General features: G+C 40.3%; 2 pseudogenes; both read left to right on the top strand.

Moving 5' to 3' along the window:
- The first annotated feature begins 45403 nt into the window (after positions 1–45403).
- On the top strand, positions 45404–45521 carry LOC148532124 (5S ribosomal RNA; annotated as a pseudogene).
- Positions 45522–70185: 24664 nt separating this feature from the next.
- On the top strand, positions 70186–135500 carry LOC148532123 (uncharacterized; annotated as a pseudogene).
- The last annotated feature ends 8679 nt before the right edge of the window (positions 135501–144179 follow it).

The raw sequence follows: 144179 nt of genomic DNA, 5'->3' as shown, positions 1-144179 counted from the left end.
CAATAACACCCCCTGCTGGTCTGGAGGATAATAAACCTACACACCACAGGGAATAAATGTTCAAAAGTGGGTTCTCATTTAAAAAAATATTATTAGCAATGCGTTGGTGTAGGTATATATGTCAGCATAAAACCAAACATTGAAAAAAATATATATTACAAAAATAATAATCAACAATAAAAAGTCATATATAAAGAAATAACCCTAAACAACATTAAATAAGGAAAAGGAAAAATGGGGACTCCCATAAATATATAGAAGCCCTCATTTCAAAATACCATCATTACAAAAAACAACATCATTTCAAAAAAACATTAAGTGGATTGGATTCATTAAGTCCCTTTGGAACTAGAGTGTCTAACTCAAAAATCCATCTTGCTTCACGTTTACGTAAGGCAACATCCCGGTCACCACCTCTTCTCAAAGCAGGGATATGATCTATCATCATGCATTTCATACTAGACACTGAGTGCCCAAGTTGTAGAAAATGTAGTGCCACAGGTTTATCTGTTCTCTGTGTCTCTATCGCCATTCTGATGGATGAGCGATGATTCGCCATCCGTTCTCTGAAGGGTCTCTTCGTCATCCCGACATAATACAACCCACATGGGCAAACTAGGATGAAAATAATAAAGTCCATAAGACAATGTAATTTGTGTTTTATTTTTATCCTTCTGCCATTGTGCGGATGAGCGAAAGTAGCTCCAGTCAATAAAGACCGACAAGTTGTACAGTCTGGACATCTGAAACATCCCATCTTCCGATTGTGCAGCCAAGTGTTCGTTTTTACTTCTGGTGTCATAGTTGGTCGCATTAAAAGATTACGAAGATTGGGACCACGTCGATAGGCACAAACCGGCGGCTTCTTGCCCAATGCTCCTAATTCACGATCTGACGTGATTATGGGCCAATGTTTACAAATAACTTTATTGGCATGATTAGAAGTTGCATCAAAGGTGCTTGTAAATAGCATCCTTGTCGGGTCCAATCTGGAATTTTCTGTCAGACCTGTCTGTGAGTGCCGTGTTCTTGCCTTAAATAAACATCTATGTAAAGTCATGTCTGAATAACCTCGTTCCAAAAATCGCTGGGTCATCCCCGCAATTTGTGTTTCTGCTTGGGAAACTGAGGAATTGTTCCTAAAGATACGTAAGTATTGAGAAATTGGTAGACTTTCTTTTAATTGACTTGGATGTTGACTCGTAGAGTAAAGTAAGGTATTGCGATCAGTGTCCTTCCTATAAAGGGTGGTACCGAGAGTGTTGCCATCACGATATATCGTGACATCCAGAAAATTGATCTCACAATGATGTACTTGACTAGTAAATTTTATAGGGGAATCCAATTCATTCAACAAATTGACCATGTCCATAAATTGAGCCTCAGAGTCCAACCAAATCAAAAACAAATCATCAATGTAACGCTTGTAAAATAAATTTTTTGACCCAAATACAGGTAGGATATGCATCTGTTCAAATTGTGCCATATATAGGTTGGCATACGCCGGCGCCAAATTTGACCCCATGGCGGTGCCTTTACGTTGTATAAAATAACTATTACCATATTGAAAATAATTATTAGTCAGAACTAATTCAATAAGTTCCAGCATAAATTCAACTGGAGGACCATGATAATCATTGTTTGTGAGAGCTTGTTTAACAGCCTGTAGGCCGCCATCATGAGGGATCACAGTGTATAGCGAGGATACATCTAACGTAGCCAACAGTATATTGTCAGGAAGATATGTCAATGATTTAAGGCTAGTGAGAAAATCATTAGTATCCTTCACATAACTAGGCATCTTAACAACAATAGATTGCAAAAAAGAATCGACAAATTGAGCTAATGGTTGTAGAGTAGAATTGCGTGCCGATATTATCGGTCTCCCTGGAGGATCAACCAATTGTTTGTGTATTTTAGGTAACGTGTACAATATCGGACACACTGGATATTCCACTCTTAACCACCCAGCAACCTTTTCATCAATCCAACCATGCTGGCATTCCAACTCAATGGCAGAGTCGACTTTACGTTTCACTTTAATCATAGGACTATATATATATATATTGTATTGTGAGTAAAAATAACATCCATTGTAGTGTTAAATTATTATTATAATTCTACAAGAAAGATTTTTTCGCACATGCATTTATGTATATCAACACACATACATGTGCACTATTAGATACTAATCCATACATCCACATAGACATATACCTATGTAGATATGTGTGTTTCTGCTGTTCAAAATTGTTCCTCTAACAACTCTTTCTAATTAGCTATGACTGTCTACTAATCATTCATATTAATCCCATTTTATATTGAATAATAATAATAATGGTTGGACTAGTGTGATTTTATCAAAAAACCTAGAAAATTTGTCGCATTACAACTCATATCAAGAATTGATAGAGACAATGTTAGGATTATATGTATTATAGTTCTTTTCCCAATATATATAAATCTAATTGGGAAAGTATCTTATAAACTAATGAGTATATTTCCTCTTATACTGTAGTTATATTTAGATTAGATATCAGAAAAAATCACTATCCAAAATCATCATCAATATATGTTTGTGTATAATTTGATGTTATGACATATTCATCATATCATTAGGGTCTCCAAAGGAATGTCACAGTAATATATTGTAGTAGTGATCTTTTAAAGAAATGAGGCTGATTAAAAAAACCATCAGAGATATTGAAAAGAGTCCAAGAGAAACATTGTTAAAACCTAAGGAAAAAATGCAGGAAGAGGTTAAAATCAGATTTATTGGAACCTTCAATGCACACTGGAGAGAAATCAACAGTATTCTCCAGAAGCATTGGTCAGTCTTGCAAACAGATAATGATCTAGCTTCAATCCTACCCCAAAGAATACAAACTAGCTGGAGAAGATCCCGCAATCTGAAAGACAGACTAGTCCATAGTCATCTGAATACACAGACAAAATTAGTATACAATAAAATGGGATCCTTTTGGATGTGGACACTGTAAGGCCTGCAAATATATGACCCCCACCAAATGGTTTTATGACACATAAAGAAAAAATGGACATTTCAAAACTATATTACCTGTAACACAGTATGGACAGTATATCATCTGGAGTGTCCCTGTGGAAAGCGATATGTGGGCAAAACATCAAGGCCACTCAAGACATATTATCAGACATATATTAGAACATATTGGCTCAATCCAAAATGCCAGCCAAGACGTGGCAAATTTTAAATCACTTACAACAGTTGCTAGACATTTTCTGAATCATCATCAGAGCAACTATCATACATTGAAGGCTTTTGGAATGATACCTATTCAGATGGGGATTAGGGGGGGGCAATTTGGATGAAGAACTCCTGAAGGAGGAAACTAAAATGATCTTCCTAATGGTTAGTTTATACCCTAAAGGTATGAATGAAAATAATAGCTATACCCCATTTCTTTAAAAGATCACTACTACAATATATTACTGTGATATTCCTTTGGAGATCCTAATGATATGATGAATATGTCATAACATCAAATTATACACAAACATATTTTGATAATGATTTTGAATAGTGATTTTTTCTGATATCTAATCTAAATATAACTACAGTATAAGAGGAAATATACTCATTAGTTTATAAGATATTTTCCCAATTAGATTTATATATATATTGGGAAAAGAACTATAATACATATAATCCTAACATTGTCTCTATCAATTCTTGATATGAGTTGTGATGCACCGAAAAATGCCTAGCGCTAAATATAGACAGGGAAATCAGAAGAAAATGCAGCAGAAAAAAAAAAAAAAAAAAGGTGATTGCCGAACCTTACATATTGGATACAAGAAAGAAAAGTCTGCGCTTTTTAATCTGTGCTGGGACACCAGAAATATCAAACATGAGAAATAAATGATATAAATTTAATAGGCTGAATATCAGCACAAATTATCACATAAATACATAAAGAGTTGATCAGACTATTCAAAACAAATATACATAAACACAGTTTGTACAAACAATTAGTAACAATAGGTAGCAATATACAGTGTTCTATAGACACTAATAGAAATTATTTGTATCCGTGTATGAAGAGATACAAATAGATATATACACAAGATAAATTAAAAACTATATTCACAAATGACCAGACAATCAAATCAATGTGGATAATGAACCGGCAGGAAAGAATCACCTGTGTGGCAAATTAACCCTTAAATTAAATGGAAACAGTCTCGTAAATGGCACCAGTCATAAGGAATATTAAATGAGCAAAAGGATATAGTAATAATAATATCCCAAATGCTGGTAACCCATCAAATGTCAATTGGCATGGAGATTCCTTGTATTATTCAATAAACTATTAATATAAAGGTTACCTTGTACAGGGCAGGATTCTGTAAGTGAGAGGAGAGCAACTTTGTGGTAATAAACCCGCTAGATGCCTGCTGGGTACCGTGTCTAGACAGCAGCGGCTGGATGATAGCGAGGTGGTAAATGGCTCAGGTAAGGTAACTCACGGGGGAAAAAAAGGGGTCCTCTCAAGATTTCCTCAATCACCGGAGCACTGTAGAAAGGAACGGTGGGCGGTGTGAATGAACCGCAATAGAGCACCGGGAGATGATAGCGACGTGTTAAATGGCTCTGGTAAGGTAACTCACAGGGGTATAGTCCTCTCCAGATATCCCCAATCACCGGAGCACTGTAGAAAGGAACGGTGGGCGGTGTGAATGAACCACAATAGAACACCTGCTGGGCGCTTCAGGATGGTAGCGGCGTTCAGGATGGCGGCAGCAGCCGGCTGCTATCCGTCCCAAGGAAATGGTGTGCAGATAATTAGCAGTCAAAAACTGGGACCAGAGCAGCAATTGGTCAGGCAGGGTCAGCCTTTCAAGACCTGGAGACCGGCATACAGGTAGTCGGGTAAGGACAGCTTCCATCTCCAAATAATAGAAAATTGGCAGCAATGTAGCCAGTATATTTGTCAGCCTTCTAATGAATAGACCAATGGGACAGGTACTGACTCCAAAACCAGTTCAGTTGTACAGAGGGAAACAGCAACAAGTTTCGGCTACAGCTGTAGCCTTTTTCAAGCCAGGATGTTTCCCTATATCCAATATAGGGTTTAAATAATGCTAGAACAGAGTTGATTGGTCAATCAATTAATCTAGTTTTAATTTAACCCCCGATGGTATGTTTAGAAACAATATAAGAAACTCACAGTAATTTAAATTCAATACAAAAATATATTAAATGTACAATGTACAGAATTTGTTTGACACAGGTTAAATAATTTTAATAGAAATATATATAAAATAAAAATATGTAATATAATAAAATAAAATTAAGACTAAAATTAGTCATAATAAATTAAACAACAATCATTACCAACAAAAGGCTAATATTAAAATCTGATGTCCCAGCACAAATATGACCTATTTTGTCATGGTATAGCAATAATAGTTACACATCAAATATTCATCGTCATCAATCAACAATAATGGCAGCAATATTATTAATCTCATTACCGTTAGAGACAATCCTATAGAATATCATTACATTTACCATGAGGAACAGTGATGAAGAAAGAAGATGTATATATGAGAGAAACATCCTTATTGGATCTAATTGAGCCAATTTAGACCTATATACCAGTGATACATAAAAAACCTAAATCACCTAAAAAGAATGGGGAGCTCAACTAAACGAGAGGAAAAGGGGCAGACTGAGACCGATCAACTGACCAGACAGTACATGTCGAGCGGCGATGGTCCACCCCTTGTCCCAAATAATAAACCCAATTAAACCTAAACACGTGGGTTCAGTGGAAAAATTCTATAGATTATCATTACATTTACATAGGGAAGAGTGATGAAGAAAGAGGATATATATGTAAGAAACATACTTATTTGATCTAATTGAAACAATTTAGATCTATATACCAGTGAAACATAAAAACCTAGAGAGAATGGGGACAGGAGCTCAACTAAATAAGAGGAAAAGGGGCGGACCGAGACCGATCAACCGACCACACAGTACATGTCGAGCGGCGAAGGTCCACCCCTTGTCCCCAATACTTCAAAATTAAACCCAAATACATGGGTTCAATTGCAAAATTAAAGTGCTTCATTCAAGCCGTCTGGAGAGAGGGTCCAATATAGACCTATATACCAGTGATACATAAAAAAACATTATTTTTAAGTTTTTTTTGTATCACTGGTATATAGGTCTAAATTGGCTCAATTAGATCCAATAAGGATGTTTCTCTCATATATACATCCTCTTTCTTCATCACTGTTCCTCATGGTAAATGTAATGATATTCTATAGGATTGTCTCTAACGATAATGAGATTAATAATATTGCTGCCATTATTGTTGACTGATGATGATGAATATTTGATGTGTAAATATTATTGCTATACCATAACTAAATAGGTCATATTTGTGCTGGGACATCAGATTTTAAAATTAGCCTTTTGTTGGTAATGATTGTTGTTTCATTTATTATGACTAATTTTAGTCTTAATCTTATTTTATTATATTACATATTTTTATTTTATATATATTTCTATTAAAATTATTTAACCTGTGTCAAAACATATTCTGTACATTGTACATTTAATATATTTTTGTATTGAATTTAAATTACTGTGAGTTTCTTATATTGTTTCTAAACATACCATCGGGGTTAAATTAAAACTAGATTAATTGATTGACCAATCAACTCTGTTCTAGTATTATTTAAACCCTATAATGAATATAGGGAAACATCCTGGCTTGAAAAAGGCTACAGCTGTAGCCGAAACGCGTTGCTGTTTCCCTCTGTACAACTGAACTGGTTTTGGAGTCAGTACCTGTCCCATTGGTCTATTCATTAGAAGGCTGACAAATATACTGGCTACATTGCTGCCAATTTTCTATTATTTGGAGACAGGAGCTGTCCTTACCCGACTACCTGTGTGCCGGTCTCCTGGTCTTGAACGGCTGACTCTGCCTGACCAATTGCTGCTCTGGTCCCAGTAATTGACCGCTAATTATCTTCACGCCGTTTCCTTGGGATGGATAGCAGCTGGCTGCTGCGGCCATCCTGAACGCCGCTACCATCCTGAAGCGCCCAGCAGGTGTTCTATTCCGGTTCATTCACACCGCCCACCATTCCTTTCTACAGTGCTCCAGTGATTGAGGATATCTGGAGAGGACTATACCCCCATGAGTTACCTTACCAGAGCCATATACCACCTCGCTACCATCTCCCGGTGTTCTATTGCGGTTCATTCACACCGCCCACCGTTCCTTTCTACAGTGCTCCGGTGATTGAGGATATCTGGAGAGGACCCCTTTTTTTCCCCCATGAGTTACCTTACCTGAGCCATTTACCACCTCGCTATCATCCAGCCGCTGCGGTCTAGACACGGTACCCAGCAGGCATCTAGCGGGTTTATTACCACAAAGTTGCTCTCCTCTCACTTACAGAATCCTGACCTGTACAAGGTAACTTTTATATTAATATTGTATTGAATAATACAAGGAATCTCCATGCCAATTGACATTTGATGGGTTACCAGCATTTGGGATATTATTATTACTATATCCTTTTGCTCATTTAATATTCATTATGACTGGTGCCATTTACGAGACTGTTTCCCTTTAATTTAAGGGTTAATTTGCCACACAGGTGATTCTTACCTGCCGGTTCATTATCCACATTGATGTGACTGTCTGGTCATTTGTGAATATAGTTTATAATTTACCTTGTGTATATATCTATTTATATCTCTTCATACACGGACACAAATAATTTCTATTAGTGTCTGTAGAACACTGTATATTGCTACCTATTGTTACTAATTGTTTGTACAAACTGTGTTTATGTATATAAGTTTTTCAGTAAAATCACACTAGTCCAACCATTATTATTATTATTCAAAATAAAATGGGATTAATATGAATGATTAGTAAACAGTCATAGCTAATTAGGAAGAGTTGTGAGAGGAACAATTTTGGACAGTAGAAACAGACATATCTGCATAGGTATATGTCTATGTGGATGTATGGATTAGTATATATTTGTGCACATGTATGTGTATTGATATACCCTTCTGCTCCACGGGAGGTTTCTGTCCTCCCTGATCTCGCCTTAAATGCATGTGCGACATAAATTCATGTGCGACACAATCTTTCTCATAGAATTATAATAATTTAACACTACAATGGATGTTATTTTTTACAGTACAATATATATATATATATATATATATATAATAAAAAAGTTTTTTCTATATTCTCTTATACTTTTGAATCTTTTTTCCTCATTAGTTATTTTTTTATGTTGTATATATTTTTCTCACACCATTTTATTAGCTTTTGTTTTTTCATTTTTTGGAACATTTACACATGAATAAGATATTGAATATACACTACATTCTCTTATTTAACACATTCACGTTACCACTCTCAATTTATATCCACATGGTACGATATTGATTAAATAAAAAATAATTTTCAATCTATTTAGGGATAATTTAGGTTTATCACAAGATACCTCACCAAACACTATATTTTTCACATTAACTTCTCTATGAAACAATTAACTGTTATGTATGAAGTCACCCCTTTTTTAATTAATTTTATATAAAGGATAATGATTAATTTAAATATAAAATATATAATAACTTACTATTTTTAATAATGTTAAGGATTTTATAATATAATTTTTTTAGCAATATTATAATTACTGTTCATAATTGCAATCTCACAAATAACATCCTAATGAAACAACAGGTGAATTGATCCTCAATGCCTTTTCATACTGATATTTTATTTCTTTATTTATTTTGAGAATCTTGTTTGTATATATGTGTTTATATTTTTTTTCAACACTATAATCAATTTAGTTCATTTAGTTAATGAGTATTACTTTATTTGAGAAGATATTCCAGATTAATATCTAAATTATGATAAATGAATAATATGATTAATGGATTCTTTAGGTGCTTATATACATATAGGAATGATGTAAAAGATATGGAATCCCTGTCTAAACATTGGTGAAATATATTCACCATCTCCCCTTAAGGTATTGTACCATACACCAGGATCGTATCTATGCGGAGACATAGATTTGCATAGATGCAATCCGATTGGTCAGGAACAACACACCCTCTGTTCATCATAAGTGTGTCATAATACCAGGTATTCCATTGGAGGATACACAGAGCTTGAGGTATGAACATAAGCCAGCACATGATTGGCTCTAACCACCATGTGATCAGAGAATGGGATTTGATTGGTCCACTAATATGAATAAAGCCTGGGGCTGTGTATACAATCAGGTTTGACTTGAAAAAGCACACATCGAAACACGCATCGGCACACCCGCAGTGTTTCTTATATATCTGGAATGTTTGATATGTTGTGATATGAATTTGTATGCAAGCAATTTAATAATGTGAATAAACCTGTTATGAGACAGGATGCTGCAGCATGAGATAGCTCATTCATTGAGCAAATAGTTATGACTAGCAAAATTGTTGCATAGTGTGTATGTGTTACACTAATAATACATAGGAAAGAGTAGTGGTGTCCAAGTGGGCACAATAACTAAACAATATTTAATACTGTCTTCTCAAATAAGCCTTTTACTCTAGCAGTGGCTGGCAACATAGTTGTTAAATATATATGTATAACACTATCATTTTAGGCTAGCAACACTGTTGCTTAATATGTGTTACACTAACACTACCAGGAAGGAACAGTAATGTCCAAGTGGGCACATTAACTAAATCATATTATTTAAACACTGCCTTCTCCAGAGAGCCTTTCACTCTGGCAGTGGTTGGCAACATTGATGCCAAATATGTATGTATAATACTATCATTGTAGCTAATGTGAGACTGGCTACAGAAGGAAAAAAATACATATGATTAATTAAAACAACCTAGTAATAATTACTCCAACAATCTAAGTTTAGGGGATATTATCAATAACAGATTCAATCATATGGATATACTGATGTGTATAGGAGTGAAAAGTAGCAGCAATGCCCAATAGGGCACATTAACTAAATAATGCTTAAATATTGCCATCTCAATTAGTTTCTTAATGAAATATACTGGCAACCCTTCTTTAACATATGCTAGCTGAATACCTTTGGGGATTGCCAGTACAAAGTGACAATACCATTATGGATTAATATCCCCTACCGTTTTTTTACTGATATAGGGAGTCAGTATATTACAGAGTGGTAGCACTCCTTACACACTTTGTTGATATTCAAGAAAGGATTGAATTAAGGATATATTGCAGTGAATCACAACTTGAATAATAAGCATATGTGTGACATTGTAGGGTAGGAGGGTGCCCCCTTCATCCAATATACTGTTGCATTAAAAAGTTTATATGCATTTTCACTGTATATAAATGAGAAGTTTATTACCACCTCTTTAACTTTCCTATTTCTTCACTTGAATTCTGCCTAAGAACATACTATTCATATTATTGCTTGATTCTAATACATTTACAAGAACAATTAAGACAAATTAATAATGAAGACACACGACAAGTTTTTAATCAGAATTTATTAGTATTTTTTTATTACTTCATCATTTATTCACATGTTAATTTTCACTTAGTCACTTCCTTAACCCTTATTTTCTCTGAATTATTATATAGCTCATTTCTTTTAATGTATAACCAATATAAATGTATTATTTTATAATAATTAAACAATGTGTGCCACCCAATAGGATGAGCTCTTTCTTCTTTTTCTTCTCTTAGAAATCCCATAATTGTAAATATCTGTCAAATGGCAGCACCCCCAGTCTGAATGTGACTCACAATATTGAATATGGGGTTTCCTTCAAAACTATATGTGATGTGTGCATATGTACTTGATCCTTTGTTTTCTTGCCCTACTAGTATCCGAAACCCCCCAGTTTCCAACCTCATCAGAGGTAGCCTCAGTGCCCGGTCATGACAGTATGTTTTTGTAAAATGTCACATCATATCCTTGGTCAATTTTTAGACCATATAAATTGGGAAATGATATGATGTCGATATTTGTAAAGATATGAAGGGACCCGTACTGGCAAGGTTTGAAATAAATAAATACATCAAACATGGCATTAGGTTCATCTTGATGGCATTGATCCGACCAATCCACTAAATATAGTAGCCACTGCAGTTATCAATATCCATCTTAATTTGTGCTAAATGTTTTGTATAGTTAGCTGGGATAAATTATAAGTTTTAGTGAGATTAACTCCTAAATATTTATTTTGTCGTCGGTGCCATTGAAAGTGATAACTACTCTCCAATGTATTTTTGAAGTCTCCTGAAATATTAAAGTCCAAAACTTCTGTTTTTTATTATTTTGACCTTATAACTCGAGTGGCTGCCATATTCTTCAATATCTCTAAATACTGTATGTGGGGGAGTGAAGAAATCAGATCAGATATAGTCAAGAGAACATTGTCTGGTTGTAACACAATTTTATGTTTTACATCATTCACCTTAACAACTTTAATACTGGGATTGGTCCGAATTCTATCTGCTAGAGGCTTGATAACCAGTGCAAAAATCAAAGAGGACAAGGGGCATCCTTGTCTTCTGCCATTGAAGATGTTAAAGGTAGGCAAAGCAACCCTTTTGGACAACATAGAAGCTTTAGGAGCAGCATAAAGTATGGCAACACCCTTATAGAATCTCCCTCCAAAGATCTAAGGACTCCAAACATAAATAGGAAATTCGGTCAAACGCTTTTAAAGCATCAATTTCTAAAACAATAGCTGGGAGCTTTTGACCAGATCAATGGATTGTCGGGTGTTGTCAGATGCCAGGCAGCCAGATATAAAATCCACCAGGTGAACCAAATGGGGCAAAAGAGGGCTCAGTCTATTTACCAAACATTTTTTATATATTTTAATGTCAACATAATAAAGAAATTGGTCTATAGTTGGTACAAAACTCTGGATCTTGCCCTGGTTTTGGAATAACCATGATGTTAGCCAAAGGAGGCACCATGAAGACGTTAACATTTACAAAAACTTTTAAGGAAGGGAGTTAAAGAAATAGCAAACTTTTTATAATATTGTGGTGTAAGACTGTCAGTGTGCTCTGCCTTTCTCAGTGTGAATATGCCAGAGATGTGGGAGCATTTAGGGCCTGATTTAGACCCACTCGCGAGCGGATGTCAGCTCGCAAGTGGGTCGATGGTCTGCACTGCGCATGCGCACTACGGAGGGAGCTCCGTCGTGCGCATGCGCGAGACGCGATGAGCGAAGGACTTTCCTTCGCTCGTAGTGTCTGATCAAAGGGGGCGTGCTGTTGATGTTGATTGACAGCACGCCCCCTTTGGTGGGCGTGCCGGAGGCGTGCCTGCCAGACGGAGGCATTCCCAAGGGAATGCCTACCGTCAGAAGCCGGCCCCACTAGTGATGACAGTGGGAGTGATTTTGGCTCTGATAGAGCCAAAATCACTCCTGGCCCTGCGGTTGAAAAACTCAACCGCAGGCTTCTGCTCGCAGTGGCGATGGTCAAGACCATCGCGACCATCATACTGCATGCTGGTATATGCTGTGGGTGGTGACCCACAGCTATACGAGCATCCAGGAGGACGCTCCATATTTATGGAGGTGGGCCCTGATTCAGAGCGAGCAGTCTAGTCAGAGCGTCCGGCTGTGAATCAATCAGGGCCTTAGTTTATTAAAAAAAATGAATATTATTTAAAGAGCTTGTGACCTGTGATTAGTGTAATTTTGCTTATCACAAAAAGGAAAACAGGGTCATAGAAATCCCAGCATATACTGTAGTCTATTCAATTCATTATTTGAAGCTTCTGTACATACAGTAGATTGACCACAATAAACTAGGGTGAAAAAGACTGCAGCCATGGGGGAGAGCAGGAGCTCCGAAAATAACTCCTGAGAGTATATACAAATAACAAATTATCCCAAACACTGGCTAAACACTTATAAATGGCAAATCATTTTACTCTTGCAATATCATGAGCTATAGCAAAAATAAATTTTTTCTTGACAAAGTCAATGGGCAAAATGCACTTTAGTTTAGCCGCTGTGTATGTGTCTATGGATAACCATGAAACTCGTTAAATGTGATCATATATTATGCATGAGTCTGTAACTGAGCTACAATGTTAAGCGGAGAGATGCGGTGAATACCGAAAGCATCATTAGGGTCACACGCACTGTATGAACCCGGCAGGCAGTCAGATTGAGATGGAGTCTGCAGCAGTTCCTATTTCTAGCCACAATATATGATCTCTACCTAATGTATGAAGATGTTTATTACAAACAAGCACATTTGTTAATATAATGGCAGTGAATATATGAGCTCCTAATCAAGCTGTACAGCTGAACTAGAAGGTGTGGGAAATTTTGGAACTAACAACTCATGAGTGGATAAAGACTAGGGCTGAATGCTCTTTGTAGCCTTAATACCCATATAGATTGGATGAACTCAGCTGAAACCACATATACCTGGTGAAGAGCTGAACACTCAGTACAATCTATGTGCCTATACATACTATATAAACTCAGCATGTAAAATACACAATGACCAAAACAAGAGCAGAACATGCACTGCAGCTTTGATGTGAAAAACAGTGTGGATACCACATGGGGAGGCATCCTAAGGGTGATATACACCAGTTAACTATTGGTAGTTAAGTATATGGATACATATTCATTTTAATAATAAGATACAATTGCAAGCTGTAATTTTCAACTGGCTTACAAAGTACCTTGTCGATATTTAGCCCAAAATTGGGGACTATAGGATGCTACTGTATCTTACACAGGGTATAAATTCTATGTCACAATTATTATCAGCTATTTGTTACTGTGAACCATTGATTTTCCAAATAGAATATCTTGTATATGACCCCAATTTAGGACACACTGGGAATCATTGGCAACTCAAGAAAATATATCTAGATATGTATGAGAGACAGATCTAGAGCCATATATATGGCACAGCAGGCAGCTATAAAACTGTAAATAAATATGCTAGTGCAGACAATGGTCTTGTAAAATAACAATGTGTGGTCTATAATAAATTGAACTGTGTAACATTACAGATATATATATCATATTTAGCTAGAAGATGTATATTAAACATCAACCTACTACAGCAAGCTTGTTAAGCTCAAAGCAAAAATATATTGTATGGGGAATGGTTAAGACAAAGTATCCCGTCCTGAGATCAGTAACTTTTTCACAATGAATGCAACAAATGTATCCAGACATATAAACCTACAATACAGCTCACTGCCTGAGAATATAAAATATACACACTACTTCAGCGGAATCACTATGTAATATTGGCGGCTGTTTAGCTTCTGGATCAAATACTGAGAGCGCCATCCTGGTGGGTTGAAATCCCGACAGCTAAAGATAAACCCTAACCCTCCCCTCTCCCCCCTAATCCTCCCTTAGTGGTACCTAACCCTAACCTCCACCTAGTGCTTAACCCTAGCCTCCCGCCATTAGTGCCTAAACCTAACCCCCCCTTCCTGCACCATAAACATAACCCACTCGGAGGGGTGCTTAACCCTAACCCCCTAGTGGTACCTAACTCTAACCCCCCATAGCCCTACCCTAACCCCCCCAAGGGGTTTCTAACCCTAAATTTCCCCAGGGGATCCTAAAGCTAACCCTCCTCCCCTGCAGCTACATGCTTAGACACCTGGCTTATCTTCATTTGGTAAGCTGGGTGTTGGGATTTAGTAGTGGGCTAATGACAGGCAGCAGGATTTTGACGCCTCTCTTTAGTCCCATGTCTGGATGTGGGTGTCTGGATATCGGCAGGCAGAATAGCACCTGCTAGTATCCTGACCGCATCCAAATTCAACTATTAGTACACTGTGAATTAGTACATTTAACAGGTTTATTAACAAATTTTCAATACAAGAATTTCTTTAGTTACTGACACAGACACAGCAGACAATAAGTTATTGATTCAATAAGTTTTTAAATTTACCATTTTCCTACTTTTTTCCTTTTTTTCCTTTATTTCATTATATTTTCACAATTAACTAATACATTTGGATACACTGTTCATGTATTTTAATAAGTAATATTAAAGTTTATGTTTTAAGATGGATAAAATAAATCACAAACTACAATTAAGAATTTATGTACTACTCCTAGAGTGCATATTTCTTCTTTTTTACATGGAATATACAAATAACAAATGACCTAAGCACTGGATACACCCTAATAAATGGAAAATGTTGAACTAACTCTTATCAAACATTATCAAAAATAAATGTTTACTATTGCATGAAAGGGCTGAAATGTACTTTATTGAATAGTTATTATTATAATATCCTTCCTAGAGTGTTATACTACATTACATGGGAAAGACAGTATCAGTAACAACTACTGTGTTTAAAATATATCTATATATATAAAAACAAATTTCTTGACTGACTGGCTCATCAATGCCCAGCTCAAATCCCTGCAATATGGGGAGTATATGCTTTCCATGTCGTAGGCACTCACTAAGCAGAGATTTTTCTAAATACAACTCCTAAAGGGGTGAAAAGGACAAAAATGTTTCCTCTCCCTGTGCAATGACCTGACTAACTGACTTATTAATTTCCTGTCCAAACTCCTTGACCTAGAAACATTAAATTTGAGGAGTATATTCCTTCCATGATGTAAGCACCCACTAAGCAGGGAGAGTTGAAAAGTGGTAAAATGTTTCCTCTCAACCGAGGTATTTGGGTGACAAAGCAACATGTCCCAAGTGCTGAGGGACTGTTAGCTCATTGTCTGTTATGCAAAATTTATTGAAAAAATTGGCGCTGCTAGTTATAGTGTGTTTAGAACAAATAGAAAAAATACTTATCCGTGTAGATGCTGTAATAAACGTCAGTTCTAATATTCTTTCTTTGTCTTTACCCAAAGTTCCGAGATCTTTAAAATTTCCAATGAACAACCCAGGGAGAATCATTACACAGCAAGAGTTACGTCTGAGTTCGTGGTATTGAGTAAAAAATAAAAGCATGCAGACACCGCCTCTGCTGAGGAAACCAGCCAGCACAGTGCACACAGCATGGGTCTTCCCTCTCCTGTAGTGAGTCCTGGAATTTACAGAATGCTTTATAAGAAAGCATTAAAATTACATAAATAAAAAACAAACAAATGGAAAGGTGATGAAAAAATACCTATGTGAATTAAGTGGTGATGCCCTGAAAAAGGCCCAGCCATAGCCACTCCGGGAGCCCCACGCCCAAACGCTCACCCCAAAATAATTATTGCTACAAAATAGTAGCACTTAATTCACATAGATATTTTTTCATCCCCTTTCCATTTGTTTGTTTATTATTTATGTAATTTTAATTCTTTCTTATTATATTAACACTTATTGATTATCTTGACACATCTATACTTTACACTTTACTATCACCTTTCTTCCATTTTTCGTATGATGCCCTGGGAGTGATCCTTGGCTGGATTCTTTTGGGCGGCTCTGTACCTTGGAAGTGAACCCCTTAATGTTATTGATGCCGGTATAGAGGAGCCTTGACGTTGGCCCGGCGCTTAATCATATATTTGCAAATGTATGCAACCAAAACCTCTGAATTTCTATTATCATGTAGGATTCCAGTATTTTGGCTAATATTGCTGCATTGTGCTGGAGGGAATCTTTTATTTTTCTGTGGTTCAGTGTAAACCCCGTCCTTTACAAGCACCTGAGCAATATCATTAAACTGATGTGAGCGACCACCATACTTTCTATTTGCAGTTCTGAGAGTCATGAAGGAAGCCAGCATTGGGAGGATGTGCTGGTTTGTATAGTGGTCCTTGGCTGGATTCTTTTGGGCTGCTCTGTGCCTCGGACGTGAACCCCTTAATGTTAGGGATGCTGGTATAGAGGAGCCTTGAACATGGCCCGGCGCTTAATCATATATTTGCAATGTATGCAACCAATACCTCTGAATTTCTATTATCATGTAGGATTCAATTATTTTTGCTAATATTGCAGTAGTGTGCTGGAGGGAATCTTTTTTTTCTGTGATGCCTGCAATATGCAAGCTAATACATTTACCCCATAAACTTAAAATAATAAGAAATTAAAACAAAAATAAGAATTTAAAATCATTAATACTCTCACTGTGTGGTATCTAAAGTGACTTGTTTCGAGGAAGTGGAATGAGAGCATAAAAAAAGAAGAGTAATGGAGTGCGCCAAGAGGTGTGGGTATAAATTGTTTAATAGCTAAGTAGTGTATTAAATTGTTAAAATAATCCCACAGGACTGCTGCTTCTGAAGAGGTGCTGGGCCTCACAATGATTCTAATAGAAAAAGGAAAAAAGAAAGAAGCACAGTGCAACTGACAAGATATAGATTATATGGAAAGATATTTCCATGTGTCAACCATCCAGCTTGCTGTCCAGGAGCATGCTCCTGGTCAGCAAGCTGGATGATTGACACATGGTGACCTGTCTTGACAAAGACCCTTAAGGGGTCGAAACATTCATTACTTGGATTTGGTGATGTAAACATTTTTTTCTATTAAAACATCTTGTTTGCATACATTGTGGTGAGTGCCCTCTATGGTTGTATTAAGCCTAACCATGGACATATATATATATATATATATATATATATATATATATATATTGGTAATAAAACACACACACACATATATATATATATATATATATATATATATACACAGCTCTAGTTACCAAAGATCAGGACCCTAGACAAAAAATGCATGGGAAATAACAATAGCACTGTAGGGGCTGTTGAAATGCAGTATGAGCAATTGTTGAAATTATGTATCTTGCAGTCTCACAAATGAAACTAGAGGGATGTAACCACTGATAGCTACAATAAACCAAAGTGTAGTCCAGGACACTGAATTGTGGCAATAGGGTACTGTGTAGCAATTGGCACTGACACACCAACAGTATTACAGCTCCCAGATCCTTTACTGAGCAGACCGGGTTCTTCTCAATATGATAGTTTTAGTAAGGAAATTAGAGATACATATGGTCTATTCGTCATGAAGTTTTATAAGTAAGGTACTTTACAATTGGGGGGTTTCCCAGACCTGGTCACAGGGGGGGGATATTCCAGCTAGCTATCCCCTCCTCACCTTCCCCGTCTGAATGAATGCAACCACCGCAAGTGGAACCGAGAGGATGGAGATGGTCGGATCTGTGCTTGGCACCGGAGCCGGGAATTGACTCTATTTCCAGGTGGATCACGGAAGCGGATATGTGGATGAAATTCCAATGTGCTGACTGTTGAGCCGCGTCCTGAGGCCGGCAGCTGGAGGCTCCACACAGCAAATGTAGCAAAGAGGCAGAGTGTCCACCGGAGCTGGTGTATTGCCAGTCGGTGTATCTCTATCCCGGCAGTGTGGTATAAGCCAGGGTGAATCAGTGCTGCTACACATGGTATGCGCTGTGCTGAGGCCTCAGTGGAACAGTATGCCACTTGTAGTGTTTCTCAGCAAAGAAGCTGTTTCCGCAAAAGGAATGAGAACCTAATCTGATTAATTTATGCAGGCAAATAAATCAATACAATCATTCATGGTTGATTTCTTTACCCATTGCCAAAGTCCCCCAAGATTTGAATTTGAACAGATTTCTAAATTTCTAAGATCCCCATACTTTTGGAAAAGAAATTATTTTAATTATGTAAAAGCTATGTGAGGCATAAGCTAGTTCAATATGGATTGGTTTGGTAAAAAGTGCCAAACAGGTAACCAGAGATCAAAATGATACAGCATATATACAGGTAAATACATATCTCAAAATAATTGCTTATCAAAATATTCAGGTATTTAAATGTGGATGCCCAGACCAGCCAAAACTGAGATGGAGGGCAAAATTTACTAAGCGGTGGGTTCTAAACTCCATCGGTTCAGTGGCGGTTTGGCAGCGGTTTTGCTATGCACAAATTTACTAAGGCCAAAACTGCTTCAAAACTGCTTCAAAACTGCTGCAAAACCCCAGAAAAACTGTCAAAATACATTTTAGAATAGAATAGAACAGGACTTGGGCTAGAATTACTAGTCAGCGGTTTTGGTGTAATTTAGAAACCGCCGTCAAACCACCACCAAACCGCCAGGGTTTAGAACCCGCTGGCAAACCACCAGGGTTTAGAACCCGCCGGCAAACCGCCAGGGTTTAGAACCCGCCATCAAACTGCCAGGGTTTAGAACCTGCTGCTTACTAAATTTTGCCCAAAGAGTATTTAGGTGAATAGGTATGGAAAGGATATGGTGTCTTCACTAGTTCATTTTTAAAATTCAATAAAATATATATACTGTATATCAAATTGATTTATATGTAACAGATCTGATCAAATATAGATTTGAGGATTATTCAGGAACAATAATGTATCAAAATAGCAGATGTGGATAATTGCATGTGCAGAGTGCTAATACATTTTTGAGTTTCAAATGTCAGAGCCAAATGTCAGAGCCTTTAAAGTATTGTCAAACAAAATTGGTGAAAGAGAAAGCACTGTTGGGTTTGTCACATTAGAGAGGTTTGACATCACTCCTCCCATCTATATCCTAGCTATCAGGTTTTGGTAAAGCATTTTTACCCACTTAATAAAATTAGGTGCCAATCCAACTTGACCATAACCTGTCAGAGGAAATCCCACTTTACATAGACAAAAGAGGCATTTACAGAATCTATTCATATTTGCCCAAAGGAAGAAAAAAAAATCAGATGTAAAAATATCATAGGTATCAAATACAAATGGAGGTGGATTTATCTTACATATAGTCTATCTGATAAGTTTGGACAACTATATGAAGTCACATGGACATTTTAGCATGATCTTTTAAATAATCACTTTTACATTTTGTTTTTTTCTTATCCCTTATTGTGTATAAGTACACATACATATATTCAATCGCAGTGTATGAAAGTGTATGACAGAACCAGGTACAATGAATATTTGGTTATTACACAATGCGGGAGATGCATCAACTAGTGGAAGAGGAGCACCAGATGCAGAATGAACAGGTTCCCTGCCGGTATGCAGTCAGGAAGCCGGCGGACTTAATCCCCACAGCCGGCTTCCCGATTGCTTTATCCCAGCGAGGGTTAAATGACAGGCATCTAAATCTAGATGCCTGTCATTTTACCAACGCCGGGAGATGGCTGTCTGCGCTCGGCACCTGGCATCACTTTGATCGGGATGCCGGGCGCCGAGCGCAGACAGCCGCGGGGGAGGGTTAGGTTTAGGGCTCCCGGGGGGGGGACTTAGGGTTAGGCACCCCCTGGGAGGTTAGGGTTAGGCTAGGGGGAGGGAGGTTTAGGGTTAGGCACCCCCAAGGGGGTATTAGGGTTAGGCACTGGGGAAGGTTAGGTTACCCCTAAGGAGGGATAGGGTTAGGGGGGGAGGTTAAGTTAGTGAGTACTTACCTGGGGACGATCGGGATTTTCACCCATGTCAGGCAGCTACTATAGGGATTCCATCCGCCGGACAAGCATCCGGTGGTAAATCATACAGATTCCTCTGTGCCAGCTACTGTACACATGCCTAGATATTTTAAATGCAGAATCAGACTGATTGTTCTGTCAAATAGTCAGATCATACAGTATTCTGTCTCAATAACAGCAATTTGATGCATCTGTATGACCTCATCAAACAACTTACAGAGCCAGTCACATCATGCTCTGATGCAGTATTAGGCCTGCACAAGCTGCTCACAGGAATGGAACATCCTTGAAACTATAGCATGCACATATATTTTGCCTTAGACCACTTAGGCAAAGGGTGATATTATTTATTAACATACATAATGCCAAATTTATCAATAAGTATTGCAGCTGGCTATTCTTGCACATGTAATGATCCTTACATACTCAGTAAGTCATCCATATATCAGAAAATTGAGTCAAGTTTAATTAGGGAAGGCTGATTTGCATATCTTCCATCAAGTTATTGCTCACATGTATTTGTGTTACTTGAATTAACTTAATTATTCTACTAAGATTATTTTCTCCATCAGGTGACTCAGGGTATGGCTATTACTTCTGTTAACTGACACAGACTCCTGCTAGCCACAAAAATAATGTTGTTACAAATCTAGTATATGTGTGCTATAATGAGCATTAACATTATTCAAAAGCAGGTTCAGGTATATTGGTCTGTCAGTGTGCTATGATACAGACTGGCAAAGAATTCAGATATTGTTTTCAGCTCCTGTCTACTCCAAAATCTGGCATTACAACAACCTTTCACCTTAGATTTTGAAGTAAACAGTGAAACAGTAAACAGTTGGTCCGTGCAGAGGAAGGAGGCATACACTCATTAACAACTACTTTACATGTATGTAGCTTATGTTATGGCTCACTGTTTATTGCTATTTAGGTATGATGATCAGGGTCAGGTAATATCACTACATGTGTAGCCTGTTCGTGTTTACTGAGCCCAACATAATTAAGACACATGCTGAAATATTGTTCAAACAAGCAAAAATAATTATTGATGCCAAATATGGCCACAACTCAGGTAAAAAATACAAACAAACATAAAGCTTGTATCAAGCAAAAGAGAAAATATCTTCGTACCTGTCACAATTACATGATTATACTCTTGGCTATCAATAATGTATCCATATACTGTATCATTTGAAAATCTTACTGTGAATAAAAGTGGTATTTATACATTACAACCAATTATTTGTTAGACATTGGACACATCATTTGGATATCCTCTAGGCCAGCAACCTGTAGTTTGTGCATCATACTGAAGGGAGTAGGAAGGAGTCAGTTGGCAGGAGTTAAACTGCTTTATGATTGGGATGGTGTAATTAATGTAAAGTATACAGCAATTTATGCCAATAACGACACTATATTATTTTTCAACTCCCTCCCAGTTGTTGACTGATTCAAGGGCATAACATATTCGTAACAGAATTTAGGATTATGCATCAATAGTTGTGGATAATTTTTTGCTTAGTAGCATTAACGGAACAATGAAGGTGTTGGATGTGTTGCATTTGCTGGATAATATTATTGTTTTGACATATTTGGTTATCAATAAATTGTATTTGTGTAGGTGGATGCCACCACCTCCAGTGCAGTTATCTCTTGAGGGGTAGGCTGTGAAGCAGAATTAACCAGAGGAATAGGAACAGTATCTTGTGCTTGAGCTAGTGACCTTATCATATGCAATAGAAAAGAAAACACAATTTCGGGCCCTCCAAGGAGAACTGAGAGATGCAAACCTAAATGCAGCTCACCACTTAGGGGATAGGCAAGTCCCAGAAAAACTTTCTAAAGAATGGGAGAACACAGATGTGGGAGCGCTAATGATTTGTAAATGGAACAATCATACAGATAATATAATTAACTCACATTAATTATCAAAAATTACATGAGATAAATAAAATAATTAGAAAAGAAGGATTGTCTGTTAAAAATCAGCAAGTGAAATGTATAGCATTAAAAGACAAAAAGTGCAAAAAGTAACAATGATGGATTATAGTTGCGGATATAGATTAGATTTATTCTGATAATAATAGGATTGTAATGTCTCAGTCAGAGTAGCCCCTCGTGAAGTCTGAGGTATGATACAGAAAGGACAGTTCCTTCGTCTCAAAAGAAACTGTTCAACAGAGTTATCTTTTGAGACTCAGAGCCAAGATCTCTATCAGACGTTTGTCCTAAAGGGATATCCTACATCTATTTTAGATCAAGCTCCCAATGAAGTTCATAAGACAGACAGACTTTCTATTCTTTCCAAAATAGACAAAAAAGCCACCAAAAATAGATAATTTGCTTTTATTACCCAATTCAGCACAGTGTCGCATGATATTAAGAAAATCATTAAAAACAACATGACTAATTTACATCATGATAGATATCTCAGTTCTCTACTTCCATCAAATAGTATTGTCATATTTAGAAAAGCTCAGCCTTTGAAACACAAACTAGCTCCAAGTACTTTCCCGATTTATATACCAACAGCACCTATATCTTCTGTTGGCAACTGGCTACCATCTAAACCCAAAGGTTTTACAAATGTGGATGAGAAATGTATAACCTGTAAACACACATTAACAGCACCACTACTATTATCTCACACAGTACCAAAGCTGAATATGATATCAAGAGTTTTTTGAACTGTACATCATCATTTGTCATCTACGTTATTCAATGCAAATGTGGCATCAAATACGTTGGAAGGACCACACATAGCCTACACCTGAGATTTTTAGAACATACAAGAAACATCATTAAAAGTTTCAAACAACATACCCTTTCACGACACATAAACAACTGCCAAGCAAGAGAAATGAAAGAGTCACCATCACAGCTTTAGAAAAAATTCACCTTACCAACAGAGGTTGAGATAGGTTCAATCTTCTATGTAAACATTTAGCCTTTTGGATTTTTAATTTAGATGCTCTTTCACCAAAAGGTCTCAACGACACTATTGAACTCAACAACTGTTGACATCCATGTGAGTATGGAACTCTAGATCCTAAGTCCCTAGGGGTGGCATTTACAACCAGTAATTGATCTTGACATCAATTATAAGTTGTAATTGATGTCCAGATCATCAGTTACAACCAGTTGTCAACTCTTCCTTCTCACGCCTTGAGATACATGCGTGGTGCACCACTGGTCAATCCCTAGACTTTGAGTCTAAATACATCTCACTGTTGGGGCTGACCACTGTTGCAACACACATGTTTCTACACGATCCTTTTATCTAGCCCTTTATCCCTTTTTCTATCCTTTTTCTATTCATTTTTTTTAAAAAGTCATTGGGTCTCCCTATGTCAGATCAATATATTTTCATTACAGTAAATAATTACTATTATAAATATAAAGATGATCTATTCATATTATATATAATATTATAATCCATTATATTAAAATTCATAATTGTCCAGACTTTCACATCAAGTAATCATCTTTTCATAAATTTTCTGTGATTCATGCGTTGTGCTCCACTGGTCAGCCCCTATACTATGAGTTTAAACACATCTCACTTTTGGGGCTGTCCACTGTAGCAACACGCATGAGAGTTTATGGCTTTGTAACTTATCTACGTTATTTTGGTTTTTTATTTAAGCTAATTCCACTTCCAGTACAATTTTAAGGTTTTTTAAAGATAAATTTCCATATAACATACTATCCATATATTCCTCAGTTGAGTTAGAATAAGATTTATTGATCATGGTAGACACCCATATGTCTCAGAAATTTTTATATGGTTATATCTGTTTATTTTGTGGGCTACATATAATCTATAGCTTTTGAACATCTAATAATAATAATAATAATAATAATAATTTTGGTGATCCAAAGATTTTAATTTATTTTCTGTCTGGAACTAGATTTATAATTAGAATTACTGTATGGTACTTTATAATTTTATTTTTATAAAACAATTTCCTTTGAAAAGCAACTATTTGAATATTACACATATTATTAAGTTATGTATATACAGGTAATAGAGATATACAACTCCTTTTTACACACATATATACATGTATTGTTTATTTTTATTCTCCTACTTTTTAAGCTTTCATTTTTGCATCTCCACCTTTATTTGTATTTCATTTATTTTCTATATTTATATTTATTTTTATTTGTATTTTCATCTATTCATTCATTTCTATTTTGATTATGTGTGTAAATATATATATATATATATATATATATGCATTTATATATGTATCTTCTGAGTGCATCAATTTTAGTAATGTCAATATAAGTTAAGTTTAATAAACTGACCTCCAAGAGTCTGCTGGATGTGGATACTTCACACAAATTGGCTGCTACACTGTGTCACTCTTAATTAAATCTGTAACCTATGAGGTTTTCACCTGCAACAGATTACTATCATCACCCTGAGATATAAAACTAACCTATTGGAATGGGCCAGTTTACCAAGGCCAAGAAATGCATTAGGTTCTCCCAATCGCATTTTTATCAACAGGACTCGCTGACTACAGCCACCCAGCCGCATCCAGCCCATCGAGAGGCTATCTCTGGCAGGTGCTTCCATAAGCATTGTCCAGCTACAGGACTCGCTCACTTCAGCCACCAAGCTACATCCAGCCCATTGAGAGGCTATCTCCAGCGGTCAGCAAGACCAAGCAAGATGTCGCTTGTTTAGGAGCAGCTCACACACATCCCAGCCACTCCACACTCAGAGCCTTGCCATTACCACTGCCATGAGTTGCTCTGCTCCTTCACCTCTTTCCTGGCTGGGACCCACGAGTGGATACACAGCTTACGGCCCTTCTGCTACTGAGCACCCGAACTACACCTCTCATCTAGCGGGTAAGCCATTGACGTTTTCCACATATAGTTTTGGCATAATCCATCTTTAAACAACAGCCATTGGAACCTTTTGAGAACACTCTCATTTCACGCAGCAATCAGTTCCCCTTTTTTTTTGATGATCCAATGATTCATTAAGTGCAAGACTGTATGTTCTGTATCATACTTCAGACTTTACCAGGGGCTAATCTGACTGAAACATTACAATCCTATTATTATCAGAGTAAATCTAATCTATATCTGCAACTATACTCCATCATTGTTACTTATTGCACTCTTTTTATGTCTTTTAATGTTATACATTTCACTTGCTGATTTTTAACAGACAATCCTTCTTTTCTAATTATTTTATTTATCTCATGTCATTTGTTATAATAAATGTGAGTTAATTATATTATATGTACGATTGTTCCATTAACAAATCATTAGCATCACATCTGTGTTCTCCCATTATCATATGCAAGACTGGGTTCACCAATTGTTCCTCTTCTCACTGCACAGAAGATGCCTGAAGATATTCTAGATCAACAAGCTCAACATATGAACATTCTGTTGGATAAATAAAGACATAAGTGTTGTCTATAATCAGTTTCCATAACAATTTAAGCAGACAGCATGCAGTGATATGAGATAAAATTACCACATATTATAAGACTACAAAAATGCAATACCGTTTGTAAGTGTATGCAACTTTTTTTCTCATTTTCTTTCTCATACAAAGATGATATTTGTAACAGACCATAATGAAAATTGTGGCCAGATAATTGAACTTGACAACATGCCCCCATATTTCACTTATATGTTACTAATTTAAAGAAATAAAGCCAATTAAATTTGACATTTCTAACTAAATACAGTTGCACAGTGGTAAAATGCATTGACATTGCTCTATTGGCTTGTTATAACCATCACTATTGTTTGTGAACCACACACATTATTTAGACATCATAAAAAGAATATTAAATGTTATGACACTCACAAAAAATGTTTCTACATTTGTTATCAAAACATGTTAGTAGTGTTTAAACATATGAAAAAAAAAGTACAGTATGTTCTCTAAACATACTGTAACAAAGATGTATATATTACATCATATTAAGGGAGGATGACCCCTCTGAGGAAATAAGGATGGCTATTAAAATGCTACAGTATGCATTTGAATACTTGCACAATTGTAGTGATGTTTATTCCCCACCTTTCTAAAACAAGGATGCACTAATTGGCTACAGCTTCCTGGGTTGCATTGTTTTAAGATGGTGGAGTACTGCTTTTTGATGACTCAGCAACTTCATCCAGGGTAGCACAACTTGTGTAAAGATGTTATTGGGATCCAAGGTGATGACACCAAAATGCTAGCTCCTCCTCAGTGACAGGGAGCTGGGTGCTGTACTGTGATATTATTGTGCAGCACCCAGCTCCAAGGCACTGAGGAGGAGCTAGCAGTGTTAGGAGAGTCTCTGGGGGCAATTCAGCATCTCCAGGAGTGCAGGGCATGTCCACAGAGTGATTAAACTGGGGGGGAGGGGGGTTCAAGAGGCCACACCACTTACACACAAAGCCATGCTCCCTTTTGGTCATGCCCTGCTTGTCACCAACCCCAGTGATGCCAGTAAATAAATGGTGTTGTTATATAATTTGTCTGGGTCCCAGATGCTTGGCAATAAAGGAACATTCTAAGGCATTTCTTTACACTGCTGTTAACTTCATCAGATGACCCATCTGGGACCCAGACAAATTATATACCATTGCCCTTTATTTCGATTCAAGGCAATCATCAGTGTGTACTACTGTACATTGTTCTAGTGGTCTGTCAGGATGACCAGTCTGTGGTACTCAAATCTAAAACACACTGGTTCTCAACTGCAATCATGTAAGACAGCTATCGGACACACAGGGAGACTTTCTATTCAAATAGCAGCTTATTCATATGTTTGCAGCACATGTCGGGACAATATGAGAATCTGCTACCACTCCCACTGCTTCATACTGTTGGCTGCCAGACAGATTTTTGTGAACCACGGAAGAGTTCAAACCCGGTAAGGCTAAATAACCGGAGCAGATTACTCTGTCAGGTGGGACTGATGTATATAACCTCCAGACATTTATGATTGTGCTGAGAGTGATATATTGCACACTGCACTTTATTCTATACATTTACATTGTAGCAACATTTAATTGTTGGGAATTGTGACTTTGTAAGAAAGCCTATTTTATTTTCACCCCAAACAAGAACTATGGAATATATATACTGAGAGCTGGTGTCCCTAGCTGGGGTTAATTGTAAATTGTACCTTCCTTCTGGTATACAGATTCTGTTTATAGCTTGCTATGTCTAAATGTTATGATATTGGTGGGACCCAGTCTTGACCAATTTTTAGATATCCATACAAATTGTTTGTTTTTAATGTACTATATTAATAAACATGTTATTTTACTTGCTCACTTGTTATATAAGTTACTAACTAGGGTTCAGTGGAGTGCAATCCCATACACTATTTTCTACTTTCAAACATCGTCAGATCTGTGGCAGATTTAAACCTTATAAAATGTGTTTACTGTACTTGATCCCAATAAAATTTAAACTCATTATTTCTGTCAGATTGGCATTTGCAGGGTACCAAGACTGCCTCCAGTTATTTCACCCAGAATAACCAGAGTCATTTGCCAAGTGTTTACCAGTGACTACTCTGGTACCTGATTGTCCATGCCATCAGGCATAACCTCTAGGAACAAGCACATTACTGAGATTGTATCATTTTAGGAATAGCTGCTCTATGCATTACAAGTTCAGGAGCATACAATACAAAAGCATAGTAGTGACATAACATACAAGGGGAAACAAGGCATGGTCATATCAGTCTGGTGGTTAGACAAACCTTTGATGTACAGTATGTTGCAGGCTACTTCCCTGATTTCCAATGTTTCTTTATCCCATTTTGCTGTTTTTGCACTTTTGGTGGACATACAGATCCACACAACCAAAAATGTTGAAGGGTACCAATTTTTGCTCACAGCTTGGAAATCCTGGGACCAGCGCTAAATATATTCGGCACCCTTCTGTTACTCCTGGCTGGTGGGTACCAAGGTCAAAAATGTATGTGACCCGTTTAGTTTATTAAAACTAATGTATGTGCCTTAATATATTAATACATATAATATGTGCCCCTATATTACATTCCCCTGGTGTTCCTTTCATAACCCGGCCCTCCACATTATACCTGTCATTAATATTATATTATAAGTCATTTAAAGCAAGTGTAGCCAGCTATAACAAATAAATCTAACAATAAAACAGAAAGGCACTTAGTGCCACAGGTGGAAACTCAAAGGGATGCCTATTGTCCATCACAGATACAGACAGATGTTCATCCTCTGTTTATGTCCTGTTTATCTGTACTATAAAATCATACAAAACATAACTTGCAACTAACTCACATTTAGATGAAAACCCACTTTGAACTTTAGATCTGCACCCTATATATGTATCAGGTAATTTACAATGCAGTTGCTAATTGTTATTCCTAAAACAATGTTTCCCAAGCATATATTCTATATCTACATCCTGCTGAAAACAGTTCTGTTTGGTCTTATGATAAAAATAATATTTCTTGTTGCTGCATTGCCTGCCTGTGCCACCAGTGATAATAACAATGATGAATCAGCTAGCCTTAAAATTGGTCATTGTATTTCTGGTGTTGATGATAAGGTAGACTCACTCAGTATAAATGATACAGTGATGATTGATGACATCTTATTAATAGGGATAGAGAGAATGGGATGAAATCAATAGAGAAAAAGTTATGTTGTAGCTGGAAGGAATATTCTTGAAACAACCTGCAATGTAACCTTTTAGAAAAGAAACCAAAAACAAGAATGTATTTCACAAAGTAAAGCAAGTACTTCTAAATCAATAGCATAGACATCTGTTTAATAGCATATGCAAAGAATTGAGGAACCTTATATACAGCAGATTCCCTGGACAATTTAGATTCAGATGTGTCAATGAAATGTATACAGTTTTCTTACAGTATTGCACACTGCATTTGGTACCAATTTACAATATACAGTACAGTATATGCTTTATTACTTTAACAATAGTGCTAAAGTATTACACCCCCTGCTGCATTTGTGATCCCAGCACTGTGACCAAGGTCGCAGGCTGGGATCACCATTGTGACCATTATTGGTCGATGGTCATGATGGTGGACATCGCTGGGCCACCAGTCAGCTGAGTAAGCCTGAGCTTACTCAGGCTGGCCCGGCTTGTGAGCCCAGGACACTGCGTCGGTTGATGCAGTCCCTGGGCTTGCCACTCCCGAAACCAGGGCTGAGTCGAACCAGGGCTTTATTTTTGGACAACATAGCATGGCCCAGACATCTTACAGACAATTACACAGTGTTTTTATCTATGGAAACATTTGGCGGTATTCAGATAAAGGTGTTGGTAATCACTTAAATTTATAAGTTGATACAAGATTTATAGTAGCTTCCATACTCTTCAGAAATAAGCATTCATTTCTGAAATTATTTCCGGGATCCTTTAGTTAAAATAATTAAAAGTTAGACATACAAACTTGCCGATGCTGCATACCGCAAAGTGCCACAATAAAAAAGCAATAGATGGAATAGCACATTCAGGGACTGATTCACAGTCACATGCTGCTTCCACTGATGTAATGTCTTTTTCTGTAGTCACTTTTGTGACTTTATGCTATTGCTTGTATGATCCTTTCCCTAGTGTACAAAAATGTGTCTGTTCAAGGACTGAGGTGTCCACTTAGTGAATTTTTAAAAGCACAAATCCTGCTTGGTGCATCTGTAGATGCAACCATCAGTCACATCCTCAAAAATTGCACCAGCCCCATGTTAGGTGCAGATTCTCTGTCAGAATATGGCTTCCAATAATATCTGTAATGCTGGAGGATCACAGCTCTGACCTAACAGTAACAATCACATGACCGCCAGGCCCCCAAAGCTGCACTGGTTTTGCTGCAGCCATCAAGAGCCAGGTAAGTCACCTCTGGGCCAGCAGGGACAATATGTTGACATTAGAACATGTTGACATTTCATAACTGTCTACATGATGAATGTTGACATGGTTAAGACCGACATTTGACCATACGACATTCTTATGTCGAAGTTATGAATGTCAACATTTTGACTGTTGAGATATCTTACCACACCCTTGTGTGACTATTTAGTGATAGATGCACAGATAAAAATGTAGATCATTTGTGTGCTACTCAGAATTAGCCCCTCAATATGATTAGTTGTTCTTCTGCAACTTCAGTCTCAACAAATATCCATTCATTCCTATGTCATTTTATGTTGGTGGATCAACCCTAACATCCTAGACATCATTAAATCAATGGGGGACAAATATGAGAGTGGTTTGTGCCTTTGGAGGAGATGCTGATATTTTTATATCTATAGAAGTTAATTTTCCTATTGGATCAGTGGCGGCTCCTGAGGTGGGGCTCAGCACAGTCCAAAATTCAAATAGGGGAACCACACCAACTGCCATTTCAAATGCTGCCAAACATAGATGGCTGGGACTCACTGGCAGTTGGTGTGGCTCCTCTATTTGAATTTTGGACTACGCTGCAGCCCCACCCCTGGAGTAGCCACTATATTGGATTTATTTTTTTCAAGTAGCACAATTCCCTAACCTTATACTTGTGTTGATCTCAGTTATGTGATAATCAATTAATGAAGAATATGCTGTAGGTAGTAACATCAAGGTTTCCATAACCAAATGAACTGGGACCTGCACCGACATATGTTCATTTTGGTTTCAATTCTCACAAATGTAGCCTTAGGTGAAATGTCATTACTTTATCACATGTTGCTCACAAGTAAGAGTAAATACTAGTATATTTTAAATATATTTATGCCAGTTAACTGCAATTTTTTTAAATCACTTAAGTTTTCTTGTCATATATACTGTAAAATGTTTTTTAATTTTACATTATTTTCCACAACCTTATAGGTGTCCAATTTATTTCTGAAATGCAAATTCTCTTCTCACTATAATGTTTTCTACACAACCTCAAAAAGGTTACATACTTGTATATGCTACAAATTAGGTAAAATAAAGGTCTAAAACAGATGGAATAGTGCTTTAATTGTGGTTGTCCAATTTCATGAGAAAAAAACTATCAATAACTACAAATGTTCATGGAGCTTTGGAAATGATTATCATAAAACTGGCCTTTACAAACACCTAATTACTTTTTCAGTTGTTGTTTTCTAGTAAAACAAATACTGGTAGACTATATATATTTTTTTCTAATTAACAAGCTAGTATGGGCATTTTTAATAAGAATGACATTTGAATTTACACAAAATGTTGAAACAAAATAGAAAATAACTAATGTGTAGGTGCAGGATGATAAAACTAGTTAAAATAAAATGTTATGGTGAAGTACTGTAGTAATGCAGACATTTAAAAAAAGTTATGGATTGAGAAACATCCAAAACAACAATATATTGCAATAACGTTCATCGCATCACTAACTCCTATCAGTAAAATCAGTGACAACAGGATCAGAATTGAGCAGAAATGCATATAATAAAGTAGACTATGTCTTATTGGACAACACTTTGACACAGACCATATAACCCGTGAATGTCATTGCATAAACACATCACATGTTGGTCTATACAGGGCCAACCAAATTGACTTTATCTGACTACTTACTATGCATAACACAGCCAAATGCAGAAAAGATAAGTAGGCCAAACCCTCTGTCTCAACTCTGTAACACATATGGGTACATTCTCTGTAAATGTGCCAGGGGGCCAAGTGATTTCTTGAGCTGCCCGAATGCACTGAAGTGCATTTAGGGCAAATGTGTGTTTGATTAGCATTTCACATGCACAAGAACTTATCTGCACTCTCCAGCAATTTACTGCACTGTGTATGAATTGTGTACTGTGACTTTACCATCTATTGTACACCTGTTACTTGCATGCATTTGCTATTTACAGATGGGTCCTCGCTCAACTTTGCAACTGCTGCGACTTGACACAGCATGCATGTTGCTAGTCGCACGCCCATGAATGGACATTTACAGCTTTTTTGCTTCTGCGATCCATAGGCTTGAATGATGCAAATGCTGCTATGACCTGGCATATTGTAGCATACACGTGCGCGGTAAATCGCATGCTGAGATGCATGCGCACATTTGCCACATCGGTGGCAAAGATGAGCGAGGACACATCTGAATGCAGAATGTTTGTGTTTGCTGATAACTAAGTGGTAGCAAAATACTACTTTTATCTCTAGGCGCATCTTATGTTTGTTTCCAACTCAGAAGTGGTTAAGATCACATTGAGTGACTAGACCATTTTTTTTAATTTGTCCAAATATAAACAGGTGTATAATTTACAGTAAATACATTGGACCAAATTGTCAGTGTTTTTAAAACGTTTAATTATCAAGCCAAAAAATGTGGCCAGTCCTCCCAAAATGGTTGTTTTCTGATTTACAAAGTCCTGAAAATCTTAGAGCTTGACCCTGTTTGCTAAAGCCAATGGGCAGCATCTTTTGCATTCTTTTAAAGAGGAATCCTTTAAATGTGCAGTAGCTCACCTGCTTCTAATCATGGAAGTGATCACATGAGTCTGTGTGTGTTCCTCCATTTAAGGCCACCATACATCATAGATAGATTGCAGAAATCTTGCAATTTGCAATCAATTGTGTGTAAAAATCTTTCCCTTTTTCAATAGATTGCAGAACTGCCACAATCGATTGAAAAAGGGAAATATTTTTATACACATTCAATTGCAAATTGCATGATTGCTACAATCAATCTCTGATGTATGGGGGCCCTTACTTGCATTTGCAGTGCTGGTTGTCTTTTTGGACACATGATCCATTTCAATGTGTTCAGAGTATGTTGCCACACTAAAAAGACCATTAAAATTCTATGTATTGTATTGTGTTCATTATCACTAGAGGTTAACTTGAATTGTTTAACCAGCATTGTGCTATATTTTTCAATTGATTTCTGTGACCCATTAAGTCCCATGGTCCATTAATTTCAACGGAATTGTACTATACATGTAGAGTCTGCACTAAAATGTATGGCTTATATACATGAATGGAGATGGTCAATCTAGAACTTGGTTTGTTCTCACATGAATATAAATCTCTGTTGATGTTTGAACAAAGCAGGGATTCCCCAGATAATCCATCACCATCAACTAATTATATTGTGGATGTGAGAATGAACTGCTTGGGGCTGGCTAGACTGTTATGTGCAGTCCTGGTTAATTGATAATTTTACTATTATGCAGCCAGTCTATGAATCGTCTGCACCTTTTTAATTGTTTGTTGTTATAATGAATTAAACAAAAATAACTTATTGCTTGGATAACTTGTTAAATTAACAGTACAAAGGTATGTTAAATATTTAATTTCATTAATCTTTAATTGCATAATGTGTGTTTGTATATGAATTCCTATTTCATAATATAAGGGTTATGGGTCTTAGAGATCTCTTACCATTATTCTAAGACTACTGAGGTGGTGAAGTTGCAAAGAGTAGCAATATTTCTCTCTACCTTGAACCTGCAATCAGGGAGAGCCTAGAAGAGTCTCTGCACATTAAATGATTTATGTTGCACCATCTCCCCCACAAAAAAATGTAGTCTTTATTCCCATGCTAAACTGTCTGGGATTGGTTCTCCAATGACCGGAGAATCCAGGCTTCAGGTTTTTACTTTACTAGTCTTTGCTTTCCAAATAATAAGTGAAATAACATGTTTACATTAGGGGTGTAAATCAGCCACTTGATCTTTCTTCGTATTTTGGATCTGGATTGGTTTTTCCAAAACCACCCCTCCGTGTTTTGAGTTCTGGATTTTGTGTTTTGGATCTGTATTTTTTTGGAAAAAAAGCATAAAAACAGGTAAAAAGTAACCGAATTTTTTTTGTTCCTACGCTATTATTAACCTCAATAACATTAATTTCCGCTCAATTCCAGTGTATTTTAAACACCTCACAATATTGTTTTTAGGAAAAAAGGTTGCACTGAGGTAGCTGGATGACTATGCTAAGCGACACAAGTGGGCGGCACAAACACGTGGCCCATTTAGGAGTGGCACTGCAGTGGCAGACAGGATAGCAGTTTGAAAAACTTGGCCCATAAGAGTATATACTGCAAAGAAAAAAAAGAGAAGCAAGATGGAATTGTCCTTAGGCGCTCCCACCCACCCTTATGTTGAATAAACAGGACATGCACACTTTAACAAACCAATCATTTCAGCACCAGGGTCTGCCACATGACTGTGGCTGAAATGATTGGTTTGTTTGGGCCTCCACAAAACAAGCTGGCAATTAATCTGTCCCTGCACAAACTGGCTCTACAGTGGCAAGATGTCAACCTCGTCCTCCCCATCCACTGTTTCCTCACCCTCTTCAGTGTTGTCCTCATCCTCACAAAGTATTAATTAGTTCCCACTGAAATCAACCACCACAGGTCCCTCTGTACTTTCTGGAGGCTGGTCTTCCTGGAAGAATTGAAAATTTATTTTTATGAACATCATCTTATCCACATTTTGTGGAAGCAACCTCTTAAGCCTTTTGCTGACAAAGTTCCCGGCTGCACTAAAAACTCTTTCAGAGTACACACTGGAAGGGGGGCAACTTAGGTAAAATAGAGCCAGTTTGTACAGGGGCCTCCAAATTGCCTCTTCTTCCTGCCAGTACAGGTACAGACTGTCTGACATGCCTACTTGGATGCTGTCACCGATGTAATCCTCCATCATTCTGTCAATGGTGACAGTATCATATGCAGTGACAGTAGACATGTCAGAAATTGTTGGCAGGTCCTTCAGTTTGGACCAGATGTCCAAACTTCTTCCTGTCTGCCCTGCATCACCACCAGTGGATTGCTTGGGATACCTAAGATGTTTCCTGCCAGCCCCAGTTGCAGGAGAAACTGAAAAAGGAGCTGTTGACATGTCGCATTCCGCTTCAGCTGACAGTGTTTTCACCAGCAGGTCTTTGCACCTATGCAGGCTTGTGTCTGCCGGAAAGAGAGACACCACCTAGGCTTTAAACCTAGGTTCAAGCAGAGTGGCCAACATGTAGTGGCCTGATTTCAACAGATTGACCACCCTTGAATCCTGGCAAAGTGAATGAAAGGCTTCATCCACAAGTTCCACAATAAAAAAATGGGAGCGCTAAACATTCTGCTGCCGGTTTGAAAAATATTCAACATTACCATAAAAAAAATAATCACATATGTTACAAACATTGAGCATTTCCATGGTAAGCAGATGGAATCATTGACCAAGATATATATTGTATTAAAAAGCAACCAAACATACATGTGTATATCAATAAAATTGATGAAGCCAATTGGAGGAAGTAATGGTAGTAAACAGCAGAGGCACAGTATAAGCTCCAAGCATATGTCTCAGTCAGTGTTAGTGTAAATATTGCAAAAGCAAATGGATTAATATGCCAAAGCAAAGAAAGGTTAGTTTGGAGAGTTGATGGTTTAAGCAATAACAGCAGCTTCCAACAATATATATGTATAATGTGCCCTTTGATATATGGCAGTCCTTACCTCTACCCAATCCTGGGGAGGATAATCTAAGTGCTTGATCCGTGTGTGCCGTGCACTATGAGTATGTCTGTTGGCATACTTGGTATCAACAGTCCACTGTAAATACCTTGCAGTAGGGAAATGTCCTCTGGTTCTGCGGCTGAGAGCCCTCCGCTCCTGTGTACTTGCATTCCCAGCTGCTTCTTGTGTGGTAATGGTATGCGGGACGCTGTCCACACGTGGTTTGCTGTTTGCGGTTTCTGTGGCTTCCGGTTGTGAGTTCCACCGATGTATCACGGGTCACCTGATGCATTTATCCACCCAATGACGTGGCAGTTTCTTAAGAGGATGACTCACAGTTCACTGGAGCCTCATTATATCCCTCAGAGTGAATGCTGATTGGCTAATAGGCCTACAGACCTTTAACTCCTTCAATTTATCTGATAATACTCAATCAAAAAAGAAACTTCAGTTTTAACCTATATAAATAGATCTTTTCAATCAAACCATTTTGAAATGAGTTATAATTCATCAATTATTTTTTTCATTACAATTAAACTACTAAAATAATAAAATATTGATATACCTTGAGGTGTCTTGTCAGAGCCAAAAATATATTGTATACATATTATAAATAAAATATATAAACCAAAAAAATATATAATACAAAAAATAGGGATATGGATTATTACCATGTTGCTTTTCCTATTTTATAATTAAAAATAAAATAAAACATGTAAATATATCATAGCATACTAATCTATATATAGGTACCATTATCTAGCACTATAATTAAAAAGGATAATCAATTGATCTTCCTACCATTATATCTTGCTACATCTGTAATCAGGTTTATATATATATTCCACATGTCTATAGACTATCAATCAAATTATTACCAAAGTACTCTATGTATGTATATGAGCCTGTTAACTTAGCATGCTATATATATATATATATATATATATATATATATATATTATCACCTAACTATATATTTATTATCATAATGAAGAGGGAGAGGAGGGGGGTCATCAATAGGAGAATGAGATCTAAGAGGGGGGAGAGAGAAAAGTGTATGGAGAGTGAACATGAGAGTCACAACTACAGAGATGGCTCTATATTTAGGTCTATACCAAACCTGCTATGATCTTTATAATGCTTTAGATATGATTAATTTCTAAGGTCTCATTCAGACCATATGGTTCTAAAGTATTCAACCTAAATATCCAATAGGAGTCTCTTTTACACAATAATTGAATCTATCTCCCCCTCTATCTTAATTTGTTCAATTGCCTTCACCTTTATCTTACTAATATCACCATGTAAACATGTTGAAGTGTGTCTGGAGACACTATGTACCAAACTCTTTTTCAAAATATTTCTTCGGTGTTCAAGAAATCTCATATTGAGTGTGCATATGGTATGCTCTACATATTGGTGTCCACACCCACACTCAATGACATAGACACATAATGAGAATTGCAATTCAAAAAATCTTCTATAAGAAATGATTATTGTGAAACCTTGGATTGAAAATCTGCATTTTTATATGACACATTCTTGCACGTCATATATTTTTCTCTTCCGCATCTGAAGAAGCCCTTCGGCTTCGCGGGTAAACAGTTAAGGTGTTTTCCCTCAACACCCATTGGGACCTTCTCTGTATTTCTATCTTGATCCATATTTCCAATCTTTTTATTTTTATACATACTAGGTGATAATCTTTGCTTTAAGTTTTCTGATTTTCTGTTAATAATGTTGAATTTATCACCTAGTAATGGACCTAATACCAGATCAACCTTAAGAACAGATTCATTTTTTTTAGATTATCTTTTTGATGGGGTAGGCATGGGTATTAAACTGTGTGATGAACGAACAGTCTCCCTCTGGTCCATCCCCATAAATATATGAAGTTCTCTTGGGTCTGTCACTTCCCAATAACTCACTTCTTGATTTTTTGTTGCTATCCTTTAATGCTTGTTCTAGGATATGGGTGGGATATCCCTGTTCAACAAAGGCTTCATATATTTTTTGTGTCAGTCTTTGATAACTTTTCTCGCTTGAACAATTTATTTTCATGCAATAGAATCGACTCTTGGGGATGTTATTACATCAAGCTTTTAAATGGCTGCTACTAAAATTTAAAAAAACATTTGAATCTACCTTTTTAAAGAAGGTTTCAGTACATATTTTTTCATCCCTGGCCAGTAGCGCAATGTCTAAAAATACAATATGTGTCAGACTAATAGTGCTTTTAAACTTAAGACTATAAGTGTTAGTGGTTCACAAAAGCATTAATAGAAGTGATGTCCCACACATTAAGCGGTTGAGTTCCATCGCATAACAATCTCTTGCTTCAGGTGATGGCAGGGCAGGTTTAAGAGTGTTTGCTGGTGCTCCAGTCTTCGGCATGCAGTCACTGAATGGTGAAAGTGGCCAGAAATTTTTCAGGCCACCCAAAGAGTCTCCTGTATGCCCTTGTTGTTTTTCAGAAAATTCTGCACCACCAAATTTATTGTGTGAGCAAAACATGGGATATGCTGGAATTTGCCCAGATGTAATGCCTGCACAATATTGGTGGCATTGTCAGATATCACAAATCCCCAGGAGAGTCTAAGTGGGGTAAGCCACTGGGCGATGATTTCCCTCAGTTTCTCTACGAGGTTGTTGGCGGTGTGCCTCTTACTGAAACTGGTGATATACAGCGTAGCCTGCCTTGGAATGAGCTGGCGTTTCTGAGATGCTGCTAATGGTGATGCTGCTGTTGTTGCTGCGTAAGACGATACATCTACCCAGTGGAATGTCAGTCATCTAGTCCTTAGTCTGCCCTGTTTCACTTGTCCACATGTCTGTGGTTAAGTGGACATTGGGTACTACCGCATTTTTTAGGATACTGAGGACACTTTTTCTGACGTCTCTGTACATTCTCGGTATCGCCTGCCTAGTGAAGTGGAATCCAGACAGGATTTGGTACCAGGGACACAATAACTCCATATATTGTCTAAATCCCACTGCATTAATGGCAGATACCGGATGCACATTTAACACCAACATAGCTGTCAAGGCCTCAGTTATCCGCTTTGCTTCAGGATGACTGCTGTCATAATTCATCCTCCTTGCTAAGGACTGTTGGAGGGTCAATTGCTTAGTAAAATAAGTAGTGTTGTTCCTTCTTCCTCTCTTGGATGATGAACGACTCCCAGCAGCAACAGCAGCAGTGGCAGCAGTAGGCGCAGCAATGCAGGATTCCAAGATAGGAGAGTCAGTCATGCCAGTGACATGGCCTGCAGGATTACTTCCGATCCTGACTGAGGAGGAAATTGATGAGGAGGGAGTTGATGTGTGGTTTGCAGGTGCTTGGATACAACAGGACAAAGGGATTTAGGTGTCTTTGGACTGCTTATGGTCTTAGCCACAGTTTCTGAACTTGACAGTAACTTTATATGACTGCTCTGCAGAATATGTATAAGGGAGGATGTTCCTAGGTGGTTAACGTCCCTACCCCTACTTATTCCACCTTTACATATGGTACATATGGCAAGACAATTGTCAGAATTTGGATAGAAATATTTCCAGACCACAGGCATGACCGTGATGGGATTTTTCATCCCACGTACAACTGCTGTCTCCCCGTTGCCTGATTTAAACAAACCACCTCACCATCAGAATCCTTCTCGTCAACTTCCTCCTCAGCGCAAGTTACACCAATATCCTCATCCTGTTATACTTCAACAGTGACATCTTCAATTTGAATATCAGCAAGTGGACTGTGGGTGCTCCTTCCAGCACTTGCAGAGGGCGTGCAAATGGTGGAAGGAGCCACCAGTGTTGGGAAGGTCAGGCATCGCAATCGTCGCCACACTTGGACTCTCCATGGGGATTTGTGATATCTTCTTAGAATTAGAACGCACAGTTCTTGCTGTGCTTTTGCCAGCTTAACTCCTTTCATTTTACTAGCGGGAGGAGGGCTTCCATTGTCATGGCGCTACTTTGTTGATGCATGTGCGGTTACAGCACACACAAGTCACAAACACAGATTTTTTTCTGGCACTTTGGGGGCTACACCACCCTTCAACAGATGAGCCAGCCAGCCCTTGACTTATGACACAGGTGGATGCTTGCTACTTTGTTGATACATGTATGGCTACAACACACACAAACAGAAAAAAAGAGATTTTTTTTGCACTTGGGGGGAGCACCCCTGTTGGACAGAGCACCCCCTGGACAACTCTACAGCACCCCTTTAGGACTACATAATTTATGGGACACTGCACAACACAGCCCAGCCAGCCCCTATAGACTTTGGAGTGGACACAGCCCCTATGGACAACAGCAGCACCAGCAGAGCAAACTCCCACCCTCCCTCTTCAATGTCCACAGCCAGAGTGAAAGTTGGCGCCGACGCGGGGACCTTTTATAGAATCCAATACCTGCGAGAATCCGACAGTGGGATTATTATGTTTTGCTTTAATTTCAGATCTGAGCCAGGTGGGAAAACTCAAACCTGACTCGCATCCGGCTCAGATCGGGGGGGTTCAGGGGGGTTCAGATTTCAGAAATACGAACCCGCTCATCCCTAGTTTACATGGATTCTTGTCAAACACTAAAAGCAATCATAGAGCAGATATATATCTCAGGTACACCAGGTGTTATAGAATTGTAGATGATAATTCACATGGGCATGTTGTGGTAACTGTAATGTTTTTTTTCAAAACTGAAAGAATTGCTATCAGTGCTATCAATTGCTATACTTTGAATCTGCATGCATCTAGCAAATAAAAGCATGGGGCTTTTGTTCATAGTTTAATCAAAACATTTAAGCTTGCAGCCTGCCATTAATGGATCCTAATTTTCTGCAAGACCCTATACTAGCATATATGCCCAACATGCTATTGAATTGCAGCAAAATTTTATTTTTTTGCAGCAAACTTTTCTGGATTTATTAGACCTCTGTGATGTCTGTGCAGACCTTGTAATTGAGAGGACACATCATCTAGGCACACTGAAGGAGGGAGATAATAATAGACCTCGTGTGGTTATTTTCAAATGCCTGAATTTCACACATAAATAAGCAATCTGGGCAGCATCGCAAAGGAAACCTAACCTAACATGGGAGAAAGCACATATTTTTCTTTTTCAGGATTATTCTGTAGAAGTGATCAGGGCACGGAAATAATTTACTCCTGTTTGCTCCAGGCTTATTAAGGAGGGTCGCAAATTTGAGCTATGGTACCCCGCCATATTGAGACTATTTAATTGGTCTTCATGTAAAGTTTTCTCTACTACGGCAGATGCCTCAGCTTTCCTGTCAGGAGACTCCACTACTTTTATTTCTCCTGTTTGGGATAATGTACCTGTGGGCTGACTACATGTACAGTAAGATGTTAGTTGAGCCCTGATTTTGAACTACTTGCATTTAATATCAATCGCATTTTATATGACTCTGTCTTTAGGAAAACATATGATATTTTTTTATGGTTCATTCCTTCTACAAGTGGACAAATTTCCTATTACAATCACCTACAGAGTTTTCAGATTTAAAGATTTTAGTTTTATTTTGCCGCATACATATTGTATTCATATATTGTTGCTTGTGACAGGTTAGGTGCCAAACCTAATCCTTTATCTAATGTTTCGGTTTGGATTATTTCTATTAGCGGAAGTACTTCTATGCTTTTTGTGTACATTTGGAGAAATATTTATCCTTCAGATGTTTATATTTTTTTCCCCTTTTGCACTTTTGCCCTCTTTTTATTTTTTTTTATTGTGTTTATTCAGTTTATTCCACAAATTTGAATCCTATGTTACCCTCTATATTCCCTTTCCCACCTCTTTCCCATACCTTCTATCCCTGATTGTTTAGCTTACCAGTCTCTGGAGATATGCAATAGAGAATTTAATGTGATGTACATTAAGTATGAGTATATAAACGTAGTTGTTGGTAAATAATTATACTTCGATTGTTTGGTGACATTGATTAAAGTTCATGGAATATTGGAGGCTTTCATTGTCTAATTAAACGTAAGAGGGTAGTTACTTACTGTATCTCCATAAACAATGGGTAGATCTAGCCTTGTTGCAAGAAACCCACTTATCGGCTCCAGAAATACTCAAGCTTAATATGTTGCAATATAGGGTAGTTGCCTTGGCACAATTTTCAACTAAAGCTAGAGGTGTTATAATATACTATTGCATAAATGTTTATCCTATATACTGGACTCTTCCATTACTGACCCAGCTGGCATATTCTTAATTGGCGATATTGAAATTAAAAATACTAGATATAAAGTTCATTATGCAACATATATGCACCTAAAGTGTATAGGAGGACGTTATTTCAGCAAGTGAGTAGAAGGTTACAATCTTTTCCTGATGCTGTGCTCATTGTAGGAGGCGATTTTAACATTATTTCTTCTGCAATTTTAGATAGACAAACTTTAGCTAAATGAAATAGCGGACCCCCTAAGTTTGGTGTCCCCTTTCTTATGCAACAATTAGATCTCATAGATATATGGAGATCTCTCCATCCAAATTAAAAAGAGTACACTTGCTTGTCTGCAGCACATGGTTCTCTTTTTAGGATCGACTCCATACTCCTCTCTAGAACCTTATTTCCAAGGGTGATACATGCCAGAATAGAAACAATATGGGGCATATCCAGTTAGCCGCGGGATTTCACCCGCGGCTAATTGTAATGAAAAAGTCCCGCAAAGCAGGGATTAGCTATTCAATGAAATAGCTATTTCCCTGCGTCATTAGAACAGGACTCCTGCGCAAGAACACACTGATTCTGTGAGAAATGCAGAATCAGTGTGGTTTACCCGCTTGCGCGAGGCCGAATAGGGTGGTCTCACGCAGATTTTATCTCACACCTAAATTAGGTGCGAGGTAAGGTGCGACAGCAGGGACTCGCGCACGGGGTCTCGGGGACACCTGCACTTGGAATCCCCGCTAATTGAATCCCACCTGCACAACAATTAGCCACGGGGTAAATCCCGTGGCTAATTGGATATGCCCCTATGTATTTCAGATCATGCGTTACCTTTGGTAACATTGACAGCTACAATTGATAGAGGACCCTATTACCAGTGGAAGTTCCCCAATTATTTGGCTTCTTCCATAAATTTTGCTCTATGTTGGAATCATCTTGGCAATCCTATTTATTTAATAACATGGAATATGCCCAATCTAAACCTTTGATCTTCTGGCAAGCATCTAAAACAGTTCTAAGGGGATGCAATCGGGAAACCGGCTGACGTAATCCCAACAGCCGGCTTCCCAACTGCTTTATCCTGGCATGGGTTAAATGACAGGCATCTATATCTAGACGCCTGTCATTTTCCCGATGCCAGGAGACAGGCGCCCGGCATCCCATTTGAAGGGATGCCTGGCACTGCAAATGGACAGCTGCAGGGGGGAGGGTTAGGTTTAGCGCACCCGGGGGGGACAGGGTTAGGCACCCCCCTGGGAGGATTAGGGTTAGGCTAGGGGAGGGAGGGTTAGGGTTAGGCACCCCCAGGGGGGACCTAGGGTTAGGCACCCCCCAGGGGACCTAGGTTTAGGCAGCGGGGAAGGGGGGTTAGGGTTAGGCACTTACAGGGGGGATTAGGGTTATGCACTTGAGGGGGAGGTTATGGTTAGGCACCCTTAAGGAGGGTTAGGGTTAGGGTGGTTAGGTTATTTATTACTTACCTGAGGACGTTCAGGATTTCCAGCACTGTCGGGCTGCAGCTAACGGGATCTGTTCATCTGTTGGTCTGCCGCTGCCGGCAATCGAACCACTGGCCATGCGGCCGCCGGTATTTCATACCGATTCCATTCTAAGGGGGTAGATAATTTTTTTATCAAACAACACAAAAAAGATTATAATAAAAATTATTAGATTAGCAAAAAGGAACTCACTGAAGCAGGCCTGATTTACCATAAGGCAACCTAGGCTCCACCTAGGACCCTTCGGGTCCTAAGGGGCCCATGGCAGCCCCTCCTAAATCTCACCCTGAAGATAACCTGCTGCTGCTGGCACCAGCTGGGGAGAGGTCACACACACAGTCTATCAGCATCAACATGGTAAGGGCTCTGCCTCTACCATGCGGGGCGAGGAATCAGAGGTGGAGTTTCAGTCCTTCAGCTGACAGCCCAGGAACAAAGTGAGTTCAGCCTGTCTCCTATGCTGACCCCCACCACTCTGTAGTCATTGCCCTCTCTGCAGCATGCTCTGATCTTGTCTGCTGACTCCAAGCCCTCTTCCCCCCACAGCCTGCAGTACTGTAGCCATCCCCTTGCAGTCACAGTATGTGCTGCCTGCCTCCTCCATTATAGCTGCTCCCACATTGTTGACAACCTTCCCCTGCAGCATGCGCTGAACTAGTCAGTGGCAGCCTACTCCAACCAACTACCCCCCTACAGCTTGCTGTAGCCAGCCCCTGATCTGCAGTCATTGTGAGTGCTGCCATCCCCTCTTCCCCCCAAAGTTTAGCCAGCCTCCCCTCCACCTCTGCAGTGTGGCCAGCCTCCTTTGCCCCGCCCTTCCTTGGGACAACTCTACCTCCCCTGTGCTGTTAGAACCTCGGGAGATTTCCACTTCCCAGTCTGATTAAGTTTAACTTAATTAATGTTCTTATACTGCTAAATAACACTGCTTTCTCTACCTGTATAGATATATTTGCTGAGTCATTACCTATTGTGCAAGTGTTTCTTTTCTGTACTGTGCCCCCACCATCTCCCATCTCCCTCTGTTGTTCCTCTTTTCCTTCCATCTCCCACTGTTTATCCCACTCTCCTCTAATCTACCTCTGTTCATCCTCCTTTCCTTCCATTTCTCCCTATTTTTCCCCCCTCTCCTACTGTCCACCTGTGTTCACTCGCCCCCCTTTCCTTTCATCTCACCTATCACCCTATATTATATATATATATATATATATAATATCACCATAAGTCTGGCTCTCCCTGGTGTTAGATGGCTTGGCCCGGTGCCCGCGAGAAATGGATAAGTACTGGGCATGAAGTTGCAGCACTCAGGGTACTTGAAAAAATTTTAATATGACATCTCAATAGTGCAACATTTCTGTGCCAACAACTGGCCTGAGGACAGTGCCAGTGGTTGGCACAGAAATGTTGCACTATTGAGATGACATATTAAACTTTTTTCAAGTACCCTGAGTGCTGCGACTTCATGCCCAGTATATATATATATATATATATATATATATAAATAAAGAAAAATAGGTGGGTACAGCGCCATAGATAAACACAATAAGTTATAGGTGGTGTATCATGTGATAATTCTGTGTGAAATTGTATCAACGCAGCCCAGTATTAATGGGCGTCAGCTCAATGTCAAATAAACAATACTGGTAACAGTATTAGAAAACCTATAAGAAAATAAATTGACTGTAGAGCGACTGGTTTTCCCATCTACCAATATACCTCACAGTCAATCCAGTATGGGCAATGGTGAATTGACTAGGAGGGCCTGAATAGTACCCTGGAGGGTAACCTCCTTGAGAAGATCAGGTATGGTAGATCGATGAGATATTGTCACCTTTCTCAATTGCAGCCATACCACTGGGTGTATGCCCAATACCGTCTGATCTTGGAAGCAAAGCATCCGCGGGCCTGGTTAGTACTAGGATGGGTGACCCCTTGGGAATACAGGTGCTGCAAAATATCTATCGATGACAATTTTCTGATGAGAATATGAGCAATGAAGTTTGAAGACCTGGGAATACACGAAACTGAAAGGATTCTTGAATGCTGAGGAGTATTGGACACAGAGCCAGCAAACAATATGTGACTTGTACAAGTGTACCTGGAAAATCATAATGAGGATTATAAACATGTAGAAAGCGGATGAAGACTGGAAAAACTGTAGGAGTTTTATACATGGAGAAAATGGAACTTCGCATTTTATGTCTAACTAAAACAATGAATACTTGAAAAATTCCAAAAAACCTTCTTTTTATATTTTTTTACCTATACCACATATCCAGGGGGTCAATTATATTGTATTGCCTAGTTAATGAATTATGATAGGCTATTATGTTGGTAATCCTATATTCTAAATTATATCTACCAAATGAGCAATATGTGGGCTGAGTATCCTCCTTAAGATAACATAAACTATTATGGAGTCTAACATTTTATAGATTGCGTTACAACATACTGTGAACAACTTCAAGTATGGATGGAAGTGATTAACCTAGCGTATCATGCCAGGACTACTTTAGAAACCGGACAACGCTATTCATGTCCCTATGGAAACGGAAGGCCCGGTTGTGGAGGTACAGTGATGTGGGGGCGGAAGTAAGAATGTAGTCATCGCGAGTTTGGGCAGGTGAAGGGCAGATGTGACGGAGAATGATGACACAGCCTCCAGGACAGATATGTTATGCCAAGTCTATCCTGGCTCCGGAGGAGAGCGGCAATATACCGGATGTGATGCAGCGACTAAGGGCGGAAGTAATAGAGAAGAAGATGGACTTTGCCCTTTTGTTATTAGACTATTTATTGTTTTAAAGTTTAAAATGAAAGATAGACACAATGTTAAGAACTTGAGTCATAGTGGTAATTTATCCACCCTATGCTAAACTATTTTTGATCAATATTACTACATTTGCTAAACAGGAAGTGATGCGGCTTTCTAATCTCTGATGAATTAGTGTGGGGGTATAAATGGGAGAATGCCCCACCATACCAGTATCCCCTTGATGAAGTCCCCAGGACGAAATGCATTGGGAGTGATTCTGCCTTGCCTCTTAAACCTATGAATGTGTCGATTACTATCCACTTTATTCAGATAAGCTATTAATTTATTTTTTCTCTAAAGAAGAAAGTTCTCTCTTGTTTAAAGTGAATAATATATGCTGAGTTTTTAGACCTTTCCTCTGACTTTATCCACAGTCTTAAAAGGGTTTATTGTGTTTTATATGTGTACATTTTTATTTATATTTATGTATTTTGTGTACTTACTAAATTGCTAAATTAATTATTTGTAAGCACTGGCAGTTTCATTTTCCATCACATTATGAGTTTGAATATTTAAATATTTTATATCATCAATGCACTTTGGTAAACCAGTCGCTCTACTGTCAATTTATCTTCATATATATATATATATATATATATATATATATATATATATATATATATATATATATATATATTTATATGATTAATAGTTCCAAAATACATAGGTCAGGAAACTGGGGCAAATATACCTGCTTTCCACTATGATGCCTGTGACCTTGTCACATATCCCCTTCCCCTGTTTCCACCCAAGGGGCAGAACACTTGCATCCCCCAAACAAAAGATGAGGGAAAACACATCTGCATTAGCCAGTTGGGACCCAGGCCTATGTTCCACAGTAAGTGTAAATTCTTGCAAACCTAAAAACCATCTTGTTACCCTAGCATTTTGGCCTTGCTTTGCTGACATCCATTTTAATGGGGCATGATCCATTATGAGCTTAAACCGTCTTCCCAAGAGGTAATACCTCAAAGTGTCCAAAGCCCACTTAATGGCCAATGCTACTTTTTCAGCAACAGCATACCTTTTTTCATGGTCATTGAGTTTTCTGATCAGATAAACAATGGGGTGCTCCTTCCCATCCCTACTTTAGGACAACATTTCTCCTACGCCTACCACTGAGGCATCCGTCTGAACTACAAACTCTTGAGAAAAGTCTGGTGTTATCAACACTGGTTGTGAACACAAAGGCACTTTCAATGTCTGAAACACTTCTTCAGCCTCAGGGCCCCATTTCACTAAGTTAGACTGTTTCCCTTTTGTAAGGTCTGTTTACGGGATGGGGACAGTTTTGTATTGCTTCAATTTTGTTTTACTGGGGCTTAATCAAACCTCTCCCTATGGTGTACCCCAAGTATTGTACCTCTTCCATTGTAAGGCAACATTTTTTATGGTTGGCTTTCATGGCAGCCTTCCTAATTGAGTCCAGTACCACCTGTACTCTAAGTGAGATTCCCAGGCTGGACTGTGGATTACCACATCGTTCATATAGGCCACTGCATACTGTCTGTGAGGTTTCAAAATTCTATCCATTGTACGTTGGAAGGTTGCTGGGGCCCCATGTAACCTAAAAGGCAACATCCTATACTGGAATAGCCCTTCTGGAACAGAAAAGGCTGTTTTTTCTTTCGCCCTATCAGCTAATGGTATTTGCCAATAACTCTTTGTCAGGTCCAGTGTGGTGAGATATCTGGCTGTCCCTAGCCCCTCTATCAACTCATCCACATGTGTCATGGGATACGCATCAAATTTGAAAACTGCATTTAACTTACGAAAATCGTTACAGAAGCATAGGCTGCCATCAGGCTTCGGAATCAGAACTATGGGACTGGACCAGTCATTATTAGACTCCTTGTTGACACCAAGTTCTAGCATATTCTTAACCTTTTTAGAGACAGCCTCACACTGTGCTTCAGGAATTCTAGATTGACCGTAACTTCTGGCTCTGTAATGATATCATGCTTTATTATGACCATGCAGCCGGGCAGTGCTGAAAACAAATATCTGTTCCTAATAAGCAACTCCTTAGCCTCATTCTTTTGAGTGGCTGACAAGGTGTCGGACACTTTTAAATCTGGAACCAAAGGGACTGATGCTAATGGTGGGCTTGGATTAGCTAACAGAGCTAACCTATCTTTCCAGGGTTTGATAATGTTAAATTGGTAAATTTGTTCAGGCTTCCTCTTGCCTTGTTGGTATACTTTATAGTTAACCTCACCCACTTTCTCCCTGATTTCATATGGACCTTGCCATTTAGCCAAAAACTTGCTTTCCACTGTGGGTATCAAAACAAACACTCTGTGCCAAGGGGAAAATGTATGTAATTGGGCATTTCATTTATACACTCTCTGTTGGGCTTGTTGAGTCTGCTCCATATTTTCGTTGACAATGGGCACCACAGCCACAATTGCATCAGAGAGACATGATACATTACACTTTTAAAGGGTGTGGGCTGTCCTTCCCATGTCTCCTTAGCAACATCTAGGAACCCTCTGGGATGTCTTCCATACAACAGATCAAAAGGAGAGAATCCTGTGGAAGACTGTGGTACTTCTCTAACAGACATCATCAAATATGGCAACAAATAATACCAGTTTTTCCCATCCTTGTCAATAACCTTTTTTAGCATACTTTTTAAAGTTTTGTTGATCCTCTTGATCAATCCATTCATTTGAGGATGGTAAATGGAGGTTCTCAAGTGAGTAACTTTAAACAATTTGCACAACTCCTTCATAATTCTAGATATAAAGGGGGTACCTTGGTCAGTTAAAATTTCTTTTGGTATTCCCACCCTGCTGAAAACATGCACCAGCTCTCTAGCTATACCCTTGGTTAAAATATTATGCAAAGGGATTGCCTCAGGATATCGAGTAGCATAATCCACTATTAAGAGGATATGCTGATGTCCCAGAGTAGACTTTAACAAGGGCGCATCCAAATCCATAGCATGGTTCAAATAGGACCCCTATAAAACGCATGGACACTAGTGAACTCTTGAAATGGGGTCTAGGTGCATGATACCGGCACTCAGGGCAGCAAGAACAGAAGTCAGACAAATCTTTATACACCCCAGGCCAAAAAAAATGCTGCAAAACCCTTTCAATGGTCTTTTCAGCCCCTAGGTGTCCTGTGGTGATATGACCATGAGCAAGGTCCAATACAGTTATTCTATATGTCTTGGGAACAACAAGCTGTTCTACCACATCCTAACTGCTTTTTGTCACTTGATACAAGAGCTCATTGTTAAAGGCTTGTGTGGAAATGTAAGCTTGCTATCTGGGTCTAACAGGTTCCCATTAACAACTTTCACATTTTCTCTTGCTCTTATCAAGGTGGAGTTGTTTAACTGTTCAGATGCAAACAAATCCTTTCTCACTTAAAGGGAAGGTATGCTTTCCACCCTGTCTATCACCTCTGCCTCCTCTGGAGGAGGTACCTCACTTTGTTCCTCATCATCTACCACTTCCCCAGCCAAACTAGCAACAGGGCAACCATCTGAGGGTTCCAGGGTCCCACCTGTGGCCAGCATATAACCAGGATGGTCTACTGGCTCTATACTGTTCGCCTCTGTGATCACACGGGGCTTCCACAATTTCCAAAAATGGTACCAAAAAAGGGACCAGTTCCACATTAACCATAGCTGAGCCACAAGAGGTCTCAATATTCACTTCAGCAGTATTATAATAACGGGTGTCACCATGTATGCAAGTTTCACCAACAGTTGTTTGCTGGACCTTTAAAGCATTTACCAACCCATCTTTTACAAGGGTGATTACACTTCCTGAGTCCAACAATGCCTTTACCCGGTTAAATCCCATAACAACCTCACACATTTGTTTTTCTGACTCAGTTGAAGGTGTAACAGTACAGGCTAACCTGGCAAAGAAAGACATTCTGCAATGTTCAAAGTCAGCATCACATTGCATAGGTTCTTGAACAACTGGACAATTAGCAACAACATGTCCTGGCATACCAAACCTAAAACATTTAATCACATAACTGTCAAGTCTTTTAGGCATGTGAGACCTTTCTTGCACCACTGACCCATCTTTAAACTGAGCAGTCACAGTCTCTTCAGTTTTAAGTTCTCTTAACCACCCAGGACCCTTTTCTCATGGAACAGTCTTACCGGGTTTCACCGAAAGTGCACTGTCATGGATCTAGGGGCCGCTGAGTTATAGCCAGCAGTTCCTCTGCCACCAGATACCTTTCCACCATCTCCACTATCTGGTCAGCTGTCTTAGGATCCCTGTGGCTTACCCACTTGAGTAAAGCCATGGGCAGGGACCCCAAGTAACTTTCCATGACTACTCTTTTAACCATCTGAAGATCAGTTAGTGTCTCTGGTTGTAACCATTTTTTGGTCAGGTGAATTAGGTTGTGCATTTGTGAGTGGGGAGGTTTGTCCAAATAGTACACCCAGCGATGCACACTTTGCGCAAAGGTAACGCTCAGGCGAGTCAGAATTTCTGCTTTTACCTTTTCATAGTTCAAAGCATCTGCCATGCTTAAGTCAAAGTATGCTTTTTGAGGCTCACAGGAGAGAAAGGGGGACAGTAATCCAGTCCACTGATCCTTAGGTTAACTCTCCAGCTCGGCCGTCCTCTCAAAGGCAGTCAAGTGCGCCTCCACATCATCAGTCTCTGTCAATTTTTGAAGGAAATGACCTGCCCTTTTGGAGCTGTTTTGAACATTTGGTGAAGCATTTCCAGGCTGTGCTGCAAGATGCTGCACCACCTCTTTTAGGACGACATGGTCCTCATGCTGTTGCCGCCAGGTTTCTTCAATCTCTAGGTGATGTTGCCGCCGTGCCTCCTCAACCTCCAGTTGATGTTGCCACCATATCTCCTCAATCTCCAGTTGATGTTGCCTGGTAGCTTCTTGCTGTTCCTAGAGACTTCTTGCTGTACTGCTGTTGCTTGTAGCAAGGCCTTGACAATATCTTCCATATTGTTGGGTTTTTCCAGCAACTTTGTAGCCTATTTCACCCAGGACATGCATCAGTACGGGTTTCCAGCCAAAATTAATATCTGGCCCTTTAACAGAACCAGATTCCACAACTCTGCTGGGAAAGCACCACCTGGAATTGCTTTTATGTGTGAGGCACCAAAGCTCCCAGCATGTTCCACTGTGCAAAAGCCTCTGCAGAGTATCACACCAGCAGTTTTACTTTGTGCCACATTTAATTTCAGTCCAGACAGACACAGACTTTCTTTCTGCAGAACTCTCAAAGCTGCTGCTGTCTTCACTTATGCACAGACCATTAATGCCCGCATTCTCCACCACATGTAGCAAGGTCAGGGAACTGGTACCATCTCCTTGGGTAGATGGCACTGCACAGCAGCTAAGAATTCACACAAAGTCCACTGGTCTGGTGCAATTGGTCTCCACTAGTTTTATTAGGCAAACAAACAAAATAAACAGAAATAAACACCTTGCCGTCTGGCATTAACTATACAGAAGTGATCCTAGCTCACTAATAAACAAAGTATTAGAAGGGTTTTTTAGGTTTAATTTACCTGCTTCCATCAACCTGATTCTCACACAGAGACACGAAAGTCTGTCCTTTACCCAGGCAGTGTCTCTCTGTAATGATCAGCCTCACAGCACAAAAGAACAGACACACAGCTGAAAACCCTAATTATCCTCCTGTGAAGCTAATAAACCCAAAAAACTCCTAACACAAACACCTTCCTAAGGTTTCAAAAGACATAGGTCAGGAATCTAAGGCAAACATACCTGCCTTCCACTATGATGCCAGTGACCTTGTCACTATATATATATAAATATATATATATATTGGGATAGGATCACTGGTAAAGTGGTCTGTGGCAGGTACATTTGTCCCAGATTCCTGTCTTATGTGTTTTAAGCCCCCAGGAGAAAGTCTGCAGTATAGCAGGCTTGAGTCTCGGCTTTTTGAAAAGCCGGTTTGGGACCTGGGGGTTCTGGGTGAGAGGAGAGGGAGGGCTCCACCCATGGCCACTCCAGGTTTTGGTTCTCGCAGCCTGGTAACAGGCTTGATTGGGTTCCCACCTGAGAGTGGCCAATATAAGCCTAGTGTGTTTAGGGCTGAGTGTCTCACCTGGGAGAGCAGGCAGGGAGTTTTCTCAGAGACACTTGAAAACCTATCTGTAAGTGTTGTGCTGTTCCTTGGTTGCTGGTGAGGGCATTAGGCCCTGCCAGGTTCTGGTAGTGAGGGAACTACCTGTGAAGTTAGTGCCCCGACAGGGCTAGGATTTATGTTTATATTTTCTTTATGTTGTTTCTGACATTGTACAATAAAGACTGGCGCCGACCAGCTTGTACTTGCATCCAGACTGGTGTGCTGCTTCCCTGCTGCTGTGGGTGTGTGTAAGAAAGGAGTCCTTCTACCCAGGAGAGGGAACCCCTAATCTGACTGTGTCACAATATGGTGGAGAATGCAGGCACCCACACACACTGAAGTTGCAGCGAGAGGAAAACTTTCCGTTTAAAAATTAAAGGGACAGACACCCAATTTGTGAGTGTGGAAATAACACTGTGTCCTTGGAGTCCCATAGAGGAGGCGTCAGCCAATGCTCAGAGAGGCAAGGTTCAGCTTCCAACTAACACCCCAGGACAAAATGGAGGACATTATTAATGCCTTGCTTCAAGCTACAGCAGCTCAGCAGGAGACAAACAAACTTCAGCAGGAATCTACCAGAGCTCAGCAGGAATCTACCAGAGCTCAGCAGGAGACTAACAGACTTCAACAGGTCGCCATTGAGGAAACCCGCCAGGCCTTAGCGGAAAACAGCCAGGCCATAAGAGAGGTGGTACAGCACCTGGTCGCCCGGCCCAGAGATGTTAATACTGGTCTTCCCACCACCACTCGCTCCGTACGAGCCAGTCACTTCCTCCAAAAGATGACTTCGGGCATTGATGTGGAGGCCTATCTTACCGCATTTGAAAGAACAGCCGAAAGGGAGAGTTTGCCCCAGGAGCAGTGGGCAAGTCTGGTGGCACCTTTTTTGTCTGGGGAGCAACAAAAAGCATATTTTGACTTATGCCTGGCTGATGCCAAGGACTATAAAAAACTAAAACAGGAGATCCTAACTCACTTGGGAATCACCACCTTTGTTCGTGCAAAACGGGTCCACCGCTGGGAGTATCCATATGGACAAGCCTCCACGTTCACAGATGCATGACCTCGTCCATCTGTCCTCAAAATGGCTACAGCCCGAGATGCTGACGGGACCACAGATCATGGAAAGGGTCGTGATGGACCGGTACCTGCGATCATTCCCTGCAACTCTGCGCAAGTGGGTGAGCCATGCAGACCCTAAGACCGTGGACCAGTTGGTCAAGCTAGTGGAGAGGTACGTAGCAGCTGAGGAGTATGCCCCACCAAGCCCCGATGGCGCCCCGGCGAACTCCCACCGACACTGGTAAGACTGTTCCAGGGGAGAAGGGTGCTGGGCGGTGGGATGTACCTAAGACTGAGGGTGTAGAACCTCGAGACAGGCCTGCCAGGCCAGGAAGGTTCTTGCCCCGTAAACGACTAGACATTAATATGATTCAGTGTTTTCGGTGAGGTGACTTCGGCCATATTTCCGCTAATTGTTCACTTACAACTGAACCTATGCAATGTGATACTGCTCATGTCTACTGCAGGGGGTCTTTCTTTGCACAGACAGCCTGTACGGCTGACCGGCAGGCTGAGACTGATAAGCACATGTGTGTACTCACTGTAGATAAAAATAGATTTTGTACCATGCGCTCACCTTGTCTATATATCATATTATAGAAAATGTTGCTAAAGTAAAAAATGTGGAGATGACAACAGATCTAATGAATGTTATAAACAATCTTTTATTTATATAGACACCATATACCAATGCGTCTAGTGATATGGATGGCTATTTTAGACTCTTATATGTCTCCTTTCTGGTAGTAGGAGTATGATGGTAAAATAATCTAATAAAAATTATATATAGAGTGAGCCGTGCAAAGTGTGACTGCAGCGTCCCGCGGGACGCTGCAGTCACACTTTGCACGGCTCACTCTATCACCGGGACATTGCTTCAGACAGTGCAGGGACACGTACGTGGATATCCACATACGGAGAGCTACCTTTCTACATAAGGTTACCCTCACTTCCCTAGCACATTGCAAGTAGCCAAAGGGACATACACATACTTGTCTTTTTAGACATAGGGTACCGTATATATTTACGGGAAGGTAACCCCCTCAAAGGGCACACCTACCACCCGGATATTATTTACCCACTTGGGATCAGTCCTATTGGCTGACTTTTTCTTGGCTACTAGTCGGTATGGACAAATACTGAGCTGATATTATAACATAAGGGTACCATATATATTTACGGAAAGGTAACCCCCTCAAAGGGCACACCTGCCACCCAGACATACCTTGATCCTTCCATATAGGACTTAATCATCATATATAATTTTTATTAGATTATTTTACCATCATACTCCTACTACCAGAAAGGAGACATATAAGAGTCTAAAATAGCCATCCATATCACTAGACGCATTGGTATATGGTGTCTATATAAATAAAAGATTGTTTATAACATTCATTAGATCTGTTGTCATCTCCACATTTTTTACTTTAGCTACATTTTCTATAATATGATATATAGACAAGGTGAGCACATGGTACAAAATCTATTTTTATCAGTATAATTTTGTTGGAGACAGGACATCTCCAGTACCAAGCAGCCCCCTAAAACAATAAACATCTTGTTGAGCGCTGTTCACATTTTCCATTTCTACTCACTGTAGATGGCAACCGAGTAGAGGAACTGTTAGACTCTGGTAGCTTGGTGACACTTATAAAAGCTGAGCTGGTGAACCCCTTGAGGCATAGGGGGAAAACTGTTGGTGTGACCTGCATACATGGGTATAATCGATATTATGTTACTGCTGAGGTGAACATCGAGACACCATGTGGCTCTGCTATAGTTTCTGTGGGTTTGGTGCCTGGTCTGATGTATGATGCAATATTGGGGAGAGACTTTGCTCACTACTGGAAATTGTGGGAAAGCCGTTTTGTTCCAGAAGTGAACAACCCCGGTCCACTTGAGAAGGTTGTCGATATAGTGGAGGAGGGAGTTTCTTCTGAGTCAGAGTTATTCCCTTTTCCTACTATGGTTGGCGAACTAGAGAATGCGGAGCGTGACGGTGGCCCACCAACTGATGTGCCTCCCAATTAAGGTGGGAAGTGTTGTTGGGCCAGTTGATCGTCTGCCTGATTTAGAGGTCAGAAGAGAGGTCTTTGCCATGGAGCAGTTGAATGACCCTACTTTGGTAAAAGCCAGGGAGAATGTAAAAGTAGTTGATGGTAAACCCATAGACCCTGATAGTCCTTTGTCCTATCCCCACATGGTAATGTGTCAGTATTTGCTATATCAGGTGACTAAGAAGGGGGAAGATATTGTGGAACAACTAATAGTTCCCAAAGCCTACAGAAGAACAGTGTTGGATCTGGCCCATGGTCATATAACGGCAGGCCATCTAGGTGTAGAGAAAACCACTGAGCGAATAATGCAGAGGTTTTTCTGGCCCAGGCTTCATAAAGAGGTATCTGACTTCTGCGCATCCTGCCCTGAGTGTCAGTATCATGCTCCCAGACCACATTTTAAGGGTCCACTAGTTCCATTGCCTATTATAGAGGTGCCGATAGTGAGAGAGCACCTGGAACAGGCTCAACAGGCACAGCAGAGGGTATACAACCGCAATGCTCGGTTACGCAGCTTTGCTCCTAGGTACAGAGTGTTAGTGTTGGTTCCCACTGTGGAAAATAAACTTTTGGCTAAATGGCAAGGCCCCTTTGAAATCTTAGAAAGAGTGGGACAGGTCAATTACAAAGTTTACCAGCCGGGGAAAAGAAAGCCGGAACAGATATACCATAAAAATCTGTTAAATCCCTGGAAAGATAGAACGGTACTGTCGGCCGACCGAGCCCCTCCAGTAAATCTAAAGCCCTATAGGTTACCAGTAGCACAAAGAGAATCGGTGTCGAAAGAAATTAAAAATATGCTAGAGTTAGGGGTTATTGAAGAATCACATAGTGAATGGTTAAGTCCCATTGTGTTGATTCCAAAGCCCGATGGGAGTGTGCGTTTCTGCAATGACTTCCGAAAGTTGAACAGTGTTTCAAAAATTGATGCCTACCCGATGCCACAGTGGAGAAGGAGGTGTTGGCGATAAGGTGGGCATTAGAGGCTCTCAGGTACTACTTGGTTGGAAGAAAGTTCAAATTGATCACTGGCCATGCCCCTTTGAAGTGGATGTCCGAAAATAAGGACAGTAATGCGAGAATTACAAGATGGTTCTTGGCGTTACAAACTTTTAAATTTTCAGTGGAACACAGGCCAGGAAGGCAGCTGGCCAATGCAGACGCGTTGTAATGCATTCATTGTTTGGGGGTTTCAGTTGTTCCGCCCCACAGGTCGAAACAAAGGGGGGGGATATGTGATAGGATCACTGGTAAAGTGGTCTGTGGCAGGTACATTTGTCCCAGATTCCTGTCTTATGTGTTTTAAGCCCCCAGGAGAAAGTCTGCAGTGTAGCAGGCTTGAGTCTCGGCTTTTTGAAAAGCCGGTTTGGGACCTGGGGGTTGTGGGTGAGAGGAGAGGGAGGGCTCCACCCATGGCCACTCCAGGTTTTGGTTCTCGCAGCCTGGTAACAGGCTTGATTGGGTTCCCTCCTGAGAGTGGCCAATATAAGCCTAGTGTGTTTAGGGCTGAGTGTCTCACCTGGGAGAGCAGGCAGGGAGTTTTCTCAGAGACACTTGAAAACCTATCTGTAAGTGTTGTGCTGTGCCTTGGTTGCTGGTGAGGGCATTAGGCCCTGCCAGGTTCTGGTAGTGAGGGAACTACCTGTGAAGTTAGTGCCCCGACAAGGCTAGGATTTATGTTTATGTTTTCTTTATGTTGTTTCTGACATTGTACAATAAAGACTGGTGCCGACCAGCTTGTACTTGCTTCCAGACTGGTGTGCTGCTTCCCTGCTGCTGTGGGTGTGTGTAAGAAAGGAGTCCTTCTACCCAGGAGAGGGAACCCCTAATCTGACTGTGTCACAATATATATATATATATATATATATATATATATAGATAGATAGATAGATATATATATAAATACACACATGTTTGATAATGAATGACAACTTATCTGGAAGTAGTATCTTCGGTCAAATTACCCTTATTGGTTTCATGAAATAAAAAAGAAAAGGGTGCAACATAGTGTACCATTTTTCAACACTGTATGCTTAAAAGATGATTATTATATACCCTTTCTAGGAACACATTTTCTCCACATAAAATCCACAATCACAGGCAATTAAGGTAGAAAAGCAATTATCCTAACAGTGACATAAATGGCTAAAAAACACATGTACGTAAGATTTTAACACAAAAAAGGTTTATCTGTCCACGAGTGGGGGTACAGGTTTTGTGACAGGGTCAGCAATATTCCACATGAAGTAAATGTGGAGTTTACAGATTTCCCAGGTTTGGCAGAGCAAAGGCATTAAGAAAGTATAATGTCCAGTTCAGGTGTTGCCTCAATCACAATCTGGATGGCAGCTGATTACATACACCTGTGTGAGGCTCGTTTAAAAACTGCAGAGACACTGGGGAAACTGAGCCTGATGGGCTACATACACCTGTGTGAGGCTCGTTTAAAAACTGCAGAGACACTGGGGAAACTGAGCCTGATGGGCTTATAGGCCCAGGGGTGAGTAGTTAGGGATCCGGGACTTGCGAGTCCACTGAAGAAATTATTGCTGTTTGGAAGACTGTGTAACGTCTTGCCTGTGAAAGTGCAATATCCTGTCTACCTGCCTGTGGTGAGCAATAAAGCTACTGATGGATTTTACCAGGTCTATGTGATTCTTGTTCACATTATTATAATGACACAGTCGTGTGCTTATACTAAGGCTGCATGTAAAAAACTGCAATTCTCCCATAGAGAATTTTGGAGGGGGGCAGGGTGTTTAAGGGGCAACACCTCTAAAGCTAAAGGAGGTGCTGTAGTCTATGGGGTTGTTTTGGGAAGGCATAACTAAAAGTAGGGAGCAAATGTAGACTTGGGGTTTGTTTTATTAGGTAGCTATTGTGCCAGGGTATGTGCTTTTGGGGTTCAGGTAAGAATGCGCCACTGAATAGATAGGACTTTTCAACTTGTTGTGCAGCTGCAGTAGGAGCCTCCAGCAGGTGTATTCACTGTGGCTTCAATTGGATGAACCAAGATGGCCGCCGTTTGCGGGCGGTAGAGGGGGCCAGGTTTAGGGTGACAGAAGCTGGTGTTTGCTGCAGCCAGGATGTGGGCAGAGGGGGTAGGGATTAGCGGGGGTTAGCTGAAGCTGGGAACAACCAGCACCAGGCTTTTGAGAACCAGTCCTGGTTGCCAAAATACAAGGGACAAATGACGTAGGGGTCCCCCGTATTCAGCGCAACCAGCACTGGGCTCTGTGCTGGCCCTGTTTCTGGAAATACAGGGGGAAAAATGCGTAGGGTCACCCTGTATTTACCAGAACCAGCACTGCACTCTTACTAGCAGGGGGGGTGATGCCACAGCCAGGGGAGCCCTTTCACCAGGCCTCCCAGCCACAACATCACCCCTGATCACTAGTCAGCCCATTCCAGGAATCCCTGGGGAGCTGGGTACCCCGTCAATAAAGGGGTGCACCTCTCCAGGGCACTGCACTCCCAGGCTGATAACCCAAGGCTACCCCCAGCACCCCTGGGCAGTGAGTGTCGGTTTGATTGTGTTGTGTGGTGCAAGGAAAGTTAATATATTGTCTTTTTCTGTGGAACTACAGTTCCCAGCAATCCTCCCCTGCATTCTGGTAGAGAACCACAAGTATCAACATGCTGGGCATTATGGGCCTGCTGGTACTTGTAGCTCCACAGCAAAAGCAATCTTAAAAAAAAAAATATAGAACACACACTGTTGAAAAGTTAAATTTTATTAAAACATACAGTGCACACACACATGTACTCACACATGCACACACTATCTCACATACTCACCTATGTTTCCATGTAGCCATTCTGTCCTCTACTCTAGTAGGTAATCCAATGGAGTACCTGTAATAAAAATTGCATACTCACCTCCTCCTATGCGTGGCTCGGTCCTCTTCAGCAGGCCATCCAGGGTCTTGGCCAAAAAAACGGAGATACCTGGAACCTTGCACATTAGTAGTGTCCTCTAAGTTCAATACTACCCGAAAGACAGCTCCACCCAGCATTTTAATTCCTTTCAAAGATGGCCACCACAAGCCAATCACGGCTTGCTGCATCATCGCCCCACCATCTCGGTTGGATTAAATACTGCCAGTGTGAGATGCTGTCAACTCAGTCGTCAGCCGGGAGCAGCACAGAAGAGCTGCCAAAGATGGAAGATGCCCGGGAAGCCCTAGATGGGCTGCGGTCAGGAAATAGAGCTTAAAGGCTACTGCACCCCAGGTGAAGGTGCTGATAAATAAAATATTTTAAAAAATGGTTTCTTTGTTTTATTTGAATGTTTCTTTTGCAGGGGTACTATGGGTACCAGCAGGCCCATAGTTCCCCACCTGCTGGTACTTGTGGTTCTATAAGTGCCAGTATGTGGGGATACCTGCTGGACCTTTAGTACTACTGCAAAAGATAATATTTATATTTCATATGCACCACACAACACAATCAACCCCGCACCCAACACCCAGGGTGCTGGGGATAGCCCCAGGCTATCAGTCTGGGCCTGGGGTGCTCTGGAGAGGGTGACCCCTTTATTGGGGATGTCCCCAGATTCCCAGGGATCCCTGGCCTGGACTGACTAGCGGTCAGGGGTTATGCTTCGGCTGGGGGGCACGGTGAAAGGGGTCCCCTGGCTGTGGCATCACCCCCCCACTAGAAGGAGTCCCATGCTGGTTCTGGTAAATACAGGGGGACCCTACATATTTTTCCCCTTGTACTTAATGAACCAAGGCCAGCTTAGAGCCCAGTGCTGGTTGCGCTAAATACGGGGGAACCCAACACCATTTGTCCCCTGTATTTTGGCAACTAGGGCTGGTTCTAACTAGCCCAGTGCTAGTTGTGCTTAAGTACAGGGGGCCCCCACATAATTTTTCCCCTGTGTTTAAACACAACCAGGACTGGCTGTTAAAAACCCGCTTGGAAGGGGGGACTTTTTTTTATTTTACACATTTCATTTTTAACATATATGCATAGATGGATCTCACTGCTGTATTTGTGCATCTGTGACTTATTGATTTTATTTTCTCAGGTACATGCACACTTCCAGTGAGTCCTCTGTCGCCCGTTGATTCCCCCTTTGCACTGCAATGCTGCCACTGCTCTACACCACTGCTGCTGCTGCTATCCCACATGCCTATAGCCTGCCTCTGCAGCCGTATCACAATCTACACTTTGGAAACAAGACCGTGAGTGCTGGCTCCTCTTCCACCTGCATTAGTGTACAATTTTGTTGCCATTCTCCCCTGCAGGTGGCCCGGTTTGCTCATCCAAACCCTGACATTTTTAAAAATCTGTGAAATTGCATAGACAAAAAACTTTACGGTTTCACATGTCAAATGGAATACACACATGCAGTCTGTGTAACTGAGGTATGACCAGTTATGTGGCTCAAACACCTCATTTAGTGCCATTAAGGTTTAATTCCAATGTTTTTTGGAGTTTCCATGGCAGAAATTCAATAGGTTTTGTAAATTTTACATTTTCAGATCATGTCCAAGCAGCCTAAATGGGACATGTGAAACCGTAAGGCTTTTTGTCTATGGAATACACATATATATATATATATATATATATATATATATATATATATATGTATATATATATAATCACAGCATAGGCTCGGCACTTGTACACCAATATAAAGCAGTGTGACTTCCGCAATGATCACAGATAGTAGTACACAGGGGCGGCGGCACTCCAAACAATAAACAGTAGAAGCTGGTTATATGAACCTCAAATTTACTTCAACATTTCAATCATTTAGATTTTCATCAGGAAGTATAGACAATACAAAATAGGTCAAACACTTACTTATACATCAACACGAGTGAACACCATCGTGTCTGCAAGTGGCATAGGGCCTGATTCAGAGCCGGACGCTCTGACCAGAGCGCTCACTCTGAATCAGTGCCCTCCTACCGTAAAATGGAGCGGCCTCCTGGCCGCTCGCATAGCTGTGAGTGACCACCCACAGCATATGCAAGCGGCCAAAAAGATGGTCAACACCATCGCAACCATCGGGCTTGCGACGAGACCATTGTGGTAGGGTCTCGTTGCCGCAAGCCCTGGAGTGATTTTGGCTCTATCAGAGCCAAAATCACTCCCACTGACATCACTAGTGATGTCAGTGGGGCCAGACTCAGACGGTAGGCGTTCCCATGGGAACGCCTCCGTCTTGCAACCACACCCCCTGCACGCCCACTAAAGGGGGCGTGCTGTCAGTCACCATCTACAGCACGCCCCCTTTAGTGCGAGATCATAACGACGACTCCCTCCATCATGCGCATGCGCATTGGGGGAACATCGACCCACTTGCGAGCATCCTGCCCTCGCGAGTGGGTCTGAATTACCCCTATAGTCTGACGTCATCACAACACACTCTCAAGTGGGTGTGACGTCTGACGTCCTCATTGCTATGACAACAAGATCAACAGTGAAATAAAATACTCACCAGTCACCAAAGTCATACATAATCAAGACATAAAAACATAAACAAATAGAGAATTACCATGGAGGGGCAAAACAATAAGGCAGGATACCATCAAAATAATAATAATAATAATGCAGACAAACAAGCATGCAATAAAGAAAGCATATATCAAAGACGTTCACAGCTGAGAAATAAGATAGAGACAAGGTAGCAAAGCAAAAAACTATCTCCTGTTTCCAGAAAGCTACACGTAGTGCAGCCTAAGCACTTGTAATTACCGGGTTTCTTGGATAGGAAGTGGGTCTTAGTAGTGGTATTAAAGCCCGAAATGTCATTATGGACTAGCCAATCATGGATATTTTTTCCTCATTTATAGCAGGGTAACAATTTGGTATTGTTTAATGTAGGGAGACTGGTCTCAGACTGTATCATAGGCCAAAACTTCTTTGCCATGTTGACAATGGAGCTACTACCTGCACTAAAACTGTTGACCCAAACCACCCTATTATTAAGTTTCTTATCCTTTGTGCTAGAAGAATGTGGGATAGTTTTGGGGGCAGCAAGGGCTCTCCGCTGGGCATCACGCAGTAATCTAAGAGAATAACCTCTATTAAGGAAGCTATCCATCATGCTCTCCATTTGATAAAGGGCATCTATTGGGTCACTACAGATCCTATGTATTCTCAAATTTTGAGAGTAGGGTAGACCCTTTATTAACTTCCTAGGATGGAAGCTCATTATTGTTTTTTGCATCCCCATATGGGCCACACCTGCATCTTCAAAGCAGCAGCGACAAGCGTGCTTCTGTCTGTTAAAGGGTGGTGTAACCCTCAAAGTGTGCTCCACAAAAAATAAAAAAATCTTTTTTTTTCTCTTTGTGAATTGTGTGGGCGGTAGCCGCAGCTGCATCCTCAAAGCAGCAGCGACAAGCATGCGTCTGTCTGATAAAGGGTGATGAAGCCCTCAAAGAGCGCTCCACACAAAATAAGAAATTCTTCTTTTTTCTGTCTTTGTGAATTGTGTGGGCTGTAGTCGCACCTACATCCTCAAAGCAGCAGCGACAAGCGTGCGTCTGTCTTTTAAAGATTTACATCGGTGACAGCATCCAAGTAGGCATGTCATTCCTGTACTGGCAGGAAAAAGAGGCAATTTGTAGGCCCCTGTACAAACTGGCTCTATTTTACCTGAGTTGCCCCCCCTCCAGTGTGTACTCCGAAAGAGTGTTTAGTGCAGCCTGGAACCTTGTCAGCGAAAGGCGTAGGAGGTTGCTTCCACAAAATGAGGAGAAGATGATGTTCATAAAAATTAATTATCAACTCTTCCAGGGAGACCATCCTCCAAAACGTACAGAGGATCCTGTGGTGGTGGATTCCAGTGGGGACGAATTAATACTCTGTGAGGATGAGGATGTACACAACACTGAAGAGGGTGAGGAATCGGTGGATGAGGAGGATGAGGACGACATCTTGCCTCCGTAGAGCCAGTTTGAGCAGGGACAGATTAATTGCCAGCTTGTTTTGTGGGGGCCCAAACGAACCAATAATTTCAGCCACAGTCGTGTGGCAGATCCTGGCGCTGAAATGTTTGGTTTGTTAAAGTGTGCATGTCCTGTTTATACGACATAAGGGTGGGTGGGAGGGCCAAAGGACAATTCCATCTTGCACCTCTTTTGTTTCTTTGCATTATGTACTGTTTGGGGCCTAGTTTATCAAACTGCCATCCTGTCTGCCACTGCATTTTCACTCCTAGATGGGCCACGTGTTGTGCTGCCCACTCGTGTCGCTTAGCATAGTCATCCAGCTACCTCGGTGCAACCTTTTGGACATAAAAACACTATTGTGAGGTGTGAGGTGTTCAGAATAGACTGGAAATGAGTGGAAATTAAGGTTATTGAGGTTAATAATAGCATAGGAGCAGAAAAACCCACAAATTCTGAGATTTTCGCTGTTTTTTTGCTTTTTTTCAAAGAAATACAGATCCAAAACACAAAACCGAGAACCCAAAACACGGTAGGGTGGTTCTGGCAAAGCCAATCTAGATCCAAAACACGAAGAAAGATCCATATCCAAGACCAAAACCCGAAAAGTAGCCGGTGCACACCCCTAATATATATATTGTGATAGGGACACTGGTAAAGTGGTCAGTGGTAGATACATTTGTCCTAGGTTTTTGACCTATGTTTTGTCTAAAAAAAAACCAGGAGAAAGTCTGCAGTAAAGAAGATTTGAGTGATGGCTTTTTGAAAAGCTGGTTTGGAACATGGGGGTGTAGATGTGAGGAGAGGGAGGACTCCATCCACAGGCCACTCCAGGTTTTGGCCTTTTTGTCCTGTTAGCAGGAACTGGCTGATATAGGATATGTGTGATTGTAAGCTAGTGTCTCATGCCTGGGAGAGCAAGCAGACTGTCTGGCTCAGAGACACTTGATGAAAACTACCTGTAAGTTTTGGTGCATAAGTTTGTGTTGATAGTGTTAATAGTGGAGGCAGTAGGCCCCACTATTTCTTCAGAGAGGGAACCTCTTGTCTAGTTAGCACCCAGATGGGCTAGCGCTTTTCTTTATGTTTCGTTTTCCTTTTATGTTGCACAATAAAGACTGGTGCCGCCAAGCTAGTACAAGACTCCAGACTGGTGTACTATTTTTCTGGCTGCTGTGTGTGTGAAGTGGGAGTCCATCTACCCCAGGAGAGGGACCCCTAATCCGGTCATGTTACAATATATATACATACACATTCCTTCCATACCTATATATGTGTGCACACTGTTGGCTACATATATATATTACAATCTCCAAAAAATTAGGGTGCCCTCACCAGACTTCAAGGAATGTTGATAAAATGTTTGATTTTATTTAGGTCATCTTAAAAGTACAGCCATCGACATTTCGGTCCAGTCCAAGGATCTTGACAAAGGTCCTTGGACTGGACCGAAACGTTGATGGCTATACTTTTAAGATGATCTAAATAAAATCAAACATTTTATGAACATTCCTTGAAGTCTGGTGAGTGCACCCTCATATTTTGGAGATTGTCTTTTGGCAAGGTGTTTACCTTGCTTGGGTCAGCTACCCCAGCATTATATTTCACAAGGCGTGAGTGTGGACACTATGTGTTTTTTCTCTATATATATTACAGTATGATATACTTTACAAATATATATATATATATATATATATATATAGATCTAGTAACACAATAGTAACTGCAAATATCACAGTAGGTGTCACAGAGTAAGATATATATATATATATATATATATATATATAGATGCATGTATACAATATGATGTGTGTATCTTGCTTCAGCAACACCTACTGTAACATATGCACAGGATTGTTTGAGGGAGGGGTCCCCAAACCAAGCCCCATAAGGTCTAAATCTGGCTCTGCACTGAAGCATACCAGCTATCTAAATCTAGTCCTACCCAAACTATTGAAGATCTATATTAGAGAAAGAGACTAACATTTGATACTATGGTCTCCCATTATATGATCGATCACAGTATGCTCGGGACTTCAGATTTCATAAATTGGGGAACAAGACTGGTCGCCTGCTGTCTAACCTATTACAGGGATCACTCTCTCCTTTGTAAAATCATTGCAACAACCTGATGACACCAAGACTCACTCAAGGAAACAAATTTCAGAGATCTTTGGGGCGGGATGTAATAGCGTGCGAGATCATGCAAACTCACATTTTTCAAAGTTGCATCCAGATATTTTTACCAGTTTGTACATACAACTCGTGCAATGTAATAGGGTGCGAGTTCGAAACTCGCACATAAAACATTACTATTATCTCTCCAAAAAATAGACCAAGGTGAGAATGGAGAGATGTATGGGACAATTTTTAAATGTTTTAGAATTTTTTTTAAAAAGGAATCTTTCAATCCATAAACATATATAAATATGTATATAAGTGTAAAATCACATTTTTAAGAATGTAAATACTCATATTTATGTAATTTTTTCTAAGTGTATAAATACCATTACCCAAACCCATAAACTGTAATGTTTTTCTGAATTAATGTTTCTAAACATTTGTACAATTTTAATATAGTTCAAAATAAACTTTTCAATCTAAATTTAGTTTAGAAAGAAAGACAAACACAAATTTTAATTAATCCACTAGGTAATATTAATGAGCGACTGAATGATAACGATATCGTTGTCGTTCAATCGCTCATTAATCATGCATAAATCGTGCACTATAATGTCGGAAATGACCAGCAATGCACGCTCCTGCTGTTTGTTTCTGACATCAATCATCGCTTGAACATGCAGGTCAAATCTGCCGATAATGACAGATTGACCATGTCCAGGGATGAGGGAGGGTGCCTACACTGAATGACATATCGGTCAGTGTAGGCACTGCAGGGGAAGAGGAACGACTTTATGATTACAATGTTGTAATCGTTCTCTTGTTCCACTATCTACTAGTGGATGTGCCCCTTTACTTTACTGAACTGGTAAGATATCTGAAAAAATAACAACCAATTTTTTGGTAAATAAAATTTACTGTGATGCATATGAGCCTCTACCCCTCCCTGCCCCTTTAGTTGCTCCCCCATGTACAGGCACTTCTTCTCGGGGGACTGATTGGTGAGGCCGTTTGGGGACTGGTGGCTTGTGAGCTAGGTGTAGAGGTTGATGGCACTTCCCTAAGGGCCCTTTGTGCCTCCAGCTCACTTTGTAATGCCACAAAGGTCTGTGTTTGTTCCTGTATGGCTGCATTTTGGTCTGTGGCGGCCTGTGTTAGCCCCACCAGATGCCTACTGAAGTCACTGGCCATATGGATTTGGGTCCCCAGGGCTACTGCGGAGGTCCTATTTAGCTTACTGAGCTGGTGTGTGATGCTGTCCATTTGTAATTTTTGACTTTCCATGTACTGCATCTGGTGTTGACGGAAGCTGTGCAGGGACAGAGCCAACTCATCTGCACTGGAGGTGGGTGGCTGTGCAGCTTGCTGTGTGGGTGGAAGTTGCTGCAGGGTAGGTGGGATTTGGCTTGTTGCCTCAGCCTCTTCCTCCTCCTCAGATGTGTAAGACACCAAGCCAAAATGTGTGTCTGGGACCATGGACGCTGATGGTGTTGGTCGCGGTGGTAGCACAGAAACTCCTGATGGTCCTGAAATGTAAATGTGTTAATATAGTATAACTATAATGTTTAAAAGTCTATTTGAAATAATTTTGGATAACTAACAACAATGTTTGTGTTTCAAATATCTATGCTTAAAGGCAGGTACATTCAGTAGTGACTGCAATAAAGAGACACAACAAGTGTATCTTCATATTAAATGCAACATTAGTGTCATTACTTGTGACACTGTAACGTTGCATTTTGCATGCAGATACACCCGCAGTCTGACAAAAAATATAGGCATGCCGCATATCATTAGAATCAGCAGAAGCTGCTTGTGCTTTACATTGATGTGCAAATAAAACACTTTGTTAAAATTAAAATGGTGAAAAATAAAAAATATGGCATGGCAAAATTATAAAGCCTGTTTAACATGCAAGGAGGCCAGAGGCGTAACTAGACTTTTGGTGCCCTGTGCCAGAAAGAGCATTTGTGCCCCGCCTATATATCAAATAGGGACATAACGCACCTGAAAAAAGGCCATGGCCTCATTGGGAAGGGCCAGGGAAGAGACAGGGGAGACCAGAAGATGCTGTGGATAAAATTAGAGGAAGCTTTAAATGATAATGATAATAAATAGAAAATTGACAGGCCCAAACAGCGCCCCCTGCACTGTGGTGCCCTGTGATATGGCACAGATCGCATTACCCTAGTTACGGCCCTGAAGTAGGCTATATGTATGTGTACACATCTCTATCACTACCTTTTAAATAATAGTTTCAAAACAATAATATGTTGGGCCCATAATGTCACAATGCTAAGTTTAATTAAGTAATGTGACATTTATTTTTGATTCTAAACAAGAATCAAAACTAAAAATGTGAGACTGTGTAACTGTTTTTTTTTACATTTTGTTAACTCACCAGCCTCCTCCATTGACCTTTCCATGCGAGGTCTTTTTGGAGTTTTGAGAGAGCCGTCTGTCACAGAAAGAAGCTAATCAGCGTTAAGCCCATTGAAAATAGCACAAAAGAAGAAAAGAAGATGGTGCCCATCATCCCCCGCCACCTGACACCACCGGCACCCCCGCTGCCAACACCGGCGGCACCCCCACTGGCAGCATCCCCCGCTGCCAACACCACCACTGCCGACACTGCTGCCCAACGTACTGAGGACACTGTCAGTGACCCCCACACTGCCGACACTCCCACACTGAGGACACCACCAGCACCCCAGCACTGTCGACACAGTCAGCAAACCTGCACTGAGGACACTGCTGGCACTGCCGACACAGCCAGCAAACCTGCAATACAACACCACTGGCAACCCCGCACTGCCGACACAGCCAGCAAACCCGCACTAAAGACACAGCTGCCACACCCACACTGCCGACACAGCCAGCAAACCTGCACTAAGACACCGCTGGCACCCCCGCACTTCTGACACAGCCAGCAAACCTGCACTAAAGACACCGCTGGCACCCCCGCACTGCTGACATCACCGATACCCTTCACTGAGGACACTTCCAACACTGCCATTCCATGTACTGAGGACACCGTCAGCAACACCGCTCTGCCGACACTGTTGTCACAGTAAGTGCACTATTGATGTATCCAACCCACACTGTATAACACACTGTATCCAGGTTCGAAATCAGAAACTGAACTGCCACATGTTAGTGCCGCCCACTTTGTCACTTAGCTTAGTCAGCCAGCTAGCTGAATGCAAACTTTTGGCCTTAACTAGATGAAGCAAATAATTTTGTGAGGTGGTCAAAATTGATTGGAAATTACTGGAAATAAATGTTATTGAGTTTAATTATACTGTAGGAACAAAAACAGGCCCATTTTATGTGATTTTAGCTCTTTTTATGATTTTTTAAGAAAAAAATCCAGATCCCATACCAAAACACAAAAACAAAACACGGAGGTGAGGTTTTGGCAAAACCAATCCAGATCAAAAACCAGGGTAGATCCAGATCCAAAACCAAAACACAGGGGTCGGTGCACATCTCTAGACTGTGCCCCAAGCAGGCAGGGAAAAACAGGTAGAATTGCACGGACCAGGGCACAATTTTCATCATAACTGAAGCATATATTATGCCCAGTCCGTGTTTTCCCAGGGGGCTGGGGGATCTTCATCCACCCAATCCTCAACACTACCCTCATCCTCAGACTCCACCTCATGCGCTTCCTGCTCCTCACTGTCCTGCTCCTCCACCTCTTCACTGCTGACCTCACCAATCTCATGTTGCAATACATCCTCATCCACAATCCTGACCACCATCACTGCTTTTCTGGATGCCATGCTGCAGCACAATAACTAAACAAAAGTTTTTTTTTCTCTGTCTCACCACTCTTTCACAAAACTCCTCACTAACTATCAAAGGACAAAATGGAGGACATAGGGTTTACATAGGGTAGGCGTCAGGAGACTTTTGAGGGCCAATGAGTGACTTAGTTTAAAACTCTCTATAACACTAAATGAAACTCGCATTCTGGTTGGTCCAAAAAACGCATACTTCCTGAACTGTGTTCTCGAGATAACACGCACGCGAGTTCATTGTTTTGCTGAAAACTCTCACCCTATTACATTGCGCGAGTTGCAGGAGAAACACGTACAAAACAAATGTGCGAGAATGTGTGAATTTAAAGATGACTAAAAACTCGCACATTATTACATCCCGCCCATGGTTCTGATCTACCAGCAGTTCGGAATTTGGATATCAAATCTAAATTTTGGGTTTTAGATACCAAAAATTACATGATTTTAGCTGTTTTTAAAAACTTTTTATCATTAAAAAAAAAAAAATCCAGATCAAAACCAAAACACTTGAGGGTGGTTTTGCAAAGCCAAAACATAAAGATGAATCTAGATCCAAAACCAAAACACAGGGGTCACCGCACATCTCTAAATAATATTAATTTATAAAACGAATGTACATGATCTTACCTAGATCCAAGAGAATATAAACTATTCTTTCTTTATTTTGCTCTCCTTTCTTCTCTCAACTAATGTCTCCTGTGTTGCTATGAAAGTTGTGCAGGAGACCAGCCTAGTAAGGGAAAATGGTGGCAGGTGAGGTGCAGCATAAGGGCATGTCTGGAAGAATAGAGGACATATTTAACAACAAGCCCATCAGTAACATGGGGTAACTGGCAGCAGGGACCATTGTAGTAGTAGTAGTAGTGAGGAGGAGCATGGAAAATGTGGTCCTGTAAGCAGGGAAATTGAGTGTCAAAGATGGTGTGTCATGTATAAGTAAGGGTGATTATGGGAGATAAGATGAAGTTTCAAAAACATTTGAAGAAACTAGAACAAGGTTGGCAGAAGGAAACTTCAATTTAATGACATTTACTGTATATGCAATAGGTTATGATACAAAGGACAAGTTGGCAATGTATTGTGTTTTAATACAGTAAGTAAAACTTCACCATAATTTACACAGCCACATTATTTCTGAGCAGATGAGCTGAAATGGGAAGTTCTACAGTCAGTGATAAAATCCATTATGGTGGTCTACTAAGAATGTCTAAAACAAAATATAATGATTGCCCCCGGTCTTAGCCCAGGACAGCTCATAGGGGCATTAGCCTGGTGTTCAGAATCCATCTTGGTGGGGGTTGCACAATTTCTGTTCATTGGTGGGTGCACTACAGTTCAAGGAGCAACCTCTTCAGCCACCAATAACTCAGCATTATATAACTATAGCACCTGGAAATGCACAATTATATCACCAGTGAATGCATAGGATTAAACAACTAATACCACAAATAATTATATGAGCAATGAGCAAAGATAATTATATCAGCAGTGACCACTCAGAATTATAACATAAGTATTTTCTCATGATAATCAATGCCTAAGGCAACATCATGTGAACCTAAAGTGAGTATATCATTGGAGTAAGGACGTGTCCTAAGTGTATGAATTCTCTCTTAAAGCCATTACATTCAGTAATAAAATATGCTCTTTAAAGTACTACAGAAGATGGTCCACAGAATATTTTATATTCATATAGAGCTGTACAACTTTCTATAAGTGACTGAATACCCCATGTGCTCCACTCCTTAATCAGAACAACATTCATAATTCAGGGATATCCCTCCACTGATCAGGCTCCCAGAGATGACCTGTGGCAGATATTTGATTGCAGCAGAGCGCAACCTCACTAAGTCACCGGCAGTTGATGAGTTGGCTGCCTCTGAAACTTGACACCCACATGCTGTGCTCAATGTCCATTTGTCTTCAGTTCACATGACTGATCCTAACCCAAGGCAATGGGGCCATGAGGCATTATTTGTTTATCTGCTGCACTGAGAACAGACAGGTCCCCTGGAGTTGAGTTATGACTGCATAAAAAAGGTGTTTACTTATCCCCTGCCCGACCAATCTACAGGAGTCAGACATGAAACCTAGCTTCTATGCCCCTCTTAGCATGTCTATCCATAGTAGGGATGTGCGCTGACCCCTGTGTTTTGGTTTTGGATCTGTATCTCTTTCAAAGTTTTGGATCTGTGTTTGGTTTTACAAAATCACCCTTGCGTGTTTTGGTTTTGGATCTATATTTTTTCCCAAAATTATGTAAATAGCTAAAACCACATAATTGTTCCAACAGTAATATTAACCTTTCTAACAATCATTTTCAGGCATTTCCAGGCATTTTTAACCATTTCACAGCTCAAAATATTGATTTCACTGTTTTTCACCAATATAGGCCAAAGGCTGCAGCGAGCTGGCTGGCTAAAGTAAGCAACAGAGCAGTGGCACAAATGCACAGCAATTTAAAAAAATCTAGGACATCTATGAATGGACATGCTGTGCTCACTGTCCATTTGTCTTCAGTGCACATGAATTGGTCCTGACCCAAGGCAAAGGGGATAAGGCCATGAGGCATTATTTTCTTCTCTGCTGCACTGGGAACAGACAGGTCCCCTGGAGTTGAGTTATGACTGCATAAAAAAGGTGTTTACTTATCCCCTGCCAGTCCAATCTACAGGTGTCAGACATGAACCCTAGCTGCTATGCCCCTCTTAGCATGTCTATCCATAGTAGGGATGTGCGCTGATCCCCATTTTTTGGTTTTTGATCTGTATCTCTATCAAAGTTTTGGATCTGTGTTTGGTTTTACAAAACCACCCCTGCGTGCTTTGGTTTTGGATCTATATTTTTTCCAAAAAATTAGATAAATAGCTAAAACCACATAATTGTTCCAACAGTAATACTAACCTTTCTAACAATCGCTTTCAGACATTTCCAGGCATGTTTAACTACTTCACAGCTCACAATATTGATTTCACTGTTTTTCACCAATATAGACCAAAAGCTGCAGCGAGCTGGCTGGCTAAAGTAAGCAGCAGAGCAGTGGCAAAAATGCACTGCAGTTTAAAATCATATAGGACATCTATGAAACATTGCCACACAGCAGTGGCAGACAGGATGGTAGTTTAATAAACTATAATAATTAGAGATGTGCGGTTCGGTTCTCCAGAAATCCAAATCCACACAAATTTTGTGAATCCAGGTAAAATCAGAGTCACGGTTCTAATCTACTGAGGAGATACGGGTAAATCCGGATCGCGGTTCTGATTTTTTTGCGGTTCAGAATTCAGATTTTAAATCCGAATTTTGGGTTTTGTATTGCATGAATTACATGGTTTTAGCTGTTTTTTAAACTTTTGATCTATTTTTATAAAAAAAAACAGTACCAAAACACTTGAGGGTGGTTTGCAAAACAAAATCCAGATCCAAAACCTTGAAGGAGATACAGATCCAAAAGGGGTCAGCGCGTATCCCTAATAATAATGTCAGTCGGCAATGTCCCAAATTGTGTAAAATATAAAGAAAAGAGGTGCAAGATGGAATTGTCCTTGGGTCCTCCCACTCACTCTTATGTGGGATATTAAAAATTACATGCACAGTTTAACAAACCAAGCAATTTAGAGACAAGGGCTGACACTTTTGTGGCTGAAGTCATTGGTTTGTTTGGGACCCCACAAAACATTTTTTGGAAGGACTACAGTACCTTCAATTATTAAGGAGGAGGTAGTTGATGAGGGTGTTGGTGGTAGAAATTGCATGTGCTGGTCCAAACTGTTGGTAGCTGATACTGGACTGCTTGTTATTAATTTACAAATTATTATAGTTTTGTTAAACAAATTGCATAAACTCACTGCAAATGACATAACAGGTAGGAGGTGCCTAGATGGTTAACATCCCTTCCTCTGCTAACTTTGGATTTACAAATGAAACAAATGCCTTCACAACTGTTGTCAGAATTTAGAGTAAAATAATTCCACACCCAAGACGTGGCTTTTCTGGCTTTCTTTTTATCACAAGCAAAAACTGTTGCCACTGGTTGCTGATTTACACAAACAACATCCTCATTAGCATCAGATAGGACACAAATTTTATCCTCATCCTCCTTTTGCACTTCCTCCACACTACCATCCTGATTTTCTATTTCACCATCTGTGCAACTGGGTGATAGCTGTTTTACTTACTTCCTATATCAAAGGATTGTTTAATAGTCAATTGTTGTTTTTTTAAATTGCTACTAGTAGTAGTCTTCTTGGTCCCTTTCTGGTATAAAGATCCACCCCTAGCAGCAGCAGCAGCAAAAGGCATAGCACTCAAGGATCCTTCTAAGGAATCACAGATGGGAGAAGAGTCAGTCATGTTTATGAAATTGGATGCATCAGGGCTACTTCTGATCATTATTGAGGATGTTGACGATGCAGGTGTTGGTGGTGGAGATTGCAGGCACTTGGATCTAACAGAGAGAAAGGAGCAGCTAGATATGCTGGACTAATTGTTACGTTTTTAGCCAAAGTTTCTGAATTTTGCAAACACTCTGGAATTTGATGAATGCACTGCAAGTGACTTAACAGAGAGGAGGTTCCTTGATGGTTAAGGTCCTTACCTCTACTCACTCTTTCTTGGCAAACATTACAGATGGCTTGACAACTTGGGTGGATTGTCAATTTGGGATTTGGGTGGAAATAATTACACACATGAGAATTAAATTTTTTGGCCTTTTTCCCTGGCATTACAACAATGGGCTTCTTCATACCATGGGCAAAAACTGTTGCCTGATTTACATAACCAATGTCCTCAGCATCAACATCCTCATCATCCTTGTTAGCACCAACTACAGAAATATCCTCCTGGTCTAATCCCATAGAAGCATCCTCAATTTCTACATCAGCATGTTGATTTGTGTTGCTCATCCCCACATTTGCAGAGGGCACACAAATGGCGGAAGGAGGATCCTCTTCATCTACAGTATTAGAAAGGTCATGCTTACACATGGCAACTGCAGACACACTTGGACTCTTCCCAGGAATCTGTGACACTTCTGAGCACAAAACTGTTTCATGTGCCTAAGCGATTTCTTTTTGACACTTCAAAGGGAGAAGGGCTTACATCATCATATGATGCAGAACCACCAGTCATAAATAAAGGCCAAGGCCTTATCCTTTCCTTGCCACTTCGTTTAGTAAATGGCTTATTGCCAATTTTTTGTTTCTCTTCAGCAAACGTAGATTGTTTTTACTTTAACACTGTAAAACATTGCTTGTTTGAGTTTGACTTAATCCCTTGAGCATCGGCCTTCATAAATGAAATTGACGGACTTGCACCATCATCATGACTGCTGGCAGCAGCTGCAAGACTGGTATGTGGTTCCTGCTCTGCTCTCGTTTGATCATCATGTATATCAACAATCTTACACTGTTGTCTGACCGGCAGTGTCACCGAACAATATTTTTTTTTTACACTGGGGAAGAGCTCCTCTGAATGAGGCAAGAGACCCTTGATGAACAACACAGACAGCACCCCTTTTTTATCGACAACAAAGCACCCATCGAGTGCGGACAGACTACCTGCAGAGTCACAAATACGTGGACTATAAACTGTGGCAGTGTCAACGTACAATAATAGCACAGCTAAGTTGCTAACACACACAAAAAAGCACTTTTTTTTTACACTGGGGAAGAGCACCCCTGAATGAGGCAGCAGCCCCTAGATCAGGGGTCTTCAACCTTTGGTCCTCCAGCTGCTGTGGAACTACAGATCCTAGGATGCCCTGCCACAGTTTTAGTATGCTGTTATATCAAAAAGGTGGCAAAGCATGCTGGGATGTGTAGTACCACAGCAGCTGGAGGGCCAAAGGTTGAACCCTGCCCTAGATGAACACAACAGACAGCACCCCTTTTTAATGGACAACTAAACACCCATGCCGAGTGCGGACAGACTACCTGCAGAGTCACAAATACGTGGACAATAATAGCGCAGCTAAGTTGCTAACGCACACACACAAATAAAGCACTTTTATTTTTTTTTACACTGGAGAAGAGCACCCCTGAATGAGGCAGCAACCCTTAATGAACAACACAGACAGCACCCCTTTTATTATGGACAACAAAGCACCCCTGCCGAGTGCAGACAGACCACCTGCAGAGTCACAAATGCATGGACAATACACTGCAGCAGTGTCATCGTACAATAATAGTGCAGCTAAGTTGCTAATGCACAGACACACAAAAATGTATTTATTTATTTTTGTGGATTGATATTGATGTTATTAATTTAATTTCACTTTTAGTATTTTTTACACTGGGGAAGAGCACCAATGAATGAGGCAGCAATTCCTTGATGAAAAACAAAGACTGCACCACTTTCTCTTGGACAACAAAGCACCCCTGCTGAGTGTGGACAGACCACATGCAGAGTCACAAATACAGTACGTGGATCTAGGCCTGGACTGGGACTAAAAATAGGCCCTGGCATTTAAAGCACATAGGCCCACCTCACGTGAACACCTGTCTCCTGACATAGACTCCTCCCCTTACTATTCCTGACTCTCCCACTTCTTATTCTATGCTGTTACAAATATTATTAATATTAGAACACCATACAAGTATACATTATTCTCTGTATTAAAATACACACAACAGGAGACATTCTGCAAGGGATTCAAACATGTGCCATAATCAGACATTTGGTATTTGGTTCATTCTGTTAGATAAAGCCAGAACTTCATTTGGTGTATGTTACAAACAAGGATCAGGGAAGGCATTTTCCCAATTGACCAAGCCCCAGCTTAGCAATTATCTAAGATTAGATAGTATCACTATAGGAATTTTTTAGTGCAGGGGTGCTGAATACAGAGGATAACACCTCTCTGCCACCAAAGCCATTACTACACATTTTGGTGCCCTGTTTACATAAAGAACATTGGTGCCGCCATACATAACTGAAGCAGGTAGAGTGCACGCCGAAGGCGCGCTCCAAGAAATACAGGTTTGGCTTCGCTGGGAAGGGGCATGACCACACAATAGTACTGCCAAATTAAAATTATACCACACAGTAATGTACCTTATTCACATTACGCCACACAGAGCCCTTTCACATTATGCCACACAGTAGTACTCCTTAAAATTAATTATGCCACACACAGGAATGCCCCTTAAAACACATTATAGAAAATAATGAGTAATAGCACTGCACACATGGGATTGATGTAATAGGCGAGGTGTGCTGCATCTATAAAGAAGGGTGCCCCCCCTACTGTATATGTACAAAAAGTTAAGAGGAGTAGTAAATGCGCTCATAACTCTTCTATACTGTGCAGCTATACCGCCTGTCATGTCAGCTCCATAATTGACCAAAAAAGGGTTATTATTACTAAATTGTAAAATAATGAAACTTTTATGCAATCAAATCTCAAGATACATGTACATATTTGACCTGATAAACTGAAAGTACATATCAGGTCAGGGGGAAATATGGAGTGTTAGATGGTCATGACTAAACACAATAAACAGTAGGATACTTGTTCAGAGTAGGAAACAAAAAAAATTCAAATTTAAATATAGCACTGGAGTCGCTGTAGATTATAGTCCACCCAAGTATGTCTAATGTAATAATAACGGTGATGCGCAGAATGGTTTAAGAGTCAGTACTTGGAGAACTTTGGTGTGGAGCTGGAGCGGTGTCCCGCTACTCACCCCTCTAGATGTGGTTAGTCCTTGTGATGCCACAGTGAAGCATTCGTTGCCAGGGATGATCAAGGTGGAATACGAGGTAGACCGGGGTGGTCAAAAAGCAGGGACTCCAGACAAGGGCACAGACACTGACAGTGCAGCCCAAAGCTGCACCTGGTTGAAACACCCCTCACTGTCCATGGGATATCAGCTCTGTGCCCTCTGCCCGGGGAGAGAATGTAACTGGTTTCAATGGTCAGGTCTCCACACATTATGCATTTTGAAAACACATTATGCCACACAGTAATGCCCCTTAAAACACATTATGCTACACAGTAATGCCCCTTAAAACACATTATGCCACACAGTAATGCCCCTTAAAACACATTATTCCCCTTTAAAACACATGAAGTGTGTATATGTCTCCTCTCCGACCAGCAGCTTCGACCCCCCCAACATGTCCTTATAGCAGCATCTCCCTGTCACTGTGTCTCTCCATTCCCTCCAGAGTAAATCCCCCATCCCTCTAGCAGCAGCTCCCTGTCCATGTGTCTCCTCTACCACCATATTCCAACCACCCCATCCCTATAGCAGCAGCTCCCTGCCCCGTATCTGATGTCGCAACCATGTGACCATTATGACAAGGCTGGACAGCTACCAGTGTTTCTAAACACATGGGCATGGGGAGGAAATATTAACCGTGCCCAAAGTGTGGTGAGCAAACACTTTTGGCCCCTGTTCTAAACCTTGCCCCTCCCCTTTGGTTTCCGGGCATGTGGTTTAGACAACAAAGGTCCTGTGAAGCATCTAATTCTAGACCTAACCCCATCCTTATAACAGCAGCTCCCTGTCTTATATCTCCTCTCCCACCTGATGACCTCCCTCCCCCATCCTATATCACCAGCTCCCTGTCCTGTGTCTCTTCTCCCACAAGATGCCCCCCATCCCTATAGCAGCAGCTACCAGTCCTGTGTCAACCTCCCCCAGCAGATGATCCTCCCATTCCTATAGCAGCAGCTCTGTCCTGTCTCCTCTCCTACAAGATGATCCCCCCATCCCTATAGCAGCAGCTCCTCTCCTGTATCAACCTCTCCAAGCAGATAGTCCCCTCATCCCTATAGCAGAAGCTCCATCCTGTGTCTCCTCTGCCAACAGATGACCCCCCTCCCCTGTTGTATAGCACCAACTACTTGTCCTGTGTCTCCTTTCTCACCAGATGATCCCCCCTTCCCTATAGCAGCAGCTCCTTGTCCTGTGTCTACTCTCCCAGTAGATGATCCCCCCTTCCCTATAGCAGCAGATCCCTGTCCTGTGTCTCCTCTCCCATAGATGATAACTCCCCCCCTTCTCTATAGCAGCAGCTCCCTGTCATGTGTCCCCTTCCCTCTCACCCTCCCTGTATGTATAGTAGCAACTCCCACTAGTTCCTTATCGCTCAGTCTCCCCCCACTCACCTTCTATGTCTTCTTGGATCCTGTCCTCTCCTGGTCCCAGCTTCTCTTCGTGGCTCCTCAGCAGCAGCAACAGGAGGGGCTGGCTGGCAACTTTCAGCCTAGGGGACAATACCAGCATTTGGCCCCAGCTTTTCTACTAGCACACTGTGATGAAAAAATTAGTGTAATGAATATCTTGCAGGAATGGTTTATGTAATGTGGGTATGGTTTATGCAATGTGAGTTTAGCTTGTGTAATGTGGGTATGGTTTAAGTAGCAATTTAAATATAAAAACAATATTACATCAAAAACCTATAAACAAATACAAAACCTACCAGCCAAACTGACAACGCAGGTACTTACTATTCTATTGTATATACAATAAACACATTTAAAATCAGACCCAAGGGGTTAATTTACTAAGTGTCGGGTTCTAACACTCAGCGCTTATGATCATGTTAATGCCTGACATTTAAAAGGGCAATGCTTTATCTAGCAAGGCATGGGTAGAAAAAAACGGTTAGTAATAGCATTGCCCTTTTAAAATTAGTATCCCAGACTTAGTAATTAAACCCCCAAATCTGACCTCCTCTCCTCACTCTTTAAACATTTTATATCAGATCTGATGGGGGAGCGAGGAGAGGTGCTCAGATTTGGGGGATTATTATTTAAAATCAGACCTCAGATTTCACTGACTTCCATTATTAAAATTCCTACCACAGATATAACCCCCCACACACACCTGATTAAAATCTGTACCTCAAATTCAATAATCCCCCTCCTCCTTCATGGAAAAAAATAAACCACAGATTTTACACACACACATACATAAACAAACACATATACAAACACACACACATCCCTTATTAAAAATAATGCACTAGATTAACCCCTCCCCCACCACACACACACACACAAGCAAACAACTCCATAATTAAAAATAATGCCACAAATACCCCCTTTATTAAAGATCTTACCCAAATCTGCCTGCCCTTTTTATTAAAAGTTATGGTCCAAATTTGTTCTCCCTCCATCTCTCATTGTAAATAGTGCCCAGATCTATGAGGCGACCCAGCTATAGGACTGTGAACCTTCACCATATTTCTTACCCTGCTGCAATCAGTCCCTCTCATTGTCTAGTCCTCCTGCAGCCTTCTGAATTCTGATTGCTGGATAGCTCCATCCATCCACCAATCAGTGAGGGGAGACATCCAACCACTGTGATTGGTGGATGGGACTAGAGCCATCCACCAATCTGTGTTCTGCCAAACAGATGGACGCTGTGGCTGCACAAGTATGAGAGAGAAGATGCTCCCCGGCCACTCTGACTGTATAGAATAACATAAAAGGAGAAGTCAGGGAGCATCTTCTCTATGTCTCCCAGCCGCAGGGTATGTGATGCAGTGTGCAGCTGCAGACACCTGGTGGCCCCCTAATTTTAAAACTGTAGTGGCCTGGGGGGGCAGATGTCACTCTGCCCCCTGGCCTAGCCCATCTCTGAGTGACAGCATGACATTCAAATGCTGTGCCACAAAAGGAGCCTTCCGGACATCACACTGGCTGCATCATGGTGTGACAGGAGGGGCGGGCCACCAGGTGTGTGACAGGAGGAGGAGATGGAACAGTGGCCCTTATTTAGAGCCAGACGCTCTGAAAGAGCGCTCACTTTGAATCAGGGCACCCACAGCTATAGCGAGCGGCCAGGTTGATGGTCGCAATGGTCAAGACCATCATGACCATCGGGCTTGTCACGAGACCCTTGTGGTAGGGTCTTGTGGCCACAAGCCACAGAGAGATTTCTGCTCTAACAGAGCTGGATCTCTCCCCTGACATCACTCGTGATGTCAGTGGGGCCGCCCCCAAATGACAGGTGTTCTCAAGGGAACGCATTCGTTTGTTCAGCCACCCCCCCAGCCCGCCCACCAAAGGGGTTGAGCTGTCACTCAGCATCGACAGCTCGCCCCCTTTGTTGCGAGACCCGGAGTGACGGAGTGCCCGTCACTATCGGGGTCTCGCGCATGCACACGATGGAGCCGGCTCCGTCGTGCGCATGTGCTCTGGGCCACCATTGACCTTGTCGTGAGCACTCAGCGCTTGCAACTGGGTCTTAATCATGCCCAGTGTATTGAGCTGAAGGGGAAGGCTGCATGGCGCCACTGACTGGACTGGCCCATTTAGCCATCGGCCCTTCTGGTATTTTTGAGAACTGCCCGATGGCTAGCCCGGCCCTGCGTGGATGGTAAACTGTGGCAGTGTCACCGTACAATAATGGTGACGCACACACACATAAAGAAAAAATGAAAACAGTACTTTTATTTTTTGTACACTGTGGAAGAGCACATTTAATTAACAGAGCACCCCCCTGCACAACACAGCACCCCTTTATGGACTGCAGTCATAGCCTGATGGACAGGACAAAAACACAGCAGCAGTGAAAGTTAATTGACAGGACAAGTGAAACAGCAGCTGCAGCACCCACTGAAAGAAGTCCCCCTTTATATACTGCAGCCTAATTCTCTTTTTAGACAACACAGCACACAGCAGCAGCCTTCAGGCCAAGACCCCGACTGGACATACACACTAAGTGACTGACAGTGACTTACTACATCTGCTAACTTCTCTCTCCACAGCCAGAGTGAAAATGGTGCCGATCGCGGGGACCTTTATATAATCCAAAAACCGCGAGAATCTGAGTGCGGGTGGATGACACAGTTTGCCTCATTTTCAGATCCGAGTCAGGCAGGAAAACCGGAGCCTAGCTCGGTTGTCGCCGCAAATCTGGAAGTTCGGGTGGGTCCAGTTCTCAGAGAACTGTACCCACTCATCTCTAATCCATAGGTTGTTTTATTTAATTGTAAAGCACTGAGTGCATGGTAGTTCAAATTAATACAATCAACCAAAGTATATATAATAAATTCACCTAATCAAGATTTCAAGTTCCGCTTTCCTATTATCTTATATTATCCTTGCCTAGTAGCAATAGCAACAATGCTTGATGTGAGCTCTAGTATCCACTCCTTGGTCCAGGGGCAGTCCCACACCATGGCTGTGAAGAGTTTGATTCTGATCTCACCAAGTCAAGCAAGGAGATCCCCAGTGGGTGTGAAAGTCATTTGGTCTGTATGATTAAATTATGTGGTATTCTCATCCGTGTGTTACAAATTCAATTACATAGAAATTATTCTTACTAAGGGGCTGATTCTGAGTCAGTAATAAAGTGACTGTGTTTGCGTGATGCAGTAAAAGCCTGTTTTACTACCTTATGCTAATGCAAGTTTCCAAAGGGCTAATGTGAGGATCTGTACAGCTTCAAGTGGGAAGCTGCTCTGTCCAGTTTTGTCATCCACAGCCACAACTGTCACATATTGTAATGCCACTTGCATCAGCCCCATAACCCGGGTTATTGCAGCAGTGCCAAAGGAGTATGAGAGAAAATTAAGTTTTATGTTAAAAGAGAACTGAATACAAATTCTTTGAATACTATATTAATTTCATTTTTTTACACTAGTCACTTTGTATACGGAAATTCCATAAATGTAGAATATAGCTAAAATAAAAATGCAATTTGCTTTTGTTATTATCATTATAGTAATGTAATATAATGTGTTATCTGTTGGAAAAACTGCAGGATAAAACATAGTGTTTTAAACATCACAATTACAAATAAAAAACCATAATACTATAGAAAGACAAAATAAAGAAATATAGAAAGGAAATAAAAGTAAAAGTAATGACAAAGAATGAAAAGAAAGAAAAAAGATTGATTACCTTGAAATCAACCCTGTACTGTGGACTAAGAGAAACTTCTTTTGCTAGTGTCTTGCAAACCTGTATTTCAGCCCAAGGATCAAGAGATTTTAGCATTACAAGCCAAAAAACATCAGACACACTGTAATTCCGAGATAACAGTTAATTGAATATGTCAGTTAATCCTACACAAATGTCAAATGAATTGTGATTGGTCTAAGTACAAGGCAGAAGTCTTCTTTTATGGGTAGTTTAAAGGAATAAAGTTCACCATGGGAGCAGTTTCAGAAAGCAGAATTACTTTTATCTGCCATATAAATTAACAGATAGAAAATGTCTTGTTAGAGACTAGTTGTTCATGAAATAAAATCTAAATCAAATCTAAAAAATGCCATGCTATTTTATGAAATCCTTATACTCCATATATTTTTATGATATATGTATTTTTATTTGTATTTTTCTATTTTTTAATAATGTTATGCTTTCAAAAACAATATAAGAACAGTTGCCAGAAGTCGCAAAGTCAGGATGTGAAAAAACATATAAACAAGAAACCAAATGAACAACTAATATTGGATATGAAGCCCATCAAATTAGAAATTCAGTTTGTCAGGGGCTCAAGTGTACCATTGCCAGTGGAAATAAATGTAAAAGTTAAATTCACCTTAATGTATATGAGAACATTGTAGGGGAGGCATAGGGTAAGGATATGGAATTAAAGGGAAGGTAGAGAGTGGAACTGTGTCTGAAACTGTGATTTTTGCCAGTCTGCTTTCTGGGAAAACAGGAACTCTGGTGTACATAAGACTACTAAAATAGATTAGCACATACTGTATTGGAAAAGCCCTGGGGTGTATCTCTGAAGGGCTGATAGATAAAAGGTCTCACTAGGATTTGTCGGACTTCTTATTCAAAGAAAGATTTTATTTTCCGTAGTTGCTACAGTAAGCACCAAATTTCATTGAGAAGCTAAAGGAGGTTCTGGAAGCTATGATTGACATGCAACCAAGCAACTGGTTACATTAGGAATTTGCAAGAAAAGTTTTCCAGGATGTACTGTATATTCAGTGTCTCAGCAGACAATAAGAATAAAGGATTAGGGACAATTGGAAATCACAACTTTATGTATATTGTTTATACTGTAATGGTAGCTACTTCATTACAAAATTTATAAAGTTTGAGGCAGAACCACTACATGTGTACAAATGACGAAGACACATTAGGATTTGGTATCTCTTAAATCCACATCTTGGATAAAAAAATTTTAATCAAAATTAATTTGGACAAGGTAAAATGTCCTGGTAGAATCAGACCATTAACTGCAAAGCTAAACAAAGGGCCAGTACCACCACAACAACCGCAATCTATGACCTTGGATGTATAAAAAGAAAATCCTCAGCATCTGTTTAGATAATTTTTTTACCTTTTCGTGGTTATTAATTAATTTTAACAATAGTCTTGCAGTGATTGTTGTCAAGTCAGAATTGTCATTTTACTCATTAGCAAGTATTCGTCTTTCAACTTGCACAGATTTATTTGTTTAAATAGATAATGCAGTAGATGTGGAGATATTGGCATACTATATGCATTCCCCATAAATTCTTTTTTTCACACAGACAGGGGTCGGTGTGGTTCACATTATTGGAATAAACCTTTTGTGACTGAAAAGTGTCTGTCTTCTGAACTTCTTATACCCCTTTTCGGAATCAGTATGGTATACCGCTGGCTGCATGCTGTCAGTGGAAGCCTGGCAGGGATGAAGATCCCAACAGTGGATTAAGGTAAGTAACCCTAATCCTACCACCCCTAACCCTCCCTTAGGGGTGCCTAACCCTAACCTCCCCCCAAGTGCCTAAACCTAACCCCCCATCCACACAGCCTAAACCTAAGACTCCCAGGGAGTGCCTAACTCTAACCTCCCCATGGGGTTGCCTAATCCTAACCCCCCCTTCCCCTATCCTAAACATAACTCTCACGGGAGGTGCCTAACCCTAAGTTCCTCTGGGAGTGCTAAAACCTAACCCTCTCCCCCACGCGGCTGTCCGTGCCTGGTGTCCGGCTTACCTCATTCGGTATGCCAGGCATTGCACTCCCGGCGTAAGTCTAATGACAGGTGTTGGGATTTCGACACCTGTCATTAGTACCCTGCCGGGATTTGACAGTCAGGAAGCTGGCAGTCGGCATTTCAACTGTCGGCTTCCTGACTGCATCCCCCCTTTTCCACTGACCCAAAAATCCCAGGTTATTGCAAGTGAATGCGCAGTGAGAGGAAAGCCATATTCTGGCACAAGTATATTATTTAATCTCCAAGCTACAGCACTGCATCCAAGGAAAAACCCAGATCGGCACTGCAGTGTAAATTGTGTATTTCCCGTCTCTGACCTGATTTGAAAACATGTTCCAAATCCAGTTTCAAACTGGGACATAGAGTAGTGTAAAAGGGGTATGAGATAGATGTTTTCTTTGTTGCTCATGCACATATTATGCTTCTGTGTGCATATTTCAGGAAGAGATATTTATGCTGTAATAGAGAATTGGTTGAAGATTTTTTGGTGACTATTATGAACAGGGGCGTAGGGAGGGCTGCTCCAGTCGAGCACAAGCTCCAGGCACCATAAAGGTTAGAGGGTGCGCCGAAGCCTGACTCTGCTCCAACACATATTGCCTGGCCTTAGTAGGCCCAGGTAACAGGGGGTGTGGAATAATCATGGAAGGCATGGCCATGCCCCCTTCCTGAAAATAAAAATGCTTTGCAGCGCTGCAAGGTGGCGCTGTGCGCTTGGGTGGGGGGGCACTCTGAGCCCCCTCAGCCCTGCTCAAAGCCAGGGGGGCACGATTAGTGTGATCGCTCCTCCCCACAGGCATAGGAGACTTCTATGTCTGCTGCTCAGCAGCCACGAGCAGTCTTCCACTGCAGCTCAGCACACACTGTGTGCTGGGCTGCTGTGAAGGAGAGGGGTGGCGTGGGGCCCCTCAGGTAGCCCAAGCCCAGGTAATCTGTACCCATTCCCCCCCTCGGTGCCCCTGCAGTTAGAGGCAAAAGGGTGAACATATAATGACACTGAGAGGAATACGGGCTACAGGCAGGCTGTAGAGGGTACAGATAAAGGCACAGAAAGAATAGGGGGTACAGACAGAGACAGAAGGGGGTACAGATAGAGGCATAGAGAGGCAGAATGGAGAACAGATAGAGGCACAGAGATGAATAGGGATACATATAGAGGCACAGAGATGCAGAAATGGGCACAGAGACAAATATGGGATAGAGAGTCAGAAGGGGGTACATACAGAGGCAGAGAGAGGCAGAAGGAGGAAAATATAGAAACACTGACAGACACAAGGAAGTACAGATAGAAGGAAATGTGCAATTGGTTGGTTTAGGTAACACAATAAATTAATTCATTTTGTTCAAAGGTCACTTGACTGACTTTTAAAAAATGGCATAGAGGCAGGTGGGCTGGACGTCTGCTGGATGTACCAACACGCCGACACCAATAAGGTAAATGTCAGTAAAAATGACAAAGGCTGGGCTCATCTTAAAATGCAAGAGTGGATCAAATGGGGGAGGTTTCCTGAATGTGTAACTTTCCTAGGGCTCCATGAAATGAAAATACAGCTCTTCCGTCTGCACTGTCCAAGTGACCATGGAACACACACTGGTCGGGAAATGAGCTGTAGCAGTCAGTACATTTACATACAAATTCAGACAAGTATCTGACACTGTTCAGATAGGCAGATAGTACAACAGGTTTAAATAGGCAGGGAATTACAGGGAAGAAGCATATTGGAGGCAGCTGTCACATAATCAGCATGCCTCATAGAGCACCAGGAAAAAACTCCAGCAAAATGGCAATGCCCATGGATGAGACAGCAGCTAAAACAGCATGCAGGTGATTTGACAATGGGTGAAGTGGGTAGTCACAATACCTGGATGGCCAGCCCACCCAGCAAAGAGTGGATGCCCAGACCTCAGAGCTGCCATTCTGTCTATCATAGCTGGAGGGAGCATTTGGAAATGTGAGTCACACCTTGATGGTTTCAATGAGAAACCAAACAAATTCACAACATAAAAGTATTTTATTGCTTTAAATCATATTGGATAGTAGTATATGTAATCTAAAACCTAAGGGTTCTTACAGGCTTCCTACATACTTATATTTGTGACACAGGTGGACACATTCCCAGATACTTGTGTCAAGAAGCAATATTTTGTAATTTCAAGTCATCCTATTCAATTATATAAAAATAACTATAATAAGAAAGTTGTTATTAAGTTTAACTTAATAGATAACAAAATATTCTGCAAATAAAACTTTTTGATTGATATTGGTAAAATTTACACAGATTTTCAAAGACTTATGCAATTGTTTCATTATCATTTTCAACAGCTTAAACAGCCTTTTTACCTGTGGTGCCACAGACAGTTATTAATGACAGAAATATATTTTTTAAGAAAAAGTTGTATTATAGTCACATGAATGCATTATTTATACGACATATTTATCAAACCTTGCACAAAAAATTGATAAGCAATTACATTATAATACTATGGTATGACAAGCCATCTCTGATTTTTTTTTAAATGTTCCATAAAGTTTCCCCTCACAAATGTTGTAGACTCTGGTGTACAGTCTTGACATGGAACTGATTTCATATTAATTGTATGTTAATGCATACATGCCTACCCTCCAGATATATATAATGTGTGTGTGTGTGTGTGTGTGTGTGTGTGTGTGTGTGTGTGTGTGTGTGTACAAGGTCTTAGTGACTGACGTAGGTGATATAAAGAAATGGGTTATAAAGGATACAAATGTACCATCAATATGTTACATAAATCATGTAAAACCATGTGGGTGAAAAATAACAATTCATTATATAAAACATACAAACAAACAAATTTGGACTGCTGAGCCTGTGTGTATTTTCCAAGGAGCTCTAGCAATGACCCTTAGATCTGTAAAAGTACAATATGTGTATTTAAGGAGGTGCAAAGTGCTAATAAATATGTAAAAACTTTCCTTAATACAGATTCTTTAAATAGAATACATGATTCAGAAATATAAAGTACAAAATGGTATATGTTAAAAGCCCATGAGATTTAACATAAAAAATGGTAGATTTTAAAAGCACAGGAGATTTACACATAAAAAAGGAGAGAGAGCTTCAATAGATGTTCAAAAATTTTTTTTTTGAAACACTAAAAAGTACAAAATATACAAAGGTTCTGTGAAATTCATAAGGTGCTTATCTTAAGTAGTTCATTAGGCAAAAGACAGCAACACAACATGTTTCATCCACTGGGGACTTCATCAACTTTAAATAGCTATTATTTCTAATATTTACATAATTTGATAATAAAAAACCCAGTCAACTTTGGGGAAGTTTTTTGAATTTTTTTTTTTGTCAGTTAAATGGTTAAAAGCATAACACATAAAAACAGTCCATAAAGAAAAGTTTCCCCTAAGAATGGTTTGTTCCACTCTATACCATGAGGACCGTAAGCAAACTCCCTGCCACTTAAAACCCGGGATAAAAAGGGGAGACAGAGATGTTCAGGTATAGGAAATATCAATGGTATAACAAATTATTTTGGAGTCAAACTTGGGGGATCCTCTTTATCACCTTAGGTGAGAAAGAGGTTCCCCCAGGTGTGACTCCACCATAAGTTAAAATTTAAAAGTTTGACGTTAATGTGTTAATATCCTGCATATCGAGGATGTTAAATTTAGCAAAATGGAGGTTCTAAACTAGCCTCGGACTGCACTAAAGTTATTCTTAAAGGTAAACAGTAATGGCTAGCCTTTGCTGTGTAGAGAAATGTCCAATTTAGCAATATGCTTGGTTCATTGTTAATTTTTGAATTAGTCAACAATACTTAGACCAGCCTATTGAGGAGAAAGGATGTAATCACTCTACAGTTGTTCCCCCTGAGAACAATAATGCAACACACCCCACAACTAGCACCTTCCCCAGAAGCAGAAATAAAACCATTCCATCCAACACCCTAGGTCCCAATGTGTTTATGGACACTATGTCATCCTTCCAGAACCAGCAAGTGGGTCTCCTAGCAATGCAAGTATGACAGCTGGGATATCTCAGCAAAAATGCACACAGGTGCAATCATAGCTTAACGTGGATTCACAATGAAGTAAACAGAGTGGCAAACAGCATAGATAACATCAGTATCACACTGTCCATCTGGCAATTCTGGTAAATGACAGAAGGGCTGATGGCCAGATGAGCCAGTTAGGCTGCAAACCCCAGCTAAGCAGCTCCACCTCACGATACTTTGCTTGACCAGGGATTCTGAAAGATGTGGGCATGAAGCAAGGCAATGCCCCCATGACTTGCAGTACCCTACCTTGAGGTGAGACCATGCCCCTTTTAAGTGAAGCAGTGCTCCTTTTGTGGGCGCATGTTCAGGGATTGTGCAGGGGAACTGCCGGGGCTGCTTAGCAGCCCCAGTCCATCCCTGGATAACATTAATGTGTTTATCAACTGCTTGCAGGAAACACTATGACATCAACAACACCATATTGAGCCTGAGAGACCAGCTTTTGAGTCTCTTACCAGAAGCTGGGGCAAACACCTCTACTAACAGTATGTAACAGATGGCCACACTTTTCACCAAACCACCAAGGTGCACACTCTGAACTGGAAGTGACTCGGCCCAACCCTGGCTGCGATGCTTCTAGGAGAGGGCATTGTGGGACAAACATTTTGAAAAGTGTTTTTTTGGTTCTAAAAAAATATACTGTTGCAATTGTTTACATTTTGACATATTTATTTTTCAAACCAATACATTATATCAACTTATAATTAAATGTTCAATTTTGATCATTAGATTTTGCACTGAAAGTATATTTAGCAAACTTGGATTATAAAACCATTCAACATTTGTTTGTTCTAACTGCAAACATTATGTGGGTGGGCTCTATAGAAGGAGTAAAGTTAATCTGGTTAATCTCCAATCGGATATGGTTTGTAGACATTTGTTATTTCCCTGTTGTTTGGTTTTGGAAGAGTCTTAAATCCAAAGGAAAACAATGTTGGTTGGATCATTAACATTCTATTTAAGATAAAAAAACACATTTGTAAATACAGTATTGCTTGTACAGACATGGAGATATGGAGCTCTAATGCATTCAATAAAGTTGGTTATTCAATGGTAATGTAAATCACAGAGTATATAAATTATCTAGGAGAGCTGCAAATAAGATGTATATAGCACTGTGTGTTAAACCAAAAGACTTTTAATCAACGTTTTAAAACTGATTTTTGTCTGCTTGTAATTAGTAATGTGTGCACGTGTGCCAGGCCATGTTTGCTGGTTTTTGTTCTAATTCATCATCCGGTTTTGGTTTTGCCAAAATGCCATTACTGGTTTTGGTTTTGGATATGGATTTTTTTCCAAACATTTACAAAAAAAGATAAAATCACATAATTTGGGCCTAGAGTATTATTAACATCAATAACATTTTCCATTAATTCCCACTCAATTTTAACCACCCCACAGCTCACAATATTGTTCACCAATATAAGCCAAAGGCTGACTGGCTAAAATAGGAAACAGAGCAGTGGCACAAATACACAGAAGTTATTTCTGTTTAAAAATATTTGCAAGTTAGTAGGGATGTGCACCCGTGTTTTGGTTCTGTTTTTTGATCTGTATCTCCTTTGAGAATTTGGATTGGTTTTGGATCTGTATTTTCTTTCAAAAATGTATAAAAACTGCTAAAATCACATAATTTGGTCTTTCTTTTTCCTACAGTATTATAAACCTCAATAACATTGATTTCCACAAATTTCCAGTCAATTTTGACCACCTCTTACCTCATCCAGTTTAGGCCAAAAAGTTGCACCAAGCTAGCTGGCTGACTAAGCTAAGCAGCAGCAGTGGGCCGCACAAACATGTGGGGGTTAAACCACCAACATGGCACATAAGGAAACATTTGTTTTCATTAATCAAGAGGCCTGAGGCAGATAGAGTATGTATGTAGTTTAAGGCAGGTAAAGGAACGGTTGCTTCATAGTAAATTTAGTTTAATTTTTTTATTCTAAAGCAAATTATGAGGGAGGAGGGGAGAACATGGGTGGCAGTTCAACATGGCACATCAAGAAACAAATGTTTTTATTATTCAAGAGGCCTCAGGGAGTTACAGTATGTATGTAGTTGAAGGCAGGGAAAGGAGTGGTTAACTAGTATTAAATTTAATTTCATTTTTTGATCTGAAGCAAATTTATGGGGAAGGAGGGGAGGCATTAACAAAATATATTTGATTCATTCACATCAGTCCTTGCCACAGTGGAGCTTCTTGGTGGTTCCCAATTTTTTTTAAAAGAATCCAAGGGGCATGCAGGAGATGATGTCTATGACAGAACACAAAATGGTAGCTCTGAACAAGAAAGGGGCACAGGGATTTTAAAGTCTGGTACTAAGCATCTGTTATCATTGTGCTTCTGGGATTATATTTGGGAAGGCTGGGTGGGTAGAAGGGAGAACTTCTCCAGAAATCATCACAAAATTGCCTCTCCATTTGGTGTTGAGTTGCATATGACCAAACATGGCTGTTATGATCAAGGAAAACCAAGCCAACCTGGTTGCAAAATGTCATAAGAGTATTTTGCTAGTATGCCTATTTTAGTTTAAATACAGTATGAAATTAAAAAAGGAAGCATCAGAACAAGGGCACAAAAGCACGGCAGTTTAAAATAATAAAGGACATCTATGAAACATGTGCCACATAGCAGTGGCACACAGGATGGCTGTTTAATAAACTATAAAATTAAAAATGTCAGGCAGCACTGCCCCAAACAGCACATAATGCAAAGAAAAGAGGTGCAAGATGGAATTGTCCTTGGGCCCTTCCACCCATCCTTATGTTGTATATAGGGAACAGGACATGCATAGTTTAACAAACCAATCACCAATTGTGGCTGAAGTGATTGGTTTGTTTGGCCCCCACAAAACAAGCTACCTGTGATCTGCTGACATTGCTGGCAATGATCTCTCCATGCACAAACTGGCTTTACATCATCATCTGATTCCTCACCCTCATCAGTGTGTACATCATCTTCACACAGTATTAATTTGTCCCCATTCGAATACACCATTACAACCTTAGGTGCCTCTGTAATTTTTGGATGTAATTGGCAGTAAAGGTCTTCCTCATGACTTTTGTAGTTCATTTTGATGAACATCATCTTTTCCACATGTTGAGGAAGTAGCCTCCTATGCAGATCGCTGACAAGGTTCCCGGCTGTGCTAGAGGGTGGGCAGCTTAAGTAAAGCAAAGCCAGTTTGTGCAAGGGCTTCCAAATTGCCTTTTTTTCCTGTCAGTAGTAAAACGGACTGTCTGACATGCCTATTTAAAATAGTCCTCAACCATTCTTTGAATGGTGACTGTATCAGATGAAGTCATGGTAGAGGTCTCATTAATTGTAGGCAATTCTTTTACACCCAACTAGATGTCAAAACTTGGTTTTGTTGACTTATCTGCATCACCAGTGGGTATGCTTTTTGGCAAAGTTTAGATTTTTCCTGGCAGCTGCACTTGCTGGAGAAACTGAAGGAGGAGCCATTGCTGCATCATGTGCCACTTGATCTGACAATTTCCTTACCAACAGCTCTTTGCATCAGATCTGTGTCTGCTGGATAGAAAGACATGAAGTATGACTTAAACCTAGGATTCAGCAAGGGCGCCAAAATGTATTGATCAAATTGTAAGATCCTGACAACCCTTGGATCCTAAATAAAGGACCTGATCTACAAGTCTGACATGCTTAGCGGAATTGATTAATTTTCAGCTCCTCCTTCAGTTTATCAAGCTGCTTTTACAACAGTCTAATTAGAGAAATTACCTGGCTCAAGCTGGCAGTGTCTAAAATCACTTCACATGTGATTACTTCGAACAGTTTTAGCAATTAGCAAAACACAGAAAGTATTTTCAACTGAGCTTAAATAAGGTACATCCCCCTCCTCTTCCTATGTCATAGTTCATTGTTTAGCTTTTGATGGCTTTTTGCTGTTTCTCCATCCACTGAAGCATATAAAGGGTGGTGTTCCATCTTATAACTACCTCTTGCTTCAGCTGGTGCCAGGGCAAATTCAAAATTTCTTGCAGGTGCTGCAATCATCTACATGCACCTGCTGAATGGCAAAAATGTCCAGAAATTTTGCCGGACACAGAGAGCATCTCCTGCATGGCCCTGTCATTTTTAATAAAAATTTGCAACACCAAGTTGATTGTGTGAGCAAAACATGGGACGTGTTGGAATTCACCCTGCTCTCACCACATTGGTGGTGTTGTCGGACATCACAAATCTCAAGGAGAGTCGAAGCGGGGTATGCCATTTTGCAATGACTTCCCTGAGTTTTTCTAAGTAGTTATCAGCATTATGCCTCTTAGTTAAACTGGTGATACACAGAGTAACCTCCCTTTGAATGAGCTGCTATTTCTTAGATGCTGCTGTTGGTGGTGCTTTTAGGGTCATGTAATCTTGCATTTGTCCTGTTGCACTTGTCCACATATCTGTGGTTAAGTGGACAGTTGGTACAATGGCATTTTGGAGGACACTAATTAAGTTCTTTTTAATGTCCCTGTACAGGCTAGGAAATGCTTTTTTAGTGAAGTATAGCCTAGATGGAATTTGGTAGTGATTACACAGGACCTCACCTAACTGTCTAAAACCCACTGCACTAATGGATATTATACGTACATCTAATACAAGCATAGATGTTATGGTATCTGTGATCTGCTGTGCAACTGGGTGACTACTGTTATACTTGCTCCCCCTTGCAAAAGATTGTTTAACAGTCAATTGTTTTTTTAGAAATACTACTAGTAGTCTTCCTGGTCCCCTTCTGGGATGAAGATCCACTCCTAGCAGCAGGTGTAGCATTCAGGGATTCATCTGATGAATCCAGGATAGGGGAGGACTGAGTTAGTCTTATCAAATTGTATGCAGGACTATTTCCAATTATGATTGAGGATATTTTTGATGAAGGTGTAGGTAGTGAATATGTCAGATGTTTGGATCTAGCAGAGAGAAGGGAGCTATCTGACACTGGGGTGCTTGTTGTTAATTTTTTAGCCAAAGTTTCTGAATTTTGAAAACATTTTTTATGGATGCACTGTAGATGATGTAACAGGGAGGAGGTTCCTAGATGGTTAGAGTCCTTACCTATACTTACTCTGGAATGACAACAGTTACAGATGGCTTGACAATTGTTTTCTGGATTAGGGTAGAAATCATTTAACACATTAGAATTGTTTTTTTTTTGTTTTATGCCAAGGCATGACAATGTGCTTTTCCTTATCATGGGCAACAACTGTTTTCACTGGGTCCTGATTTACATCAACAATATCCTCATCATTAGCATCCTCATCATCAACATTCTTATTAGCATCAGCTACACAAATATCCTCCTCATCCTGGTGCACTTCCACAGAAGCATCCTCAATTTCTAAGTCAGCATGTTGACTTGTGCTGCTCATCCCAACATTTGCAGAGGATGCTGAATTTGTGAAAGGAGGCTTCTCTTTGACTATAGTTTTGAAAAGGTCAGGCTCACACATGGCACCTGACAACACACTAAGACTCTCCTCAGGGATTTGTGACATTTCAAAGCACACAGTTGGTTCCTGTGCCTTAACGATTTTCACTTTTTTGAAGAACCTATAGGGATAAGGGCTTACATCATCAAAATAGGCAGATCCACCAGTCATAAATAAAGGCCAAGACATTACCCTTTCCTTGCCACTTCATGTGGTGAAAGTCATATTGCCAATTTTATGTTTTTCTGTGGCTAACTTTCCCTTTGATGTTTTTTTCTTTACCATTGGAAAAGATTGGTTATTTTATTTTAGATGCCCTTACTTGGGCATTGGCTTTAGTAGATTATGTAGACTGACTAGTATCTTCATGATTGGTTGCACTGGTAGCAGCTCCAGCTCTAGTATGTGGTTTTTACTAACCTCTCAACTGATCGTTCTCCATATGAACAAACATGAATGAAGTGGGGTACAGCACACATGTCAATTTGTACCAATTTTAAATATTACACTGTGGTATCAATGACCAGCAGTGTCACAATATTTTTTATGAATAAGAAAAGAATAACACACTGTGCTACCACTTACAGTGTCACAAGATTTTTTATAAATAAGAGAAGAATAACACACTGCATTGGATACAGTTCAGGTTGCATACAGTGCAGGATACAGTGTGGGTTGGTTACAGTGCAAATTGGATACAGTGTGGGTCAGATACACTGCATGATTTAGTGTGAGTTGGATACAGTGCAGGTCAGATAATATGTGGGTTGGATACTGTGCAGGACATACAGTATGAGTCGCATATAGTCCTGGTCACATCCTGGTCACATACAGCGTGGGATAAAGTATGGGCTGGGCACAGTGTGGTTGAATATAGTGCAGGTCAGATATATCAAAGGTCAGATACAGTGCAGGTTGGATACAGTGTGGTTGAATACAGCATGGGTCAGTTACAGTGCAAGGTGCATACAGTCCCAGATACAGTGCAAGTCGGAAGCAGTATCGCTCAGATACAGTGCGGCTTACAGTGCAGGTCAGATACAGTGTCGGTTGGATAAAGTGCAGGTTATAGTGCGGTTTGGATACAGTGCGAGTCAGTTACAGTGCAGGTCAGATACAGAGCAGGTCACATACAGTCCTGGTCACATACAGTGTGGGATACAGTGTGGGCTGAATACAGTGTGGGTTAGATATAGGGGCTTATTCAATTAGGGGCCAAGAAAAGCATAAATCTCGTACCTGCAAGGTTTTTCCTGCATGTGCAGGATTTTTGCTATTCAATTAGGTGAAGATTTTTAACTTTTTTGGGACTCGGACTTTTGAAATTGCCGTCCGAGCCAAAAACACAAGATCCAAAAGCGGGATATCAAGTTTTTTGCTCGGGTAGCTATCCAAGGCAGACAGGGAGATCTGAGCTGCAGCTCGGATCACAGAAGATTAAGCTTGTTCAGATTCCAAGGAATCCGAATTGCTCATCTCTACTTCTAAAACTGCTTTGTGACACTTGTAACCTGACACACTGCGTATGGAGACTTAGTACAGTATTACCAATTATGCAACCTTCAGAGAGTTCCTCAATTCTAGTTTTAGCATAAATGTTCTGTTCCAAAATTAAACTTTATATTAACAGCCCTGTAATGCAAGGCACTTTGATTAACAGGTGTCATTCAATAAATATGTAACACAGCTGGATAAAAAAGTGAAAATACAGTTTATTGGCGCAATTACGTGATAATAACTAACATGTAATAAATTATGATAATGTACTCAGCTTCAGGTTTAAGTGTCTTAAGTGTCTATTAAAGGTCCTCATTCAAATTCAATCTGGGGAGATCACATTGCCAATGCCAACACCCAGAATTCAATAGACTGTTTATTGCTGCACATGCTACTTGCACCCTCCACACTTTAGCTAAAATCCAAAGAAAAAAAATAAGACTCAACCTATATATATATCCCTCACTATAGTCAGCTCTTGGACTCGTTAAACCTTTTTATACACTATGCATTCAGTCCAGGGCACCTGTTATATATATACAAATCATTACAACATATCTTAAGCCTGTCAGTGATCATTGCATGTACAGTAAATGTCTTATATGACCTTCAAGGTCAGTGCCATGAACTACACAATTATTAAGTGTTCAGCAACTTACAACTCCCAATTTATTTTGCCTCTCAAGGTCTCAATAAAGCTAGTGTTTTTTTCAATGTAAATAAACCAGCATTTTAACTCTATAATGAGAAGCTCATAGTCTGCTTCACTTTTATTTTATTGTGGAAACAATTACAGATATTCCCAGTTATATCCTTGCCACTTGTGTGGCAAATAGAGCTGCGCATAGCATGAGACATGTGCCCATGTTTGGATACGCACACTGCGTTCATACCCACACCACCATAGGAATACACGGTGCAATCACAGTGCGCACCATAACGTACCATAGCATATGCAGGCGTGGGGAATCACATGGATCAATGTGTTGCTCAAGTTTGTGGTGCGTTCAGCCACAATGTGAAAGGGAAAAAATTGTCATTATGTGCCACTGCTTCCCACAATGGTACTTAACAGTTTACCACTGCAATTAAATAAATTAGTTACCCCTTGCAATGCACAGGGAAAAACCTACCCGAAAGTGTAAGTTCTTGCTGATATCGTAATGTTCCAGCATAAGGCTTCATTACAGCCATGATGGAGATCTTCCACATATGCAGTAATTCTTTCCCATAACTGTATGATGGGTATGTATAAGCCAATAAGGCCACACATGCCCAGTAATGTCACTGTATTGCATACATTGGACTGGCATTGTGTTATGTTTGATTGAAAAACTGTGACAAAAAGACTATATATTATCACAGTTAGATAAATGTGTGCTCTAATCCTAGATATTGTAATGTTCTGGTTTACTTGAGGACCCGAGGTGGTGACAGGAGCAGATACAGAAGCGGATTTAAATAAGAAGGTAGAATCTTTAATAAGTGATTTAGCAGAGATGGGAATGGCAATAGCAAAAGTCCAGGTTTAGCACAAAAGTGCACTTGAAAACTGTAGTGAGGATAATGGGAGAATGTCCAGATAGTGGCAGATAAGAACAGTCCAGCATGCAGGTTAGTGAGATGAACAAACACAGGCAGAGGTGATGAGTCCAGCTGGGAGTGAAAAGGAGGCAGGGTGCAGGGTGTCAGCAGGCTCAGGCACTCAGGCAGGGGAAAAGGTAGTGGAGGATGCAGGCTATTCCAGCGGGTTTTTGGAGCTGACAAGCAGGTGGGCAGGTAGCGTTTTCACAGGTAACAAGAAGTGAGCACAGAGAACTCCCTCTCAGCTAGGCTGAGATACACGTTGCACTGGCAATGAAGGAAGGCTCTGAACCTTCCTACATACCCCATGCCGCAATATGACTGGCTGAAGGGAGCACATGACTCACCAAGATTGGGCAGTTGAATCACATGGTCAGGAGGCAAGATGGTGGCGCCCATGCCAAACTCAACAGAAACACCGCCAGGCCCTACCAGCCCTGAGTGACGATGTGCCCACATAGAAACTCGCGCAGCCAATGCCCCTCGCCAAACACCAGCACCACTGCCAGACAACTTCACCATAGTGACCTCACAGGTAATACCCGATGACCACCATGCCGAGAAACCCAGGCCGTGACAGATATATAGTTTTCAAAAAAATCATTCGACATAAGAACATCAAGTGGTAAATTAATCATTTTTGTGGGGGGAAAGGAAATGGTTTAAAAATGGTGTACATCACCATATACGCCTTCCAAGATGCCAGATTAATTATATAGTGGTTTTGAAATGTAAAACTCAAATAGACAGTTATATGAGGGGATGTTTAATGGATTCAAACCCAATAAAAACCTCAAGTGCCAGAGTGTTTAAGGAAACCCCGCTATAAACCCCGCTATAAGTCTGGATACTACCTCCTTTTCGTTAATAGTGTAGTTACAGTAGTGGTCAAAGACAGTACAGGAGAAGGGTGATTAGTGGAGTGTTGTAAGTAACAAGTTGCCTGTTGATTGCTGGGAGATTTGATTTGTGCCTGTGTTTTGTCTTGTTCATTTTTGTCTGTTAAAAATGTATTGGTCATTTGACTTTTTTGTTTTATGTTTTAGTATAAGTGTGAGTATAAGTGTTGTCAGTGTATTGTTTACTCTGTTTTCTAATTTGTCATCCATTTTGTTTTTCTTAGAATGGCTATTGGTAGGAGAGAGGGGAGGCCATGGATAGTAGGAGTTATATATTCTCTTAGGATGGCAAGCTACAGAAGATGGTGTTGAGAAATCAGAGAGCTGGGTTACTTTTACTGTTACTGCTGGCAATACAAAATCTGACATAAATGTCAAGTTTACTTATGGGGAAACTGTGCTATAGTATCCAGTCTTATTTAGAACTATGAGCACAGTGTGGGCAATGTAGCTGCAAAAACTATCATAGGAAGAAAAAGTAGTAATGTGATTTTTATGCAGATTTTTATCCAATCTTGTCTCTCTTTGAGCAGGAAATTGTAGTTTTTGGAAGGACAGATTCTCTTTTTTTTGGTAGGAGAAGTGCCGATGCCAACACCTTGTAAACAATTATAAAAGCTGACAAAGTTTTACATTTGTTAAATAAAAGTGAGTTAAATAAATCAAGATTTGAAGAGTATCTTATTTATTTTAAAGAATAATTATTTTTATTTTAATGGAACAGTCTTTCTCCAAGAAGTTGGTACAGCGATGAGAAGCATGTCTGTTTATATATATATATATATATATATATATATATATATATATATATAATTGTCTGATTATATATTTGTTCGACAAATACAAACAGTAATGATTAGAGAAGAAACTGACTATAACTATGACTTCTATTGTGGTAATGATAACAGCTAAAGGAAGACTCTGGTGACTGTGATCAGACCTTTCTGAGGGAATATGTGCTCTATCCAGGTAATCAAAATCTTTTAACCATTTTAGTTGGCATCTGTGGTGTAATTTACATACATACATAAAGTCTATGCTATGTGCTTTTCTCCTCTTGATTGTATGTGTTATATTGTCTTTCTCTATCAACAGCACCAATTCCAATGAATACTTTGTAACAATTAGTAGGATTGCGCTAGTTTTTTATTGGAGCTATAATTAATCACCACTTGCATGTTTCTTGATCATTAGAAAAACTATTGGTATTACGATTGGTCTATCTTCTAGAAAAACAATGTATAATTTAATTTTGTACTTAATGGAATAAATACTGATATTGATATTGGCATATGACTAACCCAATAAGTGCCAAATTAAGCTTAGCACTGTGTTGAGAAAAGCATCAGTGGTTAAGAAGTTAAGACACTGCAAGTGACTTTTAATGTAGATTTGAGTTTTTGGTCTGCTGGAATATTCATATCAAATTCACCACTAAACTTCACAGTATGGATAATGATATTTGGTATGATGGGCAGTGTTGGGCTAGTAACACATATAGAACAAATTCACTATAATGCCATGTTCTCCCAATTGCAATTAAATAGACTTGGCAGTGTTTTGTAGAATATTCACTATGTTTTAAATTTTTTATATTCTTCCCATGATTGGTGTTTTTCATTAACCTTGCCCTGCAATTTTCATATTCTTTGATCCTGTAATTAAACCTTTATTAAGGAATGTACTAACTGTTTAATCTCTCTAAACATGTATTTATTTTAAATTAATTTAAAACATTTTCATTGAACACAGATGAACTCTAATCAATTAATTATTTGTTCTCTGCAGCAAAATGATTTCACAAAAGTTTATTTCCATGTATTCAATAAAAGGAGTGACTACTGATGTTATTCATTATTGGCACATTTTTCGTTGCAATTGAGAAAAGGATTAAAGTTGTTGTGTTTATATTTGACATTCTATTACAGTACTATGGGTTAAATTGTGGTACTGTAATAATTACTGAATAAACATTTTATTTTGCATAATAAAAGAGAAAAACAGTCAAGGTGGGTGAATATTAATTGTAACCACACTACTGTATATAGGCCAAGAGGACATAATTTTTATGTTTGTAATGCATGCCCAAGATTTTGGAATTTAACCAGTTTTTTTGTTAGCAAACTTCCCCACAAATGTAAAATAAAAAGATGAAGGACCTAACGTAATAGAAGACAATACTATGTGTGATATTCCAACTTCGCCAGACTGTAGAAATGTTCACATTATGTTACTAGAGTTCTAACATATATTTGAATTGCCAAAATACAATAGATGAATATAGACAGGAGTATGCAAATATGGTTCTACAAATATGTAAATCATCAGATGTATCCACCTACACCTATCTTCAAATAGCACAAATGGCCCTACTTAAAACATTAAAAAACTTGCGACAAAGCCACGCCTTGGCATGCTAAGAAGGAAAATGGTATGTGCCATGCAGGGCACAGCACAGCCTCTGGGGAGCCAGGTCACTGTTAAAGAAAACTAAAGCATTGGGTGGTGTTGGTGGAACTATAGTGAGCACTGGCTATCAGGCAATATTGAAATTTAATACTGTAGGAAAGCAGTGGCACATATGAAAATATGCATTTGACACAATCTGTACTTCAGTGAATAATACTTACATCAGTTTTAAAACTTTGACACTTTTTGATTGTTTTTAATTATTACTATTTTTTTATTTAATTATCATCATTAGTATTGTCTAAATTATTTATACATAAAATTATTATAATCATGGTATGTAATGTGCCAAATTTAAACAATTGATGGCTATTTACACACATTATTTATTATAATAATTAATTTGTATTATTTACTGCAGTAGTTAAAATTTTTTACACACAAATATACATACATTAGTAAACTGTATAGTATCCAACTCAGCAAGATTATATACTTTATTGATTTAAATCATGTACACTATTAGTTAGTGTGATGCATGTCTTCTGCTTTGCAGACAATTAGTTTTCATTTTTTATATGGTAATTTCACTTCCAGTCATATGGACCTAAGATACAGGCATTCTTTACTGAGCAATGTGTCAGACTGGAAACTGCCTTCTAGCAGCCACCAGTGGGACATGATTGCATCACATGCAAGCAAATGCAAGGAATGCAGATGGCAGTACATTATTCACACTATTGTGGTTCCAGTTACAGTAATGTGTGTCTACTTCTTTGGACAGAATTTGCAATAAATGCGCTGTATATATCCAGCCACAAGGAGGGTGACAAAGTCACAGGAAAACATAGGAAATATGGTCAGATTAGCACTGCTTGATATTGGGAGACTGAAGCAGAGAATTTCTGTATTGGCCGACCGATTGGGTAATTCAAGGAATGTGTTTGTGGATGTTTTCAGCAAATCCAAATCCCCAATATCTGTGTGACACATTATATGATTAAATAAAATGTTATGTAAATCCTATGTATATGAAATGACTGTAAATTTATATGTAATTACTTAAAGATAAAAAAAGGAGGGAGAGAGCACAAAATGTGTTCATATTTATTCTTGTTCATTATGCAAGAGAAGAAAAGACCATTTGTTGTCTGGTAACAGTCTAATTTACTGTCCATATTCTGTATACAGTAGCAGAAAAGCAAACCCAGTTTGTGTGTTTTTTTTGGTGAGATGATCACATTGCCCTATATGCCAAATAAACACAGCAGCAGCATATAAAAAAAATCCCTTCTTAATTTAGCATCATAGTTACACAATCACCTCATGTTCCCCTGTGTGCTATATAACTAAGTTTATATGAACCATAACTATTTCAATACATATTTTCTAGACTGGCATGTTTTGCATTCAAAAATTATTCTAATACTAACAATAATTGTAAAATTCCATCATAGTCATGTAATGTAGTAGCAGTATTTTTGTATTCATTTACTGGGCAAAAATAAATAAATAAATAAAATGCATACCAAAAGGATCTTGGGTAACTAACATACTTTGGTTTTTGTGCTTTTAATTTAGTGTATAGAGGAATATGTAGCAATGTACAGTACTATTATTATTATTATTATTATTATTATTATTATTATTATTATTATTATTATTATTATGCATGCAAATCTGTATTTACAGGTCTAGGGCTAATGTACATTTGAGATTTATCAAACTGTCTAGCAAGCTACTAAATTTTAAGTTTATCATCATTTTAAGCTTTTTAATAGACAAAACATGTAATGTTTTCAAAACTTCAACACTGAAATCTTTTTCTTTAATATGTTTTGACACACAACATCTGCAGATTTGTATTATTAAAAATGTATTTTTCATTTAAAAACAGCATTAAACTTTAACACACCATTATAGTGTTGTAAAGGACTTTGTGTAATTTAATACACCGTCTTATTGAAACCCGCCAGCTCTTTTCTTATTACTACAATATGGGCCATAAAGTTAAAACTCATTATTCTTTGTTATTCTAGTATTATATTTTAATGTTCAAGTTGTGTAAATTATTTCACTTCAGTAGAAGATAAATTGTATAAATAATTACAATGTGCAAATATAGTTGCAGCCTACCACACAATAATTTAAATGGAAATATATTATTATGCAAATGTATATTTGTTGGCTACAGTATATGCATTTTCTCTCAGCTAAGATTGTGGACCTGGAGTAAAATTATATATGCACTGCCTGACCTTAGGATAAGTCTAAATATACAAAAATAGGCAAGTGGAATTGCTGTGTAGATTACTCAAGGAGTTCATTCTGTAAATTGCCTACTAAGTCAAAGTACATTTTTATAATGGAAATAAGTGTCATATTGTTTATAAAATGTACATGTAACTTGTAAAAAATATATTAAAATGTTTCTTAATGAAAAATTAGGTCACAGCTTTACTATCCCATGGAGCAGGTTTTTCAGTGTAGAACTTTGGTGGAGATATGTTATACCATTCCACAAAACAATTCTATCAGATTATGTGTTATTGATGTGCTGGGGAATGCTGTCCCATTGAAACTTCCAGAATGACTCATTGAATTGAGTTATGTTAACTATCCAAAGCCATAGTGAAGGTGGTACAGGGTCTATCTTACCTTTTTATGTTTCCTTTGATTTAAATACCTTTGGTTTAAATGCCTTTCAGACATCTTCACACTCCAGATGCCCTTTATATAACATAAGACCCCTATAACTGCACATTAGATGCCATTGGATCCCCCTCCAGATGCAGTTTATGTGCCATCAGACCCTCCATTCTGTAGAAGTGCACAATGGGACACACCACTGAAAACTATAAGTATGATAAATTATATTGAAAATATATATTTTTATTATTAAATAATGTTTACAAATTGGTAGTAAAACTATATTTTTGTCCCAGGCAAAAGAAATGGGGAGAAGGGGCATTGGTCTGCAGTTACATTTCTGGTCATGGTACACAGTTTACCTAGTTTTAATTTTCATTAAACCATTAGATTAACACTCTTGTCTGGGGATGTGGATAAAGTTATTCTTAAAATATTCTTCTATTGCGTTGTTTCCATTGATTTTTTTTTATTTGTACAGAAAAGAGTGGACCAATTAATGCCAATTGATTACACTCCAAAGCTAAAATATTGCTGGCAAAACCATTACCATGTGTTACAAGCCATTACCAGGTGACTGGGATGCCTTGCCAGCTGCACTGACCAATGGTCCCAACAGTTGATAGGTGTCTGGGACTCGGGCGGCCTCAGAGTGTTCTGGTCCCAGCTTTTACCTAGCAGCCGGGAAGCTGTTATACATGCAGCATCACATCTGCACTGGTTCTTTTATTAGGGGGTTGGTCTCTCTGGCAGGCCTTGCATTGGACTCTCTTTCTGTTATAAGGCCTCCAGTCATGCTACTCAGTGCCAGTTATAGCTTCTTGCTTGGAGTTACCATATTGACTCTAGTGTATTTAGTGACTGCGTGCCTAGCCAGTCTAATCTATGGTCTCATGGTTCTTGCAAAATGTCTACTGCTATGTATCACCTTACTTACTTTTATATCCAGGACAACTGTGGTTTGGTTTTCTTTCTGGTACATTGTCCCGTGGTTTTGCTCATATTAGGCCATCCATGACTGAAATATCATAATCCAGTGATTAACTGGGAGATTAGAGAAATAATCCAATGGGTATCTAAATGTGCTGATGGTTTTCTGTCTTTGCCAGTCCAGATTCTGGAACAGCTACCTGAAGCTTCAATTCCTCAATATCAAGCCTTCACTGATGTTTTTTAAATCAGATACATTGCCTCCCCACAGGAACTATGATTGTGCTATTAAATTAATGCCAGGTGCCAAATTGCCTAAAGGAAAGTTATACTCACTATCAACTCCTGAAACAAAAGCCATGGATTATAACATCAAGTAGAATCTCAATAAGGGATATATTAGGCCCTCCATATCCAGGATTTTTCTTTGTGGCCAAAAAGATGTAAACATTCAGCCTTGCATTGTTTTCAGGAACAAAATCATGGTCAAAAACACCTACTCACTTCCCCTGATCTCTGTGTTATTTGACCCCTTAGAGAAGCACCCATCCTTGCATAAATTGATCTGTGGGGAAGTAATAATCTAATCTGCATCCTGGAGGGTGATGAATAAAAATAGAAAATTGCATTTAATACCCTTTTTGGATATTATGAAAACCTAGTTATGCCCTTCAGTCTCTCCAATGTGCCCGCAGTCTTCAAAGATCTTATTAATGATGTTTTATGAGAATTTCTGTGAAGATTCATTGTAGTCTATTTAGACAATATCCTAATTTATTCAGTCACTGGAAAAGTATCATATTCAGTAGAACTGGTTTTACAGAAACTCTGTGAAAACCAGTTATTTGCTAAGATTGAGAAATGTGAGTTTGAAGTGGAAGTAGTTTCTTTCTTAAGGTATGACATCACTCCTAAAGGGTTCTCCATGGATCCCAGCAACATCAAGCACATCCTCAATTGGGTATAGCCCACAAAATTTAAAGTTAAAAAAAGGTTTTTGTGCTTTGCCAACTATTATAGGAATTTCATTTGTTCATTTTCTGTGATGGCTAATGCCTCTAACAGGTGTCCAAAAACTATTCAAGAATTTAATGTGTTGAATAAAGCCTTTGTCTCAGCCACAGTTCTTCGCCATCTGAATCCTGAATTGCCTTTCATTGTTGAGGTAGATGTCTCTGAAGTAGGAGTTGGAGCTATTCTTTCCCAGAAAGATCCGGTGGATAGCAAATTGCATCCTTGCGATTTCTTGTCTTGGAAATTCTCAGGCAAGTAAGCAAACTAAGAGGTGGGAAACCAAGATCTACTGGTCATCAAGTGGGCATTTGAAAACTGGAGACTTCGGCTGAAAGGAGCTACACATGTCATCACAGTCATCACAGACCATAAAAACGTACTATGTATCGAATCCACAAAATGCCTCAACTCTTGACAAGAATGTTGGGCATTGTTCTTTACCTGATTTAAAATTATAATTAGCTATAGACCCGGGTCCAAGAATGTCAAAGCTGATGCTTTGTCATGCAGTTTTCTTCATGAACATAAGAATGTTACTGCCAAACTACCTGTCATCCCAGCTGTCTCCATTCATGGCGGTTTAGAACAGGAAGTCTCTTTACAGATTCAATCACTACTGGCTCAAACGCCTTTAGAGACTCCTCATGGATGGTTGTACATTCCTGAACATTTAATGGGTTCCATATTATTTGACTTCAATTGTAATAAGGTTTCTGGATATCAAGGAATTGGTCTCTCAAACTACTATCTCAATCTGTTTGGTGACCCATTCTTATTCAAGCTGCCATAGTGTTTATTTTGGTTTGTGAAGTTGGTGCCAAAAATAACACTCCTCATACAACTCCCTCTGGACTATTTATGTGTTTGGTGATTCCAACTAAGCCAAGGTCATATATATATCTTTGTATTTTGTATTTTATCTGCTGGTTTCTTCTGGTTGTAATACCATTTGGGTGGTGGTAGACCATTCAGCAAGTTGGCTCATTTCATTCCTCTTGCCAATATTCCCTCTTTGCTCTGGACTACTTCTGTCTTTGACCATTCCAACTAAGCCATGGTCACATATATCTATGGGTTTTGTTGTTGATCTGCTGGTTTCATTTGGTTACAATACCATTTGGGTGGTGGCTTATTTAATTCCTCTTGACAAGCTTCCCTGTGCTAAAGACATACATACATATACATGGCAGTACATTTACTAAGTGTCAGATTTGTTGTCTCATTAAATCCAAGGGGTATTGACTGTGGTTTAGTGTCTAAAGTAACAGTACTGTATGTACTGACTGTCATTTAAAATGTACCATTTATACAGTAACTGTTGTATTTGAAGCCCCTATCCAGCATTCTTGCAGCCGCAAATCTACCATCAAGCAGCAGTGAATTTAAAGCACTGCATTTATCAATATGATCTGTGCTGTCTTTGCTCTATTAACATTTGTGATGCTATATAGAGGATGTGATTCTTTCAATTTGTGAGTATTAGATGGGTAATGGAGGGATGTGTTGGGGTGTGATTATTTAATAAAACAAATATATATTCGGTATCCATGTCTTTCCTTTAATATTTTCTATACAAGTGGAGTACAAGTGCCAGTTGACCCCTGATGTCCAGGCATGCCCTGGCAGGCTTGCTGGAACTTGTAGAGAACAATATTATTTATAATTAATACTATTAATTCTACATGCAAATCCCAGTGGGTGTGGAAATCACTGGGCTGAGAGAACCCCATTTTGATTCAGGCCCCACTATCCTAGGGATGCCAGCCCTGGGGTGATAAGTATGGGGCTGGTTACCATTATGGCAGGGGGACTCCACACTGTGTGACAACCTGCTATAGTGTCACCAGCCCCAGCTGATTCAGCATAGTGCTTATTTTTTTAAAAATAGAGATGGGGACACACCATTTCTCCCCCCGTATTTTTCAACACCCATGGCATGGGCCTGGTTATCATTTTGTAGAGGACATCATGCTGTCTATTTTTATGTTTTACATAAAAAATGTAAACAAAGCAAAGCTTGCACAGGTCAAAGTGATATGTATAGTGCTTTACACAAACTTGCCTGCCAGAGGCAGGTCTATTATTTGGGCATGGTTGCCATTGACTTTATATACAGGGTTTTTATATTTACTATCTACTATCTATTTAATAGCTACTGAAGATAACATTGACAGTGACCCACTCTTCTATTGTGTACTTTAGTCTGTTTTTTCAGCAGATGTCCATTGGATTTGTATTCAGTCAATCAGGGGATTGCAAAGCAGCTGGAAACCCACAAAAACAAACAAACCAATGCTTACTAAAGAAACCCCTTAGACGTAACAAAAGACATTGATCTGTTGAAAACAAAATATCTTGTTAAAACTATCAAAAGGAGATAAATCCAAATAATTTGATTACAGCTAGAACAAATTAAATATTTTACTTCTAAAACATGGAAATTGTCTTTCATGTATGGTCCATCACAGTGCATCTAAGCAGATCATGCTACATAATTTTCCATAGGTAGCATTACACCTATTATATATCACAAGAACAGCTTTTACAATAGATCATCCTGCTGATCTAATATTAAATAAAAAACACAAGATAACAAAATAAACCTGAAAGAACTCAATGGATGCAAATTATTTTCAGTTTTAGAAATGACCAGCAATTAGTTAAATGAATTAGATCAAATTCTTTGAAAATAGACATTTTACAATAGAAAACAATGTACAATACAGTACCTGTCTATGCAGGTAATATATTTCTATGAGAAATGTAATAACGTTTCTTTATGATCTTCACTACTGAGGCTTTTCTCATCCTTGTTCTGGGCCTATATTTGGACTGGTCACATTCCATCATCAATATCAGTAAAAATCAAGGGTGAGATACAGTAATCAGGAAGTAACTTAAGTAACAAGGCACAGCTTTGGATGAGCATAGAAAATGGCCAGAGAGCGTTAAGTTATAGCTTTTTTGCTAGGCAGAGTTGGGATTTGTTTGACACAGGGATTAGCCAAAAGGTGTTAGTTAAGACTGAACTAAAGAAGTTTATTTAAAAGAGAGGAGACAGAATGTTGGCCTTTTTTTTTCATGGGTCTTGCAGAGTAGATTGTGTCACTAATTGCTGTTTGTTTTGTTGTTCCACAAGCTCTTTTCCCACCCCTAGTTTGTGCATCTCTCTGTTCATTCCTTTATCGCAGGGATGGGGAACATCAGGCACGGCGGCCATATAAGGCACGCAGAATCATTTGGTATGGCCCTCTGAGCTGTTTTCTGCTAGCCTAATCTGGCTAGCAGGGTGCCTAGAATGGCACCCTGCAACCAGAATCTATGCAGCAGTGCCACCTGGAGCATCCTTAGGATGCTTCAGACAGTCACACCACTGCCCTTACAGCTCCCTAGAGCATCCTCAGGATGCTCCAGGCATTGCTGTAATCACTGGAAATTGTGGCCCCGCCCCATGTGACATCACATGGAAGGGGTGTGGCCTGCAGCCGATCTGCGAATAATGTTATATCAAAATGGCCCTAGGCAGAAAAAAGGTTCCCTACCCCTGCTTTATCATGTGCCTCAGCTGCAATATCATGGCACCATTGAGCTTCTCGGATCCTGTTCCAGAGATAGCCTGTGATGTCAAGTCGGCGCCCCCACTTGCCGGTCAAGTTCAAGAAGCAATAGCACATAGTGATATCTCTGGAGGGTTTGAGTGAAGATCAGTTTAGGACTTATGACAATTGGTTTAGGAGCTTTTACATAGTTGTAGCCTGTTATTTGACATCTGATCCTGTAGAGGCACTAAATGTCTTAAAATAGTTACATCTCATACGCAAGATGTATAAATGTTTTCATGGATTTATATGGCACAGTTTTTATTAATTCAGCCAGAAGAAGACAGTCAGTGTCACAGTGCATCGGACTCTGGTTGTTTCTAACCGGGTCTGGGCAACACTGAAATCCTGGCTGGCAACGGGTAGCAGGTGGGGAGTCCTGGCTCCCACTACTGTGTCTGCTCCAGGGCCTCCTTGCTGTGTGGCTGCAAAGTGCAGGTAGCCAAGGGTCCCCTAGGAGTGCATGCACCTACCTGCTTGGGCATTTAAAGGGACAGGTATGCCTAAGGTGAGGTCACGTTTGGTGTGAGATTTGAACTCCTCCCTCTAAGAGGGAGTCTCTGTCAACAGACAGGTGCCAGAGTATAGGCTCCATTACCTTACTCCAGTGCTCCTGCATTTATTGGCTTTCTGATCCTGACCTTGGCTTTGTTTGTGATCCATTTTTGTCTGATCCCTGGTACTGCATTTGTTAATCTGGTTCTTGGCTATCCTCTGTGACCTGTATACGTCTGCTTCCTGGTACCATATTATCTGTTTGGTTCTGACCCAGCCTGTTGACTATGATAATATTCTTCTCCTCTCCATTCAGAGTTCACCAGCACCTGTATAAGGAAACCTATTCTGAGACCGCAAACTTGTGTTGGACGCAGCCAAGTCCATACCTTTTAGCGATGGTCCCTGGTGAATACTGCCAGCACATTAGACTCTGCTCCTCAGAAATAGGTCTCGCCAATCCTCAAATATGAGTTGCATCCATTATCTACCCGAGAGTTGCAACAGTCAGTGACTCATTCTGGCTGCAAAGACATAGAGGTCTGGCTGGAGGTGACTCAGCTGTGCAGCATTGTCCCTGAGTTCCCAGCAAGTAGGAGGGTACTACCTCATCCCCAGCTACCACAGTGACCTGGGTCTGTCATCCAACCTCACAGCAAGTGCTTTGCATATAATAATGGCTCTTGTGGCAGGGGCTCAGTGCCCATTTCATCACTGCTGCCTCTATTGCTATGCCAGACTGCTGTAAAGGCCCAGCTGGGGCTAAACCTCAGTAAGGTTACTCTTTTTTGTCTTGGATGTCATGGTCAAGTTGCTGGATTGGTACCCTGATAGGCAGTTGGGCATGTTTGCGCATTAATGTTTTTCCCAGTTATTTAAACTACCTGTAGTAGGGGAGGTAGTGTTAGGGGCCTCTCAGAACTTGCAGTAAGCTATTGGTTGTCCTTGATAAGGTGTGGAAGGAGGTTAGATTCTATAGGTTGAGCGGCCCATTCCCAACCCCTTGGATTGCAGATCTCATTTTATCACTGGTTGTTGTGGTTCCAAAGAATGAGCAAGGGAGGTTTTGATTAATTCAACAATTGCCATTTACTTATATGCTGTATATTAATGAAGCCATCCAATAGAAGGTTTATCAAGTGAAATATCAACAATTTGAGGATTTACAGTTGGTTGAGGTGGGGCAGGATGCTTTGTTGGGTAAGCTGGATGTTGAATCCACTTCTCAACAGCTTTTATGTTGATAACCCTCTCCTCATTAGGTGTTCTGTCCTGTCCTTGAGTGTTTCAGTTTTTTCTTGCATTGGTGTATCATGGACAGGACAATTGAGCTCAGGATATTCCACTACTAGGATGATTTTATGGTAGTTGGGCTCAGTGATTCCTCTGTTGTGCTTCCCTTATGTTTTCTGTGCAGGCCTTCTACCAGCATTTTTAGGTTCCCATTGCAACTGAAAAATCTGTTTGACATGTGTAGGTATTAAGATCAATACCAATGAGGGCTGTTTTAAGCTGCCCTGTGACAAAGTATACTGTTTTGTGACACAGTTGCTGCATTTTATGTGTCCCAGTGGGTCTCTCCTGGGGCTGCTCAAGTTTGCATGCTGGGATATTCCTATTGGTAGCATATTTTGCAAAAAGCTTGTGCATGCTATGACTGGGGTGCTTAAACTTCATCACTGCATCTGCCTCTCAGTGGAGCTGCTGTGGGATTTGCCGATTTGGGATCAGTTCTTGGTAGAATTAATGGGGTTTGCAATTGGAGGTCCCAGTCATGATCCAGTGGTCAATTCCAGCTGTATAATGATGTGGTAGCATCCAAGGGTTTTGGTGAATTTTTGGAGGGTAGATGGTGCACTGCTTCTCATCTCTTGCATTGGAAGGGAATGGTTATACAAAGTTTCAGGGATCTCAGTAGGCATCCCTGATTTTGCACTCTGACTATGGCCAGAACATATGACTGTATCACTTTAACTGGTATTACACTAGCATCATGACTGAATGGTGTTGATCCTCAAGACCTGATGTAATGTGGGAAGAGCCTAATATACTGTAATATTCACAATTTATATTCTATCACTCTGCCCATTATTCCATGCACCCATTTTCTACCACCACCTGTGGTAAATAAAGTAGCCTCAAGTTCCACAGCACAGACTATCATGCAGTTAACTGGTATTCCCCTGCTTCTAGCAATAAATAATAGTTATAGCATAATAATGGCTATCTAATAGCTTCCTCCAAAACAGTAATCTGGAGCATAAATGAAACAGACTAATAAACTGACACTTTATTTAGAAAATAAAGTACAATGCTTGCTTACAGACATGGTATCAATAATAAAGGTTACAGATTACATAGACAAATGTGTTGTAATTTGAAAATTCAAGATATAAAATTACACAGACTTACAAATAGCTTTTCTGTGATGGGGGCATAGCAAGGAAATGCAGGTGAAGGTTTCAACTCAGTATAGATCCCCAAAGACTGATCAATAGCAAAATGCTCACATATCTTTTATCACCTGCCCCCCCTCCCATACTAAGTTCATGAACAAGTCCCTGCGACTAACTGGTAAGTTAATTAACCCAGGATCCATCACAGGACTGTCTAAATAACTTTTAACCTAAGTACATAAATTCCATTGTGTAATAGCTACATGACTATGTTCACATTAATCTCTATTATTTAAGCTATAATATAAGTGTAAACTAAGGATGAGCAGGTTAGATTTATGGAATCCGAACCCCCCCGATATGAGTCGGATCCGAGTCAGGCTTGAGTTTTCCCGCCTGACTCAGATCTGAAATCGAGGCAAAACGTCATCATCCCGCTGTCGGATCTCGCGGGTTTTGGATTCTATAAAAGGTCCCCGTGTCAGCACCATTTTTAACTCTGGCTGTCGACAGTGAAGAGGGGGGGCACACTTGAGGAGGGAGTGGCACTGGCACACTTGGGGAGGGGGTGGCATAGGTACTCTTGGGGAGTAATGGGGGTAAACTCCAGAGTTTGGAGGGATGGGGGCAGTGGCACACATTGGAATCTTCAGTGTGCCACTGTGGAAGCAGTGAGTATAGCAGGCAAGGCATGGGTAAAATGGGAGCAGGGAGAGGAGGAAAATAAAGAAGGAGGAAAGTGGGGGGTAAGGAATGGATATGCTGACAGCAAAGAGATGAGGGTTGTCTCCTAACTGAAGCCTCAGTTGAGTCAGTTCTGCCCTTTTGGAAAGGGGGCCAGGGGAATGCAAATCTTAAGCCCCAGCCCTGCCCATATTTTTGTATAGAAATCGAGACCAGTGAAGGTGCCTTCAACTGTGAAATGTCCGGAGGGATAAAATTGTACAGTAAGCAGATGCGCCACTGCGCTGTATGCTTATCGAAGATTTACACTAGGGAGCACCACCATGGAAAAATAGTAGCACTGACCCCGGAGACCTCCAGTCACATAGAGATGTAACATAACACCAGCCCGCTGACAAGAGCTCTGCCGGCGAGCTGGTATTATATTACATCTCTATCTTCCTGAAGGTCTCCACGGTCAGGGTTACTGTTGTTCCGTGGTGGTGCTCCTGAGTCCTTAGTTGTAGGAGGCTGGGTATTAAGGGCGTGACTGACACTGAAAGAGGCCTGCAGCGTGTCAATGATCCTGACCGCAAACTGCTTTGTATTGACAGGCAGTAGTAGCAGTGCACAGGCAGAATCATTGGCAAGCTGTGGGTCCTCCTCTGAGCCCGGGCCCGGTACATTAGTACCGGCTGTACCCCCCTGATGGTGGCCCTGCTGATTGTGGCTTTTCGCCAGACAAAACCTTAATCAAATGCATACACTTTTCGCGTATGTGAAAATGCAATGCAATGTAATAGACATAAAGATTCGTCTCTGAATAGGTGGAGAAATAAAGTGCAATATTCCTATTTTGGGGTGCAAAGGTGGGGAAACCACTCAGTACCCTTGGGACAGCCCCCCAAAGAATAACTGCATAAAAAAAAACTAAAAAATCACTTTGATAATGGGGGAAAAAAAGTGCAAAGTGGGGGTACAACCTTACAAAGTAGCAAAATAGACTTTTGGTAGGTCTGCAAGTATGGGTGAGGTGTTTTTTTGACAGGTGCTTGCTCAAGGTGCATTTTTTTTTAGTTTTGGAAACTTCACTTTAGCGACTATTAAATGGCTAGCACTCATTTTCAAGTACCCAAAATTTGACTGTGCTACTTATTTTCTCCAAAAAAAGCTGCTTTATGCCATTCTTCACCACTTGTGCAAAGACTCTAATTAGAGGCAATTGTACCAACTTAAGTACCCCAAACAGTTTCATTAGGGCTAATCGGGCACTACTACATTGATCCCCAATGTTTCCGCATATGTTGGGGGGGTTTCAGGCTGAATTACCCAATTCTGACACCACTTTTCGCCTTTCCTGACTTCGCTTGCCCCCGTTTTCGTGTCTTTTGGAATTGAATAGGACGAATCGCAGGTACGCGCGCAATAAGTTTCTGCAGCTAAAATATGGTATGTAGGTGAAAAGTATGGCAGGTAAAACTTTATCGCATATGTGAAACTAATTGAATACAGGCCAAAGTCTGCTGTGAGAGTGGGATGTCCTTTTGGGTCCAACCGGTATGCAAAATTTATTGCTCTACTACAGTTGGCACACAGGAGTTATGCTTCTCTGCCAGCCAGAAAAGACATGCGGATTTGCCATGTAGTTTGGGCTTCCTAGTATCTGCAGTTTCATCCCCCTGGTGGCAATGACTGGATTATGTACAGAGGCTAGACCCCTATACCAGGTTCTAATTTTAAGCTGTGTTTAAGCACTGCATTGCAGCAGCTGGTCTGAATCCTCATGATTTCGGTACTTACTATTTTCGTATAGGTGCAACGATGACTGTTGTTGTCTCTTGCCGCATATCCACTATGCGAAATTACTGAGCGATTGCATGATTACGACTTTGTAATCGTGTAATTGCTCAGTAATTTTCCTCAAATTGGGTAGTTAAAAGTCAAAAACGACTAGCGATGCATGCGCCCGCTGGTCATTTTTTACATCTATCATCGCCTGCACATGCTGGTCAACCTGATGATGTCATCAGGTTGCCCATGTTCGGGGATGATTGATGTACTTACACTGAACGACTAAACGTTCAGTGTAGGCACATCACAGTCTGTGAAACGACTGCACGATTACAATGTCGTAGTCGTGCACTCATTTCTATGTCTCTAAGTAGATAAGCACCTTCTGGCTTGCCTGTTGTTTCCATTAAGGCCTTAGGCTAGTAGAATTCAATGCACTCCCTGCAAGAGCTGACCTGTCAATCACAGACCACCATTATTTAGGGGCTGCAAGGGGCCTTTTCCTGTTTTTTTTTTATCTGTCTGTCCTGATTGGCTTGTGGACTACAGGGTTTTTTTGGATGATTTTTCAACTTTTGGAGGGTCTATCTTCCACTTTTCCTGGCTAGGCTGTATGCTTTGGGACTAGGTCAGAGGTGTCAATGCTGCACACTGTTGGCTGATGTTGTAACTCTGTGCATGCATCTGAGTTGCACAATGCATGTGTCCTGATTATTACAGATTAGGGATGCAGAACAGTATCAGGGTCTGTGGTTTTTAGTGGTAGTATCTGGGAGGAATCATGTGTGGTTAACATATTCAGACAGAGAAACTGCACCTGCCATAGGTCTGATGCAAGTTTTAATGGTCCAATGGAAGGTGCATCGAAGGACACTCTGAGATGGAGATGCACAGTCTCGAGCCATTGCAAGTGCGGATATCAGTTTTTAGAAAATTAACTGCAGCATTAGCATAATATGAAGATGTGACAGTGACAAAAGCCACTGCAATGTCTCCTTCCAACTCATAATCAGCTCATTTGTGTGTGTGATTCCTGTAGTTTGCTGTTTTTCTCATTTCTGTTCTCACCGCCCCTTTTCCCCACAGGTCCAGATTTTGGCTCCTAGTGATTGTGGGTATTGGATCATTCTTTTGTTTCTGGGCAGTTAGGAATTAATTAGCTAGGGATACTCCATATTCCCTAACAGTGGCATCCCTCCCTGCGGTGTCACCCAGGGTGGGGAGGAATGCAGTGAGCACGGTGCAGCAGTGCGCTGGTGTAAAAGGGGCATGGCCACTTGGACAGGGGGCATGGCCTCAAAGACAGGTGGGCATTGTCTTGCAGCCCTAACCCTTGTGTCTATTACTTGGGGGGAGGGGGGTGCAAGAGGTACCTGTGTACAGTTCCAGCTGGCTCCCTCAGTATCAGGAGCCGAGTGCTGCACTTAATGCAACAGTGCAGCACCCAGTTCCATCAGTGGGGGGGAGTCTGCACCTTGGTGTCACTCCTCAGGCCAGTGACACCCAGGTGCGGACCGCACCCCCTTATGATGCTACTGTTCCCTGGGGCTCTCCATTATTTGTTGGTTGGGATTTTAGGGGTATGGTTTAGGTGAGAATTCATAGTGTGCATTCCAAAGCTGCCATACATTTTTACTAGCTGCTCCTCTGGTCCTCTATTTTGGGGGCAACGATTTGTTGTCCAGTAAATCGGTCAACCTGATGCTAGCAATTAACTGATTCTTATGGAGAACCATGGTTATCTGGCCTAATATCATTCCTAGGCACTGTTTTCCCTTTAATGACCATGTTCCGAAAGGTAGAGTGTTATAACTCCCGATTGTTTCGCTGAAATTGGTTATTGAACCACATCATGGGTCTCAAACTGTTTATCTTGCTTAAGTCTGCACCAGTATTGTTTTTGTTCATTACAGCTATCACTCTAGCCAGCTCGTCTTATCCAAATTGAATTACATTTAATTATAAGAGAATACAATTATTCATGAAAATGCTTCTTAATAAACAAAATATAATTTGCTGTATTTATGTCTCATGGTCTTGATGATTGTGATGGTGATTATGAAGTATAGCATCTAAATGTGCAAGAACCAAGGTGGTTATTCAAGGCTTTATGCTGTTATGGAGTTTACTATTTATGCAGTACACATGCAATTTATGAATATGTCTATATTTTTTGTTTTCTAGCACCTGCCAGGAAATACTTTAATGCTTTAGTGCAACAGTAAATCACCTTGTTCAAAACAGTGAATACTGCAAAGAAAATTACATGGGTTTTCATTATAATTTCTGCAGGAAAATTATAATATAGTTTTGATTCAGAGGTGGATTCTAATTCAACCACAACTGCATCTTGTTAATCTGGATATTTGCATATGTTGACACACCATCGGTCGCATATTGGTCATACCATTGGACATTGAACCCGCCCTATGGAGGTGCATAAAGTCCAACATCTGAACATGGCCGCCAAAACCAGTGCAGCTGCAGAAAAAGTCACAGTCACTGATCGCTACACAGCCGCATCTGACTACATCCCCCCTGTTACCACATCACCCTCTGAAATTGCTTCTCTTGCTTCTAACTACAACCTGAATCCCTCAGTAGTGACCATTGGGATGAAAATGCAGTGCGATTCAGACACATGTACAGACTGAGGGGATTAGCTGCTTGCATCCTACATTCACACTGCATCCACCTCTTAATCAGGCTTTATATATATATATATATATATATATATATATATATATATGTGTGTGCATGTGCATGTATTTTACATACAGTATATATTTGTATTAGTTTGACTGAAAAACTTAAAGGGTCTGATACAGAGGTGCACAAAATTTGCATGCAATGATGTTGTTCACGTAGCTGTGCAATTATTTGCAACTGTTCATGCACAAAACTTTCAGAAAACCCCTACACCACATGCATTATAGTGTGTATGCACTTAGATGCTGTGGTGAGTTGGATAGATGGTATCAGAAAACCCCTGCAATGCATGCAATAAAGAGTGTATGCACATAGATGCTGTTGGGAGTGGGATAGATGCAGTGCCAGATTAACTGGAGGCGCCCACTGAGATTGTAACCTGCGGGTGCCCAGTTCCCTCCCCGCAGTGGCAGCCAGAGGTGGAGACTGGAGTTCATTTGTGAGCTCCGGTTTCTGGCTCATACATTGCACTACAGGAGAGACATCATGACATCTCTCCCATGGTGCAGAGGAGAAGCTGGGCGGAATAGACTTGGACGGCAGTGGGAGCGGGGCATAAGGTAAGTATTAACTTTTTTTTTAGTGCAATTGGCTTTTCTGCTGGAGGCATTACTTGGGGGGCATTACTTGGGGGCATTACTATTGGGGCACCACTTCTGGGAACATTACTCAGAGGGCATTACTCTTTGGGGCTCTACTACTTGAAGGCGGGGCATTACTATTGGGGCACTACTACAGGGGCCACTACCACAGGGGGCATGACTACTGGGGTACAACTACAGGGGTATTACTACTGATGGCATTTATATAGGGGGCATTAATACTGAGGCATTACTATTGGGCACACACAGGGGGCATGACTAGTGGGGGGCTTACTATTGAGGACACAACTACAGGGGTATTACTACTGGGGGTAGTTATACAGGAGGCACTACTATTGGGGACACAACCACAGGGGACATTATTACTGGGGGCACTACTAATGGGAGTATTGAATAGGGGGCACTGCATAAGGGGCACCACTCCTGGGGGTACTACTACTGGGTGCACTGCATAAAGGGCTCCACTACTGTGGGCTTTGCATACTGCGCACTACCACTGTGGTTACTGACACTACTGGGGTCCCCATTGCGCATACCCCCAAGTTCGTCACATTTATTAGGGGCCTCCACATGTTTGTTGCCCAGGGGCCCCAACAGACCTTAATCCGGCCCTGGATAGATGGTATCAGAAAACTCCTACAATACATGCGTTACAGAGTGTATGCACATATATGCTGTTGTGAGTGGGGTAGATGGTATCAAAAATGGGGCAGCAAAGTGATAGGTGTTCCTGGGCGGTGACTGGGAGGTGGCTAAAAGTAAACACAGGGGTAGATGTATGATAGTGGCACTTAATGTGCCGCTATAACGCTTCCTGCTTCGCCTCTTTACCGAGGCGAAGCAGGAAGCACTACCAATGAGATGTAAGAACATCTCATCGGCCGGAGAGGGGTAGAATTAACTCTTCCCTCTGGCACTACCCGCTAGAGACCACAGCGCATCAGCCTAATGCTGATGCCCTTTGTCTCTGTCCCAGCCAGCTCCACTGAGCATGCACAGGATCTCACAAGTATCGTGAGATCCCCGCATGCAGCTTGGAGCCAGCTGTGGAGATAGGGCAGTGCCAGGCTGTAGCTGTCTATAATGACAGCTACAGTGGGCCAAACGGGCAGGTGATCTGACGGTTCATACATGGCCCAGGCTATCAGCGCTGCTATCTTGTAGATAGCAGCGCCGATAATGACAGGGGTGCATAGTGCCTCTGTCATTTACTGCCCAGGCCCGCAATCATACATTGGGGAGAAGCGGTATCAGTGCACCTAACATGCGCTTATACCACTTCTGGGCTTCTTACATCTCCCCCACAGTCTCATGAGCGTGTTATGGGGATGTTGTGTACATGTCAGTGAAAGTGGCTGAGTTCCCAAACACACAGCCATGGAGGCCATAGTCAGACAGAGAACCGGCACCTGCCATAGGGCAGGTGCAAGTGTCAATGGTGCATGCAATGTTGCGCCGATGGTGGTGTCTAAAGAATCACTGGTGGTATTATAGCATGCAGAGATGCTAAAAGTGGGCATCTCAGTTCTTGCCTATTTAGCACATTTTGATGCAGGCTACTTAACCAGGGGAAGGCTGATACTAGCATTTTCATATTATCACAGCTCCTCTTGCAACAGATACAAGAGTGGATGCAGCAGGGTCCACCTCTGAATCAGGCACAAAATGTTTAGGAATAATGGTAGCCTAGCAAGTTACACCATTTGATAAGTTGATAGCATACCATATCAAATGAGGGCATGCTTGTGTTTATTGATGCCAGGATGGAGGAGAGCTGAACATTAAAATTCCAGCCTTCAGATTTTTGTTATTCTTTTTGCAGTATATGGTGAACCTGAGTATGTAGGTTCCAGGATTGGGGAGAACAAGCATTTTTAGTGCTGCCAACTCATCCCCTAGATCTACTAGTATTATACAGGTAATCATCAGACAATAAGTACTAAGTGCCATATCACTTTAAAAAAGGTACTCTCCTCATTCAAAAAGAGGCAACCCTGAGTTTATTGAAGCCAGGATTGAAGAGATACTCTCATGTCCCTAGACTTAAACCTGCAGTGTAATGGTTATTTTAAGGTTATCATTCCTGATCACCAGATAAAAACTTCTCAAGGGCCATGTCTTTTGAAAAGAGGGGACTCCACTATTTCAAATTAGGGTACTCTGAGTATGTATTATGTATAGGGATGGGGGAAGACTTAATTACATAATCATGCCCTGACATGAAAAATAATTAACTTTGCCCTTCCCCAACTCATACTTGCCTACTTTTTAAAAAGCTTTTCAGGGAGATTGTGAAAGCAGCACCTATGAACGTGGCGGTAAAGTGGGTGTGTACTGCTACATCAGGGGGGGTGTTATAATACTGACTTACATCCAATTGTAAACGAGCCCAAAGGAAGTTAGTAAGATCTATTTTTTTATGAAAACATACTGATACATTACAGAAAATGCATGTAGCCGTAGGGATCACTCTGCCTTATAACCAATGCAGGGGAATGATACAAATGATTCCATTTGAATGTATATATCGATGTTTATAAATATATATGTAACATCTTCTTAATTGGGTAATGTAGAATCAGGAAGATTTTTAGGCTCTTCAGGGAGTCAGGGAGATTGCTACTGTTTCATGGAGTCTCCCTGACAATCAGGGAGAGTTGGCAAGTATGCCCCAACTTCAGCACTAAGCTACAGCAATGTATTTTCAGTAAGCCTAGGTACGCATTAGAATGACATACAAAAGATGCAATGGTTGTTCCAATTTCCCTTCATCCCAGAACACACAATATATAGTGTACACACTTTGCAATTCTCCAAACAACAGCACAATATAGCATGATGGAGCATTGTACCCAATTAAGCTTTTCTCCTGTACACACTATGCAATCATTGTGAAGGTCACTGGCAGTTCATGTGATGTCTTCAGAGGAAAGATTGTACCAATATATATCTTGTGGTCTTCCAGTTGAGCATACAAACTGCATGCTGTGCACCACATCATTTATGACATATTCCCATCTGACTTGCAACACATTAGATGTGAAGATGCAATGAACGATGCACATGAGCACACAATTGAGCGTACACACTATGCAATGTGAAAGATATGTTGTTCCAATTTGCCTCAAAAGAACATATCCTCCAATTTGTACCCGGTCTAAGTTTGAATGTACTGTACATATTAAGGATGAGTCCCACTTGTCCATAGCACTAAAGTGTTTGATGATATATCTATTATTATATGTAGGTCTATTTGAGTAAAATTGAACAAATGAAATAACTTCATTAAAGCCCAGCTAATGTTTCCATTTTTTTAAAATAAGTGAATAATTCTGAATTTCCTAATCACTGGAAACAATTTATAGAAATACAATTTCCCTATAATAAATAGCTCTCTATTTAGCAGTTTAATTTATTAATTTACACAAATGTGCGGTGTGATTTCAGTATCTCAGTGTATCTACTGTTATAATCAAACTTATAGTTACTATGTTTATCGACTTATTCAATACAATGTGTGCTTTGTATTTCAATGTGCTGTAATCTTTCACTACCAATGAGACCTTAATTTTCTAAACATGTAATTACAAAATGAACAACGTGGGTGTGCTTATTACACCATGTCATTAAATTAGGTACTTGTTATTGTGTTTTGTTTTTTTCCATACTCCAGGGCACATTATCTGACATTCTAATATCTTGAGGATGATGTTCCACTAATATGTTGCAATAAAGGGAAATTATACCAATTCGTGTGAATACAGAAAGTAAAATAATGGGCACTGTTTCATAGGTACCATTTTGGTAAGGAATATTTCTACTCTTACTATGATGGGTCAAGAAACTGATCAGTTATTTATCAGTAAGCTACAGTATGATTCAATTCTATATTTCTGATATTGCAGTATAACATTAACAATAAAACATTAACAATACTTTTATAAAAAAAATTAAGTAGTACTGTTTCCGTGAAGCTTGATCTAATTACCTAATTACAGTATGTAATAGTGAGTTTTTCTTTTACATCTCTCAATTTTACACCAGAACATTGCATGCAGTGCATTAACAGCCTGTAAAAATCTTGAACACCAGCCAAAATATCCAGCAGTCATAATGAGCATTGATCCCTATTACAGCCTCTGAAGCTTGCTTACACTCAAACATGTTGTAAAGTGCATTCCATATGCACAGCAGATTAGGCTATGAGATGTTAATGATCAGAAGTGCATGTTTTAGGGAGCAGAGATTCATATGACTAGTTAATTTTACACGTGATTTAAATCAATTTTGTACACAGTGATGTGTTTTGAGCAGCTAAAACTAAAGTACAGAATTATTTAATAGTAGTATTAAATTTATCATTTTGAATGCATTTCTACAGCATTAAATCTGCAGTTTAATGTCATGGTATGAAAGTTTACATATGTATAATTGCAAAAGGAAAAACATAATATTACTTATTAAATAAAAATATACATATTTATTTCAGCTTAACTGTTAATATCTCAAAAGTGTCCCTTATATGAACGTACTACATGAGGTATATTTTATGCTGCACAATCTTTTATGATTTTAAAATAGCATTTAAGAGAGAAAAAAATATTTTTCCATAGAAACATTTTAAAGCTTAACATATTGTACAGTACATCTTTATGACAAACTTATCTAATTGCAGATAGGTCAAATCACTAGTATAGAAGCGGCAACTTATGTGCTAATTTGCTCATAAATCAACATAATTGGATGCTCAGCTTAGATTATAATTGCTGTAGGCAGATATAGAGAGCTGTATCTATACTAATATTATAAGAACGTTGTGTCTACTTGTTTGTTCCAAGTTGGTGCAAAAACGACTGAACTGATTTTTATAAAAACTACATTATTTTGTAGTGGGAACTCCTGGAAATAAACTGCACTTTGTTTCATCTTGATCCAACAAGTTAAAGCTGAGCAATAACTAAAACAACATTTATTGATATCATAAATACAAGAGACAGGTGTGGCACCAATGCGTGCGACCGTTAAGGGGTGGGGGAAGAGGTGCTCTGTGCCCGCATTCACTTGAATAGGATAGTCAGTCTGTGCACAGGGCACACAGTGACATTGGCATGAGTGGTAGGTGAAGGTTCTGCTGCCAACAGTCTGTATAGCGCTGCTGGTCATGTGGTCCACTTAAGCGACAGGGCCCCTTTGCAAAGCAATACAACTTGAACACCTCAAATATAAAAAAAATTTTTGACAGACGCAATTTCATCACAGGCGAAGATGCAGGCAACAGCTAGTATGTATATATATATATATATATATATATATATATGTATGTATAAATAAATAAATAAAAGGAAACTGTATATTTGCTTAGGACAACAATGCTTTTTCTTTCTATTTTTCTTATATCCCCCCACCTCAAGAATACTGGAATTTTACAGAATGACATGAACATGTGGGTGACACAATTATTAATTAGGGCTTAATCAATTGCATTGCCTAGGGCAACAATAATGTATAATGAGTAAAAGCTGACATATGCAGAAATATGAAAAAATATATGGCTGACAAATTCTCATTATGTGTTGCTTGCTATATTTTAGTCTTAGTCACTCTGGTGCACTTACATCCATTCTCTAACATCAAAAAGCAAGTAATATTGGCTTACTATTGAATGGCACACAATACAATTATACATTTGATATAACAATTTTCTTTCTTAACATGATATTTTTACAAAGCCCACAAACCTGAACTCACATTAAGCAGCACCGTAGCCAGATGAAGATGAGAGCTAATGCACAAACTTCAATCTTGCAGTGTAACTGTAGAAAAAAAAATATTTTTCTTGAGTCTCTACCCCATCCTGAAATCTCTAAAGATGATGCAGACACATTACATTGCTTGACATGATAGTCAGGTTCACTACGTATGAATTTGAACTGTCGTTGGATTTTTGAGGAGAGTAGGAAAACTATACATTTCTGTAAGCGTTATTGTATAAGCAATCAGAAATACAATGTTTCCATTTGCCTTGATACATACAAGGCCGCCATATTGGAATTTACAAAATGGCTGATGGAAACAATGTTTTCGTTTATAACTCGGCTTCTAACATATAAATTTGATTTTCACAGCTGAAGTACCATTTACAGGGCCAAGAATCAAATGCTCCTAGTTGCAAATGTGTTGAGATAATTGTTACAGCAGTTCTTGTATTATATTGCAGTTTACATATTGTACTATACAGCAGTTGTATTACATTATATTGAATTGTTTTTTTTTGTTCTGTTTTCTGTGTTGTAGGCTTTAAACATGAGTAACAAACCACAAGCTGCTGAATGGGCTACATGTCCAGCTCAGGAGTTTATCAACTGGAAGCAATGTATACTCTGTCAGTCTGGTGCTGACAATGAACAGTTGGTGCTATATCCATGGATAGACTCCTACCAGCGTGTGCTGGACATAGTAGTAGAAAGGGCCAGTGTGCATGATGGCAACTACGTTGAAGTTCATCGATGACTGCAAAACTGTACAATAAACTCACTCTGTGCACATCAATCAGTCTATCATCATTGTTGCTATGCAAATGCAATTAACAAGTGCCAAATCCAATGTGCCTGAGACCGTTATGCACATGCATTAGCTACTGGTCTCCACACTGCCAAGAAATGAGGGCAGAAAAGAAAAAAAACTGAAATGGATGAAGCAGGCCCAGCAACATCTGGCTATTCAACACCATTCACGAGGTCACAGACAAGTCCACTGAATAAGGAACAATGGCCCTCATTCAGAGCCGCACGTTAACAACAGTACGCTCGTTGCGTTCCGATGTTGACTAACCGCGCATGCGTCGGTGTTACACTGCGCATGTGCGTACGGCAGATTGCGAGCTTTTTTTCTCTCGTTCCTAAAATAGCGTACAGGAAGTGACATGTCAAATGTGATTGACAGAACAGGGCGTTTTTGGGTGTTGACGGGGGTGGAGATGAAAAAACGCAGGCGTGGCGAGGCGTTTTTGGGGCGTACATACATTAGCAGATGCGAACGTCAAATGTGTTCGGACCGTCTCATACGTCACTGGAACATCCGCTTTCCCTTCAAAATGCTCGCACAGCTTAGGGTCAGGATTACTCGACCACATTGGCGATGGCCTTCTCCTCCGTCCCGGGACTCAACGATGGTGCTGCGATTAATCGCGGCTGGTCAGTAAAGTAATTAGTGTTGGATTGAAAACCGGCTTGGTATGTGTTTGGGAAGCAGTTTATTGGGATAGCACAAAAGCGTACGCAGGTGGAAATCAGAGCTGCTAATGTCATGATTACACAATCAATTAGCGTACATTTTTGGTGTTTTATTTTGGCCACAATTTGTTGGTTATGGCCTATTGTAACAATAATGTCATCATGTTTTAATTAGCTCCCCTTTTTTTTGGTTTACTGTGGAATTTGCATCGCTATGTGATTTTTTAAACGTTCCTTAAAGAGGCCTTTTTTTTTTTTAAGAGGGTCAGTTTTTGCCTTTAGGGCCAGGATTAAATGTAACCCATTTGTACAATAATGTCACAATACAATCTCAGTTTTTTGTTTTAAATTTATTGTTTAAACACAAACAAATTGGCCTAATATTTTGTTGCCTTTTTTTGTGGCAAAGATATTTGTTAAAAAAAAAAAAAAACCCATAACTGCTAACATAAGCGTAAATACAAAATTTAAAAACATTTCACAAGAAAGGAGAGGGAAGTTTTGACCAGAAAGGAATATGAGCCAAGCACAGAAGGAGTGTGGGAAAAGTCGCCATTGCTGTCACCGTTTTCTCGCCCGTTTGGCTGGGTGAGGGTGGGCGCCAGACCGGGTCCGGGATGCCATCGGGCTGGCCTGTCCAGAGGCAGATGTTGTGGCCTCTGGACTAGGCACAGGGCTAGGCACATTTGGAGGATTGGCTGATGTTGTGCCAGAGGTGTAGGATCCGGATGTTCCGGCAGGAAGGGAGGTCGGCTCCACCATGTGCTGGCGAACGAGCTGCTCCAGGGCATCGGCGATGCGGATGTTGGCCCTGGTATTTTCCGCCAGGGCCTGAGCAATGGTCACGTTGGCCGCAGCATTTTGCTCCAGGGCCTCAGCCACCCGTATCAGACTGGCGTCCATCCTCTGCAGAATCTCCGTATGGCAATCCGATTTAAAATTGAGTTCTGTGAGGAGGCCCACTGCCTGCGAGGGGGCACGCCCTGGACTGGCTTCTGCAGGGTCCTCAGCCGGATGTACTGGTTCCTCCCCTGCAGAGCCAGCAGAAATTCTGCGGCCAAGGCTCCCCTCTGGAGCAGACTCATCCGCCTCTGTCTCTGTTATGAAAATTGCGAAAAGACTCACATTAGAATCTACATATTGGCACAATAGCATTTCAGAGTTGGTGACATCACAAGACTTACCTTGGCCAACATGAGGAGCCGCAAAGTCTGGCATGTCCGTATCCATGTTGGACACGCCAAACACCTCCACAGCCTGCACACACCCCTGTGCCAGCTCTTCTAAGTCTGTCAACTCCAATGACACAGGGGTGGGACCCCCACCTGTCCCCCTTGCATGCCTAGCCCTGTCAGCAAGTTTTTGCTTGAGACGATATTTGAAGTCTGCCCATCTGTGGAATGAAATTGGACCCATTATCCTTTTTTTTACAATGGGTTTGTTTATAGGATGGGAAAGTGTTTACTTACCGCCGTTTGACATCCCGGGCTAGACGGACATAATCACCCACCCTATTGACAGCAACGGCGACCTCCTCCCACATTCTCCACTTCTGGCTTTGGCTCATATTCCTGGCTGCCTGGGGCAGGATGTCAACGCACTTCTGGATCAAAACCTCCATCTCCTTGCTTGTGAAATGTGGCTGCCTTTTTTTTTTGGCAGCTTTGGCGGGTTGACTGGGGCCAGCAGTCTCTTCCATGTCATCCTCCTCACCTATTTGGGTAAATATGCAGATTTAGCCACTTCACAACTTGACCAATATATTTGTTTGAAAATAATCATTGAGACAAAATGCATGAAGGCCTTACCGCCGGAATTTTGGCCATTGTTTCCCTGGTCTGAAGCCATGTCTCTGCTTCCAGAATGCAATCAACCAGAAATTCAATGTGATTTCGTGACGTATTTATACATGCGTCCTTTGTTTGCGGCCGCATCATTGATTGTGCGTCCCTATGATTCATCCTTAATTTGTGCGGGAAAATAAACACTATTTATGGCTTGGTGTGTGTGGAGTCGAGGTTGGGTTGTTGGATTGTTGGCGGTTAAGTTGTTTGGATTTGGTTGTTTGCGGTTGGAGGATTTGGCAGAGTTGGTTTTTTGTTTGGTTTTGCTACAGTTGTTTTGGTTTTCCGTTCGCATTTTTTTGCTTTTTTCCACATCCATTCCTGATTTGGTAAGTTTTGTGCAGTCTAATTTGTGGCCAATTGGTGTCTACTTCTGTTTTTTGTTTAGCTATTTTTTTTTAACACTAATTTCATCTTTTTTAGTTTGTTTTGGCTTTCGGACCCCAAGACCTTTTTTTTGGAAATCTTATATATTCGAGTTGGGTAAGTCCATTTTTTTTTTTGCATTTGCGAATTAATTACCGCATTTTTGACTGTTGGTGTAGTGACTTGCATTTGCGAATTAATTACCGCATTTTTGACTGTTGGTGTAGTGACTTGCATTTGCGAATTAATTACCGCATTTTTGACTGTTGGTGTAGTGACTTGCATTTGCGAATTAATTACCGCATTTTTGACTGTTGGTGTAGTGACTTGCATTTGCGAATTAATTACCGCATTTTTGACTGTTGGTGTAGTGACTTGCATTTGCGAATTAATTACCGCATTTTTGACTGTTGGTGTAGTGACTTGCATTTGCGAATTAATTACCGCATTTTTGACTGTTGGTGTAGTGACTTGCATTTGCGAATTAATTACCGCATTTTTGACTGTTGGTGTAGTGACTTGCATTTGCGAATTAATTACCGCATTTTTGACTGTTGGTGTAGTGACTTGCATTTGCGAACTAATTAACGCATTTTTGACTGTTGGTGTAGTGACTTGCATTTGCGAACTAATTAACGCATTTTTGGCGGCTTATTCATCATGTAAACCAGTTTTGCTTTTCCCTTTTCCATTTTTGGGGGCCATTTGAACCCTATTTGACGTACGGTGTGCAATGTCGTTTTCATCGATGGCCAAATGTGTGTTTCGCCTATTTTATGTGTTGGCTTGCAACAATTTGAAAAATAATAATTCACCCTCAAAATTTTTGATGTCTCATTTTTGGCTTTTTTACAGTTTATACGTATCATGACAATACCCCGGCATGTAAGCAGCTATGGATGGTATCAGAAAGCTAAGTTGTTTTTTGTTACTTTTGGGGTGCCTCAAAAGCCTTAAATTGTAAACTTTGAATTTCAGGTAGATCTGGGGCGCATTGTTCTGGCCCTGCTCCCTGAAGACGACCAACCTCAAACTCGTCCCAGGCGTAGGCATCGTAGACATGCAAGGCCCCAGATATTTCGAACACGTGTCACCCTTTTTGGAATGCCCGATGATGAGGTTTTAAGACGCTACCGTCTACCTCCCAAAATCATCATAGACACTCTCTCATTAATAGAAAGTGATCTTGAGCGGCAAATTGACAGTCCAACAGCAATACCACCACTGACGCAATTTATGGCGGTGTTACATTTCTGTGCCTCAGGATCGTTTCAAACAACGGTGGGAATAGTGGCGGGCATCTCCCAATCCTCCTTTTCCCGGATCCTGAGGGCAGTGATGGAGGCACTTTTCAAGCACCTCCATCATTTTATTAAAATGCCTTTGGATATGGGTGCCCTTAGTGTGGCCAAGGCCAATTTTTACCAAATAGCTGGCTTCCCACACATCATAGGGGTTGTGGATGGTACTCACATACCACTTCAGCCTCCAGCACGGCTGGAGGCAATATTTAGAAACCGTAAACACTATCACTCCCTGAATGTAATGGTGGTATGTGATGCCTCCCTCCAGATCCTGTCCCTGAATGCTAAATTACCCGGAAGTGCTCATGACTCCTTCGTCATCCAGCAATCAGGGATATGGCAGAAATTAACCAACCTACAAGCTGGTGATGCGTGGCTTCTGGGTAAGTGGAGACCTTTAGTACATAACAATGTTAAGCTTGATACACAGTGTTCCTGATGTGGTCTATTTTTGTTCACAGGAGACAGTGGATACCCTTGCATGTCCTGGCTGCTCACTCCTTATTTGGCTCCCACACCAGGGCCACAAAGTGCGTATAATTCCGCACTTACAGCCACCAGGCAAGTGGTGGAGCGCTGTATCGGCCTTTTAAAAGGCCGATTCAGATGCCTCCACTGCTCTGGTGGCGAGCTCATGTATGTGCCGGATATGGTGTCTAAAATTGTGGTCCTGTGTGGGATATTTCACAACATTGCCATAAGGAGTGGTGTCCCAATGCAGCCAGAGGATGCCTTACCTGTGGATGGCCCCCCCGAGGTTGGTCGAAGGTCAGTATGTGGGGGGGCCATACGCGATGATGTGGTGGCCAGATTTTTTAGGTAAGTTTGAACAAAACTCCAGTGTTTATACCTAATGTGTTTGTGTTTGTTTGCGAACATCTAATTTTTTTTTTTTCTCACCATCTTCTGTTTGTTCACATAATCTTTGGCACTCCAACGCTCACTACTTCCTGCTACCCTTACCAAACCTGGATCTGGTCCTTTTGGGCATATATTCTGGAACCCATATCGCAACGCCATGTTTGTGGAATCATGTTGGCATGGTCCTTCGTCAACCAGTTCTTGATGTTTTGTTTTTATTTAATTATTTCTTGGTATGTGTTGTATTTGAATTTATCACTGTGTTCTTTTTTTGGGAGTGACCACTTTGTTTTCTCTGTTATGTTGTGAATAAATGTTTGGAGAGTGAAATGGTCTTCCTTTTTTGGGACGTTAACAGCAAGTGTAACCAGGTTAACACAAGTTACATTTGACTAAGGGGTAAACCAGTACTGACGCCAGTTGAGCTAAACTGAAATATGTTTTCAGCTTCCCAATCCACACCAAAAGGAAGCCTGGCCCAACCTTGGGATTTGTAAGATTGGCCTAAGCAGCTTGCGCACCAACTAGGAACCTGGAAAATGTAGAAATATGTAATTGACACTAAACCCAAAAAGGGAAATGACATTGTTACTGTTATGTGTTTCTTGTGTCTGTTTGACATACAAAGACAAAACACAATCTAACTTTTAAAAAAGGGAAATCCTTGCAGGAACAGTCTACTTATGTCATGCTAAACTATCTTGGTTTTGGTTTTTAAAAATGAGCCACAACGTATATTTGTCTTAATAAATTTATTTAGAAAATATAACAAAAAAAAAAAAACTACTGGCGAAGGAGGCCAGACAGCCGGTCGAGGGCCACCAGAATGCCGATGACATGTTGGCGCATCTGCCCCACACAATCCGCCACCTCTTGCCGACGCCTCTGTTCCTCTGTGGGTGAGAAAAGTGTGTGGGTTAATACAACAATAGGGAATCCACATTAAAAAAAAATAACACAACCAAATCACTCCTAAACCCCAACCCAAAAAAAAAAAGGGGGGGCTGGCAAAAATACAAGGCCTAGGTACAAATTCCCAGAGGTATGATATGTGTATGTTGAAATCACCAGGAAGAGGTAAAGGCAAACCTTCAAAATCACCCAAAGTCAAGCCACAAAAACACGAAGAAAGGCACGACACATGATTACATACAAACAGTTTGTGCTTTAAAAAAAAAAAACATACCGGGAGACAAAACGGGAGCTCCGGAAATACCTCCATCATCCTCCTCGGAGGATCCGTCATTACCCAAAGAATGGGGAGGAGTTATGATGGACTCCGGGGAGGGGTAATTGGAAGAGGGGTGGGTGGAGGAGAGGGGGAAGTGGGACGGAGGGGAAGGAGGCACGACATTTCCAGGAGAGGGTCTGGGAAGGATGGGGAGGAGTGGGGAATAGGGGAAAGATTTGGGGTGGAGTGTTGGCTGGGGGTTGGGGATAGTGGCCGGGAACGCCGTCTGGATGGACGGTCACGGCGGAGTCTTGGCTGTCCCCCTAAAATATGACAAAGAAATTGCGGTTAGTTTATGGACAAATCCGGGCAACAAAACTCAAAAAAAAAAAAAAAAATAAGCCAAATAGCAGTAGAATGAATAAATCAGAAATAGAGGGGAAACATGCACACGCAGATATGAGTACAAATAAGAAATAGAACAGACAGGAAAACATGCTCACGCAGATATGAGTACAAATAAGAAATAGAACAGACAGGAAAACATGCACACGCAGATATGAGTACAAATAAGAAATAGAACAGACAGGAAAACATGCACACGCAGATATGAGTACAAATAAGAAATAGAACAGACAGGAAAACATGCACACGCAGATATGAGTACAAATAAGAAATAGAACAGACAGGAAAACATGCACACGCAGATATGAGTACAAATAAGAAATAGAACAGACAGGAAAACATGCACACGCAGATATGAGTACAAATAAGAAATAGAACAGACAGGAAAACATGCACACGCAGATATGAGTACAAATAAGAAATAGAACAGACAGGAAAACATGCACACGCAGATATGAGTACAAATAAGAAATAGAACAGACAGGAAAATATGCACACGCAGTTTGCCCCACAAACACAAACATTAAAACCACAATACATAACACTTACTTGCCAGGATCTGCATGCGAAAGCATGCCAGCAAGCGGGGCGTTCGCCGTTGCAGGTCGGACCACCTGCGCTCCAGCTGCCCGATGTTGCGGCGTGAGCCGAAGGACCGCAGGCGGGACCGTGCCTCCGCATACGCGGAGCGCTTCTGCCGGTTGGTCATGGGTTGAGGTTGGCTGGTGATCCGGCGATCCATGACCTCCGTAAGCACCAGCAGCTCGCGCCTGGTGAATGCGGAGACTCTCATGATGGCAATGGTGTTTTTCTTAAAAATCATTTTTGATAAAGTGTGTAAAAATTTTCTGATTGGCTAATGTATTTTGGAAATTAACAGGAGCAATTTTATTGGTTAGTGTATGAGTCATGTGTTCGACAGGGCCAGAAATCTCTGGAGAGTTATGATAGGCTTGATGCAGTGACATGCGTAAGCAAATTTAAATAAAGAAATGAACCCAGGGAAATATGCGGGGATCCACAGCAATAGTACAATTGTTTAATTGTGGTTCACATGTTTTTTGAACAATAAAAGCGAATGTTTCATCCGTACGTATTCTGCGGGTAAACACAAACACGGACAAGAGTAAAGTTTCTTGCATTGTGTTGAAAAAAACAAACAATTAAGCTAATTGATACATTGATTGGCATGATACGATTGATGGAGGTAGGCAGAATAAAGGAGCAGGTAATCGACATCTGACAAGGCCACTTCCTGTTTATACTTGTGCGTGCGTTCCTTTCAAGCCATTTTGGGGATGTACGCTCGCTATTTCGTACGCTTGTTAGTTAGAGGAGGGGTCGTCAGAGTTTTGGGAGGAATTTTAGATGCGAACGAAAATACGAGCGAGCCATTGAATTTAAATATTTTTGTACGTACGCCTAACGTACGTGCGCCCGCTTGCGAGTGGGTCTGAATCAGGGCCCATGTTTTTTCTGTCAGAAAGATGATGATGAGCAGCTGTATCAGGTGAGGACTATCAGGCTGGTAACTCTCTTAAACAAGCTGTTGAAAGAGGCAATAATGACACACTGACAACAAGACTGACCTCATGCATTGCACCAGGGGATGCGCATTCAATTGATGTTCACTATCACAAAACCTGCTGGACAAAGCATGTTTTCATGGACAGTGAGATGCCAGCACCAATGGAAGCAGAACAGGCAGCAAAGTACCTTTGTTACAGCGTGCAAGTCTGCTCGAGCTGATCAACCTCATTGATGTCCAAACACAGAACCATGCATGCGACCGTTAAGGGGTAGGGGAAGAGGTGCTCTGTGCCTGCATTCACTTGAATAGGATAGGAAGTCTGCACAGGGCACACAGTGACATTGGCATGAGTGGTGGGTGAAGGTGCTGCTGCCACCAGTCTGTATATTGCTGCCGGTCATGTGGGCCACTCCAGCAACAGGGCCCTTATGCAATGCAATACAACTAAAAACAAAAATGTTGGCAGAAGCGATTTCATCATGGGCGAAGATGCAGGCAACAGCTAGTATATATAAAAAAGGAAACTGCATATTTGCTTAGGACAAAAATGCTTTTTCATTCTATTTTTCTAATATCCCCACCTCAAGAATACTGGAATTTTACAAAATGACATGAACATGTGGGTGGCACAATTATTAATTAGGGCTTAATCAATTGCATTGCTTATGGCAACAATAATGTATAATGAGCAAAAGCTGAAATATGCAGAAATATGAAAAAATATATGGTTGGCAAAATCTCATTATGTGTTGCTTGCTATATTTTATACTTAGTCACTCTGGTGCACTTACATCCATTCTCTAACAAACCGCAAGTAATATTGGTTTACTATTGAATGGCACACAATACAATTATAAGTATAAGCTATCAGAAAAACAATGTTTCCATTTGCCTTTATACATACATGGCTGCCATCTTGGAATTTACAAAATGGCTGCCGGAAAACAATGTTTTCATCTATAACTCGGCTTCTAACTAACATAGAAATTTGATTTTCACAGCTGAACTTTTCAGGGCCAAAGAATCAAATGCTCTTAGTTGCAGATGTTGCAAATGTGTAGAGACAATTGTTACAGCAGTTCTTGTATTATATTGCAGTTTATATATTGTAGTATACAGCAGTTGTTGGATTATATTAAATTATATTAGATTTTTTGTTCTGTTTTCTGTGTTGTAGGCTTTAAACATGAGTAACAAACCACAAGCTGCTGAAGGGGCTACATGTCCAGCTCAGGAGTTTATCAACTGGAAGTAGTGTATACTCTATCAGTCTGGTGCTGACAATGAACAGTTGGTGCTACATCCATGGATAGACTCCTACCAGTGTGTGCTGGATATAGTAGTAGAGATGGCCAGTGCGTTGATGGCAACTACGTTGAAGTTCAATGACGACTGCAAAGCTGTACAGTAAATACACTCTGTGCACATCAATCAGTCTATCATCATTGTTGCTATGCAAATGCAATTAACAAGGACCAAATCCAACATGCCCAAGACAATCATGCACATGCATTAGCTACTGGCCTCCACACTGCCAAGAAACACAGAACAAAGCATACCTACCTATGGAAGATATCAAAACCACATATGTCAATATGTTTGGCACAGAAGGCTTAGAAAATCACATACCTTCATTCAATAGAAAGTAGCTAAAATAAAACATCCTCAATGCCTTGCAACACCTGAAGTCATGTCTGCCAAAAAATCAAAGGAAGTCAGCTGTTCTCTATTGCCCAGAGGCATGCGAGACAGCATGGTTCATTCTTCGATGGAAAGTCATGATAATGAAGAGGACAACATGGACACTATCTACAAAGCAGAAAACCTGATAAGGAAAAGCAATGCAAACTTTACCAAAGCAGCCAAGGATGCAAACACCATACAGGTCGCCAGTAACATCCATGACGTTCCAGTTAAACTGTATACCATGATCTGCTGGATCATGATAGGACCTGCTGAGAGCCTACAATCTCAAAGGAGGTCCACAGCTGTTGAAAGAGCAACACTCACAGTCAGAACACTCACAGTCAGAACATCATGTATGGTTCAAATCAAACTGACAGGTCAACTACATTCCAGTAAGAGAATCAGCTTCATTCCGGCCAACATGTGCACGTGAAAACCCACAAGTTCTGGGATTGGCTCTGACTGTTCATCAAGGCAATGGTAAACTACCTACATTGAGTTGAAGCAATCCCATTCTTTTTCACTGCAACCTGGAATGCTGACCTGGATCTTAATCTTCAAGTCGGAGAGCAGCTGAGCAAGCTCTTCTTCACCTATGACTGGATCAAATACAAGCGACTCTGGCCCAGATACATCTCTGACATGCATAATGTGAGGACCAATCACCCTGAAACCTGGAAAGAGCTGCAAGCAGGCAACATTGCAGTCATGAAGAGTGACATTCCCTTTGTATCAATTGGGGCGGACCACACATGCGAAAATCTGTACAAGCTTATTAAAACTTATTCCGGACTCGTCGGCATCTCAAACAATGCAAATGCCAGACAGAGGTTATTCATAGTTACAGCAGAACTATCCCATGTTGCAAAAGACTTCAGGAATCAGTTTGACCTTGATCTGGACAAAAGCAGAGAGCATCAAGACCTTAGGCCAAGTGCTATGAAGAGGGAGCATTATACCATAGATAAGATGAAGGCAGCCATTCTAAAACATGGAAACCCATTTGTTGATGAAGGTGACAAGCTATACAATGCTATCACTCATGCATACATAACTGATGAGTATGTACCAACGATCTTGAATGAAGATGTGACAGGTCAAAAGCTGTATGAAGACTAGGGGTGGGATGTAATAGAGAGCGAGTCTGCTGGAGGTGTGGGATGCAGACTGATCTCAATAGATTTTTTAAAATTGCAGTCATTTACAAGGCAAAGCCAGATCAGCTTTGCCTTGTAAATGACTGCAACTTTAAAAAAATGACACAAACATAAAACACATCCCAATGTCCAGGTTCCTTTCACATGAAAAGACAAATGCTGATCTGACCAACTATCTTGCTGCAAAGACTCTACGGTACAACAGTACATCAAACAAACTGGTCATCACCTCTTCGTCAGGGCATACCAGTTGCAACAAAGACTTGCTTTTCCTACGTATTTGCGCTCCATTTAAACAGCTGTGGAACCCATATTATACCTCTTTTGTTACAATTAACACTGGAGACTTTGTTTCTATTTGAGACTATTATTTACCATCTGGCTTTGCAATCAGCATCACTGAGGTTTCAACATAGGCTTCCTTGCTACCAGTTATTACCAGTCATCAAGCTCTCATACAATTGTTTTTACTATTGATTGTTGTGTGTTATTATTATTTATTTACTCCTGGGAGCAACTAGTTTTGTTCTAGTTCTGTGATTGTTTATATGTACTTATATTATATTAAATTTTATACATTTTGCATTAATTTTGTGTTTTTCATGATGGTATAAGTGCCTTTGCAGTATTTCCCTGTATAGCTCTCTTTTTGTATTGGAGACAGGCAATATCCAATTCTGCAAATTGGCAGCTGTACCCTCTGAGTTTAATCACCACAGGTCTCCATCTGGCACCAAGGTTATTTTGTGATTACATTGTTGATCTACCAGGCTGTCCTGGCATCACAGCGAAACCCACCAGATGCACGGATGGTTTTCTTCTCTCCAGACACAGATGTCCTATTGTTAGTCATAGCAATCTGTGACCTCATGCTTAAGAATACATCCATTTCCATGGCCTCTGGGGTTATGGAGATAGAGCCAATATGGAGAGCCATAGGGGCAGAAAGAGCAAAGGATTTTCCAGCATTCCATGCATTCCCTGGTGCTGACACAACTGGAATGTTCTCTCATATAGGCAAAACAACCTTGCAGCAACTCTACATTAAGGCAGGTATAGATGTAATACGCTCTCTGCAGATGCTTTAAACAGAGACAAAAGTGACAGAAACTATGTTGGTCACTTTGGTTAGCTTTGTCTGTGCAGCCTACTCCCCCAAAGGCATCCAAATCAAGACAATCCCCAAACTATGATGGCATATCTTCTGCAACCATACAGTATGGTGGAAAGTGAAGTTACCTCCTACTCTTGAAGTTCTGAGACAGCATGTCCTGAGAGTCCATATCCAAGCCAGAGTGTGGGGAAAGGCCAGCATTGCTCTGCAGGATATTCAGTTGGATCCACTGCAAAATGGCTACCACAAGCAGTCCAATCGCCAGCTGAAATCAACCATGACAATTGCCCTTCTAGCTCCAAAGGCCATCATTGAGATGGTTAGCTTCAAATGCAAAACAGAATGTTCTTTTGCCAGATGTTCTTGCAAAACAAATAACTTATCCTGCACCAACCTTTGTCAGTATGGCAGTGAGTGTGAGGAAGACATACAGAATAACTATAGAAGTGGTGATGACGAAGATGCCGACAATATGTAAGACTCATTGTATTATTGCATTGATATTGGTTACAAAATTAAGTATACATTATACAAAATAAACATATATATATATATATATATATATATATGAAAAAAAATGCACAACACCTATAAATCCATTGACAGGTGCAAGGCCACATAAACGGTAATATGGAGAACCGTCCACTTGTAGATCCACCAGGGGCTCAACTAGAGATGAGGCCAGCACTCAATAAAAGGCATAGATAAATCTTTAAATCCAAGAGAAGGTTTTATAGCAACACCATAGTGAATGACAAGTACATCTTTACATCTTTGTTCAGCATATCATACATTACAGCTGGTGTGAGCGTCAGTGCATCAGAGCTCCTTCCCCTACTGTCAGATCCCTACAGCTGTTTCGGTATCAACCGTCAACAGGGGACGGATTTAAAGATTTATCTATGCCTTTTATTGAGTGCTGGCCTCGTCTCTAGTTGAGCCCCTGGCGGATCTACAAGTGGACGGTTCTCCATATATATAAATATATATATATATACAGTCAGGTGCATAAATATTGGGACATTGACAGAATTTTCATATTTTGGCCTCTATTCACCACCACAATGGCTTTGAAATAAAACAGACAAGATGTGCTTTAACTGCAGGCTTTCAGAATTAATTTGAGGGTAATTACATCAAAATCAGGTGAACGGTGTAGGAAGTACAATGGTTTCTATATGTGCCTCCCACTTGTTAAGGGGCCAAAAGTAATGGGACTATCAACTCAAAAGCTATTTCATGGACAGGTGTGGGCTATTCCCTCATTATTTCATTATCAATTAAGCAGGTAAAAGGTCTGGAGTTGATTCTAGGTGTGACATTTGCATTTGGAATCAGTTGCTGTCGAATCTCAATATGAGATCCAAAGAGATGTCACTATCAGTGAAGCAAGCCATCATTAGGCTGAAAAATCAAAACAAACCCATCAGAGAGATAGCAAAAACATTAGGTGTGGCCAAATCAACTGTTTGGAACATTTTTAAAGAGAAAGAACTCACCGAAGAGCTCAGCAACACCAAAAGACCCGGAAGACCACGGAAAACAACTGTGGTGGATAACAGAAGAATTATTTCCCTGGTGAATAAAAACCCCTTCACAACAGTTGGCCAAATCAAGAACACTCTCCAGGAGGTAGGTGTATATGTGTCAAAGTCAACAATCAAGAGACGACTTCACAAGAATGAATATAGAGGGTTCACCACAAGATGTAAACCATTGGTGAGCCTCAAAAACAGGAAGACGAGATTAGAGTTTGCCAAACAACATCTAAAATAGCCATTACAGTTCTGGAACAAGGATCAACTTGTACCACAGTGATGGGAAGAGAAGAGTATGGAGAAGGAAAGGAGCTGCTCATGATCCAAAACATACCACCTCATCAGTGAAGCATGGTGGTGGTAGTGTCATGGCGTGAGCATGTATGGCTGCCAATGGAACTGGTTCCCTTGTATTTATTGATGATGTGACTGCTGAAAAAAGCAACAGAATGAATTCTGAATTGTTTTGGGCAATATTATATGCTCATATTCAGTCAAATGCTTCAGAACTCATTGGATGGTGCTACACAGTGCAGATGGACAATGACCCGAAGCATACTGCAAAAGCAACCAAAGACTTTTTTAAGGCTAAAAAGTGGAATATTATGCAGTGGCCAAGTCAATCACCTGACCTGAATCTGATTGAGCATGCATTTCACTTGATGAAGACAAAACTGAAGGGAAAATGCCCCAAGAACAAGCAGGAACTGAAGACATTTGCAGAAGAGGCCTGGCAGAGCATCACCAGGTATGAAACCCAGCGTCTGGTGATGTCTATGCATTACAGACTTCAGGCTGTAATTGCCTGCAAAGCATTTGCAACAAAGTATTAAAAAGTGAAAGTTTGATTTAGGATTGTTTAGTTTGTCCCATTACTTTTGGCCCCTTAAAAAGTGGGAGTCACATATAGAAACTGTTGTAATTTCTACACCGTTCACCTGATTTGGATGTAATTACCCTCAAATTAAATCTGAAAGTCTGCAGTTAAAGCACATCTTGTTTGTTTCATTTCAAAGCCATTGTGGTGGTGAATAGAGGCCAAAATATGAAAATTCTGTCAATGTCCCAATATTTATGCACCTGACTGTATGTATATATATATATATATATATATATATATATTAATTACAAAATTAAACCCATTTCTGTCATGAAGAGTATTTTGGTAGTTAATGGTCACTTCCTTAGTGCAATGTTCATGTATGATCACTTGTAGAACATTGAATAAAATGGAAAATATCAGTATAAAAGGTTTGTGGTTGAATCTACATTATCTACTTTGGTACCATTTAATTGTTTTTCCCTGAAAATGGTAGTTCAGCTGTGAAAACTCAAATTTCTATGTAAGTTAGAAGCAGAGTTATAGACAAAAACATTGTTTCTGGCAGCCATTTTGTAAATTCCAAGATGACGGCCATGAATGTATCAAGGCAAATGGAAACAAAGTTTATAGAAATGTATAGTTCTCCTACTCTCCACAAAAATCCAACAAAATTATAGAGTGAACCTGGGGACTATGAGGTCTTCAACATTAAGATCAATCACAGGGGGGGGTTCAATGAGCTACTGTGTAGGAATGTGCAGAAAAAAACATTACTTAAGAAGCAGATGTCTTCCTAAGTCTAACCTAAATATCTCTTACTTTAATAAAAAAATGCCTCCAGCTTCTGCCTATAGTATTGGATTTAGCAGAACACATAGGGCCTGATTTAGCAATGAACGTAACTGCGAATGCAATAGCGATTATGCACTCAGTGCGATAGTATGCTAATCCATTGTGATCACAATACCGCTGCTACACTACACAAGGATGCCTACTTTATTTAGCACACATCCGTAATGTCTAGCAAGACTGCAAAACCATCGTTACAATTGAATACCATTGCAGCCTCATGCACACTTGCACAAGCACTGACCTTACACAGAAATTGCTAACTTCCACGCAGGCTATGAGTCCACAGTCTACTTATGGCTTCGTAATGGCTAATTTATGCATGACCCTGCAAGGCGTCCAAATGCACTGGGACACCTGCTTTATCCCCCAGTCACCTCCCACAAATGACACTTCCTGTCAGTCACTCTATAATGGGATGTGTAGCCATGTGATTGCAGTCCCGATCGTGGATCATTCACGCACTGTGACTCATACACATGCACAGTGCGTAACAATCGGCCGATTGCACGGGTATTCGCAGTTGCCATCCTTGCTGAATCTGGCCAATAGTTGTGTTTTCAATGCAAGCTTTGCATTGCATTATTTTATTAATTAAATTCTCTTTTGTCCAATTGTCAAAATAATAAATACTATATTTATTGCTATTGTAGTATAATGTACTAGTTTAGGCATGGTTCTACTGTATATGTACTTTATTTTCATGAAATAGCAAATAGATCATTGTGATTCATAAACAATAAGGTGTTTAAACACAGGTGCTGAATCTCTGGACACAAACATGAAGTGACGGCCGTACCCGAAGCTGTTGTGATCATGACCAATGGAGCAGTGTTATGATAATAACTGCGCTTAGTGGAGAGTTTAAAAATAAAAATTGCAGTTATAGACAATAATTTAAAGAGGATGGGGCTGGGCTGCACATCCTAATCTTAAACATAATAATAGGTGCTACCATGCTGAGACCTGTACAGAAGAAAAAGAGGGGGATAAGCAAGTGCACACTATAAACTATATGAATTCTAATAATCAAAATATTTAGAATAAATTCCAACAATTAACAGTTTTTTTTAATAAGGCTTCTTAGTACATGTTTGGCCAAAAAATGTATCCCCACCTACCACATCACAGTGAACATCTTAAGGTGAATCTGTAACATCCCTAATAAATATATTATAGATAAGTTATTTAATGTGTCAGTATTAGGGATGTTATGAGGAACCCACCATAAAAGGCTCACAATGACATGGTAGGTGGGCAAACATCTTTGGCCAAACATGTACTAAGAAGAAAAAAGCAAATAGAGGAATCACAAGCAAACTGATAAAAGTTTTATTCCAAATAATGAGCCTCAAATATCAATAATATAATAAATAGAAAAAAGAAAAAGCAAAGTCAATGTAATACAAATATACAATATAAAAACCCCTGGTACCAATGTTTTAGAAATGCACATATGGTTAAAATTGAAAATTCAGAATGATGTACATATTCAGATTAGAAGGAGACACATGTAGTAAAAACTGTTGGTTATGTTTCTATTTGAGGTCTATTCATTGTAGAGCAAAAGCAGTTTTGTAACTACCTTCCCAATTGGTGATTGTAGCAATGTCAATTGGTTTGTTGCTGACACCGGGCTTCACTCACAGGACCATGTTTTCCAGACAGTAACAATGTAATGCCTTGATGCCAGAAAAAAAAACATTCATATGGTATAGTGCATACTTTTGTGTAAAAATTACAAAATAAATTGCTTGTCTACAATTCAGCATATTCAGAGAAATTAGCGCATAAACACACTAATGGAACTGGAGATACCCTAATGGAAAAGAGATCCTTGATGAAGGCAATAACTTTATTCCAGAATTACCTAATTTTCCAATACTCCCACTTACAGCAGAGAAAGGAATTGGAGCTAATATGACATTTATGACATTCGCCAGAGTTAGTAGGATTAATTTGTACAGGTCTCTTTAAGTTCAGAGAATTGGTAAAGTTTACTTTCCAGGATTGAAAACTTTTGAAGAGTTTAATAATCCTTTATCTCACCAAATATGAAAGTGAATGTTTGAGAGGAATGGGGGAAAGGCAGGATTACCCCAAAGAATAATATAATAAGCATTAGCTCCAAGTGGCTGTGATGTTTTGAATTCCCATAAAATTCTTTATATGATTTGTTGAATATTAATGATGTATTATTGACTAGTACATTAGTCAATAAATTACTTCTTTTAAGTTTCCAGTTCAGGGAAAGCCAAGCATGAAATGTATCATGGAATAGAGGACTGAAGGATTTGAGGGGGGATATAGGAGGGCTTACAATGCAAAAAACACTGGAAAAACAAAGCCCCTCCTAGTTTAGGATCTGTAAATTCATAGCCGTCTAGCAACCAATCGACAACATATCTGAAATATACTGAAAGTGAATAGGTGCCATAATCAGGAACTCCTATACCTCCAGTCCATCTAGAAGCAATTACTTGTTTCAAAGCTATAGTGTTTTTTATTTCCAAATGACACATGTCATTATCTACACAAAATGGTGTAGCTAGCACTTCAAGGGTGCAATATTAAAGCAGCCTCAGGTGCTCAACATAGGGTATCACATAACCCAAAATATAGAAATAGGAACAATGTGAAGGCACCTCTGGGCATTTATAATAAACAATGATGAACAATGAACAACAAAGAGAATAATACTATACTTGTTTAATAGATAAAAGTTTTCTGACGTCCGCAGTATATATATGTAATAAAAGATAGAAAAAAAGGAGTACAACAGTGCAAAAAAACTTTTAGGTTGTTTATTCAATTAGCTTATAAGCCATAACATTTTTAATAAGGCTCTAATCATGAGCACAACATCAAATAAACAAACATAAAAAACAATGAAGAAATATATTGCAAGTCTTTATAAGGATGGGCCACTACCAAATAGAAAATGTAAAACAGCATTGTATTGCAAACAGGGGATACCTGGATTTCCCCTGTGTGACTCACTGTTCATATGTATCCAGGTGGGGTCCTCAAACATCATGCAGCAGCCTGACATGTTTCAAGCACTCGGGCTCTTTATCAAAGGTGATGCATGCTGTGTCCTCTGTGGAGATATTTATACTGAAGTATTTGGTCCATTTTCAGGGACTTCCAGTTTTGTGGGACCTCTACTACTTGTTTGACCGAAACCAGAAGTCGTCATCGATGTTTACCACTGGACCGGAAGTTGTGATTTTCCAAGCTAAGAAGGCTGTATAGACTTGGTAAGGATGAGCCAAACAGGCTAAAGTGAAGAGCAGGATGCAGGGTGGTTTTTGAAGTAACAGATGGTGTCTTTAAAATTGATGCCGGACCAGAAGTCAATTTTAATACCGGTATTTGCCAATTGTGGGGGGAATCTCATGGCTGAAGAAGCCATCTTGGGATTTCCATATGAACATGTATATACATAAAAAAGGAAAATAAATAGTTAAAATAACACCTAGGTACACATGAAGAAGTGAGAGAACATATTAAAGAAGCCCTTAAAAAAGACCTAAACGATGACAAATAAAATATCTAAAATATGAGATGTTGTAAAAGGACTATAAGATGAGATAATGTAAATAAACAATACTATAAAAAAGGGTAATCCATAAAATATACTAAAGTATTTATAGGAACCTCTAGCAATTGCTAGGACCGAGATGGAGGTGTTGGAGATACGTGGCACATCGAAGAACAAACACAAGAAGTATAGTTAAATCATGGCAGTTTACTAAATAAATGATATGATGGACCAGTGAAAACACAACATGTCAGTGGTGCAATAAGGAGCTGAAACCATAGTACAGTCAATAGAATATACTGTAGGTTTACAGTCCAAACTAAAGTTGTTAAATGGCCAGGAGGCCTAGTAGACAGCAATGCATGAAACATGGTGAAGAAGCAGGATTGCTGGATGGCCTGGAGGGCCTAGCAGACAGCAATGCTTGAAACCTGGTATAGAAGCAGGATTGCAGTATGACCTGGAGGGCCTAGCAGACAGCGATGCTTGAAACCTGGTGTAGAAGCAGGGCTGCTGTATGGCCAGGAGGGCCTAGTAGACAGTGGTGCTTGAAACGTGGTGTTGAAGCAGGATTGCTGTTTGGCCTGAAAGGCCTAGTAGACAGCGGTGCTTGAAACATGGTGTTGAAGCAGGATTGCTGTTTGGCCTGAAGAGCCTAGTAGACAGCATAGATAGAAACATGGTTTAGAAGCAGGATAGCTGTATCGCCTGGAGGGCTCAGCAGACAGTGATGCTTGAACTGTGGTATAGAAGCAGGATAGCTGTATTGCCTGCAGTGCTCTGTAGACAGCGATGCTTGAACCGTGGTATAGAAGCAGGATAGCTGTATGGCCTGGAGGGCTTAGTAGACAGCGATGCTTGAACCGTGGTATAGAAGCAGGATAGCTGTATGGCCTGGAGTGCTCAGTAGACAGCGATGCTTGAACCATGGTATAGAAGCAGGATAGCTGTATGGCCTGGAGGCTGTGTAGGCAGTGATGCTTGATCCGTGGTATAGAAGCAGGATAGCTGTATGGCCTGGAGGCTCTGTAGACAGTGATACTTGAAACGTGGTATAGAAGCAGGATAGCTGTATGGCCTGGAGGGTCCTGGAGACAGCTTTGCTTGGACCCAGGGTACTTGGGTCACTTAAAAGCCGGTAAGCAGAATACACACAGCATGTAGAAAATATAGCGGGCAGTCTGGATGCACAGAGAGCAGATTGCATAACCAATAGTTCCACATGAAAACTCTATAGCTGACAGGGTGGCGACAGTCCAGGAAGTTCAAATAGGATCAGCTGCCTTTCAGGGAACACTAGGAGGAAACATGTGAAATCTCTGACGTCTGGGTCTCCTAGCAACTGGCAACCTAGAAGAATGGTCAGGAGCAGGAGGAATACTGGCAGGAGACAAGTCTTGGACTGGACTTGTAACAGAACCATTTTAACTCAAAGTATTTATTTAGACCCTCAGGGTGGGTGGTCTTAAGAGTATATATCCATTTTATTTAACTGTTTGCAAACAGAGATTCCTGGTCTCTATTTTTCCAAGTGGCTTTGTTGTTTTGGATTCCCATAAAATTCTTTATATGATCTGCTAAAAATTAATAATGCATCTTCTTAAAATGATCCAACAGTGAATGTGGATTGAGTCCTTTTCTTATATTTTGCAAGTGTTCTGCCATTCTGGTTTTTA

This window comes from Taudactylus pleione, unplaced genomic scaffold (assembly GCF_031769625.1).
Source record: "Taudactylus pleione unplaced genomic scaffold, aTauple2 ptg000083l, whole genome shotgun sequence".
Taxonomy (NCBI): domain Eukaryota; kingdom Metazoa; phylum Chordata; class Amphibia; order Anura; family Myobatrachidae; genus Taudactylus; species Taudactylus pleione.
Note: the sequence above shows the minus strand (reverse complement) of the source record. Positions and strands in the feature narration are given on the sequence as shown.